At 49.8% G+C, this 133,403-nt stretch overlaps 4 protein-coding genes across 11 annotated transcripts; 3 read left to right on the top strand and 1 right to left on the bottom strand.

Moving 5' to 3' along the window:
- The first annotated feature begins 16,507 nt into the window (after positions 1 to 16,507).
- On the top strand, positions 16,508 to 30,971 carry LOC144496737 (serine protease FAM111A-like). 3 transcript variants are annotated; one of them, XM_078217245.1, is made up of 5 exons: positions 16,508 to 16,645; positions 17,837 to 17,897; positions 20,515 to 20,575; positions 23,267 to 23,328; positions 25,911 to 30,971. In XM_078217245.1, exons 2-5 carry the CDS (start codon positions 17,859 to 17,861, stop codon positions 27,744 to 27,746), a joined length of 1,998 nt encoding a protein of 665 aa, XP_078073371.1. In that variant the 5' UTR covers positions 16,508 to 16,645; positions 17,837 to 17,858; the 3' UTR covers positions 27,747 to 30,971. The 3 variants fall into 3 exon arrangements, with proteins under 3 accessions (XP_078073371.1, XP_078073372.1, XP_078073373.1); XM_078217246.1 differs by having other exon boundaries at positions 16,508 to 16,722; XM_078217247.1 differs by lacking the exons at positions 16,508 to 16,645; positions 17,837 to 17,897; positions 20,515 to 20,575 and having other exon boundaries at positions 23,290 to 23,416.
- Positions 30,972 to 34,081: 3,110 nt separating this feature from the next.
- mdc1 (mediator of DNA damage checkpoint 1) lies at positions 34,082 to 76,013 on the top strand. 6 transcript variants are annotated; one of them, XR_013498419.1, is made up of 14 exons: positions 34,082 to 34,378; positions 35,536 to 36,066; positions 40,179 to 40,257; positions 42,029 to 42,660; positions 45,560 to 45,649; positions 54,223 to 54,312; positions 55,779 to 55,868; positions 59,003 to 59,092; positions 62,001 to 63,808; positions 66,560 to 66,721; positions 67,943 to 68,125; positions 71,144 to 71,226; positions 73,140 to 73,250; positions 75,678 to 75,981. XR_013498419.1 is itself a non-coding variant. In XM_078217243.1 (14 exons), the coding sequence occupies exons 1-14, from the start codon at positions 34,267 to 34,269 to the stop codon at positions 75,915 to 75,917; spliced, it is 4,344 nt and encodes a 1,447-aa protein (XP_078073369.1). In that variant the 5' UTR covers positions 34,082 to 34,266; the 3' UTR covers positions 75,918 to 76,013. The 6 variants fall into 6 exon arrangements, 3 of the variants coding, with proteins under 3 accessions (XP_078073369.1, XP_078073367.1, XP_078073370.1); XR_013498418.1 differs by having other exon boundaries at positions 45,521 to 45,649; XM_078217243.1 differs by having other exon boundaries at positions 71,101 to 71,226; positions 75,678 to 76,013.
- Positions 76,014 to 77,658: 1,645 nt separating this feature from the next.
- cchcr1 (coiled-coil alpha-helical rod protein 1) lies at positions 77,659 to 114,332 on the bottom strand. Its single transcript, XM_078219051.1, has 17 exons — positions 113,972 to 114,332; positions 111,227 to 111,446; positions 109,103 to 109,613; positions 105,873 to 106,048; positions 103,959 to 104,094; positions 102,990 to 103,100; positions 100,641 to 100,784; positions 99,974 to 100,084; positions 97,042 to 97,148; positions 95,838 to 95,950; positions 92,690 to 92,768; positions 92,376 to 92,500; positions 89,488 to 89,676; positions 87,591 to 87,692; positions 83,526 to 83,677; positions 81,606 to 81,759; positions 77,659 to 79,059 (listed from the first exon to the last, which is right to left on the bottom strand). Exons 1-17 carry the CDS (start codon positions 114,330 to 114,332, stop codon positions 78,959 to 78,961), a joined length of 2,892 nt encoding a protein of 963 aa, XP_078075177.1. The 3' UTR covers positions 77,659 to 78,958.
- A 2,861-nt stretch (positions 114,333 to 117,193) lies between these two features.
- Positions 117,194 to 131,650, top strand: tcf19l (transcription factor 19 (SC1), like). Its single transcript, XM_078217240.1, has 3 exons — positions 117,194 to 117,717; positions 126,399 to 127,179; positions 131,200 to 131,650. The coding sequence occupies exons 1-3, from the start codon at positions 117,429 to 117,431 to the stop codon at positions 131,453 to 131,455; spliced, it is 1,326 nt and encodes a 441-aa protein (XP_078073366.1). The 5' UTR covers positions 117,194 to 117,428; the 3' UTR covers positions 131,456 to 131,650.
- Positions 131,651 to 133,403: the final 1,753 nt, after the last annotated feature.

Below are 133,403 nucleotides of genomic sequence, written 5' to 3'. Positions count from 1 at the left end.
CGCATAATGAACTGCATTTTACACATCTGAATGATTACCTGCCCCACCCATACGCAAACAGACATAACATCCTGACAGGTTTATAATGCCACCTTTCATTTGGAATATGCCTACTATGTTTGTACCTATTTGGAGTAACAATGTGGGACTGCGCTCACCTGAGCTGCGCAATTTAAATAAAAGTATTCGATCAAGGACCTGAAAATGACGTGGGGCTGGATTTTATGGTCCCAGCCTCTGTCAGAGCTTTACACTGATGGGATTCTCCATTCCCGCTGAGGCCAATGGAGTTTTGAATGGGTCACTGCAATTTACAACCCCACCCCCACTGTAACAAAGTTAGTGATTACTCTGCATCTGTTTTCACTCAGGAAGATGCAGAAAATCTCCCAGGTATAGGGATCCAAGGGACCATCTTCCAAAATTCCATAGACTCTGGAATGGTTCCTGAAGATTGGAAGGTAGTAAATGTTCCCCTGCTATTTAGGGAGAGAGGATACAGTGACCTACAGTTTAGGTCAGAGTTGAGGAGGAACTTCTTCTCTCAGAGGGTAGTGAATCTCTGGAATTCTCTGCCCATTGAAGCAGTGGAGGCTACCTCGTTAAATATGTTTAAGTCGCAGGTAGATAGATTTCTGATCAATAAGGGAATTAAGGGTTATGGGGAGCGGGCGGGTAAGTGGAACTAAACCACTATCAGATCAGCCATGATCTTATTGAATGGCGGGGCAGGCTCGAGGGGCTAGATGGCCTACTCCTGCTCCTATTTCTTATGTTCTTACAGACCTGTTAGCCTTACATCGGTGATAGGGAAAATGCTAGATTCTATTCTAAAGGCTGTGATAAATGGACACTTCGACAACCTGATCTGATTGGGTAGTCAGCATGGAGTCACGAATAGGAAATATTTGGCAATCTCTTTGGAGATTTTGAGGACGTTACTAACAAAACTGATAAAGGAGAGTCACTGGACATGATATATTTGGACTTTCAGAATAATTTTGATCAAGTCTCCCACAGCAAGTTAATTAGCAAAATAAAAGCACATGGAATAGGAGGCATTATACTGCCAGGGATTGAGGATTGGCTAACAGGCAGAAAACAGGGAATAGGAATAGAAAGGTCATTCCCACATTGGCAGGCTGTGGCTAGTGGGGTACAGCAAAGATCGGTACACAGGCCCCATTGTTCACAATATATATCAGTGATTGGATGTGGGGAGCAAATGTAATATTTCCAAGTTTGTGGATGATACAAAGCTAGACAGGAATGTGCGTTGTGAGGAAGATGTAAAGTGGCTACAGGAGGATTTGGACAGACTCAGTGAGTGGGCAAGAACATGGCAGATGGAATATAATGTGTAATAGTTATTTGAGGAGGTAACAAGGAAGTTAGATAAAGGAGAACCAGTGGACGTGATTTCTTTAGATTTCCAGAAGGCCTTTGACAAGCTGCCACATAGGAGACTGTTAAATAAGTTAAGAGCCCATAGTGTTAAGGGTAAGATCCTGGCATGGATAGAGGACTGGCAGAAGGCAGAGAGTGGGGATAAAGGGGTCTTTTTCAGGATGGCAGCCAGTGACTAGTGGTGTGCCTCAGAGATCGGTGCTGGGACCACAACTTTTCACAATATACATTAACGATTTGGAGGAAGGAACTGAAGGCACTGTTGCTAAGTTTGCAGAATGATACAAAGATATGTAGAGGGACAGGTAGTATTGAGGAAGCAGGGGGTCTGCAGAAGGACTTGGACAGGTTAGGAGAGTGGGCAAAGAAGTGGCAGATGGAATACAATGTGGAAAAGTGTGAGGTTATGCATTTTGGAAGGAGGAATGGAGGCATGGACTATTTTCTAAATGGGAAAATGCTTAGGAAATCAGAAACACAAAGGGACTTGGGAGTCCTTGTTCATGATTCTCTTAAGGTTAATGAAGAAGGGAAAGGGTTAATGTTTTTTGTACTCAATGTATTTTGTGCCTAAAAGGTTGAACTTTGTACCTGGAATGTATCACAAACATAACTCTTGCTTATGGCTAGCCTCCTTTTTGTTTAGATTGCTCCTGGTAGTAATACAAGCCATTTGTTCATGGTTCCCTCGCTTGTTTGTATCATTCTGATAAAACAGACAGTTGAATATAGATGTTAGTCTTTCTTTCCCGTGGGCTTGTGTATGATTTAAACAAAGGAAGCAAATGGTAGAGTGCGAGAATGGCCGTTTGAAGGACTCCCCCCACTGGGACAGTTGCACTCAGTCACTCAGTCACTTCAAAGGAAACGCTGTGGGAAGAGCAAGGGACCAGAGGTGACACCTTGACTGCAACGACCAGAAGAATTGTGCTTTATGACCCAAGGATACCAGATGGTCTCTAACCATGATCCAGAGACTATCAGAAGCTGTTAAAGGAACTATAATTTATGATCAAGGACTGTTAACTGGACTTTGCTTTATGGCTTGTATTGGGAACCCTGATGTATAAATATCCACGCTTCTTGTGTTCAGAGAGAACTTTGGCTTCCGCTTTCAAGGGGTCAGGTTCTCCCATAAGCTTATGAGAATAAAACATGACTGTATTTTGACTCATACCAGCCTATAGAGGTATATTTTCCGACTTCAGTTAATGTGCAGGTTCAGTCGGCAGTTAGGAAGGCAAATGCAATGTTAGCATTCATGTCGAGAGGGCTAGAATACAAGAGCAGGGATGTACTTCTGATGCTATATAAGGCTCTGGTCAGACCCCATTTGGAGTATTGTGAGCAGTTTTGGGCCCCGTATCTAAGGAATAATGTACTGGCCTTGGAAAGGGTCCAGAGGAGGTTTACGCGAATGATCTATGGAATGAAGAGCTTGTCGTATGAGGAACGGTTGAGGACTCTTGGTCTGTACTCATTGGAGTTTAGAAGGATGAAGGGGGATCTTATTGAAGCTTACAGGATACTGCGAGGCCTGGATAGAGTAGACGTGGGGAGAATGTTTCCACTAGTAGGAAAAACTAGAACCAGAGGGCACAACCTCAGGCTAAAGGAATGATCGTTTAGAACAGAGATGAGGAGGAATTTCTTCAGCCAGAGAGTGGTGAAACTGTGGCACTCATTACCGCAGAAGGCTGTGGAGGCCAGGTCATTGGGTGTCTTTAAGACAGAGATAGAAAAGTTCTTGATTAATAAGGAGATCAGGGGTTATGGGGAAAAGGCTGGAGAATGGGGATGAGAAAAATATCAGCAGTGATTGAATGGCAGAGTAGACTCGATGGGCCGAGTGGCCTAATTCTGCTCCGATGTGTTATGGTCTTATGATCTTATGGAAAAAATGAGAGGTTACCCATTTTTGGGAGAAGGAACAAATGTGCAGAATATTTCCTAAATGGTAAGAAATTAGAAAGTGTAGATGTAGAGGTCCCTGTCCATTAGTTACTGAAGGCTAGCACACAGGTATAGCAAGTTAATAGGGAAGCTAATGGAATGTTAGCCTTTATCGCAAGAGGATTTGAGTACAGGAATAGCAAAGTCTTGCTTCAATTGTATAGGAGCTTGGTTAGACTGCACCTGTAGTGCTGAGTGCAGTTTTGGTCACCTTACCTCAGAAGGCGTGTTATTGCCACAGAGGGAGTTCAATGAAGGTTCACCAGGTTTGTTCTGGGGATGGTGGGACTGTCTTATGAAGAGAGATTGGGCAAACTGAACCTGTATTCTCCAGAGTTTCGAAGAACAAAAGGTGAACTCATTAAAACCTGCTAAATACTCAAAGGAATAGATAAGGTAGGAGCAGGTAAGTGCCGGAATTCTACCGTCCCGCCTGCCATGGAATTGGAGCGGGCGAGGGGCGGACAATGGAAATGTCCATTGACCTTGTGCGGGATTTTCCGGTCTCGGATTGAGTGAGGCGGTAAATCTCACCCAAGATGTTTCCCTTGGTTGGGGAGTCCCAGGGGGACAATTTTAAAATAAGGGGGATGTCATTTAGGACAGAGATGGGGAGAAATTTCTTTACACTGAGGGTTGTGAATCTTTGGAATTCTCTACCCCAGAGGGCTATGGAGGTTCAGTCACTGAGTGCGCTTAAAGCAGAGATTGATAGATTTTCTGATCAACAATAACGGAAAGGGTTATGTGGCTAGTGTGGGATAGAAGGCATTGAAATGTTTGATTAGGTATGATTGTATTGAATGCTGGAGTAGGCTTGATGGGCTGAATGGCCGACTACTGTCCCTAATAGAGCCATAAAATTCCATCTTGTGATAGACCTTCGTATTGTCACTGTTTAAAATTCGTCAGAGGTTGCCCAGACTGTCTTTAAGACAGAGATGAAGAAAGTAAGTTTCTCTGGGCTGGGATCAGACAGACCGACAGCTGTCTCAGGCAGAACCTCCTCCACAGAATGAGGGGGTGGGGCGGGGGGGGAGGAGTTTTGACCGTAGTTTTGATCTTAAGACAATTTGAACCTAGAACAGTGCAGCACAGGAACAGACCCTTCGGCCCACGATGTTGTGCCAAACATGACACCAAATTAAACTACTCCCTCTGCCTGCTCTTGGTCCATATCCATCTATTCCTTACATGTTCATGTGCTTATCTAAAAGCCCCTTAACCGCCCCTATCATATCTGCCTCCATCACTACCCCTGGCAGCGCGTTCCAGACTCCCACCACTCTCTGTGTCAAAAACTTGCCTCTCACATCTCCTTTGAACTCTCACCTTAAGTGCGTGCCCCCTAGTATTAGACTCTGGGAAAAATATTCTGGCTGTCAATCCTATCTATGCCTCTCATATAGACTTCTATCAGGTCTCCCTTCAGCCTCTGCTGTTCCAGAGAAAACAACCCTAGTTTGTCCAGCCTCTCCTTATAGCTCATTCCCTCTAATCCAGGCAGCATCCTGGTGAACCTCTTCTGCACCCTCTCCTGTAATGTGGCGACCAGAATTGAACGTAATACTCTCGGTGCAGCCTAACCAAAGTTTTATAAAGCTGCAACAAGACCTCCTGAGTCTTGTGCTCAATGCCCCGACCAATAAAGACAAGCATGCCGCTTCTGGTTTAAGATGGTGATCACTCAACCGCACTGCTCCATCCCAATGGTGCGAGGCTGTGTTTGTGCTCCACACAAACCGCCTCCCAATAATTACTCGCTTCTATCTTTTCCTCGATTCCCTCCACCATCCAGCCTCCACATCAATGCTCACTTCTTCAACTACCCCCACGTGCCTGTGAGCTCCACTGATTCACCACTCTCTGGACCACTCAGATCTGGGCTGACGCTCCCCAGCGCTGTATCGAGGGAGTGCCGCACTGTCGCAGGCGCAGTCTTTCAGATGGGACGTCAGATCGTGAGTAAGAGTTCCCCCGGTCACTATGTTGAGACCGATGGGAATACGTGGGGAGGAAGTCGGTCCCAGTGTCCTAGCCAGCGCTACCTGCTCCCAGTGAAAGTATTGCAATGATAGGATAGTGACGTTACACCAGGACAATTTTGTAAAGCCAGTTTCCACTGGGAACATAAAAATAAGGACAGAATGCAAAAGTTTAAAATGGGGACTGAGTTACATCAGCACGTCCGGTGATCCAAATCGTTATAAGTTCCATTCCAGTTTTAGAGTTAAAATGGTAATTAGAAAACCTTTTAGAACTGAGGTGAGGAGAAATTTCTTCACTCAGAGGGTGGTGAATGTGTGGAATTCACTATCACAGAATGTAGCTGAGGCCAAAACATTGTCTGATTTCAAGAATTAGATATAGCTCTTGGGGCTAAAGGGATCGAGGGATATGGGGGGGGAAGGGGGGGGATCAGGAGATTGAATTTGATGATCAGCCATGATCGTGATGGATGGTGGAGCAGGCTCAAAGGGCCGAATGGCCTCCTCCTGCTTCTGGTTTCTATGTTTCTTTGACACAAAATGCCCGAAACAACATGAATCTATAAGAAAGCAGTAGTAGCTTCAGCCAGGAATGCAGATCGGCAGTTCAATGCAGACAGGTTGCTATAGCAACTCTGGTGAGGCCTACTTAGCAGCCAGTCCGATGGAACAGAATGAGATAACGGCAGGAGACCCACTCTCTCTCCCTATCATCAACCGTAATTCAAAATTCAGCGAGAGTAACGGAATAGATGGCGTTACAACGTGGGAGGCTTATGCCCACGACAATGACAAGAAACAACACCTTTAGCAGCTGCCTGGGAATCATGGGAAAAGCATTGCGAGAAAAGCGAGTCAACGCTACCCGGCCCCGAGGGATGTGACAGAGGAGAAAGATCCCAGCCCTCTCCTGCTAGCTTCCCGTCACAACCCAGGCAGGAAGACAAAGGCGGCTCCACTGACAGGGATGGCTCACAGCAGGGTATTGACAGGGATGGCTCACAGCAGGGTATTAGAGTCAGAGCATCGTGGAGAAGGGTGGGCGACTAGGATCGGGGATTCCAGAGATAAACCTCAGGCAAATCAGAGTTCCAATATAACCAGCCGATCGGTTTAGCGACAGTGTTTGCAAGGTGCTTGCACAATTACCGTGTTTTCTTAATATACATAGATTTGCACAACCAATGAGGCCATTCAGCCCACATGTATACTCCATACTGGCCTCCGCCCAACCCTCCACATCTCCCCAACCAAACCATTCCTTTCTTACTCAGGTTTTTAACTAATATTGCCTTTGACGCAGCCAAGAGTCCTTTGGGCACAGAAGGAGGCCATTTGGTCCATCGAGCCTATGCTGGCTCACTATAGGACAATCGAGCAGCTCGCACGATATTACTTATCCGCGCCTTGTGGTGGCAAGTCCCAGGTTCTGACCGTTCTCTGGGTTACAAAAAATAGATTTGTAAAGACCAGCCTTTTGGGGGGAGGAGGGGGGCGGGGGGGGGGGGGGTTTACATCCCCACGAAACCTCACAAACAACAAATTTGTAAAGGATGAGCATGTTTTTCAGTGGGAGACAATTAGATCGGTTGCAGCATTGGTCTGTGCAGTTACTGTACAGCGAATTGTGGTCCCTGTGTGCAACAGACTCCAAGTGACATGTATTTTAAATAAGAGACAGTCCCCATCACCTCAAAAGTGGCAGATAAAAATTGGGGAACATTTCAGAACTGAACAGCTGAGCCGAGAGATTCAGACGTTTCCAGGTTAATCTCTCTGTTGAGACCATAAGATGTAGGAGTAGAGGTAGGCCATTCGTCCCATCGAGTCTGCTCTGCTATTCACTGAGATTGTGACTGATCTCATGTGATAATCTTCAACTCCACTTTCCCACCTTATTCCCATAACCCTCGATTCCCTTACTGATTAAAAACCTGTCTATCTCAGCCTTGAACATACTCAGGCCTCTACAGCCCTCTGTGGGAAAGAATTCCACAGAACCACTCCCCTCTCAGAGAAGAAATTCCTCCTCATCTCTGTCTTCAATGGGTGACCCCCTCACTCTGAGATGATGCCCTCTGGTCCCAGACTCTCCCACAAGGGGAAACAACCTCTCAGCATCGACCCTGTCAAACCCCCTGAGAATCCGATATGTCTCAATAAGTTCACCTCTCATTCTTCTAAGAAAATAAGAAAATCCCTCCCTACCCAGGATCAACCTAGTGAACCTTCTTTAGACTGCGTGCAATGCCAGTATATCTTTCCCTAGGTAAGGGGATGAAAACTGTTCACATTATTCCAGGTGTGGTGTAATTAGTGCCTTGTACTCCGTTCCCTTTGTAATAAAGGCCAACGTATCATTTGCCTTCCCTATTATCTGCTGAACTTGCATGCTAGCCTTTTGTGATTTATGCATGAGGACCCCCAAATCCCTCTGTGCTGCAGCTTTCTGCAGCCTTTCCCCATTTAAATAATATTCAGCTCCTTTATTCTTCCTGCCAAAGTGCTGAACTTCACATTTTCCTAGATTATATTTCATCTGCCAACTCACTTAACCTGTCTATATCCCTCTGTAGACTGGAGATTGAGCAACTGTGAATATAGGTGGGTCGGAGCTTACTTGGGGAGAGGGCTGGCCCTTGAGAGCGCCAAACCTTCTCTGTGGACTCTTTGTGTCATCCTGACCACTTGCCTTTCCACCTATCTTTGTGTCATCTGCAAACTTGGTAAATGGTACATTCACTTCCCTCGTCCAAGTCACGGCCTGCACTTCAGCTGTGACGATTTTGGAAAGGTGCTCAAAGAAAGAATCTGATGTCCATGGCCACACTAACGTAAGGAACCCATGTCCAGAGATTCAACACCATCTCTCTGTCACAACAGTTAGGGATGATGTGGAGATGATGGCGTTGGACTGGGGTAAGCACAGTAAGAAGTCTCACAGCACCAGGTTAAAGCCCAACAGGTTTATTTGGCAGTACAAGCTTTCGGAGCACTGTCCCTTCATCACGTGAGGACCTTCATCAGTTAGGGACCAGATCAGAAACAAACTTTATTTAAGAACACAGTTAGAATATAACAAAAATAATTAATATAACTTTTACCAATTAAAATACTTAAACAGGACTAACAATTTTTATTAGCTATCCATCTCTATAATTCCAATTTAAGCAATATCTCCATAAACCAACAACCTTCTTCAGAACCAATTAGCACCAAAAGCAGATATGCCCACGTGGATGCTAGGTTTCCAGCCTTCTAACTCTCTGGACAGACACAGAAAGTCACCTGCCTTCTGACTCCCATACAGCAGCTTCCAGAGAAAGATCTACTTCCAAGCAGCAGAACTTGAGAGAAAGAGACCTTGTTTCTGGCAAATCCCAATCTCCAGATCCAGAAATAGAAAGAGATAGACAGAGAGCTACCTTTTCTCTCTACAGATCCCAAACACCAACTGAGCTGATTTTCTCTCTGTGAGCCTAGCCCCACCCAGTCACATGACCTTACTTGTCAATCAGCTTAATCAAGCCCCGCTCTGAAAAACCTTCAGGGGAAAACACTAAAATAACACGTCTGCATTAGTCCAGATTAAAACAAACATTTCAGCAATTAAGGTCAATTATGCTGCTGCAGTAACAACATGGGCTGCAGGGTACAGATAAAACAGCACCGATAAAAGGACTGACTGCTAAAATCCTGCACAAGAAACATGACACAAATACATTTCTTAAAGGCACAGTATCGTCACGCAACGTGTCAAGGCCCCGGCCCTGTCATGGCTGCTGCCTTCTCAGGAAAAGGGGGCGGCATGGTGGCACAATGGTTAGCACTGCTGCCTTACAGCGCCAGGGACCCGGGTTCTCCCAGCTTGGGTCACTGTCTGAGCGGAGTCTGCCCGTTCTCCTCGTGTCTGCGTGGGTTTCCTCTGGTCGCTCCAGTTTCCTCCCACAGTCCGAAAGATGTGCTGGATAGGTGCATTGGCCATGCTAAATGTAAGCCCACTTGTGACACTGATAAATAAACTTTAAACTTAAAGGTGGGTAAGTGCAATGGGTGATCCTGTTTGTAATAGCTTTAGTGAGGGTAAACAAATAGGTAAACATGGATGTCGGGAATTTTACTGCACTGCTTTTTGGCCCATCATACGTGGGCTATCTCATGGAAAGGGCTAACTACCCTCTGAATACCATCCCAGAGGTTCAGGAAACCAACCAGCCATCGGTTTCTCAAGATGAACTTAGTGTTGCAAACATCCAGGGAACAACTTTCTTTTTTAAAGAATAAATTTGAATCTTTTCTGATTACATTCATTTAGGATCTTTACGAGTGCTCTGGCATCACAATCCCCAATTTAGCATACTTTGCCAAGAAAATTTAAACTCAGTGACATGTGAAAATAATTAGTTAAAATGGGAGTGCGGTGGGAGATAAAATTGTCACCCTGTAAGCTTCAGTTACACTCAACATCTAATTGGTTGTGTTACATGGATGATGTGAATCTTAAAATATGCAGAATTGGGATTTTTGACATATTTTTGAAGGTCATTGCAAAACATATTGAGAAGAATACACCTCCCATCCCCAAGGACATTTTAAAAAAATCATATTTCACTGGTATATTTCCAGAATTGAATTCTGCTGCAATTATTCTGCCCATATATTTATCAGCTTTGGCAGTGGTAAACTGCAAACTGCAAATGTAACTTAAGAAAAAGACTGTGCTGTTAAAATGCAAGCCACAATCAGAGCAGCAATGTCATTTGGGGCAGGTTTGGGGTGCCATGGTGGCACAGTGGTTAGCACTGCTGCCTCACAGCGCCAGGGATCTGGCTTCAATTCCTGGCTTGGGTCACTGTCTGTGCAGAGTCTGCATGTTCTCCCTGTGCGTGGGTTTCTTCCGGGTGCTCCGGTTTCCTCCCCCAGTCCGAAAGATGTGCTGTTAGGTGCATTGGCCGTGCTAAATTCTCCCTCAGTGTTCCTGAACAGGCATCAGAGTGTGGCGACTCGGGGATTTTCACAGTAACTTCATTGCAGTGTTAATGTGAGCCTACTTGTGACACTAATAAATAAACTTTAAAACTTAAAGATTTCACCTGCCGTGGTGGGATTTGAACCCAGGTCCTCAGATCTTGTCGTGGGTCTCTGGGTCACTAGTCCAGTAACAATTCAACTACACCACTGCCTCCCAAGATAATGCACAGATGTCAAACCAAGTGGTGTTGGGGATGGTGTAAATATGTAACTGAACGCTCATCTCAAGGTCAAATTTGATATTGTCCTGATCCTTGCTGATAATACTGGACAAGTCAGATTCCAGACTGAAACCTGACTACTTGGATCCTAACATTTATTGTTTTTGAAACTATGGAGGAAAGTTACTGAACAAATTCACAGGAGTCTATTGATGAACTTTTAAAACAAAGAAAAAAACATTTATTAATCAAGAAAAATGAACTTTATTACACCAGACAAAAAGATTAGAAAGATCTCAACACAAACACAAGAAAATGATTCAATCCCGATTCCTTGACCCCAGCTATATCTTTCCCTATCATACTCTAATATTCAGGTACATGTAAACCAACTGGTGAACTAGGCTCAGACACTGCACATGCCAAAGTAAATGACAGATGTGACCAAAGCAGGTTCCATGGGTTTCTCAACGATTCATCCAAACCTTTGCCACACCATGAGCCGTGTGGTTTCACTGAAAAGTCTATCTTTCTCATGAGGGTTTCCGATTTCTACATTAAAAAAAAATCTTGAAAATCTCTCCAAATGTCACTGCTCCTCGGTTGGCTTCAACAATGATCCACCTCCAGGGTTTCAAACTTGCCTTTCATGTTTCTTTTCCGCACATTTTGAGCACACTTTCAGATCTTCGGCTGTGCCAAGCAGAACACCACTGCTTCAGAATGGTACCTTTATCCATACGACCCGCAGCATGAAATCATCGATCTTGGAATGCTCTCTCAGATCATCAGGGCTTCATCGAGCCCACTTACATCTGCTCCCTGCAGCTCTCTCTCATTGCTTCAGAGCCTATTGCTCTGCTCCTTTCAAATTGATTTAACAGGATGTTTCTGATCTCTGTCCTTAACTGGGAGGGACTGTCTTCTGGGACCTCTTTCTGTCCCATTTCCTTCTTTGGGACTTCTTCTTGGCTTGGGACATTCTCCCTGTTGCCCCTCCTTGCACCCTTCTCCCTGGGACACTTTTTCTGCAAAGGTGCCACTCTGCAGCTCACCTGACTTGCAGTTTCACTCTGTTTCACTTTCCTTCTTCCTTTCCTTTGGCGCACATACACAGGGCTGATTCCTGGCCTGAAGATGTAAAGGTGAATGAATGTGCCACTCCAAAGATGTGCGGGATGGGCTGATTGGCCGTGCTAAATTGATCCTAGTGTCAGGGGATTAACAGAGTGAATATGTGAGGTTACGGGGATAGGGTCTAGGTGGGATTGTGGTCAGTGCAGGCTCGATGGGCTGAATGGCCTCCTTCTACACGGTAAGGATTCTATGATTTCCCAGCCAGCGCACATGTGAAATCAATGAATGTTAAAAGGTTTGAACCATATGTGCTGGGCCAGCTGAGAGCTGGTGTTCCTGAACATGGACCCTGATTTAAACTCATGGTAGGTTTTCTTATGGGTGGAGAGATTAGGATCCATAGAATCACAGACTCCTACAGTGCAGAGGGAGGCCATTTAGCCCATTGAATCTGCACCAACTCCTCGACAAAGCATCTTACCCAGGCCATATCCCTATCTCCATAACCCCACATATTTATCCTGTGAATTACTTAATCCACACATCTTGGGACGCTAAGGTGCAATTTAGCATGGCCAAGCCACCTAACCTGTACATCTTTGGACACTAAGAGACAATTTAGCATGACCAGTCCACCTGAACTACACATTTTTGGACACTAAGGGGCAATTTAACATGGCTAATCCACCTAACCTGCACATCTTTGGACATTAAGAGACAAGTTAGCATGATCAATCCATCTAAACTACACATCTTTGGACACTAAGGCACAATTTAGCATGGCCAACCCACCTAACCTACACATATCTGTAGTGTGGGAGGAAACCGGAGCACCTGGAGGAAACCCACGTAGACACGGGGAGAACATGCAAACTTCACACAGACAGAAGCGAACCTGGGTCCCTGGCGCTGTGAGGCAGCAGTGCTAACCACTGTGCCACCCTTGGGTTGCCAACTGCGATTAATTGTATTTTCAAAGGCTTCACCTCATGACTTGGCTCCCACTCTCCAACCATTCATCGGCCAACACATCCATCCTTGTGACGTACGGCCTTCCTGTGCCAATTGGATAGCAGAAAGGTTCATCACCCCAACTGGCTGATGCTCGACTGTTTGCCAAATGGCCTTTTATCGTGAACATCTGGTAAAGAGAAATGATCAAAGAAAGTGATGAAAAATAGAAGCATTTTTGTTTATAGTCCCTATGATTATTTACCAGGGGTTGAGTGGAGCCGAGACCTAGAGATTGATCAAGGGTTTTCATTATGTTTGGGCAGTGATTTCAATGCTATTTATTTTTTAGGAGTTATTTAAATGCTGTTTATTTTGAGAGGTGATTAAAATGTTGGGTTTTTTTAGGAGTGATTTAAATGCTGTTCTTTTTGAGTGTGGTATAAGTGTCAGTGGGGGAGCATTTCGGTGATAGTGATCATAACCTGGTAAGATTTACGGTGCTTATGGTAAAGGACAAAGATAGACTAGAAATAAAGGTTCTGAATTGAAGGACAATTTTAATTTGACAAGACAGGATCCGGCCAAGGCGGACCGGGAGCAGCTACTTGTCAGAAAATCCACATTAGAAAGCAGTCGGAATCATTCAAAAAGGAACTGTAGAGAGTGAAGAGCCAACTTCTAAACGTAATGGGTGGGACCAAAAAGTCCAGAGAAGCTTGGATGTTAAGAGATATACATTTGATTTGAGTTATTATTGTCACATGGATTGGGATACAGTGAAAAGTATTGTTTCTTGTGCGCTATACAGACAAATCATACCGTTCATAGATAAGGAAAGGTGAGAGTGCAGAATGTCGTGATACAGTCATAGCTTGGGTGTAGAGAAAGATCAACTTAATACAAGGTTAGGACCGTACAAAAGTCTGATGGCATCAAGGAAGAAGCTGTTCTTGAGTCGATTGGTACGTGACCTCAGACTTTTGTATCTTTTTCCCGATGGAAGAAGGTGGAAGAGAGAATGTCCGGGGTGCGTGGGGTCCTTCATTATGCTGGCTGCTTTGCCAAGGCAGTGGGAATTTAGACGTTGTCAATGGATGGGAGGCTAGTTTGCGTGATGGATTGGGCTACATTCACGACCGTTTGTAATTTCTTGCGGTCTTGGACAGAGCAGGAACCATACCAAGCTGTGATACAACTAGAAAGAATGCTTTCTAAAAGTTGATGAGAGTTATAGCGGACATGCTAAATTTCCTTAGTCTCCTGAGAAAGTAGAGGCGCTGGTGGGCTTTCTTAACTATAGCGTCCGCGTGGGTGGACCATGACAGGTTGTTGGTGATCTGGACATCTAAAAACTTGAAACTGTCAACCATTTCTACTTTGTCCCCATTGATGTAGACAGGGGCATGTTCCCCTTTACGCTTCCTGAAGTCGAGGACAATCTCCTTCATTTTGTTGACATTGAGGGAGAGATTATTGTTGCTGCACCAGTTCACCAGATTCTCTAGATACAGGGGGCTCAAAACAATGGATGTTCTAGAGGAGTATAGAAAGTGCAGGAAGTACTTAAAAAAGAAATAAGAGTGCGAAGAGGGAGCATGAAAAAACACAGGCGGGCAAAGTAAGGGAAAATCCCAATGTGTTTTGTAAGTATATAAAGGGCAAGAGGGTGACCAGGGAAAGAGTAGGGTCCATTCGGGTCCAAAGTGGCAACCTGTGTGTGGAGTCGGAAGGCGTAGCTGAGGCGTTCAATGAGTATTTTGCATCTGTTGTTCACTCTGGAGAGGGATAATGGGCTAAATGGCCTAATTCTGCTCCTATATCTTATGGTATCGAAAGCAGGGAGGGGTACTCTGATACAGTTGAACAGATTAGCATTGAGAAGGAGGTGGTGAGAACAGTGTTAGTTGGCTTAAAAGTGGATAAATCCCCAGGTCCAGACAAGATGTATCCTCAGCTGCTGTGGGAGGCAAGTGACGAGGTTGCAGAGGCTTTAATGTGAAGTTTCAAATCCTCTCTGGCCACAGGAGAGGTCAGTAAGAAGTTTCACAACACCAGGTTAAAGTCCAACAGGTTTATTCGGTAGCAAATACCATAAGCTTTCGGAGCACTGCTCCTTCGTCAGATGGAGTGGAAATGTGCTCTCAAATAGGGCATAGACACAAAATCAAGCTGCAGAATACTGATTAGAATGCAAATCCCTAAAACCAGCCAGGTCTTAAAGGTACAGACAATGTGGGTGGAGGGAACATTAAACACAGGTTAAAGAGATGTGTATTGTCTCCAGACAGAACAGCTAGTGAGATTCTGCAAGCCCAGCAGGCAAGCTGTGGTTTGTAAGCCATCCGCAAACTCACAGGAGAGGTGTCAGAGAACTGGAGGACAGTTCATGTGGTATACCATTATTCAAGGGAAGTAGGGAGTAACCAGATGATTACAACCAATAAGTCTAAATTGAGCAGTAGGGAAATTATTGGAAAAAATTCTGAGGGGCAGAATTAATCCTCACTTGGAGAGGCAAGGATTGATCAGGGATAATCAGCATGGCTTTGTCAGGGGGAGATCATGGCCAGAATTCTCTGGCCGTTCATGTCCCACCACAACTGCCAGCGAGGATGGAGAATTTGGCGCTCAGCCAAAATTCCGTTCACTGCAGTGCGACGGGAGAATCCTGGCTGCGAGCGAGGTTGGAGAATCCAGCCTTAAGTCTAACAAATTTGATTGAATTCTTTGAGGAGGTGACTAGGTGTGTAGATGAGGGCTGTGCAGTTAATGTAGTCTGCATGGACTTCAGTGAGGCTTTTGACAAGGTCCAGCATGGGAGACTGGGTAAGAGCACATGGGATACAGGGCAATTTGGCAGGAGACAGAAGGTGATGAATGGTTGAAGATTATTTTTGTGACTGGATGCCTGTGTGCAGTGGTGTACAGCATGGGTTCCTTCCTGTTTGTAGTGTATATTAATGATCACAATTTGTATATTGGAGGTAAGATCAGCAAGTTCGCAATGACACGAAAACTAGTGGTGTGGTAAATGGTGAGGAAGAAATCCTTAGATTACAGGATGACATAGACGGGCTGGTCAAATGGGCAGAATAGTGGCAAATTGAATTTAACTCAACAAGGCAATGAAATACACAATGAACGGTAAGATGCTAGGAAGTACAGTGGAACAGAGGGACCTTGGGGAGCATGCCCAAAGATCCCTGAAGGCAGCAGTACAGATGGTTAAGAAGGATATGGCCTTAATTAGCCAAGGTGTAGAACCTAAGAGCAGGGAGGTTATAATGGAGCTGTACAAAACACTTATTAGGCCACAGCTAGAATGCTGTGTGCAGTTCTGATCACCTCACTATGGAAATCATAGAATCCCTACAACGCAGGAGACCATTCTGCCTATCGAGTCTGCACTGACAACAATCCCAAACAGGCCCTATACCCGTAGCCCCATGTATTTACCCTGATAATTACCCTTTCACTAAGGGGCAATTTAGCAGCACACCTTTGGACTGTGGAAGGAAACCGGAGCACCCGCAGGAAACCCACACAGACACAAGAAAAATGTGCAAACTCCACACAGACAGTGACTCGAGGCCGGAATCGAACCCGGTTCTTGGCACTGTGAGGCAGCAGGATGTGATTGCACCGGAAAGTACACATTTAATAACCCTCACAACATTTAAGAAGCATTTAGATGAGCACTGGAAACGCTGCAGAATACAAGGCTACGGGCTAAGTGCTGTGAAATGGGTTGAGGTTAGTTGGGTGTGAGAGGGCTAGCACAGACACAATGGGCTGCAGGGCCTCTCTGTATTGCTGGGTGCACCGGGTTCATTGAGTCCACTTAGACTCTAACCTTTCACCCTGGCTCCATTGTGACGTTATGATGGGAGCAGGCCCCGCCCACAAACACGTGTTGGAGCCAGTGGCCATTCAGGAGCGGAGGCGGCAGCGCTGACGTCACTGGGTCAGGGCCTGCAGATTCAGGCTTCAGCGCCAGAGACAGAGAGCGGGAGGCCCGGCCTCATACACTGACCGGTGAGACGGGAAGCCAGGCCCGGCTCCCGAGACAGCCCGGTGAGAGAGGCAGGCAGGGACAGGGAGCCGCTGCAGAGACTCCCCACGGGGCGCAGCTCAGCACCGCCTCAATCCCGGTACTGGGAGACCACCTCATCTTCCACCCCCCGCTCTCCCCTCCCCCCTCCCCCCCCCCCGAATCACCACCCCCCCCCGAATCACCACCCTCCCCCCATCACACCCCCCCCCCCCCCGCCAATCACCACCCCCCTGGCACCACACCCCCCGGCCAGCCCCCCCGCCCCCTCCGGCGCCACTCCCTCCCCTCCCTGGTACCCCCCCTGGTGCCATCCCCTGGTGCCATCACCCCCCCTGGTGCCATCCCCCCTGGCGCCACCCATCACCACCACCAACCCCCCCCCTCCCCCCGCTCTCCCCTCCCCCCCCATCACCCCCACCATCATTCCCCCCCCCCCCCGAATCATCACCATCCCCCCCCCCCCCCCCACCCCGCCAATCACCACCCCCCCCCCCGGCAAACCACCCCCCCCCCCCCCCCTCCGGCGCCAGCCCCTCCCCGGTGCCATCCCCCCTGGCGCCACACCCCCACCCCCCAATCACCACCACCAACCCCTCCCCCACCACCACCACCCCCCTGCCCCCATCACCACCACCACCCCCCTGCCCCCATCACCACCACCACCGCCCTGCCCCCATCACCACCACCACCCCCCTGCCCCCATCACCACCGCCCTGCCCCCATCACCACCGCCCTGCCCCCATCACCACCACCACCGCCCTGCCCCCATCACCACCACCACCGCCCTGCCCCCATCACCACCACCACCCCCCTGCCCCCATCACCACCACCACCCCCCTGCCCCCATCACCACCACCTGCCCCCATCACCACCACCGCCCCCCCCACCCCCTGCCCCCATCACCACCACCTGCCCCCATCACCACCACCGCCCCCCCCACCCCCCCATCCCGCCCCCATCACCACCACCGCCCCCCCACCCCCCCATCCCGCCCCCCCACCCCCCCATCCCGCCCCCCCACCCCGCCCCCCCACCCCCCCACCCCCCCATCACCACCACCACCCCCCCTCCTCCCCCATCCACCAATTCCCATTTGGTATTGGAGGAAGTATTCCATTATCCTGTGGGAAGGATGGGACGTGATGGTGCTCCAATCTCCTTTTCCCAATTGTTTGATGTGTCCTCTCACACCGTTTTCATTTTTCTTTCAGTGCTGCCAGACCAAACCACACGATGAGTTCCTCGAGTGACGAAGGCAGCCGAACACCTACGGTACTTCCCTCATTCTCATGATCACGATGTTGTGCTGAACATGACGCCCAATTCAATTAACCCCATCTGCCTGCCCTTGGTCCATATCCCTCTATCCTTGCATATTCATGTGCTTAACTAAAAGTCCCTAAATGCCCCTATTCTATCTGTCTGCACCAGCCTTGGCAGCACGTTCCAGAGACCTACCACTCTCTGTAAAAATCTTGCCCCTCATATCTCCTTTGAACTGTTCTCCTCACCTTAAGTGCGTGCCCCCTAGTATTAGACATTTGAACTCTGGGAAAAAGATTCTGACTGTTAACCCTATCACATAATTTTATAGATTTCTATCAAGTCTCCCCTCAGCCTCCAACACTCCAGAGAAAACAATCCTAGTTTGTCCAGCCTCTCCTTATAGCTCATACCCTCTAACCCAGGCAGCATCCTGGTGAACCTCTTCTGCACCCTCTCCGAGAGCCTCCACATCCTTCCTTCAATGTGGTGACCAGAATTGAAATGTAGATCAGCCACGGGTTTAATTGGAGCTTCAGGGGCTGAATAACCTCCCCTTGTTCCTGTTAAGATAGAGCTGCGGAGGTCAGGAGCATTGATGTGCTCCTGGGATTAGCCCAACAGAGCGTTTGATTGGAAGTTGCAGGCACGCTGCAGGAACAGGGAAAGGCTGGGATTAGGATTGGTCTCAAAGTCTTGGTGGAGATGTTGGACCAAATGGTTCCCTTTTGCCCTGTGGTATAACTGTTTCATATTTTTAGTGTGTACCTCCCTGAGGTCACACTGAAAGCTAGTCTGTCGTGGGCTTCCTAATTTATTCCAGGTAGCTCTTTGCCTCATTGCAAAGGGCACATGTCTACGAAGGGTTAACGGTATTTGGAGCTCCACAAACATCACTCACTCCTGATGAGGGGATGATTTGTCACTGTGTCTGATTTAATTTGTTAATACCAGCACCGTGGCTTATTCTTTTAAAACCTTCGAGTAACAAAGCAGCTTTCTTTTTTAAAAAAATCACTGACTGTATCGTCCTCCTCCAGTCACACAGTCATTTACTGCACAGAAGGCAGCCATTCGGCCCATTGGGTCCATGCCAGTACCCTGCGGAGTGATGCAATCCTAGTGGTAGTAATATCACTGCATTGCCTCGATCAAAGCAAAGCTCAAGAAAGGGTTCTTCTCTGGAGGCGAGGGTATGTTTTCCACCTCTGTCTCAGTGGAAATTCTGATCTGCCAGTGTCAGCTGATGGAAGCACAGGCCAGTGATGGGCTGAATGGCCTAATTCTGTTCCTATATCTAATGAACTTATGATAACGTCCATAGCAGCTTAGCACCAACTTGTCCGCCAGTTGACTGAGGTGTTCCGAGGAAATATTCTGTGATCCCGCAGTCCCGTGCTTATTGCCCAGGTCCCACAGGAATTGCCAATTAAATGTCTGAAGAGCAATCTGCTGCCATAGCCCTCGCTCATTCCCTTCTGCTCTGCATTCAGGTCCAGTGTGAGGCATACCTACTGGGAATTGACAACCAAACCCTGCCATTGTATGGGGTGGTCCCTAGCTTCTTAATGCATGTGTGTGTTTTTAAAATAAATGTAGCATTGGAAAAACTGGAATCGCGCCATGCAAAACCACCCCAGAAAGCAGCCTGACTTTCAGCTAAAGTTAATTATTTCCAGTAATTTTGGCAACTGGGGCCATTTTAAAATTTCTTAGGGTTGAGTTAAATTGGGCTGTTTTAATTGGTGTGCTGTCTGCATTTGTATTGTAAATTATGTTAGTAGGGCAGCACAGTGGTTAGCACTGCTGCCTCATGGTGCCAGGGACCCGGGTTTGATTCTGGCCTCGGGTCATTGTCTGTGTGGAGTTTGCATGTTCTCCCCGTGTCTGCGTGGGTTTTCCTCCGGGTGCTCCGGTTTCCCCTCACAGTCCACAGATGTGCGGGTTTTGCTAAATTGACCCTAGTGTCAGGGGGATTAGTAGAGTAAGTATGTGGGGTTACGAGAATAGGGCCTGGGTGGGATTGTGGTCGGTGCAGGCCCGATGGGCCAAATGGCCTCCTTCTGCACTGCAGGGATTCCTTGAAACTTATTTCCGAGTGCAGTGCACCATTGGCAGTGGTTACGTCTGAAGTGGGCTGCTAGTACTCGCTCTTGAGACCTTGTTGAATTGCTCCTTGGGGGAGTTATTGAGGGGCTGCTGGCTTGAAGAGCCACGCTCCTCCGAGGGTCAGGACTTGGCTGAAGAAATAAAATCAGAAAATGGTGGGAAAACGCAGCATCTGTGGAGGGAGAAACCGAGTTAATGCTTTGAGTCTGCAGAACTCTTCGGGAGAAAGTTTGGATGCTGGGGAGGATCCCTGGTAACAGGGATAATAAAGGTGCAACCCTAACTCGACGCTTACTGGTTTAATCTGATGTCATCTGCAAACCCTCTTTGTGAATTTTACTTCACATTCCTGGCCAATTCTTTAGTCTTTGCAAACATGATTTATATTTCCTTGGAAGGATCTCACAGACTGACACAGTTTAATGGCCCGAGATCTGTAATGTTGCAGTGAAATCTGTAAGCTGGGCGTTTGGGACCAGATCCCTGCTGAGTAACAAGTAATCCTTGTCTTCTGCAGCCCCAAGACGCGAGTGGCCCCAGAAAGGATGGGAACCCTCTACAAAGGAATGTAAAGCAAGGTATGAGATGATCCTTGGTGGTGGGAAATCTGCGAGTGACCAGCTTGGCGGGGAAAGGGGGCAGGGGGGGTAAGCTGAACTGAGCTACAAGGGTGAATTAAACAATGGCTGACAGCTGGCTCTGACAGTCGTTAGTATCACCATTGGTGCATGGAGAGAGGTGAAATTTCCGTGCTAAGGGAGGTGTTTGGTAAAACTCATCTTCTGCGCTTGCTGTTATTAGCCCTCATTTGAAAGCACAATTTATCAATTGAAATACATTCCCTTTTAAAATTCCTTAGTTTATATTGTTTTAACAGCTAAGTTCTTCCCACAGTAAATATAAATGTTGCCACAGCCCCAGAAGACCATAGAGGTCCCCTTTGAGAGAGAGCTGACTGCTGATTTAACCTGAAGTCACCACACCTCAGGCGAGGGACAAGCTTGCGAGGGGGGGGGGCTTCTGAATATCCGCTGCTACGGGAATTGAACCCGCGCTGTTGATGCCGCTCCGCATCGCGAACCAGCCAACTGAGCGAACTGACCCTGAGGGCATCAATATAGTGATGTATCGTTTCCATCTTTGGAAAGAAGATTTGTTTTTGCTGTTTCATTTCTTTTTGATTTTTGCTGATCCCACGTTCTCCGAGATGGCTCCTCCAGCCAGGTGCAGGAACTTGGCAGGACAGGTTGTACATCTTTGGCTCACCTAATACCCTCCAAACCAGGCAACATCCTGGTAAATCTTTTCTGTAACCTCTCCAAAGCCTCCACATCCTTCTGATAATGTGGCGATCAGAATTGAACACTATATTCCAAGCTTAATAATTCTGCAAAATAGGGGAGGGTGGGGGGAGTTGTACCCAAGCGCCTGTTATAATTCATATACAGCCTGGTGTGGTATTATTAAGTCATGTAAGCAATGGGAAGGTTCTAAAGTTGATTGCTGGGTTTGTACTAAGTTTGATTCTCAGACAGTTAAGACTAGCTAAATCCTATAATTGGCATCAACATCCTCGGGTTAGTGAAGGGTGTTGGGGGGGGGGGGGGGGGGCGGAGAATCACCTTCTCCTGCCATTCACTGCCTTGCGTATTAGGCAAGGGCAAGGTTTCGAATAGCAATGCTTTCTCTATTGTCGAATCACTTGCACAGAGTTGACCGGACTTGTGCATCCAGACCAGGGCTTGGGTGGGGTGTGGATCGGTCAGCTATCTCCGAGTGAGTTAGCTTCCAGGTGAGGGGCTATGAAAATTAAATCATTGTGGAGCCCCATGTGGCTCATGGGGCGACCCGGTGGCACAGTGGTTACCACTGCTGCCTCAGCACCAGGTTCAATTCCGGCCTCGGGTCACTGTCTGTGTGGAGTTTGCACGCTCTCCCCATGTATGTGTGGGTTTCCTCCAGGTGCTCCGGTTTTCTCCCATAGTCCAGAGATGTGCGGGTTAGGTTGCTTGGCCATGCTAAATTGACCCTTAGTGTTGGGGATTAATGGGGTCAGTGTGTGGGGTTACAGAAATAGGGCCTGGGTGGGATGTGGTCAGTACAGACTCGATGGGCCGAATGGCCACCTCCTGTACTGTAGGGATTCTATGACATCCTTGACTGTACAGCACCCCTCGTATCAGGAAGACATTCCGAAAGCACTCAACAGCCCGTGATTCATTTGTCTGCAAAGTGGCACCTTTATCCGTGCAGTACCCCTGCAGCATTGTATTGGAGTACCAGCCTTGGCTTTACACCCCCAGCTCCCAGAGTGGAAAGGGAACCCACAACTGTTGACTCGGGAGCTTTCTACCAGTTAAGATGTGGCCCCTACAGAATCCCTACAGCGCAGAAGGAGACCATTCGGCCCATCGAGTCTGCACCGACCACAATCCCACCCAGGCCCTTTTCCTGTTACCCCACACATTTACCCTGCTAATCCCCCTGACACATGGGTCAATTTAGTATGGCCAATCCATGGTGTCACTGGCTTGGCCAGCATTCCTAATGACCTTGAACTGGGTGCCCAAGCACTGAAGTCACAAGTGGGGCCAGACCAGTAAAGATGGCAGATTTCCTTCCCTAAAGGGGCAGTAGTGAACCTGGTGGGTTTTTCTGACAATCAATGGTAATTTCATGGTCGTTACTGAGACGAGTTTTATATTCCAGCTTTTATTAATTGAACTTCAATTTCAACAGACCCTGATGGTAGGCACTGGATCAGTGCTCCCCAAAGACCTGGGTCGCTGCATTATTAGCTCAGTGACATTCCCACAGGGTTACCATGGGGAGGGGGGAAACTGTTCAGGACTGCCACCCTTGAGCAATACCCTGCAGGAAGTGGGTGTAGAATCGGAGGCAGGTTAGTCTGGGTGGTTGTTCAGTGCTCACTTTGCGATACTCTGGGGTACAATGGCCATTTTATTTCAGAGGGCAGTGAGCTTGTGGTAATTGAATGCTAATTTTTGCTAAGGTTTTGGAGGGTCAGTGTCTTGGGGAACCGGGGAAATGTTGGAATTCAGGAGCCAGCTGCTTTTTGCAGTGAGAAATGTCAGGTAGATGTTTTAGCATGGACCGTTGTAAACTGATAAACTGCAATATTAACCTATTCCCCCACAAGCCAGCTGTGTATTTCCAGTCTTTTCCATCCGCCTGTGATTTCCAGCATATACAACTTTTCAACACTTTATATAAAATAATTCACGTTTCTTTCTGCTTCTTTCTTTCAGAATCGGATTGCCTGGTTCGATTTGCCTTGTCTGGGGCTGAGAATCATTATCCGACCTGTCAGGTAGAAAGTTATAAATCCTGCGTCGCGACACTAGCTCAGCTTCTGCTCCAAACTGTCCTGGGCTGCCTGTGCTGAATATGATTAAATTGTGAGTGTGAATGAACCAGCGGAGCACAGGGCTGGAATGCTGCTGCTGCGGAAGGTTCAGGGCACAGGGAGAGGCCACTCGGCCTGTTGTGTCTGTGCCATCCAGGAATCGAGCCACTCAGCCAAATCCTCTCCAGTGTTTGTTCCCTCGGCCTGCTGCGGGGTACACCACCTGAGGTGCATTTCCAGCCACTTTTGAAATGAGTTGCGTGTGAGCAGGAGTAGGCCATTCGGCCCCTCGAGCCTGCTCTGTCATTTAATAAGATCCCGGCTGATGTGATTGCAACCTCAAATCTCACATCCTGCCTGCCCCGTAACTATCTCATTTCACTCGTGCTCCCCCACCAAGAATCTATCCACCTCTGTCTTAAAAATATTCAAAGACTTTGCTTCCAACCCTTTTTCAGGAAGAGATTTCATCGAATCATGGGATCCCTACAGTGCAGAAGGAGGCCATTCGGCCCACCCAGCCTGCACCGATGACAATTCCACCCAAGTCCTATCTCCGTAACTCCATCTTCCCTGCTAATCCCCCTGACACTAAGAGGCAATTTATCATGGCCGATCAACCTAACCCACGCATCTTTGGACTGTGGGAGGAAACCCACGCAGACATGGGGAGAACGTGTAGACTCCACACACTGACCCAAGCTGGGAATTGAAGCTGGGTCGCTGGCGCTGTGAGGCAGCAGAGCTTACCACTGTGCCACCGTGCTGCCAAAGATTCCCAACCATCTGAGTGGAAAAAAATTCTCCTCATCTGTTTTACATTGGTGACCCTTTATTTTTAAAGTGATTTCTCCCCACAAGAGGAAATATTCTCTCCACATCCACCGCCTGAGGGTGGGGTTTCTGCCCTGTGCAGTTGATGTTCTGAAGATCTCTTGCTCTTTGCTGCTTCGACTAAAGCTGAAATTAGGGCACTTTGGCCAGAGGGTTTTGGGGAGAAATTGGGCAGGGAAAGTCACGGCAGGCTGTCTGGCTAGAGCTTTCATCATCTGTGTCTGTGGCTTGCAGACAGCCAGTCATTGCTGTCAGTTGTGGTAGATCAGCAACCGGTGAAGGGAGAGTGTTGGAATGGCAGGATCCTCCGCAATGGTGGTTAGTCAGTGTGCAGTCTCCAGGACAGAGGAGTCTGCTCATTGCTCTGTGACCAGGCTAGTGAGCTACAGATATACTGACTGGTCTCTGACACTGGACAAGAGGGTCTTGATGCTGGTTATCATCAAAAGGAAAGCAAGTGTGCACTGGGTGAACAGAATAGTGGTGGGTTGTGAATTTATTCTTTCACGGATGTGGCCAGCACTGGCCAGGCCAGTATCTTCCCATCCAAGTCACTCATCATCCCGACTGGGAAATGTAATGCCATTCCTTCACTGTTGCTGGGTCAAAATCCTGGAGCTCCCTCCCGAACAGCATTGTGGCTGTACCTACGGCAGTTCAAGGAGGCAGCTCGCCACCACCTTCTCCAGGGGCAATTAAGGATGGGCAATAAATACTGGTCTAGCCAGCAACACCTCATCCTCCTGAAATAATTTAAACTCATTCTACCACCATCACTGAACCCCCTTCTTTCCAACTATGGCTAACATCCAGTGTATCTTTGCACAGTGGTTAGCGCTGCTGCCGCACAGTGGTTAGCGTTGCTGCCTCACAGTGCCAGGGACCCGGGTTCGATTCACGGCTTGGGTCACTGTCTGTCCGGAGTTTGCACGTTCTCCCTCTGTCTGAGTGGGTTTCCTCTGGGTACTCCGGTTCCCTCCCACAGTCCGAAAGACACACTGGTTAGGGTGCATTGGCCGTGCTAAATTCTTTCTCAGTGTACCCGAACAGGTGCCGGAGTGTGGCGACCAGGGGATTTTCACAGTAACTTCATTGCAGTGTTAATGGGAACCTACTTGTGACACTAATAAATAAACTAAAACTGCTGGTCTTGCCAGCGATGGCCATGTCAGAAAAAATATCATCTTAAACATGACAACCTGACACTGCCTCACACTTAGGCCTGTGATGGGTCACCACCTCTGCACACTAAGGCCTGTAACGACTCACCGCCCCTGGAAAATTAAAGGTTACTTGGATACTAAATCATAGAATCCCTACAGTGCAGAAAGAAGCCATACGGCCCATCGAGCCTACACCAACAACAATCCCACCCCAGTCCTATCTCCATAACCCATCACATATTTACCCTGCTACTCCCCTGACACTAAGGGACAATTTAGCATGGCCAGTCCACCTAACCTGCACATCTTTGCACTGTGGGAGGAAACCGGAGCACCCGGAGGAAACCCACGCAGACACGGGGAGAACGTGCAGACTCCACACAGACAGTGACCCAAGCCGGGAATTGAACCCGGGTCCCTGGAGCTGAGGCAGCAGTGCTAACCACTGTGCTACCGTGCCAAGTAATTGCTTAAGGAATCGTAGCCTTGCGCATTGGTGAAAGGAAAGATGGTGTCAAATGCGTGAAATATAAATTTCTGTCCCCACAGATGAAAAATGCCAGGGGCAAGAAGATAACTGAGTGTAACCCATGGGGAGAAAACAAACTCCAGCTGGGCAGCTATACGGACGAGTACAGCCCAAAGAATGGGAAAATTCTCAGGAATAAATACAGCAACAAGAAGTGTGGAGTGCAGAGCTTCCAGAGAAGAGAGTTCACTTTCAGTGTGTGCGGGGACCCGGATAATATACAGTACGTGTTCACTGCGGATCCGAGTGACACCTTGCTGCTGGCCCTCAGTACGTCCTGCGACTTTGAGGAGAAGGTGAAGAGTGACAACACCATCCTTGCCTACGGCGAGGGCCCGCTGAAGGGTTTGGTGAACCTGGATATCCTCTGCTGCTACCTACCCCAGCACTCCCACTTCCGGCTGCTGTTCCTGCGCAGCCAGACCCGTGGCGAAGGGGGGGGTGGCGAGCGACTGCTCCCTCCCGAGTACCCGCGCAACAAGAGCCACGTTCTCTTTTACGTGGAGCCCAGTGGCCGGCTGGCAGGCAATGCGGCCCAGCGCATCGTACTCGCTGACCGGATAGCCCAGGGGCAGACCAAGCTCTGCGTCCTGGGCTTCGAGGGCGAGACCATTCGCGCGGCGCTGGCCAATGACGGGCGCTTCGATGCCAAGATCGAGGATGACACCCACAAGTTGCTGGAGAAAGTGGACCCGCCCAGGAAGATCCAGTTCAACAATGGGGTGGACGGGCTGCACGGCCGCAGCTTCCAGATCGAGATGAGCGGTCCCAGGAAGAAGGCATGCGAAGACGGCAGGAGCCCCAAGCCGCGAGCCAGTAAATCCGCAGAGTCGGCCGCGCCCATGTCCAGGAAGGACCCGGACGGGAAGGTGTACGAGGCTGGCCGCAACCTGCTGCCCAAGTGGCACCAGGAGGGCCGCCGGGCCTCCCTGTCTAAATTCAAGCAGTCGGTTTCCCGGAACGCAGAGCTGGCCAAAGTGTCGGAGAGGCAGTACCTGAACCGGCTCCACCAGGAGGCCCTGTCGTCTGTGCCAGCCAGGGCTTTCCGCTGCATCTCTGACCGCCTGTCCAGTGTGGGCTGCATCACCTGGAAGTCTTTGAGCGGCCAAGGCAGCGGCACCTGCTTTGTGCTGCGGGACCGCTACGTGCTCACCTGCTACCATGTGGTGGAGATGATCGCCGAGAGCGTAGCTGCGTTCAGCAGCTGGCCCGCCCTCATCCGCGACAGCGCCGAGGTCTTCTTTGACTTCGAGGAGGAGGGCCAGAGGGGTCAGCCGCTGAGGCTGACGGCCTGGCTGGAGATTTACGACCAGGCACTCGACTACGCCGTCCTGGAGCTGGAGAGCTCGCCCGGAGCGCTGGGGCTGATGGAGTGCTGTGCCAACCCGCAGAGAACAGGAAGCCTGTACATCGTCGGACACCCCGAAGCAGACAAGAAGAAAATCTGCCCTTGCTCGGTCGTGACTGGTGACGAGAATGCAACTGGCAACGCCGCGCAACTTCTGGAAGGCTTAAGATCCACAATCGCCACGGAAGACACCGAGGATTATACACATGATACGGTCTTGATCGCGAGTCAAGCTTTCAATAGACTGAAACATTCCAATGCAATCACGTACAAAACAGAATTCTACTACGGTGCGGCGGGGTCGCCCATATTTGACTCTGAGGGGTCCCTGGTTGCGTTGCACTGTGGCGGTGAGACCTACAAGAAAAATAAAGACCCGGAGAAGTTCTACATCGAACTGGGAAGACCCATCACGCTTATCGTCCACGATATCATTAGCAAGAGCGACAGTGCCACAACGGAAAAGACAAAACAAATAATCATCGCGCTGCAAAACACTCTGAAGTGAGATGCACCCGGCCAGAGGACAGGATCGAAGAGATGACACTGTGAAGATGATAAAGAAAGGAAGTGGGAAGGGGCTGCATACTGGCCAGGAAAGTTACACCAGCCGAATGGAAAAGGTACAGATGAATCTTTTTTGTTTTTGAAAGGGGCCCGGCTGAAGAACTAACCCATTGATCCCGTAGTTTGCTCGGAATGCAGAGATGTGGCCAGCGGCCATGAGCTTGCATATATTTTCTGGGGGTGCTGTTTGGGTCATAAATATGCAGCAACTTCAGTGAGATCAAACTGGACACCTACCCAAGGCTCAAGACTGGAAATGTTTCAGGGGTCTGTTTGTGGGGGGAGTGCGGGGTGGAATGTATAATGGGTGACTTTTTTTTAAAAAATTATTATTTACAAGGCTTTGCACGAACTGTGGGAGCCTCGCTATTCGAAGTATTAGGCTGGAGTTAGGGAAAGGCTGATAGAAGAGGACATCTTTGACTTAGCTCAACAGCGTCTTATTTAGCCAAAATCAGTGCAGAGCAGCCTCTGCATGTCTGTAATCCTCGTTTCTGTAACAACATCCCCCCACCGCTCCCATCCTCAGCCAAGCAGCCGACCGTTTGAAAGCCCGGGTGGATGAGTGTGTTTGTGGGGACCAGTGATCGCAGCCAAGGCCCCCTTCCTTTCCTTACTGGTTTTCCGACATTGGCAATTGGGAACGAGGGTCCTGGTTTCACTTACTTCCTCCCCAGCTTGGGTGCTCTGGCTGGCTTTAGCCCGATGTTCCTACTCGGCTCACAGACTCCGGGTCCCAGCTGCAGCCTTTGACCCATGTGACACGCTGAGCTGTCAACTGGAGAGCTCGGATTTTTTTTGCGCACCAATAAACAAAGATTTAAATTTAAATAGCATTTGGCAGATTCTGGACTAAATGTGAGATTGTGTTGATAAGCGATGGCTGTATTTCCAGATTTCTGAGTCAGATTGCTCAGTACATGCCATCACGGCCAATTTCGAAAGCCCAAGCTTAACCAGTTTGCGCTGTCCTTTCAAATGCCTTCTCGCTGATTGTCGAGATTTAAACCGGCGGTGCCCTTTCTAAAAGTTTTTTTTTGGTGCATTGGAGGGGCGATCGAACCAGATCAGACGATTCGAATGCTATAGTTGTTGGGCTTTCAGTTTCGGCAGCTGGTTGGAAACATTGGCTTTCTTATTCGGGGTTCCCCTACCCTAACCTCCAAAAGGACTAGTGTTTTCACTGTGCCAGGGAAGATTAGCACTGCTGGGGCAGACTGGCATTTCCAGAAGCAACTTGGCCAGTGACTGAGCAAAATACAGAAGACAAATGGATGGATTTGCTTGTGCGTCTGCTGAGGTCCCTTTACAGGATCTTTTGAAAGAAGAAATGGCAGGTTGCAAAGCTGAGTTCTGACACAGCTCTGAAAATGGTCAGAGGGCCTTGCCCCCCCCCCCCCCCCCACCTCCCTCTCCCTTTTGCAAGCCGTCCCCATTTTGATAGTCTTATTTGTGCTGTATCTGCTGCAGTGAAACATTTCCAGCTGGGTTTGTGCAGAACAAGAAAGATTTAAAGACAAAATGGTGCCACACTTCAATATTGAGATGCGAGCGTTGGACTGGGGTGAACACAGTAAGAAGTTTAACAACACCAGGTTAAAGTCCAACAGATTTATTTGGTAGCAAATGCCACTAGCTTTTGGAACAGGCTGTCCCTTCGTCAGATGGAGTGGAGAAATGCAGCATTGCACCTGACGAAGGGACAGCCTGTTCCGAAAGCTAGTGGCATTTGCTACCAAATAAACCTGTTGGACTTTAACCTGGTGTTGTTAAACTTCTTAACCACATTTCAATGCCATTGTATCTCAGTATTTTTCTCTCCTGTGCATTTTCTCCATGTCTTGCTAAACTCTCTAAACGGGACCGCTGTCCCGCTTCTCACTATAATTTACTCTTAGATGTGCAAGGAAGATTTTCCATTGACGTGTGGAAGTGTAAACATTTATTCTACGATTTATTAACAGGTTATGGAAGAAACAACCTGCACCATTTTTGTTTGTTTGTTCGAACTCTGTATTGCTGCTCTTTCACTGCCTGCTTGCGCTCCACGATTTTATCAAACCCGGTTTAAAACTATTCCGACTGAAGCGACTGACATGGTTTTGTTTCGATTAAAAGGATCCTGCTAGTTCTCGGCTTGCTCCTTGCTTGTGCGGCAGCCAGAGATTGGGAGCTCGGTGAGCTGTGTGACCAGTATTCTCCAACACCCACATGTATGGACCTGTTAACCGCAATCAATGGAACACAATTAAGAGTGGGGAGACTACTCGCCCTTTCTCTATCTCTCTCCCCCTCACCCCAAACCATCACCATCAACTATAGGCGATGTAGTAACTCCACTACAGGTCTTTACTTGAATCAACCAAGTAAGCATGTATAAAGAGGTCAAATTCTTAGCCTCCTCTGACCTGTGCCACATTGTTTGGTATGTTTATCAAGAACCCATTGATTTTATTTCTTTGTATTTCTGGAGTGCTCCAGTATCTAACCAGCAAGATCACAAAAAAATGTAGCTTCTTCCCGCAAATCAGAACATATAGAATTAGTGCACATTGACACAATATTAATGCGGGGGTTGGAATATTTCCTCAAACAGTAAATAGAATATTCACTAAAGCCCTTGGCCAACTTTCCCGAGTGGATGTTATTCCTGTGTTCTTTTATGACGGCAGACAGACGAGCTGTGTGTGCACATCCTGTCCCCTCGCGTGGCTTTGACACAAGTATGTTTCAGTATGGGAGGGATGGGGGCAGTTGTCTAGTGGCCACTGCATGAAAATTTGGTTAGTTTCAAATTAATTTTCCTCCTCCTATCCTAGGGACCCATTGCAGCACTGCTCCCGTTGCTGTGGTAACTCTGCGGCTGGTGGAACCTAGTCTCAGGTTCAGAAAATGAAGTCTTTTTATTTCTGGACCAGGTGGCTGACATGGGGAGAGACAAATATTGAAGAATATATGAAATAGCTAAAGTTCCATATTTTCTTTATGTAAAAGGAATGGAATAAACCCCCCCCCCACACTTTATAAACATTATAGCTCAAATGGTGCTTGCTGAGATTTCTTTAGTGCTAGTATTTCGATTTGTTACAAGTATTCATGGATATTCCATAATTCTGCTCCTAAAGTATACACATGTTGGTCACAATAAAAATATTTCCTGGTTAAACTTACTCTTGTCTTTTTTTCTTGAAAAGCAACTAGTCAAATGGGGGTTATGTGGTGTGGTAGAGGAACTTGAGCATTGGTTTGGTCATGAACTTCAAACACTGCTGTAATACAGGGAGAAGCAGTAGCTCATTTTTTATTCATTTGTGGGACATGGGTGTCATAGAGGTTTACAGCATGGAAACAGGCCCTTCTGCCCAACTTGTCCATGCCGCCCTTTTTAAACCCCAAAGCTAATCCAAATTGCCTGCATTTGGCCCATATCCCTCTATACCCATCTTATCCATGTAACTATCTAAATGCTTTTTAAAAGACAAAATTGTACCCGCCTCTACTACTACCTCTGGCAGCTTGTTCCAGACACTCAGCACCCTCTGTAAAAAAATTGTCCCTTTGGACACTTTTGTATGTCTCCCCTCTCACCTTAAACCTATGCCCTCTAGTTTTAGACTCCCCTACCTTTGGGAAAAGATATTGACTATCTAGCTGATCTGTGCCCCTCTATTTTATAGACCTCTATAAGATCACCCCTCAGCCTTCTACGCTCCAGAGAAAAAAGTCCCAGTCTATCCAGTCTCTCATAACTCAAGTCCCAGTGGCAACCTAGCAAATTTCTTCTGTACTCGTTCTAGTTTAATAATATCCTTTCTATAATAGGGTGACCAGAACTGTACACAGTATTCCAAATGTGGCCTTACCAATGTCTTGTACAACTTCAACAAGACATTCCAACTCCTGTATTCAATGTTCTGACCAATGAAATCAAGCATGCTGAATGCTGCCTTCACCTGTGACTCCAGTTTCAAGGAGCGATGAACATGTACCCCTAGATCTCTTTGTTCTATAACTCTCCCCAGTGCCCTACCGTTAACTGAGTAAGTCCTGCCCTGGTTCAATCTACCAAAATGCATCACCTCGCATATTTCTAAATTAAACTCCATCTGCCATTCACCAGCCCACTGGCCCAATTGATCAAGATCCCGTTGCAATCGAAGATAACTTTCTTCACTGTCCACTATGCCACCAATCTTGGTGTCATCTGCTAACTTACTAATCATGCCTCCTATATTCTCATCCAAATCATTAATATAAATGACAAATAACAGTGGACACAGCACTGATCCCTGAGGCACAACCCTCTACAACTTTCGCTGGCTGGCCAGCATTTATTGCCCATCCCTAGTTGCTCTTGTTCAGAGGGCAATTGAGAGTCAACCACATTGCTGTGGCCCTGGAGTCACGTAGGTCAGACCAGACAAGGACGGTAGATTTCCATCCCTAAAGGACATTTGTGAACCAGATGGGTTTTTCCGCCAATTGACTGACTATAGGTTCATGGTCATCAGACCAGATATTTTTATTGAATTCAATTTCCGTCATCTACTGTGGTGGGATTCAAACCTGGGTGCCCTGAACCACAGCGATGACCATGGGCATAGGAAATAGGAGTGGATTTAGGCCATTCAGCCCCTCCAGCCTGCTCTGCCCCTTCAGTAAGATCATGGCTGATTATTTCAGTGCTATTTTCCCACACCATCCCCTTGGAAATATATTGAATTTTTGTCTCAAATGTGCTTGTTTAATGAGTCTCTGCAGCCCTCTGGTGGAGTGAATTCCAAAGATTTGCTTGCCACCTTAAGTGAAGAAATTCCTCACCTCAGTCCTAAATTGCCTATCTTCCTGATTCTCGACCCCCTGCAGCCAGGGGAACTACCCTTTCTGTCAAAAAGATTGGGGAACTATCCTTTCTGCAACTACCCTTTCTAAACTCTAAAGAGTACAGACTCAATTTTCCCAATCTATCCACAGGACAATCTTGCCATCCCAGGCATTAGTCTGGTCAACCTTGGTTGCACTAACTCAATGGCAAGCATATCCTTCCTTAGTTAAGATACAGCAATTAAATATATATATTTCAAGGGTAGCTATTGACGAGGATGCTGGGAGAACTTCACTGCTTTTGGGTTTGGAAGGTGCTGCCAAAGGCGTCTTGGTGAGTTCCTGTACTGCATATTGCTGATGATACACACGGCTGTCACTGTGTCAGTGTTGGAAGGAGTTAATGTTTGTGGATGTGGTGCCAATCAAGCGGGGCTGCTTTGTCCTGGATGGTATCAAGCTTCTCCAGTGTTGTTGGAGCTGCACCCGTCCAGGCAAGTGGAGAGCATTCCATCTCACTCCTGACTTGTGCCTTGCAGATGGTGGAGTCAGGAAATGAGTTACTCGCCACAGGATTTCTAGTCTTCGACCAGCCTGTGCAGTCACAGTATTAAGATGGCTGGTCCGGTTCAGTTTCTGGTCAGTATATTTGTGCCTCAAGACACATGCTTGATGCAAAAAATGTCCACCTTGTAGAAAAACAATGGAGATTGCAGCAAATGCACCAATTGCTGAGGTGTCTATTGTGGGGCAGGTGTTTGCTGGGCTGGCATTGGGAAAGCTGCCTTGCAGAGTCCAGGGTAACATTACCACGTGATGGGGCTGCCCCTCTCCCCACCCCCAGGCTGGGGCCCCGCGCATGCGGGGACGGCAGGACTGTGACAGTTGGGAGCCGCGGGAAAGAATGTGAGGGAAAGGATACGGTGAAATAAATAAATAAGCACTGACCTCCGTTATAAAGAGTACCAAGGGGCAGGGAAGCAAAATATAAAAATTATAAAGCCGTCTGGCCGGTTTGGCGGGAGAGGATCAAACAGCTGCGCCGTTTCGAATGGACCAATGCGGAGAGGCGGTCTCCTGAACTCGGCTGTCGCCCCGCCCTTCCCCGGCTGCGATTGGTCATTCGCTTTGACAGATGGGGCTTTCTACCAATCGCGCTCTGCTCTGGGGGCGGGGATGATTGATGCGTTCGGGGAATGGGCGGAGCTAAGGAATATTAGCGCATGCGGCTAAGGGGAACAGGCCTGGACATTAGCGCATGCGCGTAAATTAACGGCAAGGAATCGGGAACATCGGCGCAAGCGCATAACGGGGAATGGGCCAGGACATCCGCGCATGCGTATGACGGGGAACTGGCAGGGATGGTGTCATCGGCGCATGCGCAGAGGGCAAAGGCAGGCGAACGATGACGTCAACGCATGCGTAGAAAGGAAACAAATGGGAGTCTTGACCGCGCATGTGCATGGGGAGGGGGGAACAGCAAAATGAGGGGGAGGGGCAGAAAAAAAGAAGTGGTGAAGTTTGGAAGAAGTGTCCGGCCTGGGGTGACAGAGAGTGGGCAGCAGCGAGTTCCTCATGGAGATCTGTCCTTCTGAGCTGGGGGCAGCGTGTGTGAATGTCTGAGCTGCAGAGAGGCCATGGACCAGACGCAGCTGCTGAGCTGGGAGGCTGAGGAAGAGCTGAGAGACTCTGATCGCCAGGCCAGGGGCCGCCTCAGGGTGTTTGCAGGCAACCAGGGAGCTGAGACTGGTGAGGGAGACAAGCCAGCCATTCACCCACTGGGCAGTGCATTGGGCTGGCCAGGGGCTGCACTCAGGACACCCCCTCACCCCCCAATACAACAACAACAGTGTGGACACTGGAAATCCACAATCATAGCTGGAAAACTGTCCCTAACTGTTTGAAATGCTGTTTATATTGTCCTATGTTGGATGTTTTTCAGTGTATCTTCACACCCACAGTTTTTTAATTTTTGGCGGTACGATGGTTAACACTGCTGCCTCACAGCGCCAGGGACCTGATTTAGATTCCGGCCTCAGGTGACTGTGTGTGGAGTCTGCACGTTCTCCCCGTGTCTGCGTGGGTTTCCTCCGTGTGCCCCGGTTTCCTCCCACAGTCCGAAGATGTGCAGGTTTGGCGGATTGGCCACACTAAATTGCCCTTTAGTGTCAGGGGAATTAGGTTAAATATGTGGGGTTACAGGGATAGGGCCTGGATGGGATTGTTATTGGTCTATACTTGAGCTCAATGGCCTCCTTCTGCACTGTAGGGATTGTATGATTCTATAAATATTGTGGTGGAAGGATTCCCAAGCTGATTATCAGCCCATTTGAAAAGCTTACAAAAGAAGTACTTTTGAGGTGTTGTCGCTGCTGTCCTGTAGGAAGCACGGCAATCAGTTTGTGCACAGCAAGCTCCCACAAGCAGCACTATGGTAATGACCAGATAATCTGTTTCTGTGATTTGAATTGAGGGAATAATATTGTGAAGAACACTGGGGTGAACAGCCCTGCTCTTCAGAATAGCAGCATGGGATCTTTTCTATCTCATGGAGGAAAGAGATGGGGCCTTGGCTCATTGTCTCATCTGGGATTTGGCACCTTGGGCAGTGCAGCCTTTGTGTATTGGGACCGTTTGTTATAATTTTTGTGCTCAAGTCTCTGATGCTGGACTTGGAAATCCTGATCTTCAGTCCCAAGAGGCAAGAGGATACCCACTGAACCATAGTCAGTGCGCGGATTGACTGGGTGGGTATTTAGCTGGAGGGATGCTGTGACTTGTGGACCCTTAACCTAGTATGTTTAGGATAGCAATAGTAGCCCATTCGGTTGGATGCTTGTGCGTGTAAATGGATCCCCCGTTTTAAAAATAATTCACCGAGTCATTTATTTCCTTCGCCGTTGCAGGTTTTTTGGTGTACGCGGGTGAAAATGTCATTGGCAGACATGAGAGTTGCCACATCCGCATTCCGGCGCAGTCTGTGTCCAAGAAGCACGCGGTGATTGAAATCGATGGGGACGTCCACCTGATCCACGACTGCAACAGCCTCAACAAGACGCGGCGGAGGAACGCCGTCCTCAAACCCCAAGTCCGCTACGCCATCAATGACGGCGACCTCTTTCTTTTCGCTGACGTGGCCTGCCAGTATGTGCTGCTGCCACCGGTGCCGGCCGAAGATGGCGACTCCGGTTCGGATACCGGCTCGGAGTCCATGTTTCCCCAGTCGAGGCTGGGCATTGGCGCCGTGCGGCCAGACAGCACCGGGGGCGCTGGCGATGACCTGGACTCGAAGGCAACCGGCAGCGGATTGGAATCGCCAGAGGATTCGCTGGTGCTGTCGCCCACCCAGCCGTACCAAACCAAATCAGTGATGTCCTTTCAGTCTGACACCTACGTGAAGGAGTCTGAGGATGACGACACACCGTGGAGGGGCACCGGTAAGCAGGCATTCTCTTTCCTTTATGCTTTTCCTTTAGGTGGCAAGGTGGTTAGCACTACTGCCTCACGGGGCCAGGGACCTAGGTTCAATTCCGGCCTTGGATGACTGTCTGTGGAGTTTGCACGTTCTCCCCGTGTCTGCGTGGGTTTCCTCTGGATTGTGGTCAGTGCAGATCCGATGGGCCGAATGACCCAACTTGTGCACTGTAGGGATTCTATGATTATTTAATTGGGTGTGGGAATTGCTGGCCAAGCCCACATTTGTAGCTCATCCTTAATTCCCTCTGAGCTGAATGTTTCAGTCGATCACATTGCTGTGGCTCTGGAGTCACGTGTAGGCCAGACCGGGTAAGGACAGCAGATTTCCTTCCCTAAAGGACATTAGTGAACCAGATGAGTTTTTACAACAATGGCCATCACTGAAAATAATTTTCAATTCTATATTTATTAATTGAATATAAATTTCGCTGGCAGTGGGATTCGAACCCGGGCCTCTGAATTATTAGTTTCAGTGACAATGCCACCCTGCCAAGCGGGACCTCCCAGCACTGAACTGTCAGCAGAGGGCTCTTTGACATGTAGTCGCCGCTGTGACATAGGAAAGGCGATGTTTAGTTTGGTCAGTGGCAGCTGAGATATGAGTGAGTAAAATATATATTTTTTGAGTGATGTTTGTTGAGGATAACTCAACAAGGACTAGGGCACCAGGAAGAACGCCCCGCTCCTTCTTTGTATTTCTTTAATGGAATGTGGGCGTCACTAGCAAAGGCAGTGGAATCATGGAATCCTGCAGTGCAGAAGGAGTAAGAAGTTTAACAACACCAGGTTAAAGTCCAACAGGTTTATTTGGTAGCAAAAGCCACACAAGCTTTCGAGGCTCTGAGCCCCTTCTTCAGGTGAGTGGGAATTCTGTTCACAAACAGAACTTATAAGACACAGACTCAATTTACATGAATAATGGTTGGAATGCGAATACTTACAACTAATCCAGTCTTTAAGAAACAAAACAATGGGAGTGGGGAGAGCATCAAGACAGGCTAAAAAGATGTGTATTGTCTCCAGACAGAAGGAGGCCATTTGGCCCATCGAGTTTGCACCAACAACAATCCCATCCAGGCCCTATCCCCATAACCCTGTGCATTTACCCTAGCTAGTCTCCCTGACGCTAAAGGTGCAATTTAGCCTGGCCAATCAACCTAACCCGCACATCATTGGACTGTGGGAGGAAACCGGAGCACCTGGAGGAAACCCACGCAGACACGGGGAGAAAGTGCAAACTCCACACTAGACAGTGACCCAAACTGGAAATCGAACCCGAGTCCCTGGCGCTGTGAGGCAGCAGTGCTAACCACTGTGCTGCCAGTGTTTGTTGTGTTAATTGCCCCTTGAACTGGGTGGCTCACTTGTCCATTTCAGAGGCCATTAGGAGTCCACAGTGTTGAAATAGGAATCTATGAAACAGGCGAGGGGGCCAACCATATGGCCTGCTGAGTCTGCTCTGCCATTCGGTGTGAGCATGGCTGATCTTTTGCCTTCCTGCCCTTTCCTGACACCCTGGAAGCCCAAAAGCCTGCCTAGCCCAGCCTCGGATATACACAATGATGAGTGAGACAGAATTCTGATTGACTGATAAGCCACCAAGTTTTCAGAGAATCCCTACAGAGCATGAGGGAAGTCATTTGGCCCATCGATTCTGCACCGACCACAATCCCACCCACATCCTGTTGCTGTAACCTGTAACCCCACATATCGACCCTGCTAGTCTGCCTGACACTAAGGGAGAATTTAGCCTAGCCAATCAACCTAACCCGCACATCTTTGGAGTGTGGAAGGAAACAGGAGCAGCCGGAGGGAACCCACGCAGACACGGGGCGAATGTGTGCGTGAAGTCTGCACAGTGATCAAAGGCCAGAACTGAACCCACGTCCCTGGCACTGTGAGGCAGCTGTGCTAACCACTCTGCCGCCCCTGTTCATCCTCCAATTATGGAGGATAGGATCCGCCATGCTCTTATTGAATGACAGAGCAGGCCCGATGGGCTGAATGGCCTCCTTCTCTTGTTTTGATTTACTGATCTCACCCCCTCTGGATTAGAGAGTTGCAAAGATTCACAACCCTCTGAGGAGAGAAGATTCTCCTCATTTCAGTTCTAATTGACCGACCTTTCCTTGATGTGGAGTTGTCGGCGTTGGACTGGGGTGGGCACAGTAAGAAGTCTCACAAAACCAGGTTAAAGTGCAACAGGTTTATTTGGTAGCACGAGCTTTCGGAGCGCTGCCCCTTCATCAGGTGAGTGCCGGATTTGGTTAACAAACATGTCAGATATAGACACAAACTTTAATTACAAAATAATGGTTGGAAAGCGAGTCTTAACAGGTAATCAAGTCTTAAAGGTACAGACAATGTGAGTGGAGAGAGGGTTAAGCACAGGTTAAAGAGATGTGAGTTGTCTCCAGCCAGGACAGTTAGTGAGATTTTTTCCCCCTCCTTTTTGGGGAGCTGCCCCTTTTACTTTGTCCTGACTTAATCTGAGTTTGTTTATTTGGTTTGACCTAAAAAGGGGGCAAGTCATGGGGGTTACAGATAGTGTGACATGAACCCAAGAACCCGGTTGAGGCCGTCCTCATGTTTGCGGAACTTGGCTATCAGTCTCTGCTCAGCAATTCTGCGTTGTCGTGAAGGCTGCCTTGGAGAACGCTTACCTGAAGATCAGAGATTGAATGCCCTTGACTGTTGAAGTTTTCCCCGACAGGAAGGGAACACTCCTGCCTGGTGATTGTCGAGCGGTGTTCATTTATCCGTTGTCGTAGCGTCTGCATGGCTTCCCCAATGTACTATGCCTCGGGATATCCTTTCCCGCAGCGTATCAGGTAGACAACGTTGGCCGAGTTGCAAGAGTATGTACCGTGTACCTGTAGATGGTGTTCTCACGTGAGATGATGGCATCCGTGTTGATGATCCGGCACGTCTTGCAGAGGTTGCTGTGGCAGGGTTGTGTGGTGCCGTAGTCACTGTTCTCCTGAAGGCTGGGTAGTTTGCTGCGGACAATGGTCTGAGGTTGCACGGTTGTTTGAAGGCAAGTAGTGGGGGTATGGGGATGGCCTTGGCGAGATGTTAGTCTTCATCAGTGACATGTTGAGACTCTCATTCCAACCATTATCTTATAATTGAGTTTGTGTCTATACACGCCCTGTTTGTGAACCAAATCCTGCACTCACCTGATGAAGGACCTTTACTTGGAGACAGTGAGCCTCCAAGTCTGGTGTCTCCAGCCAGTGGAAACAGCTTCTCCATATTGCCCCTGTCAAATCTCTTCAGAATCCTGAGGTCACCTCTTATTCTTCTAAACTCCCGAGAGTGTAAGCCTGATTTACGCAGCCTCTCAGCACTTGCTGCCTGTTGGCAGGTTTACAGATGACACACGCACTGTCAGAGCTGCCGTCTATCGGATCCTAAACAGACGGGTGGACGTGAAAGATCTCACAGCCACTACTTTTTTTCCATGATGAGTGCGGCACGGTGGCACAGTGGTTAGCACTACTGCCTCACGGCGTCAGGGACCCGAGTTCAGTCCCAGCCTTGGGTGACTGTCTGTGTGGAGTTTGCATGTTCTCCTTTGTCTGCGTAGATTTCCTCCCACAGTCCAAAGATGCGTAGGTTAGGTGGATTGGCCGTGCTAAATTGTCCCTTGGTGTCCAAAGATGTGCAGGTCAGATGGATTTGCGATGGGAAATGTGTGGGGTGGAGGGGCGCTAGGCCTGGGTAAGATACTGTGTCAGAGAGTTGGTGCAGACTTGATGGGCTGAATGGCCTGTTCTGCTCTGTAGGGATTCAGTTAGCAGGCGACTTCTCCCCTCTGCCCTGGCCAATGTTTCTCCCCCGTTCAACATGACTTCAAAGTGAGATTATCCAATCATTCGCCTCACTGTGAGTGACCCTCGCTTTTCTGAGCAGGCTGAGTGAGGAAACTTTGCCTGGTTTCCTATCTCTTGGACATGGCCATAAGAAAACGTTCAAAGTCTCCCGCCTGGTAAATCCCCATCACTCGGTGTTCAGCATGAGGAGACTGAAACGTGTTGATGAGCAATTGCTTCCATTTTGTATTTTTCAGGATCTTTTGCTTCCCGTGATGGCTGCCAGCAGACCGCTTCAGTGCACCAAACTCCCTCAGCCCATGTAGTGCCCGAAAGGTACGATTCCCAAATTCTGTACAGATATGTGGTTGTTTTGTGTGGGAACGGTAGTGAGGAGGGGAGGAGAGGTTGTGGAGTTGAGTGTGGTATTGGGGATTGGAATGAGGAGTCGTAGGGGTATTTAACCGGAAGCTTTGGAAGTATCGAGAAGAGAAACTGCATTTACATAGCACCTTTTGGCAGTGCCAAGATGTCCCGGAGTGATTTACAGCCAATTAGGTACCCTTTGGAGTGTTGTCCCTTTTGTAGTGTCGGAAACTCAGCCACCAACCTACGCACAGCTACCTCCCACAGACATAGGGACAAGAGTTAGGAGTAGGCCATTCAGCCCCTCGAGCCTGCTCCGCCATTTTATAATGTTATAAGGTGGAGGTTGAAATCCCCCCCTACTCTGAGAACCGACACACCCAAAGAGGAGTACCTCGCCTTCTAATCTGTAAAAGGTGTGTGAGACGTGGTGTGACCTGCTCTTCAGCAACTCCTAATGGTTAAATACAAAGAGAGATGAGAGCTGTCAGCTCTGGCAGGTGGCAGTTCCTCTCCCTTCTTTTATACCTGTGATGACATATCAATATTTCCCACAATAGGATTGGTCCTAGTTTGTCAAAACCATCAGATTTAAATTTAATAGGTTCTTGGTATCTAAGTGCCTGATTCAAATTGGTTGGCTAAATTCAAAAGCCTCTTGTCTTGTTAAAAACTGCTGCTTGGCCTTTCGATAAAAATGTTTGGGGCTGACTAGTTACTTGCATTTTAAACCTCGAAGCACTGAAAAAGCACCAACTTTTAACGGGACCAAGCAATGTTTTCCCCCCGAGCAGTTTACAAACACCAACTTCTAACTTCCTACCTCCCCAATCTACAATTACTCTACCCAACTTCACAACAATAAGATCATGACTGATCTGTTATCACCACCACCCCCTGCTCCGTGCTTACCAAGAATCTATCCACCCTGCCCTAAAAAATATTTAACCTCTGCTTCTATTGCCTTGTCAGGAAGAGAGTTCCAAAGACTCACGACCCTCAGAGAAAGTTTTGCCTCATTTCCATTTTAAATTGTTGACCCCTCATAAAACAGTAATGGGATGAGTGACCAGAGATTTGTTTTAGAGGCATACCGCATTGGTTAAGGGATAAATGTTGGCCAGGCCACTTGGAGATCTCCCCTGTCCTTCAAATCGTGCTGTGGATTGATTTATGAGGAAAGGTTGGACAGACCAGGCTTGTATCCGCTGGAGTTTAGGAAAGTAAAGGACAACTTGATTAGAAGAATATCCTGAGGGGTCGTTGACAGGGTGAATGTGGGGAGGACATTTCATCTTGTCAGAAAATCTAAAATTAGGTGTCACTGTTTAAAACTAAGGGATAATACAGAGATGAGGAGAAATTCTTTCTCTCAGAGGGTGGTGAATGTCTGGAACACTCTTCCTCAAAAGGCAGTGGGAGCTTAATGGGGGTCGGCAGGAATGTCTTAATGCTTAAAGTTTATTTATTAGTGTCACAAGTTGGCTTGCGTTAACACTGCAATGAAGTTACTGTGAAAATCCCCTAATCGCCACACTCCAGCGACTGTTCTTTCCTAGGTGTTAACTTGATGGTGAAAAAAGGTGGTTGGATATGGGGAAAGGTGAGGGGGAGTGTAGAATTCATTAATGCCCTTCCAAAGAGCTAGCATGGGCAAGATGGGCTGAATGGCATTCAGTGCTGTGCAGAGTCCACAATCCAGGGAAGTTGGACATGTTTTCTAATGACTTCCTTCTTCCAGTGATGATGAAGAGGCTGAATCATCGCGTCCCGATGCCCGCTCGATGCAGCTACATTATGACAGTGACACTGACTTGGAAGATAATCCGCAGCCGTGTGAGAAATGGGCAGAGCCCAGGTCCGAGCACCCAGCCAATGGCAACTGTGCCACTTCCGAAACGGGGCCTACCGAGGAGCAGCACGGTGATAACACCGGCGATGCCAACACAAACCATTCGAAAGCCGCCCAGGGAACGGTCAGTCCAGGGTCCAGTGACACAGGAAGGGCCCCCTCCCGGGTGTCTGGTGATTCGCCGCCAGCTGTTGCTGCTGCTGCCGACCACCTGCCTCATTTCAGTTGGGACAGCGATAGCGAGGTGGGGCCGGAGGAGCAGGAGCCGGGCATAAAGAGCAGCGGCCCCGCGGCCCCCGCCAAAATGGATCCCAGTCTCGCCCAAGGCGCTGACACCCGAGGCACGGACGTCGTGTCTCCAACTCGAAGCTTGATCCACCCAGAGGAGCAGGATAAAAGCAGTAAGGCTGATGACTGTGCAGACAGCCATGCAGCCTCAGAAAGGGAAGCTAAGGAGATGGAAGACAGCGTCAATGAGAGAGAGCTTCAGGAGGGGAACAGTGACACAGATATTGATGATGGTGAGTGTATGAAGGGTTCCGCCGTGGGTTTTAGAAACACTTACCCAGTGAATCATAGAATCCCTACAGTGCAGAAGGAGGCCATTCAGCCCATCGAGTCTGCACCGACAACAATCCCATCCAGCCCCTATTCCTGTAACCCCACGTATTTACCCTGCTAGTCCCTCTGACACTGACACTAAGGGGCAAATTTAACATGGCCAATTCACCTAGCCTCCTCATCTTTGGACTGAGGGAGAAAACCGGGGCACCCAGAGGAGACATGTGGAGAGCATGCTAACTCCATACAGTCAGTGACCCAAGGCCAGGAATTGAACCTAACACTGTGAGGCAGCAGTGCTAACCACTGTGCCACCACACTACCCTTTGTTGAATAAACATTCTGTTGAATGAGTTACAGAGGTCCCTGGTTTTTTTTTGGGATGTGGCTGTCACTGACTGGGCCAGCATTTATTGCCATTTCCTAATTGCCCTTGAACTGAGTGTCTTGCGAGACCATTTCAGAGGAATTTGCTATCAATCTGGAGCCAGATCAGTGAGGACGACAGATTTCCTTCCCTAAAGGACATTAGTGAACCAGATGGGTTTTTCCGACAATCGACAATGGTTTCATGGTCATCAATAGACTTTTAATTCCAGTTTTTTATTGAATTCAAATTCCACCATCTGCCATGGTGGGATTTTAACCTGGGTCCCCAGAGGATCACTCTGGGTCTCTGGATTCCTAGCCCAGTGACAGTACCGCAATGCCTCCCCATGGTTATATCTGTTGTGCTGACGATGTTGGTCCACTCTGGATTAGGTTCAGCAAACTTTCTAAATGGGGTCATTTGGTAGACCGGAGCTTGAGTATTGCTGAAAAAGGGCATTTTGTCAAAGCTTTCCACCTTGCACTCATCAGTACGGTTCGTAAGAATACTAATGCACGGGCAAACAATAAATGTCCACTGTCTGAGAATGCATATGGTATCGGCACACTCTTCTCATGCAATGGAAATACGTTGCATCCCTGACATTGGTACCCTTGCACAATGTCCTGATGAGTGCAAGACGGAAAGCTTCGACATAAAGTCTTAGTTCCTGACAATGCTAAACATGCTAAAGTTTGAGAGAGGGCAAGTTGACCAGGATTCCTGATCCCGGTTGTTGTCTGGGAAATTGCTAAATTGAGGGTGAGGAGATCCAGTCGAGAGGAGGGGTGAGGAGCAGAGATTCTAAACACTGTATAGACCATCCTTCCCTCCTCCCACCGCCCCTCATACCGATCAGCGGTAAGTGGCACTCACTAAACTGGTACCAGCTGATGTTTCTCTTTTACTGCTGGGCAGAGAGTTGCACGCGACGTTGAAAACGGGAGCAAGGCAGAAACTAAAATAATCTTAGTGGCTCCCTCTCCCCGCTCCCCTCACACCACCTCAGAGGGAGGGGAGGTTTCTTCGGTAATTTGACTCCTGGTTCATGCCTGCAGCGTGGGTAAATAATCTGCTTTCACAACTGGAACACGGAAACTTCCCCATTTACCTCCATCCCGACGTTCAGAATGAGCTCTGCGGGCAACGGCTCAGTCGTGGGCCAACGTCTTGCCACTCCGCCAAAGCATGCCAGCATATTGGTGAATGATGTCTTAATTGCCACGGAATGGGCAGCAGCGTGGTTAGCACTGCTGCCTCACAGCACCTGGGACCCGGGTCCAATTCCGGTTTCGGGTGACTGTCCATGTGGTGTCTGCACATTCTCACCGTGTCTGCGTGGGTTTCCTCCGGGTGCTCCGGTTTCCCTTCACAGTCCAAAGATGTGCAGGTTAGGTGGACTGGCCAGGCTAAATTGTCCCTTAGTGTCCAAAGATGAGCAGGTTAGGTGGACTGGCCATGCTAAATTGTCCCTTAGTGTCCCAAGATGTGTAGGTTAGATGGATTAGCCATGGTACATGTGCAGGGAGAGGTCAGGGGGAGAGGGCCTGAGTAAGACACTCTATCAGAGAGAGTTGGTGCCGGCTCGATGGGCTGAATGGCCTCCTGCACTGTAGGGATTCTATGAAACGTTCAGTTTGAATTTTTTTTTGCACACGTCAAACTGCCAAGTATTTTTGTAAACTATGTGTTGGTAAACTCAGAGAAAGGAAAGAATAGGAAACAGGGTGTTCTTTGCAATTGATAGAATTGATAGTCAGTGATGACTATGGTGGAATTTGAATTCAATAAAAAATATCTGGAATTAAGAATCTACTGATGGCCATGAAACCATTGTGGATTGTCAGAAAAAACCATCTGGTTCACTAGAAATCATAGAAATCATAGAAACCCTACAGTGCAGAAGGAGGCAATTCGGCCCATCGAGTCTGCACCGACCACAATCCCACCCAGGCCATATCCCTACATATTTTACCCACTAACCCCTCTAACCTACGCATCTCAGGACACTAAGGGGCAATTTTAGCATGGCCAATCAACCTAACCCGCACATCTTTGGACTAATGTCCTTTAGGGAAGGAAATCTGCTATCCTTAGCTGGTCTGGCCTACATGTGACTCCAGAGCCACGGCAATGTGGCTGACTCTCAACTGCCCTCTGAACAAGTGCAACTAGGGATGGGCAATAAATACTGGCCAGCCAGCGACACCCATGTCCCATGAATGAATTTAAAAAAATTAGGGAGGTGGAGGTGACATTGAGGGCCATCGAAAATAAATAGTGCAGATGTATTTAAGGGGAAGCTGCACTCTCGCACATGGCGGAGAAAACCCTGGAGAATGTGCTGACGGGGTGAGATTGGGAGGGGGCGAGTGTGGGGTGTGAACCGATGGGCTGAATGGTCTGGTGAACTAGATGCAAATTGTTTATCTGTCGACATTGGATTTCAGTGATTGACTCCGACAGGAGTGCTTTATATCTGAATACAGGTAATGAATCGTACGCTCTGCAGCCAACTCAGTGCTTCGTTTCTGACAGCCAGGATGAGAGAGCGGCGGAAGCTGATTACATCCCAGACGGTCAGTGCTTTCCTGGATTTTCCTTTTCCGATTGTTGTGTTCTGTCTGATTCCTGGAGCTGAGATTCCAGTACCGTGCAGAGGGAGCAGGACTGAGCAAGTGCTGCACTGTTGGAAGTGCCTCCTTCTGGATGAGGTATTAAGCCTCTGCCGCCTTGGGTGGAGGGAAAGGATTCCATGGGGAAGATCTTCCTGGTGTGTTGCCTAATACTTATCCCTCAAATCAGTGCAGATTTGATGGGCCGACTGGCCTTCTGTACTGTAGGGATTTTGTGAAAAGTGAATCAGATGGGTTTTTGCTTCAATTATCGTGACAACGATTAGTTTTCAATTCCCGATTTTTATTAATTGATTTAAAATTCTGCCGGTTGCCATGGTGGGATTTGAACCCGCGTCCCCCTTTGTGCCTCTAGATTAGTGATATTACCACGACACCACCATCCATCTTGTCCCCCAAGATCAACTTAACGCAAGGTAGGTCCATTGAGAACAGCAGGGAAGAAGCTGTTCTTGAGTCGGTTGGTACGTGATCTCACACTTTTGTATATTTTTCCCGACAGAAGAAGGTGGAAGAGAGAATGTCCGGGGTGCGTGGGATCCTTGATTATGCTGGCTGCTTTGCCGAGGCAGCGGGAAATGTAGACAGAGTCAATGGATGGGAGGCTGGTTTGCATGATGGATTGGGCTACATTCACGACCTTTTGTAGTTCCTTGCAGTCTTGGGCAGAGCAGGAGCCATACCAAGTTGTGATACAACCAGAAAGAATGTTTTGTATGATGCATCTGTAAAAGTGGGTGAGGGTCGTAGCTGACATGCCAAATTTCCTTAGTCTTCTGAGAAAGTAGAGGCATTGGTGGGCTTTCTTAACTATAGTGTCGGCATGGGGGGACCAGGACAGGTTGTTGGTGATCTGGACAGCTAAACACTTTCTACTTCGTCCCTGTTGATGTAGACAGGGGCATGTTCTCCCCTACACTTCCTGAAGTCAGTGACAATCTCCTTCATTTTGTTGACATTGAGGGAGAGATTATTGTTGCCGCACCAGTTCACCAGATTCTCTATCTCATTCCTGTACTCTGTCTCGTCATTGTTTGAGATCCGACCCACTACGGTGGTGTCGTCAGCAAACTAGAAAATCAAATTGGAGGGGACATGTTAACTGCTTGGAGGGGACATGTGACATGTTATCTGCTTGGAGGGGACATGTGACATGTTATCTGCTTGGAGGGGACATGTGACATGTTAACTGCTTGGAGGGGACATGTGACATGTTAACTGCTTGGAGGGGACATGTGACATGTTATCTGCTTGGAGGGGACATGTGACATGTTAACTGCTCTCAGTTGGGTAGTGATGGGAGCTGCCAGAGTGGCCCTCAGGGGAGGCCTGGTGGAGAATCATCAGCAAGGTCGCTGCAGCTGATTTGCTCCCTTGATTGCTATGCACCCGGTGGCCGAATACCCTATTTGTTATTCCCCATCTGGGCTCAATGGGAGTGAAATGTGAAGGATGCCAAAGTAGGTGGACCCTCAACCGGGGCCGAGTCAGCAACTTCAGAGGGAGGAGGTAATATTGGGAACTAAAGGACAAAATTTCCCAATTGGAATCCTGGCCAGTTTCTTGGAAATCAATAATCAGAATTTCCTCTCCGATTCCTGACCGTGTGATGCTTTACTGGAATGTGAGAGTGGATTAATGTTGAGTGTGCACAGCAGAGATGCCTTAACTGGCCGGCCAGCTTCCACTGTTTCACTGTTACAGCTGATGCAAGAAGCATCAGTTACTTGATACCTTCTGTCTCTCTATCTCGTCCCTCTATCTCGTCCCTCTATCTCGCTGTTTCTTTCATTCCAAAGATGTGTGGGTTAGGTTTATTGGCCATGCTAAATTGCCCCTTAATGTCAGGGGGATTAGTTAGGGTAAATACATGGGGTTACAGGGATAGGGCCTGGATGGGATTATTGTTGGTGTGGGCTCGATGGGCCGAACGGGCTCCCTCTGCACTATAGGGATTCTATGATTCTCCCTCTCTCTCTCCCCACTACTCTCTACTTTCACTACTCTCTACTTTCTCAGGAGGCTAAGGAAATTCAGCATGTCCACTTCAACTCTCACCAGCTTTTACAGATGCAGCATAGAAAGCATTCTTTCTGGTTGTATCACAGCTTGGTATGGCTCCTGCTCTGTCCAAGACCACAAGAAACTACAAAGGGTTGTGAATGCAGCCCAATCCATCACGCAAACCAGCCTCCCATCCATTGACTCTGTCTGCACTTCCCGCTGCCTTGGAAAAGTAGCCAGCATAATTAAGGACCCCACGCAACCCGGACATTCTCTCTTCCACCTTCTTCCTTTGGGAAAAAGATACAAAAGTCTGAGGACATGTAGCAACCGACTCAAGAACAGCTTCTTCCCTGCTGCTGTCAGACTTTCGAATGGACCTACCTTGCATTAAGTTGATCTTTCTCTACACCCTAGCTATGACTGTAACACTACATTCTGCACCCTCTCCTTTCCTTCTCCCCATGTACTCGATGTACGGTACTTTTCACTGTACACCAATGCACGTGACAAATCAAATTCAAAAAAGTCTCTCTCTCTTTCTGTCCGTCTCACTTTCTCTTTCTGTCCGTCTCTCTCTCTCTCCCTCTCTCTTGCTTTCTGTCCGTCTCTCTCTCTTTCTCTCTCGCTTTCTTTCCGTCTGTCTCTCTCTCGCTTTCTTTTCGTCCGTCTCTCTCTCTCTCGCTTTCTTTCCGTACGTCTCTCTCTCTCTCTTTCTTTCTGTCCGTCTCTCTCGCTTTCTTTCCGTCCGTCTCGCTCTCTCTCTCTCTTTCTGTCCGTCTCTCTCTTTCTCTCTCTCTCGCTTTCCGTCCGTCTCTCTCTCTCTCTCTCTCGCTTTCTTTCCGTCCGTCTCTCTCTCTCTCTCTCGCTTTCTTTCCGTCCGTCTCTCTCTCGCTTTCTTTCCGTCCGTCTCTCTCTCTCTCGCTTTCTTTCCATCCGTCTCTCTCTCTCTCTCGCTTTCTTTCCGTCCGTCTCTCTCTCTCTCGCTTTCTTTCCGTCCACCTCTCTCTCTCTCTCTCTCGCTTTCTTTCTGTCCGTCTCTCTCTCTCTCGCTTTCTTTCCGTCCGTCTCTCTCTCTCTCGCTTTCTTTCCGTCCGTCTCTCTCTCTCGCTTTCTTTCCATCCGTCTCTCTCTCTCTCTCTCGCTTTCTGTCTGTGTCTGTCTCTCTCTCCCTTTCTGCCCGTCTCTCTCTCTCTCACTTTCTGTCCGTGTCTGTCTCTCTCTCTCTCGCTTTCTGCCCGTCTCTCTCTCTCTCTCTCTCTCTCTCGCTTTCTGTCTGTGTCTCTCTCCCACATCTGACATTGCAGCAGGTGCTAACTCTGTGGAGAAGGCCATGCAGCTGTTCCCATGTCAGCCTCCCAGCTTCCACACACAGCCTTTTTGTGGGTAAAGGAGACAGTTTCACTGTTCGCTTACTTTCAGTAACACACGTCAGCGAAAATATATCTCAGCTGCATTCGTTTGGTCACTGAAGATAATAGATTCAGAAAGAAATACCAAGAGAGGAGGGGCTCAGTTCAAAGTCTTCTGCTGATCAAATCAAGGACCCGAATTTATATAGCATCTGTCATAACCTCCAAACGTCCTGTAGTGTTTTGCTGCACTCCTTGCAGTGTCTGCTCCCATTGTCTGGAGTGGGCCTTGAGGCATAATTGTTTGTTGCAGCGGAGAGTGCTAGCAAGCGTCCAGTTTGTACAGAATCACATCCCCTCTCCCCATCACCCTGTTAGGCTCAGTAACAGCCGCTGCATCACGTATACCGAGTTTCCTCCTCTGCCCACACATCAGCAGAAACAACAAGTAAAGACAGTTCAACTGAGAACCACCCAGACCAGTGATTGGAAGAAGTGGAAAACTGAGAATGGAAAGGAGGACAGTGGTTCAGCGAGTTCTCGGGTTCAGTCATTTCCCTGGCTCTGTGTGTGTGTGTGTGTGGTGTCTCCATCAAGTCTTAGCATCTTTCACCGACACTGCCTCAGATCTGAGGGTCAGTAACACCAACATACCCGGGTTGATGGACAGTCACCAGATCCAGCTTGTCCTATTTGTCTTTCTCTGCCAGGCCAACTCCTCTTACTCTCCAGCCTCTCCCTGGATAATCCCAAATTCCTCAATGACCAATAGGCTGGCCCACATACTACCCTTTACCTGACATTTCCCTGCCCTGTGAAAGGAGATTATTCAATTTGATTTATTATTGTCACATGTATTGGTATACAATGAAAAGTATTGTTTCTTCCGCGCTATACAGACAAAGCATACCATTCATAGAGTACATAGGGGAGAAGGAAAGGATTGATCTTTTAACGTCGCGATTGTTGCCTCCTCTCCAGCCACCTCCGGCTCCTTGTCCTTCTCCCAGTCACTTGCTCATTCTTGACCTGGTCCCTTATCATTAGATAAGTTCTTGCCCTGGCTCTCGTTGTCTCCAGTGGATTCCGCCTCTCCATCTACAGCCCCTCCATCCATGCCCTGATCGCTCCATTTCATTCCCCCACTGCTGATTGATATTCCTTTGTATCAACTCTGCACTCTCCTCCAAAACCCTGAGTCCTCTCCAACCGTTCTCTTAGCTTCTTTCCTCACCAGTGGCACAGTGGCTGGCACTGCTGCCTCACGGTGCCAGAGATGCGGGTTCAATCCCGGCCTCGGGTGACTGTCTGTGTGGAGGCCGCTTAGGAACTAGAAGCAGGAGGAGGCCATTCGGCCCTTCGAACCTGCTGTGCCATTCATTTTGATCATGGTTGATCATCAAATTCAATGTCTTGATTTACCCTCCTTCTCCCCCATATCCCTTCTCCCCCATATCCCTTCTCCCCCATATCCCTTCTCCCCCATATCCCTTCTCCCCCATATCCCTTCTCCCCCATATCCCTTCTCCCCCATATCCCTTCTCCCCCATATCCCTTCTCCCCCATATCCCTTCTCCCCCATATCCCTTCTCCCCCATATCCCTTCTCCCCCATATCCCTTCTCCCCCATATCCCTTCTCCCCCATATCCCTTCTCCCCCATATCCCTTCTCCCCCATATCCCTTCTCCCCCATATCCCTTCTCCCCCATATCCCTTCTCCCCCATATCCCTTCTCCCCCATATCCCTTCTCCCCCATATCCCTTCTCCCCCATATCCCTTCTCCCCCATATCCCTTCTCCCCCATATCCCTTCTCCCCCATATCCCTTCTCCCCCATATCCCTTCTCCCCCATATCCCTTCTCCCCCATATCCCTTCTCCCCCATATCCCTTCTCCCCCATATCCCTTCTCCCCCATATCCCTTCTCCCCCATATCCCTTCTCCCCCATATCCCTTCTCCCCCATATCCCTTCTCCCCCATATCCCTTCTCCCCCATATCCCTTCTCCCCCATATCCCTTCTCCCCCATATCCCTTCTCCCCCATATCCCTTCTCCCCCATATCCCTTCTCCCCCATATCCCTTCTCCCCCATATCCCTTCTCCCCCATATCCCTTCTCCCCCATATCCCTTCTCCCCCATATCCCTTCTCCCCCATATCCCTTCTCCCCCATATCCCTTCTCCCCCATATCCCTTCTCCCCCATATCCCTTCTCCCCCATATCCCTTCTCCCCCATATCCCTTCTCCCCCATATCCCTTCTCCCCCATATCCCTTCTCCCCCATATCCCTTCTCCCCCATATCCCTTCTCCCCCATATCCCTTCTCCCCCATATCCCTTCTCCCCCATATCCCTTCTCCCCCATATCCCTTCTCCCCCATATCCCTTCTCCCCCATATCCCTTCTCCCCCATATCCCTTCTCCCCCATATCCCTTCTCCCCCATATCCCTTCTCCCCCATATCCCTTCTCCCCCATATCCCTTCTCCCCCATATCCCTTCTCCCCCATATCCCTTCTCCCCCATATCCCTTCTCCCCCATATCCCTTCTCCCCCATATCCCTTCTCCCCCATATCCCTTCTCCCCCATATCCCTTCTCCCCCATATCCCTTCTCCCCCATATCCCTTCTCCCCCATATCCCTTCTCCTCTTTACCCCCAAGATCTATATCTAATTTCTTCTTGAAATCACACAATGTTTTGGCCTCAATTACTTTGTGTTAGTGAATTCCACACATTCACCACTCTCTGGGTGAAGAAATTTCTCCTCACCTCAGTCCTAAAAGGTTTACCCCTTATCCTCAAACTATGACCCCTAGTTCTGGACTCCCCCCACCACTGGGAACATTCTGTCTGAATCTACCCTGTCTAACCCTGTTAGAATTTTATGAGATCACCTCTCACTGTAGGCAATGGGAGAGGAACCTCCAGCACGGACAAATCAAAAGCAGACAAGTGCTCTGCCTGGTGTCGAGGGGGTTTCACCAGCCAGACGTGAAACAGCAGACTGAGGATTTCCCAGTTCCCAAAGGCTGAGAGATTTTCAAATGGCTACTGGAGTCAGATGGTATTGAAGGCCGACAAATCCCCAGGGCCTGACAATCCACATTCCAGAGCACCCGAGCAAATGGCCCAAGAAACAGTGGATGCATCATTCCCCAAGACTGCACAGACTCTGGAATAGCTCTCACAGACCTGAGTGTCTAAGGATGAGTAGGTTAGGTGGATTGGCCGTGCTAAATTGCCCCTTAGTGACAGGAGGGTAAATATGTGGGACTAGGAGGTTCGGGCATGGATTGTTGCCAGGGCATGTTTGATGGGTCGAATGGCCTCCATCTATACTGTAGGATTCTATTTGATTTGATCCTATTCTGTGAGTACTTTAAACGTTCAGTCACTAACCAGTTCCAATCTCTGAAGTCTGGATTCCCCCCTCCCCACAACACTGACACCACCCTGGTCATGGTCACCAGCGATAACCTTTGGATTTGTGACCTTGGCGCTTTATCCCTCATTTTGTGGCGATTTGATAAAATGAGCGCCTCTTCCTCCTGTCTGTTGGTAACACCCCACCCCCCCCCGGGCATTGTTCCACTCCTCACTGTCCAGCTGGTGCGCGTGTACAAGAGTCACCTCTCCTCCTGACCGAAGGTGTTGTCTTTTGATCTCCTTTTACGCCCTGTTTTACACGTTCCCCTGCACCATTGTTATCCACAATTGTTTAGTCTCCTTCCCTCTGCGTCCTGCTGATATCCAACTCTTTATTGCTGCCAATTTCAAGTCACGGCTGAGCTACAGCTTCCTCCAGTCAGACTTTGGGAAGAGGGGCTATCTGACAAGTTGATCACCAGGTCAATTGTAGTCTTTGATTCATCAAATGTTTCTTTCTCTATTCCTTCTTGGGATGCGGGTGTCGCAGACAAGGCCCGTATTTGTTGCCCATCCTTAATTGCCCCTTGAACCGAGTGTCTCCCTCGGCCAGTTCAGAGGGGCAGTCGAGAGTCAACCACATTGCTGGAGTCACATGTCAGCCAGACCGGGTAAGGACGGCAGATTTCCTTCCCTAAAGGACATTAGTGAACCAGATGGGTTTTTGGAACAGCGGGAGGAGGGGGTGGGGGGGGAGGGACAATAACATTCTATTAGCTTTCCTAATTACTTGCTGTACCTGTATAACGGCCTTTTGTGATTCATGCACTAGGACTCCCAGATCCCTCTGCATCTCAGAGCTCTGCAATCTCTCACCATTTAGATAATGTGCTTCTTTTCACCTGGTAGAATTTAAATCCAATTAATAAAATCCAAAATTGAAAGCTTGTCTCAGTAACGATGACCATGAAACTATCATCGATTGTCATAAAAGCCCATCTGGTTCACTAATGTCCTTTAGGGAAGGAAATCTTACCCACTATGGCCTACATGTGACTCCAGACCCACAACAATGTGGTTGGCTCTCAACTGCTCTCTAACATGGCCGAATGAGACACTCCATTCAAAGTCAATTAAAGAATTTTATCTTTGTGCACATTATATACTCCATTTACCGGATTTTTGCCCACTCACTTAACCCACCCATGTCCTTTTGTAGCCTCCTTATGTCCTCTTCACTGACCTGGGGTGTTAGCTGTGATTGCGTCTGACCTGAACCCACAGCTTTCTGGTTCAGCAGTAAGCCTGATATTCACTGGTCCACAGCTGATACCTCCTGAACTTGTAGAGAAAGTTTACGGTGGGCAATGGAATCGCTAACCTCCACTGTACTGGAAGAGTTTCACTCGTGTGGTTCATAACCGAGGTGACTTGGCCCGTGGACCAAATCTGATCACACCTAAGGGTAGCATGGTGGCACAGTGGTTAGCACTGCTGCCTTACAGCGCCAGGGACCCGGGTTCAATTCCCGGCTTGGGTCACTGTTTGTGTGGAGTCTGCACCTTCTCCCCGTGTCTGCATGGGTTTCCTCCAGGTGCTCCGATTTCCTCCCACAGCCCAAAAGACGTGCTGGTTAGGTGCACTGGCCATGCTAAATTCTCCCTCAGTGTACCCGAACAGGCGTCGGAGTGTGGCTCGGGGATTTTCACAGTAACTTCATTGCAGTGTTAATGTAAGCCTACTTGTGACACTAATAAATAAACTTTAAACCTCTGCTCTGTTCTCCTGTAGGTAAGAGTGCGGCAGCGGGCAACACAGAGGAGGAGGCCACACAGCTCTTCATCGTTCAGTCTCCAACATTTGACAAGGACACTTGTAAAAGTAAGATTCGGTCAAATGGACCCATAGTGAAGCTTATGACTTGGAGCTGGAGGATGCTATCGGTGGGCAGGAATGTGTGGGTTTGAGGTCACAACCAGATCAGCCTTTTAAAAATTCTTTTGTTGGACATGGGCGTCGCTGGTTGGCCAGCATTTATTGCCCATCCCTAGTTGCTGGAGGGCAGTTGAGAGTCAGCCACATTGCTGTGGCTCTGGAGTCACATGTAGGCCAGACCGGGTAAGGACGGCAGATTTCCTTCCCTAAAGGACATTAGTGAACCAGATGGGTTTTTCCGACAATCGACCAATGGCTTCACAGTCATCGGTAGACTAGATTAATTCCTGATTTTTATTGAATTCAAATTCCACTATCTGCCGTGGCGGGATTCGAACCCGGGTCCCCAGAACATTAGCTGAGTTTCTGGATGAATGGCCTTTATACCATTAGGCCATCGCCTCCTTCCCGTGTTCTTTATTGAACGGTGGAGCAGGCTTGAGGGGCTGAATGGCCAACTCCATGTTCATATGTTTGGAGTGTCAGAACTGGGCGCCGATGCAGATATCTCAGATTGTTCACGGGGGGTTTGTGTAGGATCCCAGACACGCAGGAATGCAATGAAATGATGGGACAAAATCTAGTTTCCTTCAGGGTATAAATGTTTAATTCAGCATCAGATTGGAGACTTAGGAACTTAATAGACAAGTGTAACGTAAATGGAAACATCCCTGCAGTAGTACACACTATTTACAGCATAGTAACACGTTTTACATTGAGTACTGTTCAAATCTGGCACCCTCCCTGTTACCCCAGTGCCTTACCCCTCTCTATCTGGGAGACGGTGGCACAGCGGTATTCCAACTCGGCATTAATCCAGAGGCCCAGGCTGATGGGGACACAGGGTTCAGATCCCACCACGGCAGCTGGTGGAATTTCAATTTGATGAATAAAATCTGGAATTGAAAACTAGCCTCCATAACGGTGACTGTGAAATTGCCATTTAAAAACCCATCTTGTTCACTAATGTCCCCTTTAGGGAGGGAAATCTGCCATCCTCACCCGGTCTGGCCTACATGTGTGACTACAGAGCCACAGCAATGTGGTTGACTCTTAACTGCCCTCTGAAATGGCAGAGAGACACTCAGTCCAAGGGGCAATTCGAGAATGGGCAACAAATTCTGGCCCAGCCAGTGAGAATCTCATCTCATGAAATGATAATTTAAAGTAGTATTTTCCAACTCTGTTGTCACATCGCGGAAGGAAATATAGCTTCCTATTTCTACAGCAGAGTACTTTAACCCTCAGTGAGGTACTTTTGAAACGTAGTTACATTTGTGATGTAGGAACTGTTGTACAATAGGTATGCAGCAAGGTCCCCCAATGAGATAAAGACCAGTTAATCTGATTTGAGTGATGTTGCTTGAGGGTTAATTTTGGAAGAATCACGCGCCTATTCTGTTTTCCCACAGCTAACGCCACGGTCGCGAGCAACACGGAGGAAGAGGCCACACAACTCTTCACCTTCCAGTCTCCAACGTTCGGCAAGGACCCTTCCATAAGTAAGATTCAGACAGGTGTGCCCCTGAGCTGCGAGACGGTCCCCTGTCGGGACATGTCTTGTCTATTGCTCAGGGAGAGTCGTTTGGGTGTGTTTGCAGTGAGGGTTCTGCCACACACAGGAGTGGGATGAACTGATTGAAGTGCACAATCCACTTTCTCTCTGGGTGTAGCCTTCAGAGTGTGGGTTCTGTAATTCACACCAAACCAGTGGTTTGAGACGAGTGTCCTGAAGATCGATGCCCATACTCCTCCTGCTCTTCATCTCACCTTGTCAAAATGTCCCTCTATCCTTTCGCCCTTGAATACGTACCAAGCAGGGGTCAAAATATTTTTTTTACCCGAAGGTTGCATTATGATTTACGTGGCCCTGTCTCACTCTCTTGTCGCACACCCCCCACCCCCCCCTCCTGCCTTCCTGGCCAGATCTGAGCTTCACCTCATGCTGATCCCTGTGCTAAGTGTCGCTCGTAAATCATCACTGTCCTTTCTGAGCTCCACTATGCATTTAAGTTAAAATCTAGTTCTCCTTTAGAACCCCCCACCCCCAGGGATGCTCCCTGCCCTGCTTTTGTGCATCTTCCCTAGCCCGCGCTATCTGGCTGTCTACATCTGGCTATTTGTGCGTTACCTCCCCTGTGTCTTTGCAGTTGGCCGTCAGTGGCAGAGCTCTCTGTCTATCTAAATTTCTTTGGAACCCCCTGCCTGAACCCTCTGCAATCTTTCTGCCTCTCGAACTCTCCTCAAGGCTTGCCATTTCTCTCCACGCCCTCAGTGTGTTCTACATTATCACAGTGACGACTCTTCAAAAGTAGCCATGAAGCCCTTTGGGAACGTCGTGAGGGTGTGCTATATGCCGATCTAGATAAGTGTGTGCCGTGTGCCATGTGCCGTGTGCTGTGTGGCTATCTAGATAAGTGTGTGCCATGTGCCGTGTGCCGTGTGGCTATCTAGATAAGTGTGTGCCGTGTGCCATGTGCTGTGTGCCGTGTGGCTATCTAGATAAGTGTGTGCCGTGTGCCATGTGCCGTGTGCCGTGTGGCTATCTAGATAAGTGTGTGCCGTGTGCCATGTGCTGTGTGGCTATCTCGATAAGTGTGTGCCATGTGCTGTGTGGCTATCTAGATAAGTGTGTGCCGTGTGCCATGTGCTGTGTGGCTATCTAGATAAGTGTGTGCCGTGTGCCATGTGCTGTGTGGCTATCTAGATAAGTGTGTGCCATGTGCTGTGTGGCTATCTCGATAAGTGTGTGCCATGTGCTGTGTGGCTATCTAGATAAGTGTGTGCTGTGTGCGTGTAGATTCTTTCTGTTTCTCCATGGTGAGGTGTCTCTGACCAGTCCTTGTGTTAAAAAGGTCAAAGAGTCATAGAGGCTTACATCATGGAAACAGGCCCTTCGGCCCAACTTGTCCATGCCGCCCTTTTTTTTAAAAAACCCCTAAGCTAATCCCAATTGCCCGCATTTGGCCCATATCCCTCTATACCCATCGTACCCATGTAACTATCTAAATGCTTTTTAAAAGACAAAATTGTACCCCGCCTCTACTACTACCTCTGGCAGCTTGTTCCAGACACTCGCCACCCTCTGTGTGAAATAATTGCCCCTCTGGACACTTTTGTATCTCTCCCCTCTCACCTTAGACCTTTGCCCTCTAGTTTTAGACTCCCCTACCTTTGGGAAAAGATATTGACTAGCTACCTTGTCTATGCCCCTCATTATTTTATAGACCTCTATAAGATCACCCCTCAGCCTCCTACGCTCCAGAGAAAAAAGTCCCAGTCTATTCAGCCTCTCCTTATAACTCAATCCATCAAGTCCCAGTAGCATCCTAGTAAATCTTTTCTGCACTCTTTCTAGTTTAATAATATCCTTTCTATAATAAGGTGACCAGAATTGCACAAGGGGCAAGGTTCAATACAGATATGCGGGGGACGTTTTTTACACAGAAGGTGGTGGAGGCCTGGAATGCACTACCAAGCAAGTTGGTTGAGGCAGACACGCTAGGATCATTTAAGACTTATCTAGATAGCCACATGAACAGACTGGGAACAGAGGGATACAAACGGATGGTCTAGTTAGGAACACATGATCAGTGCAGGCTTGGAGGGCCGAAGGGCCTGTTCCTGTGCTGTTTTGTTCTTTGTTCACAGTATTCCAAGTGTGGCCTTACCAATGTCTTGTACAACTTCAACAAGACATTCCAACTCCTGTATTCAATGTTCTGACCGATGAAGCCAAGCATGCTGAATGCTGCCTTCACCACTCTGTCCACCTGTGACTCCACTTTCAAGGAGCTATGAACCTGTACCCCTAGATCTCTTTGTTCTGTAACTCTCCCTAACGCCCTACCATTAACTGAGTAAGTCCTGCCCTGGTTCAATCTACCAAAATGCATCACCTCGCATTTATCTAAATTAAACTCCATCTGCCATTCGTCAGCCCACTGGCCCAATTGATCAAGATCCCGTTGCAATCGGAGATAACCTTCTTCACTGTCCACCATGCCACCAATCTTAGTGTCATCTGCAAACTTACTAACCATGCCTCCTATATTCTCATCCAAATCATTAATATAAATGACAAATAACAGTGGACCCTGCACCGATCCCTGAGGCGTAATAAGGTGCCATAATTTTTTTTAAATTCATTCGTGGGACATGGGTGTCGCTGGCTGGCCAGCATTTATTGTCCATCCCGAGTTGCCCGAGGGCAGTTGAGAGTCAACCACATTGCTGTGGCTCTGGAGTCACATGTAGGTCAGTCGGGTAAGGACAGCAGATTTTCTTCCCAAAAGGACATTAGTGAACCAGATGGGTTTTTTCGACAATGGTTTCATGGTCATCAGTAGATTCTTAATTCCTAATTTTTAAAAAAAATTGAATTCACATTTCACCTTCTGCCGGGGTGGGATTCGAACCCAGGTCCCCAGAACATGAGCTGAGTTTCTAGATTAATAGTTTAGTGATAAAACCATTAGGCCATCACCTCCCCATAGCACATTTTTGAACAGCTGAGCTCCCAAGTTTAGCACTGAGCTATGGAGGCAGTTTGAAAAGCAAATGTGCGTTTTAGCAGGAAATGATTTGACCCCAAGACCGAGTCTGACACCACACTCCCGTTCTGTTCTTCCGTCAGGTCAAGGTGCGGCCGTGAGCAACACCGAGGAAGAGGCCACACAACCAATCACCTTGCAGTCTCCAACATTCGGCAGAGAAACGTTCAAAAGTAAGGTTTTGATGGATCTGTACTGGTGGCGGAGTTTGTGACTTCGAGCTGAGGGATGCTTTTCCGTACCTGTGCCCAGATACAAGTCTCGTATTACTCAGATGTCTGCGGGTTTCTGTGAGATAGGAATGATTATGGGTCAAAATCCTCCTTTCCCGCTAGGCGCAGATTCTGTAATTCTCTGTCTTTGTGACACGATAGATGAACGTAGCGTAACTGGAAATAATCTTGCGGATCCTTAGGCGTTTAGGGTTTATTAGCTCCTGTTGGGTATTTGTGTTGTATCTGCAGAATATCCAACACACTCTCCATGAACCGTGTCGCAGTTCTGTGTCTGGTTCAATCTGAAATCGCAGTCCACAAGAGCATGAGCAATAGGAACGGCAGTAAACCATTCGGCCCCTCGAGCCTCCTCCGCCATTTCGATACATCATGGCTGATCTGCCGATCAAGCATCTGTCTGACTCAGCCCGATTATATTCACTGACCCACAGCCTCCACTGCTCTCTGGGGAAGGGAATTCCACAGACAGCCAGCTCCCTGTGAGAAGAAATTCCTCCTCGTGGGGTGGCATAGTGGTTAGCATTGCTGCCTCACAGCGTTAAGGACCCGGGTTCGATTCCTGGTTTGGGTCACTGTGTGGAGTTTGCACATTCTCCCCGTGTCTGCATGGGTTTCTTCCGGGAACTCCAGTTTCCTCCCACAAGTCTGAAAGACCTGCTGGTTAGGTGCATTGGCCATGCTAAATTCTCCCTCAGTGTACCCGAACAGGCGCTGGAGTGTGGTGACTCGGGGATTTTCACAGTAACTTCTTCACAGTGTTAATGTAAGCCTACTTGTGACACAAATAAATAAACTTTATCTCCGTCTTAAATGGGAGACGCATAATTTTTCAGCGGGGGTCCCACAGTCTGAGACTCCGCACCCCTTCCACCTCCATGTTGGTGTCCGCTTCGGTCGTATAAATTCACATCATTCAACTCTAAATTGGCAGATACTGCTTGGGCACGGTACTGCTGTGGTTTGGCATTGCCTTCTCATAGTCTCATAAGAGTTTTACAGCACACACAGAGGCCATTCGGCCTATTGTATCTGTGCTGGCCATCAAGAGTCTATGTATTCCAATCCCATTTTCCAGCACTTAGTCGGTAGCCGTGTATGCTACGTCATTCCCATACTTCTGAATGTTGTGAGGATTCCCACCTCTCCCACCCTTTCAGGCGGGGACAAAGCATGTAGGGTGGCCCCTTAAAGAGGGGGAACCGCCCAAAACAAGAACACAGCATAAATGAAATTTCGAACATCAAACCGAAAGGTGATTAAAGGGGTCAGTAATGCACTCCAGTCCCTGTGGAACCCAACAGGCACGGGAGGCCTCTATGGTGCTGGTGGAGACCGCATGCTCCCTCTCCAGAGAGTCCTGGCCATGAATGTTGCAACGGTAGAAGGGCAGACAGGTCGGGTGACCCCCTTGGTGGCAACTTTGGCCAGGACCTGGAGCATTTGTTGCCCATTCCTAATGGAACTGAGTGTCTTGCTCGGCCATTTCTGAGGGCAGTAAGGGTGGACCACATTGCTGTGGCTCTGCAGTCACATGTAGGCCAGACAGGGTAAGGACTGCAGATTTCCTTCCCTAAAGGATATTAGTGAACCAGATGGGTTTTTACAACAATTAAAACAGTGCAGAAGGAGGCCATTTGGCCCATCGAGTCTGCACTGACCACAATCCCACTCGGGCCCTATTCCCGTAACCCCCCATGTTTACCCAGCTAATCCCCCTGACACTAAGGGTCAATTTTAGCATGGCCTAACCCGCACATCTTTGGACTGTGGGAGGAAGCCGGAGCACCCGGAGGAAACCCGCGCAGACACGGGGAGAACGTGCAAACTCCACACAGACAGTCACCCGAGGCCGGAATTGAATCCGGGCCCCTGGCGCTGTGAGGCAGCAGTGCTAACCACTGTGCCGCCCACAGTTCTGGCTGCTCTGTCGCTGTTGGAAGATCCGTACTGCTCTCCTCTCTGTGACGGTTGTCTGGCAGACTCCTGCTGGCCTTTGGCGGGCTGGCCTTGCAATGTTGGCACCAAGTGATCGGCAGTGGGTGAGGTGGGTGCAGTAGTTTCACAGTCACCATTGCTGAGATCAGCTTTTCCAAATTTAATCAACTGAATTTAAGTTTCCCCTCAGCTGCCGTGGTGAATCCATGTTCCCCTGAGCATTAGCCTGGGCCTCTGGGGGATGGGTCCAGTTACTTTTGTGTTACTATTCATTCATTGGATGTAAGTGTCACTGGCAAGGCCAACATTTGATGCCCATCCCTAATTATAGAATCCCCACAACGCAGCAAAAGCTATTCGGCCCATCGAGTCTGCCCTGACTCTGACAGAGTATGTTGCCCAAGCCCTCTCCCCTGTCCTATCCCTGTAACTCCAAACATTTCACCCTGCTAATCCCCCTAACCCGCCCATCTTTAGAGTGTGGGAGGAAACCAGATCACCTGGAGGAAACCCACGCAGACACGAGGAGAACGTACAAACTCCACACACAATCATCTGGGAATTGAAGCCGGGTCACTGGCGCTGTGAGGCAGCAGTGCTGACCTGTGCCACCAGGGAAGGAAATTGGCTGCCCTTTACCTGGTCTGGCCAATGTGTGGCCTCCAGACCCACAGCAGTGTGGTTGACTCTTAACTGCCCTTTAAAATGGCCCAGCCAGCCAGCTTTGGACACCTAAGGGGCAATTTAGCATGGCCAATCCACCAAACCTTGACCTTGCCAACCATACCCACATCCTCTGAGTTTGTAAAAATATTGGTTCAGAATCTATGGAGTAGGAGCCCTAGTGATTGGTCTGTGAGAGAAGCACCCATTTTCAAAGGGATGACACAGTTACTCTGTTCCTCTGCAGGTAACGGCGCGGCAGCGAGTGAGATGTACACGGCCAGAGCCTCCACCCCGAGACCCGTGCCTCAGCAACAGGATTGCTCGGAGCCCGGCGAGGATCAGCCTTCGGAGGCGAATCAGGAAGAGCAGTGGACGGACCAGGAAACCCAGCCCTTCTGCCTCGGGAGCTGGGCCGATGAGCCGGAGTGCGTTGGGGAATCGGGAGCTGAAGATACTGCAGTCATCTCACCCGCTGCTGATCGTCCGGTGCCCACATCGCAAGACCAGCCTCACAGCCCGCCAAAGGCCAGCAGGAGTCTGCCAGGCAACCTTCCCAAAGGGGAGAGTGGCATGGATTCTCCGGCAGTGACAGAGCAGCCGGAGACTCCGCAGATTGGAGACGGAGGCTGCAGCTGGCAAGTGCGTGAGGGAATCAACCCCTCGGATGCATCTGAACAGCAGACAGCGGAGGACAGTGAGGAGGAGGTGAACGGAGAGACTTCTGGAGGCACTGTGGGGTCACAAGAGACTAGAGATTCAGCGTCTGTGGGTGTAGGGGATGTGTCCGGTCCCAAAACAGAGGAACGCAGCCAGGGTGTAGGGGGCACAGCTAGTCCCCCCGATACAGAGGAACCCAACCAGGATGTAGGGGGCACAGCTAGTCCCCCCGATACAAAGGAACCGAACCAGTATGTAGGGGGCACAGCTAGTCCAGACACACAGGAACGCAGCCAGGGCGTAGGGGGCACAGCTAGTCCCGATACAAAGGTCCTTGATCCAGCTCCGGCTCTGATGAGCGACAGGAGACCCAGCGTCACGGAGACGGAGGATGCAGCTGTCCCCAGAGACAAAAGCCAGCCGCGGAAGGCGAGATCTGTGGGAGCCGGCGGCGCACGAGGGCGTCAGCACCGGAAAGCCCCGGAGCCGAGCGCCGAGGTCACACACGCGTCAGCAGCCAATCCTCGGAGAGGCCGGGGGAGGCCAAAATCCATCTCTGTGTCCACCACGGACGAGGAGCCAGGCCGGGGGGAAGAGGAGAGGGAAAGCCCCCCAGCTCTCCGAATTGGAGGCCGCAGAGCCAAACAGAGATCCATGGCTGCCCCCAAAGGTCAGGCTGAGAGTGCAGAGGATACTTCCATAACCAATGGTTCATCAGAGCAGCAGCCAGCGGGCAGAGGTCGGGGCAGGAGGAGATCTGTGGCTGCCCCAGCAGGACAGACTGAGAGTGCAGAGGATCTTTCCAAAACGGGTGGTTCGTCAGAGCGGCACCCAGTGGGCAGGGGCAGAGGCAGAGGTCGGGGCAGGAGGAGATCTGTGGCTGCCCCAGCAGGACAGACTGAGAGTGCAGAGGATCTTTCCAAAACGGGTGGTTCGTCAGAGCAGCACCCAGTGGGCAGGGGCAGAGGTCAGGGCAGGAGGAGATCTGTGGCTGCCCCAGCAGGACAGACTGAGAGTGCGGGTGCAGCTCCTGAAATCGATGGTCCATCAGAGCAGCGTCCTGTGGGCAGAGGTCGGGGCAGGAGGAGGACAGTAGCTGCCCCAGCAGAACAGACTGAGAGTGCGGGCAAGGTGCCCCAAACTGATGGTTCGTCACCCCAATGTCCAGCGGGCAGAGGCAGAGGTCGGGGCAGGAGGAAGTCAGTGGCTGCCCCAGCAAGGCAGGACGAGAGTGTGGAAGAGGCCCATAGCGATGGTGCATCATCCCAACGCCCAGCCGGCAGAGGCAGGAGGAGGTTAGTGGCTGCCCCAGCAGGGCAGGATGGGAGTGTGGAAGAGGTCCATAGCGATACTGCATCATCCCAACGCCCAGCCGGCAGAGGCAGGAGGAAGCAGGTCAGTGAATGTTTGCAGCACACACAAGGCCGGTTGGTGATGCTCAAATATTTATGAGGGGGCTGGGCAGAGTAGACGGGGAGAAACTGTTCCTGCTCGTAAAAGGATCGAGAACAAGAGGGACACAGATAGAAACATAGAAAAATTACAGCACAATACAGATCGAAAGTGATTTGCAAAAGAAGCAAATGTGATGTGAGAAAAACCTATTTCACGCAGCGAGTGGTTGGGGTCTGGAATGTACTGTCTGAGAGTGTGGTGGAGACAGATTCACACAGCGAGTGGTTAGGATCTGGAATGCACTGTCTGAGAGTGTGGTGGAGACAGATTCACACAGCGAGTGGTTGGGGTCTGGAATGTACTGTCTGAGAGTGTGGTGGAGACAGATTCACACAGCGAGTGGTTGGGGTCTGGAATGTACTGTCTGAGAGTGTGGTGGAGACAGATTCACACAGCGAGTGGTTGGGGTCTGGAATGTACTGTCTGAGAGTGTGGTGGAGACAGATTCACACAGCGAGTGGTTAGGATCTGGAATGCACTGTCTGAGAGTGTGGTGGAGACAGATTCACACAGCGAGTGGTTGGGGTCTGGAATGTACTGTCTGAGAGTGTGGTGGAGACAGATTCACACAGCGAGTGGTTGGGGTCTGGAATGTACTGTCTGAGAGTGTGGTGGAGACAGATTCACACAGCGAGTGGTTAGGATCTGGAATGTACTGTCTGAGAGTGTGGAGGAGACAGATTCACACAGCGAGTGGTTAGGATCTGGAATGTACTGTCTGAGAGTGTGGTGGAGACAGATTCACACAGCGAGTGGTTGGGGTCTGGAATGTACTGTCTGAGAGTGTGGTGGAGACAGATTCAATTGAGGCTTTGAGGAGGGCATTAGATGATTATTTGAATAGAAATAGTGTGCAGGTGTATGGAGGGAGGGAAAAGGTAGGGGAATGGCACTAAATCATGATGCTCATTTGGAGAGCTGGTGCAGACATAGAAACATAAAAGACAGGAGCAGGAGGAGGCCATTTGGCCCTTCGATCCTGCTCCACCATTCTTTAAGATCATGGCTGATCATCCAACTCAATAGCCTAATCCTGCTTTTTCCCCATAACCTTTTGATCCCATTCACCCCAAGTTTTATATCCAGCTGCCTCTTGAATACATTCAATGTTTTGGCCTCAACTACTTCCTGTAGTAATGAATTCCACAGGCTCACCACTCTCTGGTGAAGAAATGTCTCCTCACCTCCGTTCTAAATGGTCTACCCCGAATCCTCTGACTGTGACCCCTGGTTCTGGACTCCCCCCACCATCGGGAACATCCTTCCTGCATCTACCCTGTCTAATCCTGTTAGAATTTTATAATTCTCTGAGATCCCCCCTCATTCGTTTGAACTCCAGCGAAAACAATCCTAACCTCGTCAATCTCTCCTCATACATCAGTCCCGCCATCCCCAGAATCAGCCTGGTAAACCTTCGCTGCACTCGCTCAAGAACATCCTTCCTCAGAAAAGGAGACCAAAACTGCACACGATACTCTGCTCTAGGTATGACCTCACCAAGTTCCTGTATAATTGCAACAACACATCCCTGCTCCTGTACTCAAAACCTCTCGCAATGTAGGCCAACATACCATTTGCCTTCTTTACCACCTGCTGCACCTGCATGCCTACCTTCAGCGACTGGTGCACAAGGACACCCAGGTCCCGCTGCACACTCCCCTCTCTCAATTTACAGCCACTCAGGTTTCTTGTTTTTGCTTCCAAAGTGAATAACCTCACATTTATCCAAATTATACTGCATCTGCCATTGATTTGCCCATAATGGCCGCCTCCTGCCCCGTAACAATTCTGTGGTCCAACAATGTTCCTGCTCCACTTGACAGCCCAGCGCTCCCTCCACCCTACTTGATCTAACCCTACCCGTATCTCCTATTCTTTCCCCCTTGAATACATCCAAGCTTCTCGTCTCAACCATTCCTTGTTGGAGCAAGATCTACATTCTTACCACTGTCTGCCTATAGAAGTCTTTGTTGTATTTCTTATTTGATTTATTAGTGACTGTCTTACCTTTATTTATAGCTACTCATCTTCATTTAAACCACAATGGAAACATCTCCTTTATATCTACCCTATCCAAGATTTCCTAGTGAACCAGATGGGTTTTTCTGACAATCGAACAATCTTTGTCCACTCACTACCCTACGTCCCTCTGCTGACTCCTGCCTCTTGACAAGGCACACTCCTACCCAGCTCCCATGATTCCAGTCCTTTCATCTAAGTCATTGCTGTGGATCGTAAAGAGTTGAAGCCCCAGCACTGATCCCTCGGCACTCCGTGAGTTCCAGCCTGCCGACCCACAAATGATCCATTTGTCCCTCATCACTGCTTCCTGTTAAGTTGCCTCAAGTTCTTTCCTTCAACCTCTTGACCTCACTTTCTTCCCCTTAAGGTATTCCTGTGAAGTTCTCTCCTTCTGGTCACTGTTTCTCAGTGTTTGCTCATTTCTTGCCTGAAGCTCCTAGAATCATAGAGTCATAGAGTGCGGAGAAGGCCCTTCGTCCCATCAAGCCCGCACCGACAATATCTACCACGTAGTTAATTGGTCTGCCCCTTCTGGGTGATGCCATCTCACTGTGGAAAAGCACGAGAAGGGCAGAGAAAACCGTGATGACAATCTGACATCTTTACCTTTCAGAATAAACTCGCTAACACGCTCGCTTCCCTCCCTCTCCCTGCTTCTTCTCTTCTTAGGAACGTTCACAGGAGACAGGGTTGGCACCCGGACGTAAGCGACGCGTTCGAGTAGCGAGCCTGTCAGAGAGTGAGAAGGAAAGCAGCTCACCGCCTCCGGTGAAAACCCGTCGCACAGCCTGCCGGCTGTCCATGCGCTCTCCCCCTGGATCTCCACCCAAGGTGAGCTATGGATCTCTGATTGTGTTCGCCAGGGTGTTCCTGCCAAGTGGATATCTGCCAGCGGGAAAGCCTCCTGCTTCTTCACGTCAGATACTGCCAGCAGATCTCACCAGGATTCTGCTCGTATTGGTGTTGAGGCGATCTCTCAAACACCTTGCCACAGAGAGCCAGTGTTGTGCCACGTCTTACGGAGGGGAGTATAAAGCCCTGTCACAGGGAATGAACATCAGAGAGTGAGCATTGCTCCATGAGGCAGCAAGCACCACATTACTGCTACCTACCATTACATGGAGGAGTTTTAATGTGTTAGTGATAGGGCAGAGCCTGGGAGATTGCAGGCTGGCCTGTTAATGTACAATCTGATTTGATCTGATTTATTATTGTCACATGTATTAATATACAGTGAAAAGTATTGTTTCTTGTGCACCATACAGACAAAACATACCGTTCATAGAGAAGGAGAGGGTGCAGAATGTAGTGTCACAGTCACAGCTAGGGTGTAGAGAAAGATCAACTTAGTGCGAGGTCGGTCCATTCAGAAGTCTGACAGCAGCGGGAAGAAGCCGTTCTTGAGTCACTTGGTACGTGACTTTGTACCTCTTTCCCGACGGAAGAAGGTGGAAGAGAGAATGTCTGGGGCCCATGGGGTCCTTGATTAAGTTGGTTGCTTTTCCAAGGCAGCGGGAAGAGAGGCTGGTTTGAGTGATGGACTGGGCTTCGTTCACGACCCCTTGTAGTTCCTTGCGGCCTTGGGCAGAGCAGGAGCCCATACCAAGCTGTGATACAACCAGAAAGAATGTTTTCTATGGTGCATCTGTAAAAGTTGGTGAGAGTCGTAGCTGACATGCCAAATTTGCTTAGTCTTCTGAGAAAGTTGGTGGGGCTTTCTTAACTATAGTGTCGGCATGGGGGGACCAGGGCAGGTTGTTGGTGATCTGGACACCTGAAAACTTGAAGCTCTTGACCCTTTCTACTTCATCCCCGTTGATGCAGACAATCGTGCACTATTTAATGTATTACTGAGGGAGTGTAGCCTGGGAGGTATTTGAACGCCCTTACTGCCCTGAACGATAGCATCTAACCCCCTCTTCTCTCCCTCTCTCTCCCCACCTCTCTTTCCATCACTCCGCCTGCCCTCTGTCAACCTCCCTGCTCTCTCTCTCTCTCCCCGCCCCCCCGCCTGCCTCTCTCCTCCTCCCTCTCGCTGTCTCGTTCTCTCAGATTATGTTCACTGGTCTGGTCGATGAGAACGGGATGAAGGTGATTGAACAGCTCGGTGGGGAGGTGGTGGAGTCTGTACACGACAGTACGCACTTGGTCACTGACCGGATTCGCCGTACCGTGAAGTTCCTGTGTGCCGTTGCCAGAGGGATTCCTGTGGTCACCCCGGAGTGGCTGAAGAAGGTGAGTCGGTGTTTCATTTTGATCCTTGTGTCGGTGATGGTGAGTCAGGTGCTGTCCGACCTGAAATCAAACAGCCAGTGCCCATCAGCACGGACTGGCAAATGGAGGTCGCTCCCTCCTTCCCTTCCTTCAGCGCCAACTCGTTCGTTCCCAGGAGATCCTGTGGGTCAGTTGGTATCACTGCAAGAAAAGCTGCTGGGATCCCCGAGGCTGGAGAACACAATCTAAGCAGACACTGCTGTGCAGTACTGAGGGAGTGCCGCACTGTCCGAGGCTCGGTGCTGAGGGAGTGCCGCACTATCCGAGGCTCGATGCGGAGGGAGTGCCGCACTGTCCGAGGCTCGATGCGGAGGGAGTGCCGCACTGTCCGAGGCTCGGTGCGGAGGGAGTGCCGCACTGTCCGAGGCTCGGTGCGGAGGGAGTGCCGCACTGTCCGAGGCTCGGTGCTGAGGGAGTGGCGCACTGTCCGAGGCTCGGTGCGGAGGGAGTGCCGCACTGTCCGAGGCTCGGTGCGGAGGGAGCGCCGCGCTGTCCGAGGCTCGGTGCGGAGGGAGCGCCGCGCTGTCCGAGGCTCGGTGCGGAGGGAGCGCCGCACTGTCCGAGGCTCAGTGCTGAGGGAGCGCCGCACTGTCCGAGGCTCGGTGCGGAGGGAGTGCCGCGCTGTCCGAGGGTCGGTGCTGAGGGAGTGCCGCGCTGTCCGAGGGTCGGTGCTGAGGGAGTGCCGCACTGTCCGAGGCTCGGTGCGGAGGGAGTGCCGCGCTGTCAGAGGGTCAGTGCTGAGGGAGTGCCGCACTGTCCGAGGCTCGGTGCGGAGGGAGTGCCGCACTGTCAGAGGCTCGGTGCGGAGGGAGTGCCGCACTGACCGAGGCTCGGTGCGGAGGGAGCGCCGCACTGTCAGAGGCTCGGTGCTGAGGGAGTGCCGCACTGTCAGAGGCTCGGTGCGGAGGGAGTGCCGCACTGACCGAGGCTCGGTGCGGAGGGAGTGCCGCACTGACCGAGGCTCGGTGCGGAGGGAGCGCCGCACTCTCCGAGGCTCGGTGCGGAGGGAGCGCCGCACTCTCCGAGGCTCGGTGCTGAGGGAGTGCCGCACTGTCAGAGGCTCGGTGCGGAGGGAGTGCCGCACTGACCGAGGCTCGGTGCGGAGGGAGCGCCGCACTCTCCGAGGCTCGGTGCGGAGGGAGTGCCGCACTGACCGAGGCTCGGTGCGGAGGGAGCGCCGCACTCTCCGAGGCTCGGTGCGGAGGGAGTGCCGCACTGTCCGAGGCTCGGTGCGGAGGGAGTGCCGGGCTGTCCGAGGCTCGGTGCTGAGGGAGTGCCGCACTGTCCGAGGCTCGGTGCTGAGGGAGTGCCGCACTGTCCGAGGCTCGGTGCGGAGGGAGCGCCGCACTGTCCGAGGGTCGGTGTTGAGGGAGTGCCGCGCTGTCCGAGGGTCAGTGCTGAGGGAGTGCCGCACTGTCCGAGGCTCGGTGCGGAGGGAGCGCCGCACTGTCCGAGGCTCGGTGCGGAGGGAGTGCCGCGCTGTCCGAGGGTCGGTGCTGAGGGAGTGCCGCGCTGTCCGAGGGTCAGTGCTGAGGGAGTGGCGCGCTGTCCGAGGGTCAGTGCTGAGGGAGTGCCGCACTGTCAGAGGGTCAGTACTGAGGGAGTGCCGCACTGTCCGAGGGTCAGTGCTGAGGGAGTGCCGCACTGTCCGAGGCTCGGTGCGGAGGGAGTGCCGCGCTGTCCGAGGGTCGGTGCGGAGGGAGTGCCGCACTGTCCGAGGGTCAGTGCTGAGGGAGTGGCGCACTGTCAGAGGGTCAGTACTGAGGGAGTGCCGCACTGTCAGAGGGTCAGTACTGAGGGAGTGCCGCACTGTCAGAGGGTCAGTACTGAGGGAGTGCCGCGCTGTCCGAGGGTCGGTGCGGAGGGAGTGCCGTGCTGTCCGAGGGTCGGTGCTGAGGGAGTGCCGCGCTGTCCGAGGGTCAGTGCTGAGGGAGTGGCGCACTGTCAGAGGGTCAGTACTGAGGGAGTGCCGCACTGTCCGAGGGTCAGTGCTGAGGGAGTGCCGCACTGTCCGAGGCTCGGTGCGGAGGGAGTGCCGCACTGTCAGAGGGTCAGTGCTGAGGGAGTGCCGTGCTGTCCGAGGGTCGGTGCTGAGGGAGTGCCGCGCTGTCCGAGGGTCAGTGCTGAGGGAGTGCCGCGCTATCCGAGGCTTGGTGCTGAGGGAGTGCCGCGCTGTCCGAGGCTCGGTGCGGAGGGAGTGCCGCACTGTCCGAGGCTCGGTGCGGAGGGAGTGCCGCACTGTCCGAGGCTCGGTGCGGAGGGAGTGCCGCACTGTCCGAGGCTCGGTGCGGAGGGAGTGCCGCGCTGTCCGAGGCTCGGTGCGGAGGGAGTGCCGCGCTGTCCGAGGCTCGGTGCGGAGGGAGTGCCGCGCTGTCCGAGGCTCGGTGCGGAGGGAGTGCGGCACTGTCCGAGGGTCAGTGCTGAGGGAGTGCTGCACTGTCCGAGAGTCAGTGCTGAGGGAGTGCCGCACTGTCCGAGGGTCAGTGCTGAGGGAGCGCCGCACTGTCCGAGGCTCGGTGCTGAGGGAGCGCCGCACTATCCGAGGCTCGGTGCGGAGGGAGCGCCCTACTGTCCGTCTCTAGAGCATGACTAAGAATATAAGAAACGGTGCAGGTGAAAACCATATGGTCTGTCCTACCTCCTCCACTATTCAATATGATCATGGCCGCTCGATGGCTACTTTCCTTCCCATCCCAGGTGACTGGATGCCTTGAAGCCAAGATCTCCTCTCTCCAAGGTGAGAGAGATTATGAGTGAACCTTGAACATGAAGCAATCACTGCTTTAATTGTGCGCATAATCTTACTGTCTCTGCATTGCCTGTGGTATTTAGATCTTTCCTCATGCCTTTATTTCTCATTTGTTGGCTCTCTGCTCTCCCATTCTCTCTCTCTGTCTCTCTCTCATTCCTTCTCTCTCCTCCCTACCCCGGACAAGTGTGGGAAGAGCTCCTGTTTTCTATCCACCGGTGGATTTTTAGTTGATGACAGCGACCAGGAACAGAAATTCAACTTCAAGCTGGCCGAGTCTCTGCGAAAAGCCAAGGAGCAGCCTCTGCTGCAGGTAAGTAGCTGAACGGTCTGCTATCCTCCCCCCTTTCCCCAGAGAGGATAACTGTAATCGACGCGGGGAGAGAGAGAGAAGCGAAGGATAGGCTGACAGGGAGAGAGGAGGTAAAGTGGAAGGAGGCTGGCGTGGAGTGTGTGGACAAAATGGCCTGTTTCTGTCTGTAAATTCTACCTAACTATAGTTTCCCAGGTAAATATACTGGCTGACGCATTTTTGGTAGATCCAATTCAGGTGGGAGCTACAAAATAAATGGCAGAACCATCAGGAGCATTGACACCGAGAGATCTGGGAGTGCAGGTCCACAGATCCTTCAAAGTGGCAGCACAGGTGGAAAAGGTGGTGAAGAAATCAGATGGCACGCTCGCCTTCATCAGGTGGGGCATCGAGTATAGGAGTTGGCAAATTATATTACAGTTATATAAAATGTTGTTTAGGCCACATTTGGAATACTGCGTCCAATTCTGGTCACCACACTACCAGGATGTGGAGGCTTTGGAGAGAGTGCTGAAAAGGTTTACCAGGATGTTGCCTGGTATGGAGGGTATTAGCCATGAGGAGAGATTGAATAAACTGGGATTGTTCTCCCTGGAAAGACGGAGGCTGAGGGACGGCCTGATAGAAGTTTATAAAATTATGAGGGGCATAGATAAGGTGAACAATCGGAAGCTTTTTCCCAGGGCACAAATGACAATTACAAAGGGGCACCAAGATCAAGGTAAGGGGGGAAAGGTTCAGTGGAGAAGTGCGGGGGAAGTTTTTTACACAGAGGGTGGTAGGGGCCTGGAATGCACTCCCAAGTGAGGTGAGTGAGGCAGACACGTTAGCGACATTTAAGACTTATCTGGATAGATACATGAACAGAGAGGGAATAGAGAGATACAAGCGGTTGGTCTAGATAGGACGTGATCGGTGCAGGCTTGGTGGGCCGAAGGGCCTGTTCCTGTGCTGTACTGTTCTTTGTTCCCTTTGACTGCTCTGTAAAGATGTCCAGAAGGGAGCACAGTGCGCCAACTGTGGCCTGAACTATTTGTTAAACTGGGTTGAGACGGGGAGGTTGTGATCCCAATGAGTCAAAGTCGACCAAGTCAGATTTGTCTCACCTGTTGGAAAGGGCTGGGAGGGTGAGAGAAGGGGGAAAGTGTAGTTTACCATCATCCCGTAGGGGAGATAGTGGTAATATCACTGGACTGGTGATCCAGGGCTAATGTTCTGGGGAACACGGATTCAAATCCCACCACGGCAGCTGGTGGAATTTAAATTGTTCATAAAATCTGGAATTGAAAGCTAGTCTCGCCAACGGGGACCATGAAACCATTGTCGATTGTCGAAAAAATCCTTCTGGTTCACTATTGTCCTTTAGGGAAGGAAATCTCCCGTCCTTACCCGGTCTGGGCTACATGTTTAAAGTTTATTTATTAGTGTCACAAGTAGGTTGACATTAACACTGCAATGAAGTTACTGTGAAAATCCCCCAGTCGCCACACTCCGGCACCTGTTCGGGTACACTGAGGGAGAGTTTAGCACGGCCGATGCACCCTAACCAGCACGTCTTTCGGATTGTGGGGGGAAACCGGAGCACCCGGAGGAAACCCACACAGACACGGGGAGAATGGGCAGACTCCACACAGACAGTGACCCGAGCCGGGAATCGAACCTGGGTCCCTGGTGCTGTGAGGCAGCAGTGCTAACCACTGTGTCACCGTGTCTCAGTTGACTCTTATCTGCTCCTCTGAAATGGCCGAGTGAGACACTCAGTTCAAGGGGTGGGCAACAGTATCACCTCATTGTATTGAAGAATAATTTTTAAACATTAAAACGTTGTTGCAGCTTGAATATCTAATAAAAGCTGGGAAGTGTTGTGCGGTTCAAACTGTAACTGGTTTGTTTGTTTTTCTGTATGCCCTCAGGGTTTCCAGGTCCACGTGACATCGGGGGTGCTGCCTGAACCCAGCCAGATGGAGAGCATCATTCAGTGCAGTGGGGCAAACATATTGCCCAAGATGCCGAGGGTGTACAAGGTGAGAGTCTCCATACTGTCTTTAATGGGGCTTACTGTCAGTGACAACTGGAACTGGACGGCACGGTAGCACAGTGGTTAGCACTGCTGCCTCACAGCGCCAGGGACCCGGGTTCACTGCTGCTTCACAGTTCCAGGGACCCGGGTTCACTGCTGCCTCACAGCGCTAGGGACCCGGGTTCACTGCTGCCTCACCGCCAGGGACCCGGGTTCACTGCTGCTTCACAGCGCCAGGGACCCGGGTTCACTGCTGCCTCACAGCGCCAGGGACCCGGGTTCATTGCTGCCTCACAGCGCCAGGGACCCGGGTTCACTGCTGCCTCACAGCACCAGGGACCCGGGTTCACTGCTGCCTCACAGCGCCAGGGACCGGGTTTACTGCTGCCTCACAGCGCCAGGGACCCGGGTTCACTTCTGCCTCACAGTGCCAGGGACCCGGGTTCACTGCTGCCTCACAGTGCCAGGGACCCGGGTTCGATTCCCAGTGACACAGTGATTAGCACTGCTACCTCACAGCGCCAGGGACCCGGGTTCAATTCTGCCTCACAGTGCCAGGGACCCGGGTTCACTGCTGCCTCACAGCGCCAGGGACCCGGGTTCAATTCCGGCCTCGGGTGACTTTCTGTCTGTGTGGAGTTTGCACGTTCTCCCGTGTCTGCGCTGGTTTCCTCCGGGTGCTCCGGTTTCCTCCCACAGTAGGTTAGGTGGATTGGCCGTGCTAAATTGACCCTTCGTGTCCAAAGATGTGCAGGTTAGATGGATTAGCCACGGGAGAAGGGTGAAGTTACAGGAATTGGACAGGGGATAGGGCTTGGATAAGATACTCCGTCAGAGAGTCAGTGCAGGCTCGATGGGCTGAATGTCCTCTTACGCACTGTAGAGATTCTGTGTTGTGCTGGAAAGTGCCATACCTATGCTGAGGAGTGGACCAGCCTGTGCTGTAATGGCTTCCCCTGATGTGTTGGGTCTTGGGGTTACAAATCAGTACGATCGCAAATTTTAAAAAAATTATTCATGGGACATGGGTGTCGCTGGCTGGCCAGCATTTATTGCCCATCCCTAGTTGCCCTTGTTCAGAGGACAGTTGAGAGTCAACCACATTGCTGTGGCTCTGGAGTCACATGTAGGCCAGACCGGGTAAGGACGTCAGATTTCCTTCCCTAAAGGGACATTAGTGAACCAGATGGGTTTTTCTGACAATCGACAACAGTCATCAGCCGATTCTTAATTCCAGGTATTTTTTATTGAATTCAATTCCACCATCGGCCGTGGTGGGATTCGAACCCGGGTCCCCAGAACATTAGCTGAATTTCTAGATTAATAGTCTAGTGATAATACCACTAGGCCATCTCCGATGAAGAGCATGCATCTGCACGAGGGGATGTCAGCAATACATCTCAATGAGACTCATCACCTTCAAGGGAGGAGAGGGGGATAAATGTCCAGTAAGTGAATTCCAAGCTCATTGCGACAGGAATTGCCAGCTGTGGCTTAGCTGTCAGGGCTATCGCCTCGGACTCAGAGTGTTGTGGGTTCGAGTCCCAACATGCTCTGATGGGACTGCTGCACTGTCAGAGAGGTCTTCCTTTGTGTTACTGAACTGAGCCACCCCCAACCCGTCTGATTTTTAAAGAAAAGATACCATGGAATTATTCTGCCAAAGTGATACTCCTGGTTTCTGGTCAAAATCCATTCTTCCCATTTATTCCCAGTCACAGGAGGTGATGGATGACCTTTTATCTCCTGGGTGTTTTTTTTTTGGAAAAGGATTATAGTTTATAACAGAATGCAAAGTAAAACCACTCCCGTGGTGCGCACACACTTGTCCCTGCCAATCTTTTTGGCAAATTAAATAAACTTAAATCAAGCTGAGGGACAAAGTAAAAGGTGGTGGGGGACTGCCAAAACATAAAACAAAGTGTGAAGGAAACTTAAAACATCAAACTAAATAAAATGTGATTAAAGGGATCAATAATGCACTCTAGCCCCTGCGGGACCTAATGAACACAAAAGGCCTCAATGATGCCTGTGGACTCCGCAAGCTCCTTCTCCAGGGACACCCGACCACAAATGTAGCTGCGGTAGAGGGGCAGACATCGGGTTGGACGACCGTCTCGGTCACCTGATGCCTGGGATCTGTTAATGGCAAGTTTGGCCAGGCTCAGGATGGGTGTTTGTGGTTTGATCAGTCACTGCTCATAAGTAATTGGCTGCAAAGTGCTGTGGGACTGCCTGAGATTGTTCGAGGTGTCATATAAATGCAAATCCTCTCTTACCTTTTTAATTCTGGTGGCGTTCTGCACTGGCCCATCTCCTGTGGTAATGGCAGGAGGCCGGGGGTGGGGGGGGGGGGGGTTAAATCTCCCGACCGATACGAGATTCCGATCCCCCTTCTCTTTTGTTTTTGCTCTGGATTTGGACCTGACAGGAGAAGACCCTGGTGATTTCGTGTCTGGACGACCTCCCCAAGTGCAAAGCTGCCCGGGATGCTGGAATCCCCATTGTCAACGCCGAATTCCTCCTGACCGGCATTCTCCAGCAGACGGTGGACTTGGTGAGTTACCGGCTAGACGGGGTGACGGACGGCAAGCCGGAGGGGAAAGGCAAAAAGCGGAGTTCCACCACAGCAGCGGCACAGCCAGCCACTGGCAGGAAGAAGAAACGTTAACTGTTTTTAAAAAAAAATACCTGGGGTAGGAATTTTATCAAACTTGTAAATCCGTAATGTAATTAAAAAAAAAAGAAAATTAATGCATCCTTTTCATTCCCTGTGGCCGGGTGTAGAGTTCAAAAGGATTAGCAAAATATATTGCAAATGATGGACACCTTACACTGAGTTTGCAGTAAAAGTTCACCAGACTGATTGGTGGGATTGTTATGTGAGGAGAGATTGGGTCGACAGGGCCTGTATTCACTGGAATTTAGGAGAATGAAAGGGGATCGCATGGAGACATACGGGATTCTTACTGGGTCAACGGGGTACATACGAATTAGGAGCAGGAGTAGGCCATTCGGCCCCTCGAGCCTGCTCTGCCATTCAATAAGATCATGGCTGATCTGACTGCGTTGCAGATTCCACATTCCCATGATGGGCTGAAGGGCCTTCACTACGCTGTATGACTCTATCTACCCCCGGTAACCTATGATTAACAAGAATCTATCTGCACGCCCCCCCCACACCTTAAAAATATCCTGAGACAGTGTTCCAAAGTTGCACAACTCCCAGAGAAAACGCCTACGTCCTTAAAAGAAAAGGTGACCCTTGATTCGTGAGCAGTGCCCTAGAGTTCTGGACTTGTCCACAAGAGGGAGCATGTGCTCCACATTCATCTTTTGTCAAGATCATTGTGCCCGGAGAACAAGGGGTCATAGTCTCAGAATAAGGGACAGGATTAGGGTTAGGACAGGGGTGACACAGTGGTTAGCACTGCTGCCTCACAGCACCAGAGATCCGGGTTCGACTCCTGGCTTGGGTCACTCTCTCTGTGGAGTTTCCACATTCTCCCCGTGTCTGCGTGGGTTTCCTCCCACATTCTGAAAGACACGCTGGTTAGTTAGGTGCATTGGCCCAAACAGGCGCCGGAGTGTGGTGTCTGGGGGAATTTCACAGTAACTTCATTGCAATGTTAATGTAATCCTTCCTTGTGACTAATAAATTAAAAAATGAGAAATTTCTTCATTGAGGGTAGTGACTCTTTAGAATTCTCTGTCCCACAGAACTGTAAGGGCTTGTGTTTTAGATATTAAAGGCATCAAGGGAAACGGGGATAGCACGGGAAAAATGGCTTCAAGGTAGATCAGCCATTGAATTACAGAGCAGTCTCGAGGGGCTGAATGGCCTACTCCTATTTCCTACATTAGGGATTGGCTTCAGCTGTGGCTATGGCAGTGTATGTCCTGATTTTGAGCGACGCTTGTATGTACTGGCAGCACAGTGGTTAGCACTGCTGCCTCTCAGTGCCAGAGACCCGGGTTCGAATCCCGGCCTCGGGTCACTGTCTGTGTGGAGTTTGCACGATCTCCATGTTTGCGTGGGTTTCCTCCGGGTGCTCCGGTTTCCTCCGAGTATAAAGATGTGCAGGTTAGGTGGATTGGCCGTGCTAAATTACCCCTTAGTGTCCAAGGATGTGTAGGTTAGATGGATTAGCCATGGGAAATGTGTGGGGTTACGGGGATAGAGCCTGGGTAAGATACTCTGTCAGAGTATCGGTGCAGACCTGATGGGCCAAATGGTCTCCTGCACTGTAGGGATTCTATGAAACATTCAGTTTGATTTCTGCCACATTCTCCTTGTGTTCGGTATCTGGGTTTGTGTGTGTGCTGCTCTTGCCTATAAGTTTATCAGAAACAGTAAACTCATTTAGCTTAAAGCTGTACCCTGTCCGATAGGTGAAAGAGCATTTAAAAATAAGTTGTTTATCCTTTTATTAATACAAAACATTTATTTTGGCTGAATAATAAATATAAACTCTGTAAAGTTTACAAAAATTCAAAAAGGTACAGTGGAATAATTTGACAATTTCTGCCGGAGGCACTGTTGAAGACCAGTTATTATCAAACAGTTCAGTTAAACCACACTGCAGGAAGATTAGAACACATTTTGGTAATAAATGTTGGAATTTGTTCCCTGATCTTTTTTGTACTTCCTAAAACAGAAGGCCTCGGGTGAATGATGGAGTTTACAGTTCTCCCCGTGTCTGCATGGGTTTCCTCTGGGTGCTCTGGTTCCTCCCACAGTCCAAAGATGTGAGGTTTAGGTGGACTAAATTGCCCCTTAGTGTCGAGAGATGTGCAGGTTAGGTGTATTATTAGATAAATGCGCAAGGTTACAGGATAGAGGGGAGGGCCGGGCCGGGCCTGGGTGGGATACTTTTTTGGAGAGTTGGGTGCAGACTCAATGGGCCAAATGGCCTCTTTCTGCACTGTAGGGATTCTTTGGAATATGTTAGTACTGCAGTTTGCTGGCAGTTCTGGCCATTGTTATGCAGGTGAGGTGGCAGGAAACCTGAAGGGGTAAAGTGATTTCAATTCGAGGTTTTTCCAGTATTGCTAACGCAGAGAGAGACACAGAGAGAGAGAGAGAGCGAGAGAGAGACAGACACACAGATATCGCAGGTTAGAGCTTTGCTTCCCGGTTTCCCGTTTGATCGTTGGCCTGTTCTTGAAGGGCATCCTCCAGTGGCCTCAGTGCCCTTTGTCCTATTGAGGGGAGGGATATCGGCTGCTCATCCGGGGATTCTGCAAGGAAGCAGCTTCACGCATCACGGTGCAGGCAGCTGCTCCTGTGCTGCACCTCACAGTCGAATAGCCTGCTGCAATCCGCCGGCTGGACTCGCCTACAAAGGACGGTCACTTGAGAGGAACCGTGGAACTGTGGTGAGGAGTTGGTAGCTTCAGGAGATGAGGTAAGATGTGAAAGAGAGGAATAACTGCAGTGAATAATTGCGATGCTGGGTGACTGTAAAATAGCTCTTGTTCCCTCGGCGACAGACTGCAGCCTGCAGGAGTATCTGGGGACAAGATCTACACAATGGTGCAGATTTGGGAGGGTAATGCGACAGAGAGGAACAATGTCTCCGTGAGTCATTGTTGACTCTTATCCTTCATCTGTTGAAAGACTGAAGCATCGGACTATCTTGGGAGCCTTTGTTCCTGGCACCTGAAGACAGCAGTGAGGGTGTAGACTGATCCATGCTGTCATTTCCCTCTTCATTCGCTCTCCTCTCCCCCATTTGTGTCTCCTTCCTCCTGGTCCCCAATCACAGCTGCACTCAGGACCTGCAGCTCATCCAGAACCTCGGCCAGGGAGCCTGCAAGAGAAAGAAGAACTTTGCATTTATGTAGCCTCCTGTTACAAGCTCAGGATGACCTACAGCACGTTGCAGCCACTGCAGTGCTTCCTTGGTTGGGCACTTGTTTCTACATCGCAATCACTTGTTGCTATGTAGAAACCAGTGCACGCGGCAAACAGCAATCTGATAACGATTAGACACTGAGGGAGAAATATTGTCCAGGACATCAGGGAGAACTCCCCTGTTGTTCTTCAAAATGGGACTTTTCAAGACAACCTTTTTTTTATTCATTCGTGGGACATGGGCGTCGCTGGCTGGTCAGCATTTGTTGCCCCTTGAGAAGGTGGTGGTGAGCCGCCGCCTTGAATCGCTGCAGTCCACGTGCTGTGGGTTGACCCACAATGCCGTTAGGGAGGAAATTACAGGATTTTGACTGCGAAGGAATGGCGATGTGTTTCCAAGTCAGGATGGTGAGTGGCTTGGATGGGAACTTGCAGGTGGTGGTGTTCGCAAGTATCTGCTGCCCTTGTCCTTCCAGATGGAAGTGGTCATGGGTTTGGAAGGTGCTGCCTAAGGCACCTTGGTGAGTTGCTGCAGTGCATCTTGTAGATGGTTCACACAGCTGTCACTGTGCGTCGGTGGTGGAGGGAGTGAATGTCTGTGGGCTAGGTTGATTGGCCATTCTAAATTGCCCCTTAGTCCTGGGATGCATGGGTTAGTGGGTAAATATGCAGGGATATGTGGATAGGGCCTGGGTGAGATTGTGGTCGGTGCAGACTCGATGGGCTGAATGGTCTCTTTCTGCACTGTAGGATTCTATGATCTAGGTGCCAATCAAGCGGGGCTGTTTTTTCCTGGATGGTGTCGAGCTTCTTGAGTGTTGTTGGAGCTGCACCATCCAGGTAAGTGGGGAGAATTCCATCACACTCCTGACTTATGCCTTATAGATGGTGGACAGGCTTTGGGGAGTCAGGAGATGAGTTACTTGCCGCAGTATTCCTAACCTCTGATCTGAGATCTTGTTCTTGTGGGGAAAGGTGGGTGACGGGGAAAGGTGGGTGACGGGGGAAAGGTGGGTGACGGGGGAAAGGTGGGTGACGGGGGAAAGGTGGGTGACGGGGGAAAGGTGGGTGACGGGGGAAAGGTGGGTGACGGGGGAAAGGTGGGTGACGGGGGAAAGGTGGGTGACGGGGGAAAGGTGGGTGACGGGGGAAAGGTGGGTGACGGGGGAAAGGTGGGTGACGGGGGAAAGGTGGGTGACGGGGGAAAGGTGGGTGACGGGGGAAAGGTGGGTGACGGGGGAAAGGTGGGTGACGGGTAAAACACCAACTCTATTTGTTCTTGGGATGTGGGGGGTCGCTGGGCTGGGCTGGGCCAGCATTTGTTGCCCATCCCTAACTGCCCTTTCAACAGAGTGTCTCGCTCAGCCAATTTAGAGGGACAGATAGAGTCACCTACATTGCTGTGGCTCTGGAGTCACATGTAGGCCAGACCAGGTAAGGATGGCAGATTTCCTCCCCTAAAGGTGAACCAGATGGGTTTTTGTGACAATCGATGATAGTTGTCACACTGTCACTGAGACCAGCGTTATATTCCAGATTTAATTAATCGAATTTAAATAACTCCAGCAGCCGTGGTGGGATTTGAACTCGTGGCCCAGAGTGTAACCTGGGTCTCTGAGCCAGCGACGATATTACCACATCAGCATCTCTGCAGAATTGCCAAAGGCGTTTTCACATGTTAGTTGAAGAGTAGCTGGCTGGGAGGAGAGGGGGGGGGGTCACCATTCTTTACCGGATGGATGAGGGTCCTCAGTTCACCTGCAGCCTGCCCGTCCTTTACAGGTGTGAAGCAAGAACTGTTCACTCAGATGTAAGTCTTGAGCAGCAGGGACCCTCGGGTTTGAAACTCGCAAGGGACGGGCTTTGAGAGAACCAACCAACAAACAGAACAACCGTGTATCTCTGCAGTTCCTTTCTATGGAGAACTCTCAATCCATCACCTCCAATTAATTACCTTTGCAGCACCGTGACATTTTTTCAATTCGTTCGTGGGACATGGGCGTCGCTGGCTGGCCAGCATTTATTGCCCATCCCCAATTGCCCTTCGAGGACAGTTGAGAGTCAGCCACATTGCTGTGGCTCTGGAGTCACATGTAGGCCAGACCAGGTAAGGACGGCAGATTTCCTTCCCTAAAGGACATCAGTGAACCAGATGGGTTTTTCCGACAATCGACAATGGTTTCATGGTCATCAGGAGATTCTTAATTCCAGATATTTTTTTATTGAATTCAAATTCCATTCTGCTGTGGCAGGTTTCGAACCCGGGTCCCCAGATCATTAGCTGAGTTTCTGGATTAATAGTCTAGTGATAAAACCATTAGGCCATCACCTCCCCTGTAGGGAAGCAGGACAGCAAGAACCCACGGACAGCAATAAGACCAGTTAGTAACCTATTTCAGTGTTACTGGCAATGGGATAACTGATCCATTGTGTGTTTACAATGTATTATTTCTCCCTTTTTAAAAACTTTTTATTTCAGTAAATGTCCGCCCGGGCAGTTACCTTTAGTGTAGGCCGGGCCTGCAGCCTGTGAAGCCTGGGTGTGGTGTAAGGGCCGGGCCAGCTCCTCTTCCTCACGCAGGGCGGCTGTGGAGCGGATTGCCAGAGCTCGGCTTTTCTTGTACTGGCTGAGCAGCCCTTCCTGTCTTAGTGTGCTCTGCCAAGGGAAAAACAAGCACAATCCTCACTGGGCACCTGTCCACCGTGCAACGGTCAGGTTTCTGAGATCAGATTACTAAAGCAAGGAGTGAGACGCACTGCCGAGGGCTTGCAATCCATGTCGCTTCTTGGGAAGTGCCAACAACGACACCATCTGGCCATTGAGTTCACAGCACAGAAAGAGGCCCTTTGGCCCATCATGTCTACTAGCATCAAGCCCCCCTCTATTCTAATCCCATTTTCCAGCACTCGCTCCATAGCCATGTACGCTATGGCATTTCCAGTGCTCATCTAAACGCTTCTTAAATGTTGTGAGGGTGCCCGCCTCGACCACCCTTTCAGGCAGCAAGTTCCAGATTCCCACCATCCTCTGGGTGAAAAAGTTTTCCCTCAAATCCTCTCTAAACCTCTTGCCCCTTACTTAAATCTGTGCCCGCTGGTTATTGACCCCTCTGCTAAGGGGAAAAGTTTTTCCCTATCTACATCCCTCATAATTGTGTACACCTCAATCAGGTTTCCCCTCAGCCTTCTCTGCTCCAAGGAAAACAACCCCAGTCTAACCAGCCTCTCTTCACAGTTCAAACACTCCAGCTCAGGCAGCATCCTGGTGAATCTCCTCTGTATCCTTTCTAATGCAATCACATCCTTCCTATTGTGTGGAGACCAGAATTGCACACAGTACTCTAGCTGTGGCCTAACCAGCGTTTTAGACAGCTCCATCGTAACCTCCCTGCTCTTGTATTCGATGCCTCGGCTAATAACAGCAAATATCTCATACCTTCTTAACCACCTTATCTACCTGTTCTGCTTCCTTCAGGGACCCAAGGTCCCCCTGGTTCTCTATACTTCCTAGTGCCCCACCGTTCCATTTCTGATGGTTTAGATGCTAAAATAGCAATAACAGAAAAACAACTACTGGGCTGTCGTGCTAGTCCTGTTTCCAAAACCAAGTGATTAGGACGGCAAATGTCAACATTGGCCTTCATCGCAAGGGAATTTGAGTAGAGGAGTAAGGATGTCTTGCTGCAGTTGGATAGAGCCTTGGTGAGACTGCAACTGAAGCATTGTGTAGAGTTTAGATCACTTTATAATTCTCCTGGAATGTGAGTGGCCTCCACCGCTCCCGGCAGTAGGTGAGTGGCCTCCACCGCTCCCGGCAGTAGGTGAGTGGCCTCCACCGCTCCCGGCAGTAGCTGAGTGGCCTCCACCGCTCCCGGCAGTAGGTGAGTGGCCTCCACCGCTCCCGGCAGTAGGTGAGTGGCCTCCACCGCTCCCGGCAGTAGGTGAGTGGCCTCCACCGCTCCCGGCAGTAGGTGAGTGGCCTCCACCGCTCCCGGCAGTAGCTGAGTGGCCTCCACCGCTCCCGGCAGTAGGTGAGTGGCCTCCACCGCTCCCGGCAGTAGGTGAGTGGCCTCCACCGCTCCCGGCAGTAGGTGAGTGGCCTCCACCGCTCCCGGCAGTAGGTGAGTGGCCTCCACCGCTCCCGGCAGTAGGTGAGTGGCCTCCACCGCTCCCGGCAGTAGCTGAGTGGCCTCCACCGCTCCCGGCAGTAGCTGAGTGGCCTCCACCGCTCCCGGCAGTAGGTGAGTGGCCTCCACCGCTCCCGGCAGTAGCTGAGTGGCCTCCACCGCTCCCGGCAGTAGGTGAGTTCCACATTCTCACTACTCACTGGACAATGATATTGCCCTCGATCTGTCCGATTGCGAGGGCCTGGTTTTCCGCGAGCTGTGATCCTCGCTGGTTCAAATGACAGATGCCACTCACCACGAGAAGATTCTTGTCCCGCTCCAGTTCCCGCAGCTTGTTACTGAGTCGTTGGATCTCCCTCTGATGCTGTTCCTCCTGTAACTTCCCACAGGCTTGCGTTCGCTCCTTGTCACGTGCTGCCTGTCGGTCCGTCTGACGGAGAGCGACAACTGCATAAAAACCAAGACAACATAAACACAGCGGCACTGGCAGCAGTGGGTGAATTAGGCAGATTCTAATCAGGCAGTTTGACGAACCGGTCTCCCTCAGCTTTGCTTTCGTACCCACGTGGGCTCATCTGCCAACCCTGCCAAGCAGCTGCATGGTCCACAAGGGCGGCACTGAGGTTTAGTTAGCGAGGAGGCTCAGGAGGTTAAAGGGTGCAGAGGTTGGCAGACGGGAATCAAAGGGAAATGGAGGACAGCACCCAAGGACAGGAGGGAAGGCGATGCCACGAGGGTAAAAGAGAAGCTGGAGGGCAGAGAGTGCCACGCGATTGGAGGAAAGTTCAGGAGGTGGTGGGTACAGGATGCCGCAGGAGAGCAGAAGTTATTATACGTAATCTATGTGATCTAAATAACAGAAAATGCTGGATAAACTCAAATCTGTGGAGAGAGAAACTTCTGTAGAAGGATCATTTAGACCTGAAATGTTAACTCTGTTTTTCTCCACAGATGTTGCCAGACCTGCTGAGTTTATCCAACATTTTCTGCTTTTATTTGCGAGGTTGTTATATACCAAGTTAAGTGGAATTGAATTGATTATCATACAGTGAAAAGTATTGTTTCTTGCGCGCTATACAGACAAAGCATACCGTTCATAGAGAAGGAAATGAGAGGGTGCAGAATGTAGTGTTACAGTCATAGCTAGGATGTAGAGAAAGATCAACTTAATGCGAGGTAAGTCCACTGGACTTGATTTGATTTGATTTATTGTCACATGTATTAACATAACAGTGAAAAGTATTGTTTCTTGCGTGCTATACAGACAAAGCATACCATTGGGACATAGATAAGCTGCAGAGCTGGGCTGAGAGGTGGCAAATGGAGTTTAATGCGGAAAAGTGTGAGGTGATTCACTTTGGAAGGAGTAACAGGAATACAGAGTGCTGGGCTAATGGTAAGATACCTGGTAGTGTGGATGAACAGAGGGATCTGGGTGTCCATGTGCATAGATCCCTGAAAGTTGGCACCCAGGTTGATAGGGTTGTTAAGAAGGCGTACGGTGTGTTAGCTTTTATTGGTAGAGGGATTGAATTTCGGAGCCATGAGGTCATGCTGCAACTGTACAAAACTCTGGTGCGTCCGCACTTGGAGTATTGCGTACAGTTCTGGTCGCCGCATTATAGGAAAGATGTGGAAGTGTTGGAAAGGGTGCAGAGGAGATTTACCAGGATGTTGCCTGGTATGGTGGGAAAATCGTATGAGGAAAGGCTGAGGGACTTGAGGTTGTTTTCGTTAGAGAGAAGGTTAAGAGGTGACTTAATAGAGGCATACAAGATGATCAGAGGATTAGATAGGGTGGATAGTGAGAGCCTTTTTCCTCGGATGGTGATGGCTAGCACGAGGGGACATAGCATTAAATTGAGGGGTGAGAGATATAGGACAGATGTTAGAGGTAGGTTCTTTACTCAGAGAGTAGTAAGGGCGTGGAATGCCCTGCCTGCAGCAGTAGTGGACTCGTCAACATTAAGAGCACTCAAATGGTTATTGGATAAACATATGGATGATATTGGAATAGTGTAGATTAGAGGGGCTTTAGATTGGTTTCACTGGTCGGCGCAACATCGAGGGCCGAAGGGCCTGTACTGTGCTGTAATGTTCTATGTTCATAGAGAAGGAAAGGAGAGAGTGCAGAATGTAGTGTTACAGTCATAGCTAGGGTGTAAAGAAAGATCAACTTAATGCGAGGTAGGTCCATTCAAAAGTCTGACAGCAGCAGGGAAGAAGCTGTTTTTGAGTTGGTTGGTACGTGACCTCCGACTTTTGTAACTTTTTCCCAGTGGAAGAGAGAATGTCTGGGGTCCTTAATTATGTTGGCTGCTTTGCCGAGGCAGTGGGAAGTGTAGACAGAGTCAATGGACGGAAGGCTGGTTTGCGTGATGGATTGGGCTCCATTCACGATCTTTTGTAGTTCCTTGTGGTCTTGGGCAGAGCAGGAGCCATACCAAGCTGTGATATAACCAGAAAGAATGCTTTCTATGGTGCATCGGTAAAAATTGGTGAGAGTGGTAGAGGACATACCGAATTTCCTTAGTCTTCTGAGAAAGTAGCGGTGTTATAAGTGTGCCCCCAACCCAAGTTAAGCTTGTTAGATTTGCAGACGTTGGCTATTGGGAAACTATGGTTTTAAAAAAGAAAACTGCCAAATTTGATGATTACCACCGAGGGCTCCAGCAGCCTATTAGCTCAGAGTATACGCATCTGATTCAACATCAAACCTGTTTGTTTTATTTGTCTGTGGGATGTGGGTGTCACTGGCTGGGCCAGCATTTATTACTCATCCCCCAAGGGCATTTAATAGTCAATATTAAAGCACAATGTGGGTTTTTATGACAATGGTTTCATGGTCATCATTAGACTTTTCATTTCAGATTTTTATTGAATTCAAATTTCACCATCTGCCGTGGTGGGATTCGAACCCGGGTCCCCAGAACATCACCCTAAATCTCTGGATTACTAGTCCAGTGACAATACCACTACACTTCTGCCCAGGCAACAATAATTTACCATTAATAACTTTCACCTTCAGTGTTTTTAACATGGAAAAACATTCCAGGGAGATTTATCAGACAAAACATTGCCATCAAGTCACAGGAGGAGGAGGAATGAGCAGGAATTTCTTCAGCCAGAGGATGGTGAATCTAAGGAGGCCAGGTCATGGAGTGTCTTTAAGACAGAGATAGATAGGTTCTTGATCAATGAGGGGAGCAGGCAAGAGAATGGGGATAAGAAAAATATCAGCCATGATTAAATGGCGGAGCAGACTCGATGGGCCAAATGGCCTAATTCTGCTCCTATATCTTATGGTCTTATTGTGGCAGATGAACATATTTGTATTTATTCTCTCACGGGATATCGGTGTTGCTGGCTAGGTTAGCATTTGTTGTTGTATTTTAGCCTGGACTGCTTCAGTGTCTGAGGAGTCACAAATGGTGCTGAACATTGTGCAGTCATCAGCAAACATCCCTTCTCTGAGCTTATGATAGAAGGAAGGTGATTGATGAAGCAGCTGAAGATGGTTGGGCCTCGGACACCACCACAGGAGTCCCTCAGGGTTATGTCCTGGAGCTGAGATTATTGACCTCCAACCACCACAACCATCTTCCTTTGTGCCGGGTAAGACTCCAACCAGTGCAGGTTTCCCCAATTCCCATTGACTCCAGTTTTGCCAGGCCTCCTTGAAGCCACACTCACTACCTTGATGTTGAGGGCAACTAAAGCTTGATCAATGGGGTAGGTTTTAAGGAGAATCTTAAAGGAAGAGCGACGGAGAGGTGTTGGGAGGGAATCCAGAACTTAGGGCCCAGGCAGCTGAAGGCCGATGGTGAGGGGAGAAAACTGGGGATTACTGAGCAGCCAGAATTAGAGGGTTGTAGAAGAAATTACAGAGAGAGTGAAGGACGAGGCTACAGAGGGATTTGACGAGGATGAGAATGGGTGGCACAGTGGTTAGCACTGCTGCCTCACAGCGCCAGGAATCCGGGTTCAATTCCGGCCTCAGGGCACTGTCTGTGTGGAGTTTGCACTTTCTCCCCGTGTCTGCATGGGTTTCCTCCCACAGTCCAAAGATGTGCGGGTTAGGTTGATTGGCCATGCTAAATTGACCCTAATGTCAGGGGGATTAGCAGGGTAAATGAGGGTTATGGGAATAGGGTCTGGGTGGGATTGTGGTCAGTACAGACTCAATGGGCCAAATGGCCTCCTTTTGTGCTGTCGGGATTCTATATACTGCTGGACTGGGAGTCGATGCCGGTCAATGGGGCCAGGGTTAGAAAAGTGGCCAGAGAGCAGGGCTGTCTGACTCTGCCTGGGCGAGGTCTCACTCCCCTCTTCACCCACAGCCCACCCTGCCCCCACTCACCGGCCTTGGTGTGCTCCCTCCTGGCCTCGTTCAGCCGTTTCTCCATTTCAGCCAGTTGCTCTGCCATTCGTTTCTCTGCCTCAGCCATCTTCTCACCGAGAGCTGCAACAAGAGGCACGGACCGTGTGATGAAGGAAGCTCTGAACATGCGAGCCACAGGCAGCAACAATCCACAACAAATTAATCCCTTAGGATTGGGAGGAGGTGGTGGAGGGAGTTACCCTTACAGGGACTGGAGTGGCTGAGTCTAGGAAGTGGTGTGTGTCGATGTGGGTTTTTTAAGCAGCATACTGTCATAATAGGCGGCACAGTGATTACCACGGCTGCCTCTCAGCTCAGGGACCCGGGTTCAATTCCCGGCTTGGGTCACTGTCTGTGTGGAGTTTGCATCTTCTCCCCATGTCTGCGTGGGTTTCCTCCAGGTGCTCCGGTTTCCTCTCTCAGCCCAAAGATGTGTAGGTTAGGTTGATAAGTATTTATTAGTTTCACAAGTAGGCTTACATTAATACTGCAATGAAGTTACTGTGAAGATCCCTGGTGCCTGTTCGGGTACACTGAGGGAGAATTTGGCACGGCCAATGCACGTCTTTCGGACTGTGGGAGGAAACCAGAGCACTCGGAGGAAACCCACGCAGAGACGGGGAGCACGTGCAGACTCTACACAGCCAGTGACCCAAGCCGGGAATCGAACCCGGGTTCCTGGTGCTGTGAGGCAGAGTGCTCACCACTGCCGTCCCTTTTTGGCCACACTAAATTGCCCCCTAGTGTCAGGGGAATTAGCAGGGTAAATATGCGGGGCTACGGGGTAGGACCTGGAGGAATTGTTGTCGGTGCAGGCTGAATGGCCTCCATCTGCACTGTAGGATTCGATAACAAAATCACCTGCCCTGCATCACGCCCGCGACACCATCCATTGATTTACTCTCGGCATTCAGAATAATACCGAAATGCTCTTTGCATGGAACATTAAACTGACGTCCTGTCTCTGTGGTGGTCACACAAGACCCTGTAGCAATATTTGAAGAGGAGCTCTGCCTGGTGTGCAGGCCAATGGGATGTCAGCGTCGCTGCATTTTTTGTGAAATGGCCGAGAGAGACACTCAGTTGAAGAGGCCATTGAGAGTCACCCACATTGCTGTGGCTCTGGAGTCACGTGTAGGCCAGACAGGGTAAGGGCGGCAGATTTCCTTCCCGAAAGGACCAGGTGGGTTTTCATGTCAATAGTTTTGCAGTCACCATTACTGAGAACTTTATATTCCCAATTTTTTTAACTGAATTTAATCACAGCAGCTGATTTATGCCTGAGCCACATATAAAGAGATTAAAAATTTTCTCACAAGAGACAATCTAACCATCGCTCCTTGACATTCAATGGTATCACCATCACTGAATCCCCCCACTATCAACATCCTGGGGGTTATCATTGACCAGAAACTGAACTGGAACCCAGCCATATAAATACTATGGCTACAGAGCAGGTCAGAGGCTGGGAATCCTGTGGTGAGTAACTCACCTCCTGACTCCCCAAAGCCTGTCCACCATCTACAAGGACACAAGTCAGGAGTGTGATGGAATACTCTCCACTTACGACTCCAACAAGAAGCTTGACACCATCCAGGACAAAGCAACCCACTTGATTGCTACCCCATCCACAAACATTCACTCCCTCCACCACCGACGCACAGTGACAGCCGTGTGTACCATCTACAAGATGCACTGCAGCAACTCACCAAGGCTCCTTAGGCAGCACCTTCCAAACCCGCAACTGCTACCATCTGGACATGGGCAGCAGCTGAGTTTGACCCAGTGCTGGGGGAAATGGGAGCTCTATAGTGGAGCTGTGCCGTTGCCAGCGCGACATTGCTCCTGACACTACACTGGCCGAAGGGAAACTCGCCTTGTTCATATTTCTCCTGCTGCCGACAGAGTTCGAGCCTCAGGCTCTCTGCAGCCTCCTGACTGTCCGTCAGCTGTTTCTGGGTCTCTGCCAGTTCCTCAGCCAGTCTCCGCTGACCCTGGGACTTCGCCTCCAAGGCTTCCTCCAACTGACCCATCACCACCAGCCGATCCTTCAAATCAGTGTCAACTGAAAGAGAAACAATGAAAGCAAATTCTCCCAAAGAACATCTGGATTTGCAAGATCAGGAACTTGCATTTATGTAGCACCTTTAGTTTATTTATTAGTGTCACAAGTAGGCTTACATTAACACTGCAATGAAGTTACTGTGAAAATCCTCTAGTCACCACTCTGACTCCCGTTCGGTTACACTGAGGGAGAATTTAGCACGGCCAATGCATCTAACCAGCACGTCTTTCAGACTGGACGGAAACCAGAGCACCCGGAGTAAACCCACGCAGACACGGAGAGAACGTGCAAACTCCACACAGACAGTGACCCAAGCCGGGAACAGAACCCGGGTCCCTGGCGCTGTGAGGCAGCAGTGCTAACCACTGTGCCACCATGCCGCCTAGTGTAGGAAAATGTCGCACAGGGGTTCATGGGGGCGAGGCGTCAAAGAATACACTAGGACAGGCAACCACCAAAGAAGATTTTAAGAAGCATCTTTAAGGGGAGAGGCATCTTTAGGGGCAATTTAGCATAGCTAATCCACCTAATCTGCACATCATAGATCATAGAAGCCCTACAGTACAGAAAGAGGCCTTCGGCCCATCAAGTCTGCACCGACCACAATCCCACCCAGGCCCTATCCCCATATCCCCACATATTTTACCCACTAATCCCTCTAACCTACGCATCTCAGGACACTAAGGGGCAATTTTAGCATGGCCAATCAACCTAACCCGCACATCTTTGGACTGTGGGAGGAAACTGGAACACCCGGAGGAAACCCACGCAGACACAAGGAGAATGTGCAAACTCCACACAGACAGTGACCCAAGCCGGGAATCGAACCCAGGTCCCTGGAGCTGTGAAGCAGCAGTGCTAACCACTGTGCTACCGTGCCGCCCGTCTTTGGACACTAAAGGGCAATTTAGCATGGACAATCCATCTAACCTGCACATCTCTGGAGTGTGGGAGGGATTACAACAGCAAACGGTACAACAGCAATTAAAATTGGGGAATGTGCCAGAGGCAGGAATTGAACGGGCGCAGACAGCTCGGGGAGGGCGGGGGTGCTTTTTAGGACTGGAAGTCTCCATCATCTCCCCTTCCCTCCTATAGAAAGTATATGGGCACCACTCCTCAACCTGCCCCCAGTATACCAACTCTTCACGTCTGAGTCCAGACAAGATCAGAAGATATAGGAGCAGAATTAGGCCAGTTAGCAAAGCTCAATGGTGAGAGGCAGGATCGAGCTGGGTTCACAGCCTGGGGACAGACAAGGGCAAGGAAACCTGATCTTGCAATTTTCTCCAGTACAGGATCGGAGAGAGATCGGGTGACGGCCTCGTAACCACGTGGCAGTCACTGGTCCTCGAGGACTTGTCAAGATGTCAATGAGTGCCGAGGTATATCCGTTCGACCCTCCTCTGTGAAACTCGATCCCTCTTTTGTCTGCTTCCCTTTCAGCCCATCTGTCTGTTTCCAGCTTCCTCCCTTTTTATGTGTAACCAACCACAGGGCCCTATGAAAGGTTTGCGTGATCACGAACCCCTCCATTAATCACACACACGTTTGCCATGTCTAGTTGAGAAGTTGGTTTAGGACGGCAGATTTCTTTCCCTAAAGGACATCAGTGAACCAGGTGGGTTTTTCCGACAATCGACAATGGTTTCATGGTCATCAGTAGATTCTTAATTTCAGATATTTTTTTTAATTGAATTTAAATTCCACCATCTGCCGTGACGGGATTCGAACCCGGGTCCCCAGAACATTCGCTGAGTTTCTGGATTAATAGTCTGGCAATGATCCCACTAGGCCATTGTCTCGCCACAGCTAGAGCACTGTGTGCAGTTCTGGTCAGCACATTATAGGAAGGATATGATAGCACTGGAGAGGGTGCAGAGGAGATTCACCAGGATGTTGCCTGGGCTGGAGCATTTCAGCTATGAAGAGAGATTGGATAGACTGGAGCAGAGGAGGTTTGAATGGGGACATGATTGAGATGTATAAGATTATGAGGGACATAGATAGACAGGAAGAAATGTTTCCCCTTAGTGGAGGCATCAATGACCAAGGGACATAGATTTAAGATAAGGGGTAGGAGGGGATGTGAGGAAAAGCTTTTTCACCCAGAGGGTGGTGGGAGTCTGAAACTCACTGCCTGAGAAGCTGATAGAGGCAGAGACCCTCGTAACATTGAATATTTAGATGGACACTTGCAATGCTAAAGCACACCAGGCTATGGGTTAACTGCTGGGAAATGGGATTAGAATAATTAGGTGGTTGTTTTTGACTAGCGCAGACATGATGGGCCAAAGGGCCTTTTCAGTGCTGTAGACCTCTGTCTCTAAGGCCATTTGGCCCATCGTGTCTGTGCTGGCTCTACGAAGGAACAACGTGCCCCACTTTCTTCTCATAACCCTGCATATTCTTCCTTTTCAGATAGTGATCCAATTCCCTCCAGTGAACCCGTCTGCACCACACTCTCAGGCAAAGACACAAAAGATCAGTGGATTTCATAACAGTTTAGATCACCTCCTTAATCTTCAATACTTGGGAGGATAGAAGCAACAACTTAATGTTGTTTAATTGGTGTCTTTGTAATCGATGCCCGTGATAATGGCAAACGTTCACAATGTGACCAGAATTTCTGGTTGTCTGACTCGGGGTGGGGGGGGTTATCGTGTGGGTCTCCCTCAGGAGGATGGCAATGTACTTACATTTCAGCCTGGCCTCAGCAACTTTCTTCTCGATTAGCTGCGAGTTTCGCTTCAACTCCGCAGCCAGCTGGTCCCGTTCTCCATTCAGTAGTTCGAGTTCCTTCTCCAGATCCTCATAGGAGCGTCTGTGGGAGCAGAGTGCGAGAGCCAATGAGGGCGGCTGGCTTGCGGCTGCGGGATTCAACCCCACCCTCCGCGGTACGCGCGACCCCAGCCAGCAAGGGAGAAAAAGGCTACGGAAAAGGTCGCGTCTTGGGGGGGGGGGGGGAGCGGAGGGCAGCCTAAAGGGAGCGCAGCGCTGGCACAGTACTGACCTGCCGATATCAGACACTGCCGCTCCACTCTCCTCCTGCAATTTCAGCTTTACCAGTGCGTCCTTCCGAGCGACTAGCCCTGCACAAAGCAAGACACAAACCGTCACAGACTGTCTCCGCACGCAGTTGTAGCTTCCCCTTATTGCAGGCGTTCCACCTCCCCCGCATGGTCCCGTTCACCCAAACGTTCTGTTTTTGGCACAGATACCAACCTGTGCTGCTCTGAAAGTCTGGACAGAGGGTCTCGGTGTCTTTCAGTAACAAGAGCACGAGGTCGTGGCTCTGTGGGTCTAACTAGTGAGCATAATGTGGAGTTGCCGGCATTGGACTGGGGTAAGCACAGTCTGAAGTCTCACAACATTAGGTTAAAGTCCAACAGCTTTCAGAGCGCTGCTCCTTCATCAGGGGAGTGGAGGATTGGGTTCACAAACAGGGTATATAAAGACACAAACTCAATTACAAGATAATGGTTGGAATGCGAGTCTTAACAGGTAATCTAGTCTTTACAGGTACAGACAATGCAAGAGAGAGTTAAGCACAGGTTAAAGACGTGAGAATTGTCTGAAGTCATGTTCGCAGCAAACTACCTACCCTTCAGAACAGTGACCACACAACCCTGCCACAGCAACCTCTACAAGGTGTGCCGGATCATCGACATGGATGCCATCATCCACTGGTACACGGTACATACTCTTGCTTCTCGGCCAACGTTGTCTACCTGATACGCTGCAGGAAAGGATGTCCCGAGGCATGGTACATTGGGGAGACCATGCAGACGCTACGACAACGGATGAATGGACACCGCTCGACAATCACCAGGCAGGAGTGTTCCCTTCCAGTCGGGGAACACTTCAGCAGTCATGGGCATTCAGCCTCTGATCTTCGGGTAAGCGTTCTCCAAGGCGGCCTTCACGTCACACGACAACGCAGAGTTGCTGAGCAGAAGCTGATAGCCAAGTTCCGCACACATGAGGACGGCCTCAACCGGGATCTTGGGTTCAGGTCACACTACCTGTAACCCCCACGACTTGCCTGGACTTGGAAAATCTCACTAACTGTCCTGGCTTGAGACAATACACATCTCTTTAACCTGTGCTTAACCCTCTCTCCACTTGCATTATCTGCATCTGTAAAGACTTGATTACCTGTTAAAACTCGCATTCCAACCATTATCTTGTAATTGAGTTTGTGTCTATATCTGCCCTGTTTGTGAACCCAACTCTCCACTCCCCTGATGAAGGGGCAACGCTCCGAAAGCTCATGCTACCAAATAAACCTGTTGGACTTTAACCTGGTGTTGTGACACTTCTTACTGAATAACACAGGCAAGAAAGTCCCAGGCTTTGATTCCAGATGGAAGTACTGGCAGCAAAGGCTCTACGGTCAAAGAACGGTACAGCACAGGAACAGATCCTTCGGCCCATCAAGCCTGCGCCGACACATGATGCCTTTCTAAACTAAATACCTTTTGCCTCTACACAGTCCGTATCCCTCTAAGAACAAAGAAAATTACAGCACAGGAACAGGCCCTTTGGCCCTCAAGCCTGCACCGACCATGCTGCCCGAGTGAACTAAAACTCCCTACCCTTTCGGGGACCGTATCCCTCTATTCCCATCCTATTTATGTATTTGTCAAGATACCCCTTAAAACTCACTATCGTTTCTGCTTCCACTACCTCCCCCGGCAGCGAGTTTCAGGCACCCACCACCCTCTGTGTAAAAAAACTTGCCTCGTACATCTCCTTTAAACCTTGCCCCACACATCTTAAACCTGTGCCCCCTAGTAATTGACTCTTCCACCCTGGGAAAAAGCTTCTGACAATCCACTCTGTCCATGCCCTCATAATCTTGTAGACTTCTATCAGGTAGCCTCCCCAACCTCCAGCATTCCAGTGAGAACAAACCAAGTTTCCACATAGCTAATACCCTCCATGCCAGGCAACATCCTGGTAAATCTTTTCTGTATTCTCTCCAAAGCCTCCACATCCTTCTGGTATTGTGGCAACCAGAATTGAACACTATATTCCAAGTACAGCCTAACTAAGGTTCTATAAAGCTACAACATGACTTGCCATTTTTTAAACTCAATGCCCCAGCCAATGAAGGCAAGCATGCCGTATGCCTTCTTGACTACCTTCTCCACCTGCATTGCCACCTGTGTACCTGTACACCCAAATCCCTCTGCCTATCAATACTCTTAAGGGTTCTGCCATTTACTGTATATTTCTCATCTGTGTTAGACCTTGCAAAATCCATTACCTCACATTTGTCCGGATTAAAATCCATCTGCCATCTCTCTGCCCAAGTCTCCAACCGATCTATATCCTGCTGTATCCTCTGATGGTCCTCGTCGCTATCCGCAATTCCACCAACCTTTGTGTCGTCCGCAAACTTACTAATCAAACCAGTTACATTTTCCTCCAAATCATTTATATATATTACAAACAGCAAAGGTCCCAGCACTGATCCCTGAGGAACGCCACTTGTCACAGCCCTCCATTCAGAAACGCACCCTTCCACAGCTACCCTCTGTCTTTGACCGATCCAGTTTTGTATCCAATTCTCTGCCTATTCCCGTATCTGTTATGATGCCTCTTAAACGTTGCTATTGTATCTGCTTCTACCACACTCTCTGGCAGTGCATTCCAGGCAGTTACCACCCTCTGTTTAAAAAATTTGCTTCTCACATCTCCTTTAAACTTTCCCCCTTTTCCCTTAAACCTCTGTCCCCTAGTAATTTGACATTTCGACCCTGGGAAAAAGACTCCGACTCTCCATTCTATCCGTGCCTCTCATCATTTTGTAAACTTCTATCAGGTCGCCTCTCAGCATCCGACGTTCAAGTGAAAACAAACCAACTTTGTCCAATCTCTCCTCGTAGCTAATATCCTCTAAACCAGGCAACATCCTGGTAAGCCGTTTCTGTACCCTCTCCAAATCCTCAGGGACAGCCACCCCATTGGCCCCCCGACCCTGCTCATCACTGCTGCCCAACGATCCATAATGGAAAGTGCCGGGGGATAATTATCAAAGGAGGATAAGGTTACACTCAATAAAAAAGCCTCCCGACACACTACATGTTCACGGAGCCCGAGTGATGGGAAGTTCAGGCGACTGGGATCTAACTTGACTGATAAAGGTCGCTCACCGTGAATAGTATCGATCCGCTTGTTGGCAAAGCTCACCCTCTGTGCCAGGCTCACCAGACGGCACAAGGCCTTCCTCAGTTCTGCCTCCTGGTCCAAGAATCTCTGGTAGAAGCTAAGGAAGGGAATGAGAGGAAGTGCGTTTGAATCGACTGATGGTACAAGTGGACCCAGTGAGCCATCCACACTTGACAATCCCAGATTCCGACGATACTGGTCTTTTATCGACCCTTCCACCTGGGGAAAAAGCCTCTGACTATCCACCCTGTCTATGCCTCTCATCATTTTGTAGACTTTTATCAGGTCTCCCCTCAGCCTTCATCTTTCCAGCAAAAATAATCCGAGTTTATCCACCCTCTCCCCATACCTAAAACCCTCCAGACCAGGTATTATCCTGGTGAACCTTCTTTGCACTCTCTCCAAAGCATCCACGTCCTTCTGGTAGTGTGGCAACCAGAACGGCACAAAATACTCCAAAAGGAGCCTAACTAAGGTTTTATACAGCTGCAACGTAAGCTCTGGACAGTCTCAGGTTTCCGGAGGGTTGAATGTAGGTGGCTAGCCAGGAGAGGATTGAGATAGGCAAATCTCGGGGCAACAAAGGCATAGCTGGGGGTTTTAGCTAATGGAAAAACTTAGACATGAGTGAAATCTGGTGATATTGTAGAGAGAGGATATAAACATCCAAAGATGTGCAGGTTAGGGGGATTGGCCGTGCTAAATTGCCTCTTAGTGTCCAAAGATGTGCAGGTTAGGGTGGATTGGCCGTGCTAAATTGCCCCTTAGCGTCCAAAGATATGCAGGTTAGGGGGATTGGCCGTGCTAAATTGCCTCTTAGTGTCCAAAGATGTGCAGGTTAGGGTGGATTGGCCGTGCTAAATTGCCCCTTAGTGTCAGGGGATTAGAAAGGTAAATACGTGGGGTTGTGGAGATAGGGCCTGGGTGGGATTGTGGGCAGTGCAGACCCGCTGGGCCAAATGGCCTCCTTCTGCACTGTAGGGTTTCTATGATTCTATGAGGTGGAATGAGGCAGGAGTATGTGGTGAGGAGTTCATCCCAATCAAAGCTCTAACCTTTCCACTGAGGTATGGTGTTGGCCAGGGGAGGGGGTGAGTGAGATACAATATTCTGTATCAGAGTAATGGCTTGTGGGTCAGCAAATCAATCTTTCACTGAAATATTTAGCACCAACGGCCCTCCTTGTACCTGCTGACCACCTCCTTGAGGCTGTGCAGAGTATTCTCAGCTTGGTCAGCCTTCCCCCGAATCCTCACTGCGTCGTTCTGAGCGCCAGCCAAATCCTCCCGGAGAGTCTGAAAGGGGGAATAGAATAAAGAGAGGTGAGAGAGAGCGAGACAGAGAGAGAGAAGGACTGAGGACAAAGTAATAATTGTGTGCCCCGCTCGCACTTGTGACAGTACTGGCTTTAGGAAATGCATTTCAATCACGTTTCTCTGCAGGATGTTTTGTCGGTGCCGTGTTGTCTGCAGCCAGTGCCAGTTATTGTTACTGAAGCAGTATAATTAACATCATGTTGATTTGAATCTGAACTAATGCAGTGTTCAGTGGTTTTAATGTTCCCCTGGGATTGCTGAGTGGAGCTTGATTCAGGTGATATGACTCAGGGCAGCTATTTTTCACAAAGCATTCCAGTTTTTTTAAGTTTCGTTTTTCAGAAGGAGCTTGGAAGCTGAGAGGAACAGCAGTGTTTCTTTCCTTCTCTGGAGGTTTTGCTGTTTAAGTGGGAAGTTCCAAAGAACAAAGGGACCTTGGTGTGTTTGTCTATAGATCTCTGAAGGCGGAAAGGCAGGTTAATAGGGTGGTGAAAAAAGCATATGGCACACTCGCCTTTACCAATCGGGATATAGATTACAAAAGCAGGGAGGTCATGGTGGAGTTGTATAAAACTTTGGTGAGGCCACAGCTGGAGTACTGTGCGCAGTTCTGGTCGCCACATTATAGGAAGGATGTGATTGCACTGGAGGGGATCCAGAGGAGATTCACCAGGATGCTGCCTGGGATGGAACATTTAAGTTATAAAGAGAGGTTGGATAGGCTTGGGTTATTTTCGTTGGAGCAGAGAAGTTTGAGGGGCGACCTGATTGAGGTGTACAAGATTATGAAGGGCATGGACAGGGTGGATAGGGAGCAGCTGTTCCCCTTAGCTGAACGGTTAGTTACGAGAGGACACGAGTTAAAAATGAAGGGTGAGGTTTAGGGGGATTTGAGGAAAAACCTTTTTACTCAGAGGGTGGTGAGGGTCTGGAATGCGCTGCCTGGGAGGGTGGTGGAGGCGAGTTGCCTCACACCCTTTAAAAAGTACCTGGATGAGTACTTGGCACGTCATAACATTCAAGGCTATGGGCCAAGTGCTGGCAAACAGGATTAGGTGGGCAGGTCAGGGCTTTTCATGTGTCGGTGCAATGGGCTGGAAGGCTTCTTCTGCACTGTAGTATTCTGTGATTCTGTGAAGTGTTGCTGTGTTGGAAGCTGCCAGACACTGGGTTTGCCTATCTGAGGTTTTGCTGTTTGGAGGTTATATCCTTCTAGAAAACTGCTGGCTTGGATTCTGTCCAGAAGAGTTGCAAAGCTGAAAATCCAGCATCACATGAGCATACGTGCTTTTGTGCTAATTCTGAAGAAGGGTGTATGTCTGTGGGATATTGCTTTATATTGGAACACAGTAAGAAGTTTAACAACACCAGGTTAAAGTCCAACAGGTTTATTTGGTAGCAAAAGCCACACAAGCTTTCGGAGCTCTAAGCCCCTTCTTCAGGTGAGTGGGAATTCTGTTCACAAACAGAGCTTATAAAGACACAGACTCAATTTACATGAATAATGGTTGGAATGCGAATACTTACAACTAATCAAGTCTTTAAGAAACAAAACAATGTGAGTGGAGAGAGCATCAAGACAGGCTAAAAAGATGTGTATTGTCTCCAGACAAGACAGCCAGTGAAACTCTGCAGGTCCATATTATATTGGAACAACCAGAGGTAGCTAGCTGTTAGGAGTTATACTATGTCATGTTTAAGTCTTCTACTAGGTAAAAAGTTATGCTAATTTTTTTTGTTATATTCTAACTGTGTTCTTAAATAAATATTGTTCGATAAAGTCTTCCCAGTGAGTCACTTGAATCATACCTGGAGTAAAACACCTTATGCTCACCCTAATGCCAAAAATCAAATGTAAAACTTAAGAGTCCAGGCTAATTTCACAGAACATCTTGGAATTTCTGGTCTGAGTCTTAATCACTGGGAACTAAATAAGGGAGCCATGTTGAGAAAGAACATTTTTCCATTATGGTAAAGAAAGGAGTGCAACTAATACAGCGATCACCTCCAGACACCCCAAAATGCGATAAAATCAATTAATTAACAGTGGAAGTGCCGTCACTGCTATAAAGCAAGAACCGCACAGGTCAATCTACACAAAGCAGGCACTCGCAAACAGAAATCCAGCAACACAGGAATCAGGAGCCCCTTGAGCCTGCTCCACCATTCACTACGATCATGGCTGATTTTGGGTTTCAACTCCACTTTCCTGCCTGCTTCCCATATCCCTTAATTTCCTCAGAAACCCAAAATCTGTCTATCACAGCCTTAAATTCATTCAACGATGGAGAATCCACAGCCCTCTGGGGTAGAGAATTCCAAAGATTCACAACCCCTGTGAGTGAAGAAATTTCTCCCCATGTGAGAGTGTGTTTTCAGTGAGGGACAGATACTTAGTGGGACACGAGAACTTCTCTGTTCCTAAATATTGGCATCAGATCTTTGGTGTCACCCTGGAGGGCAAATGGGGCCTGGATTTGATGTCTCGCTTGAAATACAGCGACAGTGCAACACCAGGAGGGCCAGACCAGAATTTGATAGATGAAAGAAAACTCTAATGCACCACTTAAATGCTCGCTCACAGACACACTCATGCACACTCACAGGGGCACATGCACACATGGACACACGCAGACACACACACGCAGTCACACACACGAAGGCACGCACGAGCATGCAGACACGCAGATGCACGCATGCAGGCTCACACGCATTCATGCAGATGCACGAACGCACACACTCAGACATGCACGCAGCCGCACACACGGATACACAAAGAGGTGGATTCTCAGTTGATTCCTCACCCGATTTTGAACCCGCTCCATGTTCATCTCTGCAGTTCTGTCTTCTAAGCCGTGTAGCAGCACCGCATGCTCCTGACCTTTCACCCTGAGCTCCTCCTCCAGCTCTGCAATCTGTACCAGCACAACAAGATTGAGACTTTGTGAAGGTCTCACAGTAAAAATACATCTCCTGTGAAGATAACACCACAGTAAGAAGTCTCACAACACCAGGTTAAAGTCCAACAGGTTTATTTGGTAGCAAATACCATAAGCTTTCGGAGCACTGCTCCTTCGTCAGATGGAGTGGAAATTGATTATGCGGCTGCTTTTCCGAGGCAGTGGGAAATGTAGACAGAGTTAATGGATGGGAGGCTGGTTAGCGTGATGGATTGGGCTACATTCACGACCTTTTGTAGTTCCTTGCGGTCTTGGGCAGAGCAGGAGCCCAGACCAAGCTGTGATACAACAGAAAGAATGCTTTCTATGGTGCATCTGTAAAGGTTGGTGAGAGTCGTAGCGGACATACCAAATTTCTTTGGTTTCCTGAGGAGGAGGAGAGCGGCTGGCATTTCTGGTACTTCCGACAGTGAAGTGGGGCTCTGGGAATGTTGTTTTTTCGTTTAAATATAAATACAAAACACTAGGATATCTGAGGAAGGCCACGGGAACCAGCCAGTCCACCACGTACCTTGACCTGGAGCCGGTTGATATTATTGGTGTGACTGATTTCCTGCGACTTCAGCTGTACCATCAGGGCAAACACCTTCTCTCGCCAGCGGGTCACCAGCGGTGGCCTCTTCCCACTGTCCCCGTCCTGGGCATCCGGCTTAGGCTGGCAACACAAGATGGGAAGAAATTCCAACATTTACGCGTGCTGCACACACAGAGGGATAGGATTCCTGACTCTCTCGCCCCACTGCCAATGCATAACCAGCTGTAGCTCCGTGGTTAACACGTTGGCCTCGGAGTCAGAATGCCGTGGGCTTACTGCTCCCCACCCCCCCCCCACCACCCATCCCAGAACTGGCCCCCCCCCCCACCCCGCAACAATCACCCCCACCCACCTTCACTGATTCAGGAATCTCCAGAGAAAAGGGAATTAGTTTCTCCCTCTCTGCTCCGTCATAATCATCATAAAACAATTCACTTCCAATATACCCTTCCTCTTCTACGTTCAAGGAATTCACAACTCGTTGATGCTGCCCATCCAGGCAGAGGGAGAGTTCCGTACGTTAACTCGGCAGGAAGAATACAAAAGCAATATGTTATTTGAAATGGAGAGAGATTGCAGAACTCTTATAGCAAAGAGAGATCTTGGGAGAGATCTTCGGATCCGAGGGCACAGCCTCAAAGTAAAGAACTGAGATAAGGAGGAATTTCTTCAGTCGGAGGGTGGTGAATCTGCGGAACTCTTTGCCACAAAGGAGGGCAGGTCACTGAGTGTCTTTAAGGCAGAGATAGATATGTTCTCGATTGGTAAGGGGATCAAAGGCTATGGGGAGAAGGCAGGAGAATGGGGATGAGAAACTTATCAGTCCTGATCGAATGGCGAAGCAGACTCAATGGGCCGAATGGTCTTATTCTGCTCCTATACCTTATGGTACATGAATCAGATGAAGTCGGTGATTGGGAAGGTAAAGGGACGTTGTCGTTTATTGCGAGAGCAATGGAGTATAAAAGTTGGGATGTTTTGCTGCAGTTGTAAGTTTTAAGTTTATTTATTAGTGTCACAAGTAGGCTTACATGAACACTGCAATGAAGTTACTATGAAAATTTCCCTAGTCTCCACACTCCGGCACCTGTTCGGGTACACTGAGGGAGAATTTAGCATGGCCAATGCACCCTAACCAACATGTCTTTTGTACACGGCCTTGGTGAGACCGTATCTGCAGTATTGTGTACAGTTCTGGTCTCTCTATTTAAAAATAGATATAAATTAGAAGCAATTCAGAGAGAATTCACTCGAGTGATTCCTGGGATGGGGGATTATTTTACGAGGAAAGGGTTGGGCAGACTGGGCTTGTATCCATTGCTGTTTAGGAGATTGAGAGGAGATCTTATTGAAACATACAAGATCCCGAGGGGGACTTGACAGGGTAGGTGCTGAGAGGATGATTTCCCACCCGTGGGAGAGAATAGAAGGAGGGGACAGACAGTTTAAAATCAGGGCTGGAATTTTCCAGCCATTCCCGCCACAGAGGGAGTGTGGAAAATCCCGTCTGACGGTCCCGCTATGTTAGATGGAGCTGGGGATTATTTTCGCTTCTCTCAGAGCTTCAGGACCTCCTTTCTCCAGAGAGCAGTGGGGGCAGGGTCAGTCAGTATTTTTAACGCAGAGCTAGATAGATTCCAGATTAACCAGGTGGGTGGAAGGTGTTTGGGGTAGGCGGGAATGTGGGGTTGAGGTTACAGTCAGATCAGCCATGATCCTATTAAATCATAAAATACCTACAGTGCAGAAGGAGACCATTCAGCCTGCACCAACACCAATCCCACCCAGGTCCTATCCCCATAACCCCACGTATTTACCTTGCTAATCCCCCTGACACTAAGGGGCAATTTAGCATGGCCAATCCCCCTAACCTGCATATCTTTGGACACTAAGGGGCAATTTAGCATGGCCAATCCACCTAACCTGCATGTCTTTGGATTGTGGGAGGAAACTGCAGCACCCGGAGGAAACCTACGCAGACATGGGGAGAAAGTGCAGACTTTGCACAGTGACCTGAGGCCGGAATCGAACCCGGGTCCTGGCACTGTGAGGCAGCAGTGCTAACCACTGTGCCACCTTGCCCATGCGGAGCAGGCTCAAGGGGCTGAGTGGCCATTTCTATACTTGCATGATCCTCAAAATTTAACCCTTTTCGCCCTGGTTCCGTTTTGGTGAACACATATACAGTCACATGAACTTGGGAGAGCGAGGGGTGAATGTTCTCGTCACTGTCCTCAGTTCAGTGCTGTCAATTGTTTTCCAATCTGAATCCCCACGGTGAATAAAAATGAATTGTATGCGGGAGCCCGCTCTGTTGCTGGGTACCTTCCTGCTCTGGGCGCTCTCCTGGATGGTGAGGATGTCAGTCAGTGATCTCAGACGTACGTTCAGGAGTTCCGTTGTGGCTCTCAGTGTCTCCCGTTCCTTCTCCAGATGCTGTTGAATCAAAGGGGGTACAACAGTAACTGGTCAGTCCAATAGCCATAATTGCTCAGGCCTAACTGCTCAGGTCTTGTCCATTTGACCACACCATAAGGAGGGTTTTAGTTGACTGAAACAAGTAGGAAGATTACTGGCGTAGAGATTCATCTCAGACAGTCGTGCACGATTGGCCAATCATTGCACAGAGCAACATTTAATCCCATTGGAGCCAAATAATGAGCAAGTTCAATTCTGGTGAATCGATTCTGCTTTGTCGAATAACCCAGGAAGTTATTTTAGTCTGTGGGATTCTCACCACAGATAGCAAGCCGAAATATTATATCTTTTCAAGAAAGGGTTAGATAGAGCTCTTGGGGCAAAAGGGATCAAAGGATATGGCGGGGTGGGGGGCGGTGGGGACAGCGGGAAAAGATTACTGAATTGGATGATCAGCCATGATCATGAGTGGTGGAGTAGGCTTGATGGGCCGAATGGCCTTCTCCTATTTTCTATGTATTGATCAGTGGGATGGAGGCATCGCTGGCCAGACCCAGCGTTTAATGGCCATCCCTCATTTCCCTTCGTGCTAAGAAGACCCCGAGTTCATCTGTCGCCGTGAGCTCAGTGAATTGAATCCAACAGCCCAATCGATTCCACCAGACCAGGAAATAGCTATTCCTCAGGCGATTAGCCTAATTTGGGAAAAGTTAACAATCTATTGTTAAGAACTGTCTCTTTAACCTGTGAAGCTAAGTTTGAAGAAAAGTCCTTTGTCTGTCTCATAAAATGAGGGCTCTCGAGTGAGTGTAATAAGCTGGCGGAAGTGGCTGTACAGAATATCCCACAGACAATAACCACACCAGCCAGACTAACCTGCACCTTGTTACTCAGCTCCTCCTTCTCCTGCCGGGATTCCTCCAGCTGTTTCTCATCCGGCACCAGCTGTCCGATGTAGGTGCGGAGTTGATGGATCAGGGAATTCTGCGATTCCAACTGGTGCTTTGTTTTACTGAAACGGGGAAAGAAAGGAAGAGGTGGCTACTTAACGGGCACTTCTCACACAGCCTGGACAAGCCCCGAAAGTGTCTCGCCACCGACCGATTACTCCCGAGTTACAGCGCGAACGAGCACGGGTGCGAATCCAACACAGCAAGGTCCCAAAAACAACGACGAGAGAAATGCAAAGTTAACCCATTTCGGTGGTGGGTGAGGGAGGAGTGTTGGCCAGCACGTGAGAAGTCGGAGCAGGACTGGGCCATTCCAGCTATGATGCCATTCGTTGAGATCATGGCTGATTTTCTGCCTCAATTACGGTATTTCCTGATATCTAAAAATGTAACCACCTCTGCCTTGACTGTCTGGCGTGATTCAGCATCCACAACTCGCTGAGAATTTCAAAGATTCAAAAATTTCTAGAGAAGATGTTTCTCCTTGTTTCCATTCTAAATGGATGATAGGGAGGCAGTGACAGCGTGGTATTTGTTTGTGGGATATGTGCGTCATTGGCTAGGCCAGCATTTATTTTCCTAATTACCCCTTGAGAAGGTGGTGATGTGCCTCTGCCTTCTTGCACTGCTCCTGCCCGTGTGTTGTAATTACCTGACGGTGCTGTTAGGGTTACATTTGCTCCCTCTCAATCTCGATCCTTCAGTCGAGAGGGACTGTTTATGTCCACTCTGTCCACACCCCTCTTCTTTTTTTTAACATCTCTATCAAATCTCCTTCTCGGAGGAGAACAGCCCCAAGCTTTTCCCCAATCCATCCACATTATTGAAGTTCCTTATCCTTGGAACCATTATAGAATCCCTACAGTGCAGGAGGCCATTTGGCCCATCGAGCCTGCACTGACAGCAAACTCACCCAGGCCCTATCCCCATAAACCCACATATTTAACCTGCTAATTCCCCTGACACTAAGGGGCAATTTAGCATAGCCAATCCACCTAAGCTGCACATCTTTGGACACTAAGGAGCAACTTAGCATGGACAATCCACCTAACCTGCACATCTTTGGAGTGTGGGAGGAAACTGGAGCACCCGGAGGAAACCCATGCAGACACAAGGAGAATGTGCAAAGTCCACACAGACAGTGACCCGAGGCCAGAATTGAACCCAGATCCCTGACACTGTGAGGCAGCAGTGCTAACCATTGTGCCACCGTGCCACCCTATTCCTGAAGGGTCGTGCCCAATAGAGGCCAAAGGTAATTTTCCTGCATTGATGTCGTGTGAAGACCACCAGGCTGTGAAGTCAAGTTTCTGAAGATTGTTGAGATTTACAAATTGTAGGGGCTCTGGCGCAGTGGTGAGCTCACTGGACTAGCAATCCAGAGACCCAGAGTAATGCTCTGGGGACCCGGGTTTGAATCCCACCACGGCAGATAGTGGAATTTGAATTCAATAAAAATCAGGAATTAATCTAATCTACTGATGACCATGAAACCATTGTCAATTGTCGGAAAAACCCATCTGGTTCACCAATGTCCTTTAGGGAAGGAAATCTGCCATCCTCACCCGGTCTGGCCTACTCCAGAGCCACAGCAATGTAGTTGACTCTCAACTGCCCTCCAAAGGCAATTAGGGATGGGCAATAAATGCTAATCTTGTTCAGTGACATCCACATCCCATGAAAGAATAAAGAAGTGATCTTATTGAATGGCGGAGAGAGGTTTGATGGGCCGAGTGGCCTACCCCTGGCCTGTATGAAATTAAAGCCATGGCCTCCAGAGCCCCAAGGAGAGAACACAGCGAACACAGCTGAACCGGCACAAATAAGCGGACTCGCTTACCTCAGATCCTCCTGCAAGGTGTCCCGCCCCTGACTCACTACCTCGAGCTTCTCTCTGAAGTGCGCCGCGTCCCGCTGCCCCTTCTCTCGGCTCAGCCTCAGCTCTTCCTCCAGTTCAGTCACCGTTTCCCGTAAGGCCGTGCAATCTTTGCCATGACAGTCTGCAGGGTGCGAGAGCTGCTGGGACGAGACATGGCAGATTAGAAAGACAGTAGGGCCCATACTAACCTCATCCATCCATAAAGCTAACCCCCACCACGCTGCAGCTTCGAGAGGGCTCTCAAACAAGGTCTGTGTTTTCAACCTCTTCACTCAACCCAAGAATCCATTTCATGTTGTCGGGAAATTGAGTGTCAGAGAAGTTTACAGAATGGAAACAGGCCCTTCGGCCCAACTTGTCCATGCCGTCCTTTTTTTTTAAACCACTAAGCTAATCCCAATTGCCCGCGTTTGGCCCATATCCCTCTATACCCATCTTACCCATGTAACTGTCTAAATGCTTTTTAAAAGACAAAATTGTACCCACCTCTACTACTACCTCTGGCAGCTTGTTCCAGACACTCACCACCCTCTGTGTGAACAAGTTGCCCCTCTGGACACTTTGTATCTCTCCCCTCTCATCTTAAACCTATGCCCTCTAATTTTAGACTCCCCTACCTTTGGGAAAAGATGTTGATTATCTAGCTGATCTATGCCTCACATTATTTTCTATGATTTCTATGATTTCTATAGACCTCAATAAGATCATCCCTAAGTCTCCCAGTCTATCCAGCCTCTCCTTATATCTCAAACCATCAAGTCCCGGTAGCCTCCGAGTAAATCTTTTCTGCACTCTTTCTTGTTTAATAATATCCTTTCTATAATAGGGTGACAGAACTGTACACAGTCCTTAATACTTTTTTGCAATGTCCACCATCTACAAGGCACAAGTCAGGAGAGTGTTCCATCACACTCTCCACTCTGTTATTGAGCAGTGTCATCTTGTAATCCTGTCTGCCTCCTCTACTGGATGTTAAAGATTATGGAATCCCTCCAGTGCAGAAGAGGCCATTCGGCCCACCGAGTCTGCACTGACTCTCCGACAGAACGTCTTATCCAGGCCCATCCCCGATCCCCATAGCCCCACGCATTTACCCCGCTCCTACCCCTAAACTAGAAATCATTGGACTTGAAGGGGCAATTTAGCATGGCCTAACCTACACATCTTTGAATTGTGGGAGGAAACCAAAGCACCCGGAGGAATCCCATGCAGACATAGTTGTAGAAAGTTGTTTTTCAAACTGGAGGCCTGTGACCAGCGGTGTGCCTCAGGGATCGGTGCTGGGCCCACTGTTATTTGTCATTTATATTAATGATTTGGATGAGAATATAGGGGGCATGGTTAGTAAGTTTGCAGATGACACCAAGATTGGTGGCATGGTGGACAGTGAGGAAGGTTATCTCCAATTGCAGCGGGATCTTGATCAATTGGGCCAGTGGGCTGACGAATGGCAGATGGAGTTTAATTTAGACAAATGCGAGGTGATGCATTTTGGTAGATTGAACCAGGGCAGGACTTACTCAGTTAATGATAGGGCGTTGGGGAGAGTTACAAAACAAAGAGATCTGGGGGTACATGTTCATAGCTCCTTGAAAGTGGAGTCACAGGTGGACAGAGTGGTAAAGAAGGCATTCGGCATGCTTGGTTTCATCGGTCAGAACATTGAATACATGAGTTGGGACGCCTTGTTGAAGTTGTAAAAGACATTGGTAAGGCCACACTTAGAATACTGTGTACAGTTCTAGTCACCTATTATCGAAAGGATATTATTAAACTAGAAAGAGTGCAGAAAAGATTTACTAGGATGCTACCGGGACTTAATGGTTTGAGTTATAAGGAGAGGCTGGATAGACTGGGACTTTTTTCTCTGGAGTGTAGAAGGCTGAGGGGTGATCTTATAGAGGTCTATAAAATAATGAGGGGCACAGATCAGCTAGATAGTCAATATCTTTTCCCAAAGGTAGGGGAGTCTAAAACCAGAGGGCATAGGTTTAAGGTGAGAGGGGAGAGATACAAAAGTGTTCAGAAGGGCAATTTTTTCACACACAGGATGGTGAGTGTCTGGAACAAGCTGCCAGAGGTAGTAGTAGAGGTGGGTACAATTTTGTCTTTTAAAAAGCATTTAGACAGTTACATGGGTAAGGTGGGTATAGAGGGATATGGGCCAAATGCGGGCAATTAGAATTAGCTTCGGGGTTTAATAAAAAAAAGGGTGGCATGGACAAGTTGGGCCGAAGGGCCTGTTTCCATGCTGTAAACCTCTATGACTTGCAAACCAACTCCTTGTGATTCTTGCACAAGGATACCCAGGTCCCTCTGCACAGCAGCATGCTGCAATTTTTTACCATTTAAATAATAGTCCATTTTGCTGTTATTCCTACCAAAATGGATGACCTCACATTTACCAACATTGTACTCCATCTGCCAGACCCTCGCCCACTCACTTGGACTATCTATATCCCTTTGCAGACTTTCAGCATCCTCTGCACACTTTGCTCTGCCACTCATCATAGTGTCATCTGCAAATTTTAACACACTACACTTGGTCCCCAACTCCAAATCATCTATGTAAATTGTAAACAATTGCGGTCCCAACACTGATCCCTGAGGCACACCACTAGTCACTGATCGCCAACCAGAAAAACACCCATTTGCCCCCACTCTTTGCTTTCTGTTAGTTAGGAACAGATTCTGTAGGGACAGATTCGCAAGTACTTTTAAGTGTGTAAGGGTGTTCTTGTGTATGTAAATGTTATTTTATTTATTATTTAATAAATATTTAAATGGAATATTTAAAATCATCAGAAATGGTCTGGGATTTACTTATCCTGACTACAGGTCACTCCTCATGATAAACAAATTACAAATGGTTTGGCAGCTTGTTCCAAGTTTCCCTCTGGGATTCGGGCAGCCTGGCACTTACCATCTGATGTGCCGTAACAATGAGAAACAGGAGCAGGAGTAGACTATTCAGCTTGTCGGGCCTGACCCACCCTTTCATACAACCATGGCTAATCTTGGGCTTCAACTCCACATTCCTGACTGCACATGTCGCCAAGGGTTATGGAGATAAGGCAGAAAGTGGAGTTGAGGATTACCGTAATCAGTCATGATCTCATTGAATTGCAGAGCAGACTTGATGGGCTGAATGGCCTACTTCTGCTCCTACATTTGATCTAATAGTTGAATACCTTTGCTGTGCATTGATACTGAGCGTCCTGTAGCCTGGTGATCTGTAACTGGCTGTCTTTGCTCTTTGCTGCAGCTTGCTTGGCCAACTCCCCCTGCAGAGCCGACAGCTCCTGCCGGTAGCGCTCCCTCAGCTCTTCCAGCTCGCCCCTCAGCTGCTCGGCCTCCTCGGCCCAGCGGGCCCGCTCCAACGCCAGCTGCCTCTTCAGGTGCTGGGTTTCAGCCCGGTGTTGACTCTCTGTCTGATCCGCCTCGGCCTGGCACTGCAGCTGCAGCTGAGCGGCCTCCAGCCTCTGCTCCCGCATCTCGGCCCTCAGCTCCCCCAGCTGCTCGCCCAGCCGCGCCACCAGGCTGTCCTTCTGTCCGATCGCAGCTGCCTGCCCCTCCATCGTGCCCCTCAGCAGCCTCGCCTCCGCCGTCAGGCGATGGATTTCCCGGGTCTGCACAGCGACAATCTCCGTCTGATTGGCCAGCTCCCCGGAACGCTCGGGGTCCGTCTCCTGGTCCACGGACCTGCACGGATCAGGAACAAGAAAACACGCAATCATACAAACACTACGGAGGCTGAGAATCTGAAATAAAGACAGAAAATGCTGGGAATACTCAACAGGACAGGCAGCGTCTGTGGAAGGTGTTAATGTTCAATGAACCATCTCTGCTTCTCTTTCTCTCCACAGATGCTGCCTGTCCTGCATTTTTCATTTTCACAAGAAATGAAACAGATATTCTGGATTTCAGCTGCTCATTATTAGAATCATAGAATCCCTACAGTGCAGAAGAGGCCATTCAGCCCATTCAGTCTGCACTGACCCTCGGAAGAGCACCCTACCTAGGTCCAATCACCCACCCTAACCCCGTAACCTTGCACTAAGCCACCTAACCTCCACATCTTTGGACACCAAGGGGCAATTTAGCATGGCCAATCTACTTAACCTACACATCTTGGAACACTAAACGGCCAATTTAGCATGGCCAAACCATCTAACCTTCAGAGTGTGGGAGGAAACCAGAGCAACTGGAGGAAACGCATACAGAACACGGGGAGAATGTGCAGACTCCACACAGACAGTGACCCAAGCCGGGAATTGAACCTGGGTCCCTGGCACTGTGAGGCAGCAGAGCTAACCACTGTGCCACCGCGCCAGCCCAGGAGAACTTCCCTGGAATGATTGTGCCCAGGATTTCAGCGCTGTCCAATTGCAATGCGAGCAACAGCAACATTTCCTTGACACTGCAGAGGAGACAAACGGCTGTGCACAAGACATGCATATCTGCATGGCAATCTTAAAGGGGCTGCACGGTGCTACAAACACACAGTGAAAGGGAACTTGTCCAGCAACACATGGCATCTGCAGCACAGAAACAGGTCATTCGGCCCAACTGCTCTCTGCTTGTGCTAATGCTCCACATGAGGCAGCGCGGTTAGCACTGCTGCCTCACAGCGCCAGGGACCCAGGTTCGATTCCCAGCTTGGGTCAGTGTGTGGAGTTTGCACTTTCTCCCCAAGACTGTGGGTTTCCTCCGGGTGCTCCGGTTTCCTCCACACTCCAAAGACGTGTTGGTTCGGTAGATTGGCCATGCTAAATTACCCTAATGTTGCAAGGTTGGGGGATTAGCGGGGTAAATACATGGGGTTATGTGGGGTTGGGCCTGGGTGGGTTGCTCTGTTGGAGAGTCAGTGCAGACTTGATGGACTCCTTCTGCACTGGAGGGATTCTAAGAGCTGCCTCCCACTGTACTTCAACTCACTCCATCAGCCTAACACTCCACTCCCACCTCCCCCATCTGTTTATCTAACTTTCCCTTTCTATGCATCTCTGGCGGTTGCTTCCCCCTGGAGGTGAGTTCGCCGTCTGCATGGCAAGCTTCCCTCTCGTGAGACAATGCTTCATGCCGTGCTGGTTAACTCTGTGTTAAATAGCGTCTGATGTGCCTCAGGAACCTCACTCTGACATGGTGCAGTGTCTGCTGCATTTCTTCGCTTTTATTGCTGGAATATTGTCAGGGCCCATAGCCTTGGCCATATCCAGTGCCTTCAGCCATTTTGTGATACGGGGACCTGGGGAAGACCGACAGACCTGGTTAAAAAAGGCTACGCACCCCCATTCCCTGGATACGCACTGTACCTGGCTCTGCCGGGAAGCTTTTCTGGTTCCTTCGCTGTGAGCTCTCTGTAGTCATCCCTGTTTGACGCCCTGTGCATCTCCCTCAGGCGGCTGTTTTCTTGCTGCAGTTCCAGGATCTCCTTGGTAGCCTTGGCTAGAGCAGCCCAGGGCTCCGGGTCCATAGATGGTGGGGTGGGGCGACGACCCTCAAAGTGCGACGGAGGAATCAGGCCCTCTGCTCCTGGCGATAGAAGAGGTCCCGTTAATAAAAACCCCAGTAACAGGTCTCTGGGAGAGCAAAATCCCTGAATCCTGCACTCAGCTCTGGCTCAAATCATCCTCCTAAAACATAATTTATTGGCTGGAGTCTACAAATAATAAGATGTCATTATACCTCCTTCCTTCCGATCCGGAGACCCTGTTGTGAAGGTTTTTTTTCCAAAGTCTGATGTTGATTAACATCTCAGCTGGGCCATCCCATAATCTTTGATATGTTTTTTTTATTTGATTTATTGTCACATGTATTAGTATGCAGTGAAAAGTATTGTTTCTTTCAGCCTATTCAGACAAAGCATACCATTCTCAGAGAAGGAAAGGAGAAGGTGCAGAATGTAGTGTTACAGTCATAGCTAGGGTGTAGAGAAAGATCAACTTAATGCGAGGTAGGTCCATTCAAAAGTCTAATGGCAGCAGGGAAGAAGCTGTTCTTGATTTGGTTGGTACGCGACCTCAGACTTTTGTCTCTTTTTCCCGATGGAAGAAGGTAGAAGAGAGAATGTCCGGGGTGCGTGGGGTCCTTATTTATGCTGGCTGCTTTGCCGAGGCAGCAGCAAGTGTAGACGGAGTCAATGAATGGGAGGCTGGTTTACGTGATGGATTGGGCTACATTCACGACCTTTTGTAGTTTCTTCTGGTCTTGGGCAGAGCAGGAGCCCATACCAAGCTGTGATACAAGCAGAAAGAATGCTTTCTATGGCGCATCCGTAAAACCTGGTGAGAGTCGTAGCGGACATCCCAAATTTCCATAGCCTCCTGAGAAAGTGAGCTAACAAAAACTGCCCCATTTTGTAAGCCTCACTTCATGCCTGTCTGTGCTCTTTCATATCAGACACGCCCTGGTCAATCTCGGCTGCTCTCTGTCAAGCTCTAGCCTCAATATCTATCCTAAAGTCTGGAGCCCGAGCTGTTCACAGTGCAACAACTCAGGTTTTGCTAAAACATTTTCACAATTATTCAACTGGCTATATTCAAATTCTGGGTCTAATTTCTAAAACGATTCCCTCCATCTCATTTCTAGGTACAACAAATTTGTAGATCCACTACGAATACCCTGGATGTATCCATAACCCGGACATTTCTCAGGCAGACAGCTGTCACATATGTCCCTATCTCAGGGATCTGCATACATCTATACCTCAGATAGTTATAGAACTACAGCATATATCTGTATCTCAGGAATCTATATATCCACCCCCACTAAATCTATACCTCAGGGGTCCCATCTCACTTTGCCTCAGGTATCTATCTATACATCTGCCAATATATCCATAACATAGATAAGCAAATGCACACTCAATATGTGTAGATTTAAACCCCCTACATCGAGGGCAACATCTACCTTATATTGTGGACCTACCTTATATTAAGTTGATCTTTCTCTGCACCCTAGCTATGATGTACCACTACATTCTGCACCCTCTCCTTTCTTTCTCTATGTATAGTATGCTTTATCTGGGATATATATACATCAGGGATTTATAGGGGTTTATATATACATATACATATCAATCAGGGATCTATAGAGGTTTATTTATATATATATCAGTGATCTATAGGGGTTTATATATATATCAGTGATCTATAGGGGTTTATATATATATCCGTGATCTATAGGAGTTTATATATATCAGGGATCTATATGGATTTATATATACACCATGGATCATTAGGGATGTGTATATATGTGTGTGTGTATTTATGTATATATATATATATCAGGGATCTATAGGGGTTTACATACATCAGGAATTTATAGGGGTTATATATATGGAATCTATAGGGGTTCATATATGTGTGTGTGTGTGATCTATAGGGTTTATATATATATCAGGGATCTATAGGGGTTTATATCAGGGATCTACAGGGGTTATATATATAAGTGATCTATAGGGTTTATATATATATCAGGGATCTATCGTGGTTATAATCAGGGATCTATATGGGGTTTATATATAATCAGGGATCTATAGGGGTTATATATAATCAGGGATCTACGGGGGTTTATATATAATCAGGGATCTATAGGGGTTATATATAATCAGGGATCTATGGGGGTTTATATTATAATCAGGGATCTATAGGGTTTATACATAATCAGGGATCTATAGGGTTTATACATAATCAGGGATCTATAGGGGTTTATATATAATCAGGGATCTGTAGGGGTTTATATTATAATCAGGGATCTATAGGGTTTATACATAATCAGGGATCTATAGGGGTTTATATATAATCAGGGATCTGTAGGGATTTATATATAATCAGGGATCTATAGGGGTTTATGTATAATCAGGGATCTATAGGGGTTTATGTATAATCAGGGATCTATAGGGGTTTATGTATAATCAGGGATCTATAGGGGTTTATGTATAATCAGGGATCTATAGGGGTTTATGTATAATCAGGGATCTATAGGGGTTTATGTATAATCAGGGTCTTTCCTCTATCCCAATCCCAGATTTGATTTTTATTGATAATTATATTTACCGCTCTGTCTGCTGCAAAAGGCTGCCGGTGGATGCAGTCCCCTCCCCGGGACCGGCTGCAGTCCCCTCCCCGGGACCGGCTGCAGTCCCCTCCCCGGGACCGGCTGCTGTCCCCTCCCCGGGACCGGCTGCTGTCCCCTCCCCGGGACAGGCTGCAGTCCTCTCCCCGAGGCCGGCTGCAGTCCCCTCCCCGAGGCCGGCTGCTCTCTCCCCGGGACAGGCTGCAGTCCCCTCCCCGAGGCCGGCTGCAGTCCTCTCCCCGGGACCGGCTGCAGTCCCCTCCCGGAGGCCGGCTGCTCTCTCCCCGGGACAGGCTGCAGTCCCCTCCCCGAGGCCGGCTGCTCTCTCCCCGGCTCCGCCATCCCTGTCCTCCCGCCGCTGCTGAGCGCCAAGCCGGAGTGTCCCAGTATCAACAATCCGGGCAGCCAGCTCTGCACTGGGTGTCACACCCTCTCCCTTCCGGCCAGAATGAGCAGCCAACACACTGATTGGGTTAGGTGGTAATGAAAGCAATGGGCTGCTAAATACCTCTAGCAGACCCCTCAAAGGACTTTACAGCCCATCCTATACACTTTTAATTCTGAATTGAATCAAAGGGAATCATAGAATCCCTACAGTACAGAAGGAGGCCATTCGATCCATCAACAACAATCCCACCCAGGTCCTATCCACGTAACCCTACCTATTCACCCTGCTAATCCCCCTGACGCTAAGGGGTAATTTAGCATGGCCAATCCACCTCACCCACACATCTTTGGGCTGCGGGTGGAAACCGGAGCACTCGGAGGAAACACATGCAGACTCGGGGAAAATGTGCAAACTCCACACAGACAGTGACCCGAGGCCGGAATTGAACCCAGGTCCCTGGCGTTGTGAGGCAACAGTGATAACCACTGTTCCAGTGTGCCGCCAGGTTGTGATGTGAGAAACATGGTGGTTATTTAAAAGTGAGATGGAGCTGAAATAATTTTTTAAATTCAGTTTATGGATGTGGGCGTCACTGGCTGGGCCCAGCATTTATTGCCCATCCCTAACTATCTTTCATTTCAGAGGGCATTTGAGAGTCAATACATTGCTGTGGGTCTGGAGTCACATATAGGCCAGACCAGGTAAGGATGGCATGTTTCCTTCCCTAAAGGACATTAGTGAACCAGACAGGTTTTTACAACAGTCGATACATGGTCATCATTAGATTTTATTCCAGATGTTTATGAATTCAAATTTCAGTATCTGCCATGATAGGATGTGAACCCAGGTTCCCAAAGCATTACCCTGGGTCTCTGGATTCTAGTCTATTGGTGATACTACTGCCACCACCTCCCCAAATGCAGGATGTGCCAGAAACAATATGCAGGGGTACGGGGGAAAAGGCAGGTGAATAGCACTAAGTCATGATGCTCACCTGGAGAGCCGGTACAGACGCAATGCACCACAACAATTGTGCCATCATGAGTGCAAATTGGCTTTCGCACTTCCTGCATTTCAACAGTATCTACATTTTGAAAGCACCTTGATACTTCCTGTTTGACTTTGGAACTCTTGGCCCCTGAATATCTTCAAGGCGGAGGTAGGTGGATCCTTGTTAGGTGAAGGGATCTATGGTTATCATAGAATCTACTTCAGATGGCAGAGTATTATTCAAATAGTGATAGACTGGGAAATGTTGATGTACAAAGGGACCTGTGTCCTTGTACACCAGTCCCTGAAAACAAGCTTGCAGGTACCACAAGCAATTCGGAAGGCTAAAGGCATGTTGACCTTAATTACAAGAAGACTGAGTACAGGAGCAAGGATGTCTTACTCTAGCTGAGGTGAGCCCTGGTGAGACCACACTTGGAATATTGCGTGCAGTTTTGGTCTCCTTATCTGAGGAAGGATATGCTTATCATAGAGGGAGTGCCATCAACATTCACCAGACTGATTCCTGGGATGGCAGGATTGACATATGAGGAAAGGTTATATTGACTGGGCCTGTATTCACTGGAATTTAGAAGCTTAAAAGGGGATCTCATTGAAACATTTAGAAAATTATGACAGGGCTGGACAGACTGGGTACAGAGATGTTGCTTCCTCTGTGAACAAGGGCTCATAGTCTCAGGATATGGGGAAGACCATCTAGAACTGAGGTGAGGAGAAATGTCTTCAGTCAGAGGATGGTGAACCTGTGGAACTTTCTACCACAGAAAGCTGTGGAGGCCAAGTCACTGAATGCATTTAAGGAACTCGATAGATTTCTAGACTCAGTCAAGAGATAGAGGGAGAACATAGGAGTATGAAATTGAGATGGAGGATCAGCCATGATCATGTAGTATGATGGCTTAAAGGGCTGAATGGCCTACTCCTGCTCCCAATTTTCTAGGTTTCTGATAGTGAGACTAGGTTTATATTCCAGATATTTATTGAAATTCCTGGTGGGATTTGAACCTGTGAACCAGGAGCATTAGACTCGGCCTCTGGATTGCTAGTCCAGTGACATTACAGTCATTTGGAGAGCTGGTGCAACCATGATGGGCTGAATGGCCTTCTGTGCTGTAACAACTTGATGACTAGACTCAAAACATTCGCACTGTTTCCCTCTCCAGATCTGCAGAGACTTTTCAGCACTTTCTGTTTCCATTGCCTCCTTGATAGAGATCAGCTTATTCAGCAGAAATGATTGGACCTTTGGACTCTGTCGACTAATTGTTACCTCTACTTCCACAGTCTCATCAAGTGATGGCTGGAAATATCAAATAAAAACAGAGAATGCTGGAAATACTGGAGAAAGAAAAAAACAAATAGTGAAGGTTTCAGCTTGCTGAACTTTGGTCAGAGCCTGACATCTTTGTGTGAGCTGCTCTGACAGCTGTGCCTGGCATATATGTCCCTCCTCCCAGGAAGGCGGGTGCCTGTATCAAAGATGGCCGCACACACTGGCCTAGAAAGCGGCTTCACTGCGCAGTACGCAGGCCCCGGAGGGCTGGGGGCGCACGCGCGCAGTGGTCGGACGCCAGCCGGAAATCTCGCGAGCTCAGAAAGACGCCGCTCCAGCGCGCGCCAATTTTCAAAGGCGCTTCCTGTAAACAAGGGCAGAGGAAGTGGGGCTCGCCTCGCGCAGTCAGCTGTTGCTCTGGTGGCTCGAGAGGCGCGAGTTGCCGGAGCACCGCAACGGCCGGAGCTCGAGACAAAACAGCCGGACCCTTCCTCACGGCAGGAGCTCGGGTTTTGATGACGTTACAATCGGACCCTTGCCCATGGCAGGAGCTCGAGTTTTGATGACGTAACGGCCGGACCCTTCCCCACGGCAGGAGCTCGGGTTTTGATGACGTTTCAATCGGACCCTTGCCCATGGCAGGAGCTCGAGTTTTGATGACGTAACAATCGGACCCTTCCTCACAGGAGCGCAGTTTTTGATGACGCAACAATCGGACCCTTCCCCACAGGAACGCAGTTTTTGATGACGGAAGCTGGCGGGGACGATGCTGTCGGAGGTGCAGCCCTGCCTGCAGCTGCTCCGCATCGGCCCCGGACCCAACCCCAACCCTAACCCCGGGAGCGGGCAGCCCCCCGCCCGCGACCTCTACACCTTCCTGCCCACCGGCCAGCGCTGCACCTTCCGCCTGGGCCGCCGGCCCGACCTGACCGACCTGTGCCTGAGCTCGGGCGACCGGGCCGAGGAGCTCATCTCCCGGGTGCACGCCGAGCTGCAGGCCGAGCGGGGGCCGGCCGGGGAGTGGAGGGTGCACATCGTGGACAGGAGCACCAACGGTGAGGGTCTTTGGGGGGGGGTTTACTGGGGAATTGGGGGGTGGGGGGGTTACTGGGAATTGGGGGGTGTTTACCGGGGAATTGGGGGGTGTTTATCGGGGAGTGGGGGGGGGTTTACCGGGGGATGGGGGGTTGGGGGGGTTTGCTGGGGGATGAGGGGCTTACTGTGGAATTGGGGGGGTTACTGTGGAATTGGGGGTTTACTGGGGGGTGTGGGGGGGGGGAGTTTACTGGGGGGTGTGGGGGGGGAGTTTACTGGGGGGTGTGGGGGGGAGTTTACTGGGGGTGTGTGGGGGGAGTTTACTGGGGGTGTGTGGGGGGAGTTTACTGGGGGTGTGTGGGGGGAGTTTACTGGGGGTGTGTGGGGGGAGTTTACTGGGGGTGTGTGGGGGGAGTTTACTGGGGGGGTGTGGGGGGAGTTTACTGGGGGGGTGTGGGGGGAGTTTACTGGGGGGGTGTGGGGGGAGTTTACTGGGGGGGTGTGGGGGGAGTTTACTGGGGGGGTGTGGGGGGAGTTTACTGGGGGGGTGTGGGGGGAGTTTACTGGGGGGGTGTGGGGGGAGTTTACTGGGGGGGTGTGGGGGGGGTTTACTGGGGAATTGGGGGGGTTTCTGGGGAATTGGCGGGGTGGGGGGGTTACTGTGGAATTGGGGGTGTGGGAGGGTTTAGTTGGGGGTGTTTACTGTGGAATTGGGGGGTTACTGGGGAATTGGGGGGGGTTGGGGTTTATTGGGGGCTGGGGGGGTTTACTGGTGGGTTGGGGGGGGTTTTACTGGGGGGTCAGGCAGGTTATACTGGGGGGTGGGACGGGGGGTTTACTGGGGGGTGGGTCGGGGAGTTTACTGGGGGGGTGGGACGAGGGGTTTTACTGGGGGGGGTGGGACGGGGGGTTTTACTGGGGGGGGGGTGGGACGGGGGGTTTTACTGGGGGGGGGTGGGACGGGGGGTTTTACTGGGGGGGGGTGGGACGGGGGGTTTTACTGGGGGGGGGTGGGACGGGGGGTTTTACTGGGGGGGGTGGGACGGGGGGTTTTACTGGGGGGGGTGGGACGGGGGGTTTTACTGGGGGGGATGGGACGGGGGGTTTTACTGGGGGGGGTGGGGGGGGGTTTACTGGGGGTTGTGAGGGGGGTGTTTACTGGGGATTGTGGGGGGGGGGTTACTGTGGAATTGGATGTGTGGGAGGGTTTAGTTGGGGGTGTTTACTGGGGAATTGGCGGGGTGGGGGGGTTACTGGGGCATTGGGTGTTGGGGGGCTAGTGGGGAATTGGGTGTTGGGGGGTTATTGGGGAATTGGTGGGGTTTGGGTTTTATTGGGGCCTGGGATGGTTTGCTGGGGGCTGGGGGGGGTTTACTGGTGGGTTGGGGTGGGTTATACTGGGGGGTGGGACGGGTTTACTGGGGTGTGGGGGGGGGGTTTACTGGGGTGTGGGGGGGGGGGTTTACTGGGGTGTGGGGGGGGGGTTTACTGGGAGGGGTGGGGGGTTGGTTTACTGGGGGGTGTGGGGTTGGTTTACTGGGGGGTGTGGGGTTGGTTTACTGGGGGGTGTGGGGTTGGTTTACTGGGGGGTGTGGGGTTGGTTTACTGGGGGGTGTGGGGTTGGTTTACTGGGGGGTGTGGGGTTGGTTTACTGGGGGGTGTGGGGTTGGTTTACTGGGGGGTGTGGGGTTGGTTTACTGGGGGGTGTGGGGTTGGTTTACTGGGGGGTGTGGGGTTGGTTTACTGGGGGGTGTGGGGTTGGTTTACTGGGGGGTGTGGGGTTGGTTTACTGGGGGGTGTGGGGTTGGTTTACTGGGGGGTGTGGGGTTGGTTTACTGGGGGGTGTGGGGTTGGTTTACTGGGGGGTGTGGGGTTGGTTTACTGGGGGGTGTGGGGTTGGTTTACTGGGGGGTGTGGGGTTGGTTTACTGGGGGGTGTGGGGTTGGTTTACTGGGGGGTGTGGGGTTGGTTTACTGGGGGGTGTGGGGTTGGTTTACTGGGGGGTGTGGGGTTGGTTTAATGGGGGGTGTGGGGGCGTGAGTTTACTGGGGGTTGTGGGCGTGGGTTTACTGGGGGTTGTGGGGGGGTGTTTACTGGGGGGTGTGGGCGGGGGTTTACTGGGGGTTGTGTGGGGGGGTTTACTGGGGGGAGTGGGGGGGGTTTACTGGGGGGAGTGGGGGGGATTTACTGGGGGGTGTGGGGGGGGCTTTACTGGGGGGTGTGGGGGGGCTTTCACTGGGGGGGGTTTACTAGGGTGTGAGGGGGTATAACTGGGGGGGTGTGTCAGGGGGGGCTTTACTGGAGGATGTGGGGGCGGGGGTTTACTGGGGGATGGGGGCGGGGGTTGTGGGCGGGGGTTTACTGGGGGTTGTGGGGGGGGTTTACTGGGGGTTGTGGGCGAGGGTTTACTGGGGGTTGTGGGCGGGGGTTTACTGGGGGTTGTGGGCGGGGGTTTGCTGGGGGTTGTGGGCGGGGGTTTGCTGGGGGTTGTGGGCGGGGGTTTGCTGGGGGTTGTGGGCGGGGGTTTGCTGGGGGTTGTGGGGGGGGTTTGCTGGGGGTTGTGGGGGGGGTTTGCTGGTGGGTGTGGGGGTTTTACTGGGGGTTGTGGGGGGGATTTACTGGTGGGTGTGGGGGGTGTTTACTGGTGGGTGTGTGGGGGGGGATTTACTGGTGGGTGTGTGGGGGGGGTTTACTGGTGGGTGTGTGGGGGGGGGGGTGGGGGGGGTTTACTGGGGGGTGTGTGGGGCGGGGTTTACAGGGGGGGTCTGGGGTGGGAGTTTACTGGGGGGTGTGGGTGGGAGTTTACTGGGGGGTGTGGGTGGGATTTACTGGGGGGTGTGGGGGGGTTACTGGGGGGTGTGGGGGGGCGTTTACTGGGAGGTGTGGGGGGGGTTTACTGGGGAATTGGGGGTGGGGGTTTACTGTGGAATTGGGGGTGTGGGAGGGTTTAGTTGGGGGTGTTTACTGTGGTGGTGGGGGGTTACTGGGGAATTGGGGAGGTGAGGGGGTTACTGGGGAATTGGGGGGTGGGGTGGAGGTGTTACTGGGGTTTGGGGGTTTGACTGGGGAATTGGGGCGGTGGGGGAGTTACTGGGGAATTAGGGGTTGGGGGGGTCACTGGGGAATTGGGGAGGTGGGACGGGGTTACCGGGGAATTGGGGGGTTTTACTGGGGGGTGGGATGGGGTTACCGGGGAATTGGCGGGTAGGGGGTTTTACTGGCGGGTGGGAGGTTTACTGAGGGGGTGGGGGTGTTACTGGGGGGTGGGGGGGGTTTACTTGGGGGTTGGGGGGGTTTACTGGGGGATGAGGGGCTTACTGTGGAATTGGGGGGGTGGGCGGGTTACTGGGGAATTGGGGGGTGGGGGGGGGTTACTGGGGAGTTGGGGTTACTGGGGAGTTGGGACGGTGGTGGGGAGGGTTTACTGGGGGTTTGGGGGGGTTTACTGGAATTGGGGGGGTGGGGGAGTTGGGTGGTGGGGGTTTACTGGGGATTTGGATAGGGGGGTTACTGGGGATTTGGGTGGTGGGGGGGTTTACTGGGGAATTGGGTGGCGGGGGGGTTACTGGGGAGTTGGGTGGTGGGGGTTTACTGGGGAGTTGGGTGGTGGGGGTTTACTGGGGAATTGGGTGGCGGGGGGTGGTTACTGGTGAATTGGGTGGCGGGGGGGTGTTACTGGGAAAATGTGGGGTTGGGGGGGGAGATGGAGGGGAATTCCTGGGGAATTGGGAGGGGGAATGAGAAGGGTCGGGGGTTTATTGCCAAGTGGATTGGGGGGTGATTGGTTGGATTGTTGAAGTGGAAACTTTCCTGCTTCTTGACTGTGATAGAAAAACCTCAACAAAGTTCGTTCCAACAAAACAACTAGTATTTATTTATGAAAGACTGCATGCAGCTTTGGCTGAAAACTTGAATTCAGAGAGCAGTTGGTACAACTTGCTAATTCCTCTTCAAGTCCGCAATTACACAAAGAATGAGTTCAGTATTTATACATAATCATTATCAGTTTGTGTGACCAGAGCGTATTCAGGAATTTGATCAGTAATAGAATCATAAGCAATGTCATTAATCATGGCACAACTTGCTCACCTCCTAGAACTCTTTGTCTCAACATTCATACCCTTATCTTGTCCTTTGATGTAACAGAAGATGGTCTGTGACTCCTTCATCTCTGACCTTATCTTGTCTTATTCATACAGCCCTAGGTTTATGAGGAGTCAATCTTATCAGGCCTTCCCGAGGTCGGGCATAGCTTGACCTTCTCTGTTCTTATTCATGTCTTAAGTTATGCGGAGTCAGCCTTATTAAGTCTTACAGGGGTCTGGCATTTTGAAATGGCTTTGGTCAGCCGTTTTTGTATTGTACCAAATAGTTGACCAATTTTCCCATCATGCTATTCCTTAGTTCGTACAACTTCACAGGATGTATTGGGCTGGGTTATGATTTTGATTTATTATTGTCACGTATTAGTATACAATAAAAAGTATTGTTTCTTGCACGCTGTACAGACAAAACATACTGGTCATAAAGAAGGAAAGGAGCGGTCACGTTGTTAGGAGTTTACTATAGGCCCCCAAATAGTAATAGAGATGTGGAGGAAGAAATTGCTAAGCAGATTATGGATAGGTGTGGGGGTCACAGGGTAGTTGTCATGGGTGACTTTAACTTTCCAAATATTGATTGGAACCTTTATAGGTCGAATAGTTCGGATGGGGCAGTTTTTGTGCAGTGTGTGCAGGAGGGTTTCCTGACACAATATGTGGATAGGCCGACAAGAGGTGGGGCCACATTGGACTTGGTAGTGGGAAATGAACCGGGCCAAGTGTTAGATTTGGTTGTGGGAGAGCACTTTGGAGATAGTGACCACAATTCGGTGTCTTTTGTTATTGCAATGGAGAGGGATAGGGCCGTACGGCAGGGCAAGGTTTATAATTGGGGGAGAGGTAATTATGATGTGATTAGGCAAGAATTAGGGGGCATAAGATGGGAACAGAAACTGTCAGGGAAAGGCACTAATGAAAAGTGGAACTTTTTCAAGGAACAAATGCTGTGTGTCCTTGATAGGTATGCCCCTGTCAGGCAGGAAGGAAATGGCCGAGTGAGGGAACCATGGTTCACGAAAGAGGTGGAATGTCTTGCAAAAAGGAAGAGGGAAGCTTATGTAGGGATGAGGAAACAAGGTTCAGATGGCTTGATTGAGGGTTACAAGTTAGCAAGGAATGAGCTGAGGAAGGGGCATGAGAAGTCCTCGGTGGGTCGGATCAAGGAAAACCCCAAGGCTTTTTACTCTTATGTGAGGAATAAAAGAATGACCAGGGTGAGGTTAGGGCCGGCCAAGGACAGTAGTGGGAACTTGTGTATGGAGTCAGAAGAGATAGGAGAGGTGATGAATGAATACTTTTCTTCAGTGTTCACCAAGCAGAGGGGCCATGTTTTTGAGGAAGAGAAGGTTTCACAGGCTAATAGGCTGGAGGAAGTAGATGTTCGGAGGGAGGATGCACTAGCAGTTTTGAATAAACTGAAGGTCGATAAGTCCCCTGGGCCTGATGAAATATATCCTAGGATTCTTTGGGAGGCAAGAGATGAGATTGCAGAGCCTTTGGCTTTGATCTTTGGGTCCTCACTGTCCACGGGGATGGTGCCAGAGGACTGGAGAGTGGCAAATGTTGTTCCTCTGTTTAAGAAAGGGAATAGAAATGACCCTGGTAATTATAGACTGGTTAGTCTTACTTTGGTGGTTGGTAAATTGATGGAAAAGGTCCTTAGGGATGGGATTTACGACCATTTAGAAAGATGCGGATTAATTCGGTATAGTCAGCACGGATTCGTGAAGGGCAAGTCATGCCTCACAAATTTGATTGAATTTTTTGAGGAGGTAACTAAGTGTGTTGATGAAGGTAGGGCAGTTGATGTCATATACATGGATTTTAGTAGGCGTTTGATAAGGTCCCCCATGGTCGGCTTATGATGAAAGTAAGGAGGTGTGGGATAGAGGGAAAGTTGGCCGATTGGATAGGTAACTGGCTATCTGATCGAAGACAGAGGGTGGTGGTGGATGGAAAATTTTCAGACTGGAGGCAGGTTGCTAGCGGAGTGCCACAGGGATCAGTGCTTGGTCCTCTGCTCTGTGATTTTTATTAATGACTTAGAGGAGGGGGCTGAAGGGTGGATCAGTAAATTTGCTGATGACACCAAGATTGGTGGAGTAGTGGATGAGGTGGAGGGCTGTTGTAGACTACAGAGACATAGGATGCAAAGCTGGGCTGAAAAATGGCAGATGGAGTTTAACCCTGATAAATGTGAGGTGATTCATTTTGGTAGGACTAATTTAAATGTGGATTCCAGGGTCAAAGGTAGGGTTCTGAAGACTGGAGGAACACAGAGATCTTGGGGTCCATATCCACAGATCTCTGAAGGGTGCCACTCAAGTGGATAGAGCTGTGAAGAAGGCCTATAGTGTGTTAGCTTTTATTAACGGGGGGGTTGGAGTTTAAGAGCCGTGGGGTTATGCTGCAACTGTACAGGACCTTGGTGAGACCACATTTGGAATATTGTGTGCAGTTCTGGTCACCTCACTATAAGAAGGATGTGGAAGCGCTGGAAAGAGTGCAAAGGAGATTTACCAGGATGCTGCCTGGTTTGGAGGGTAGGTCTTATGAGGAGAGGTTGAGGGAGCTAGGGCTGTTCTCTCTGGAGTGGAGGAGGTTGAGGGGAGACTTAATAGGGGTTTATAAAATGATGAAGGGGATAGATAGGGTGAATGTTCAAAGCCTATTTCCTCGGGTGGATGGAGCTATTACAAGGGGGCATAACTATAGGGTTCATGGTGGGAGATATAGGAAGGATATCAGAGGTAGGTTCTTTACGCAGAGAGTGGTTGGGGTGTGGAATGGACTGCCTGCAGTGATAGTGGAGTCAGACACTTTCAGAACATTTAAGCGGTTATTGGATAGGCACATGGAGCACACCAGGATGATAGGGAGTGGGATAGCTTGATCTTGGTTTCCGATAAAGCTCGGCACAACATTGTGGGCTGAAGGGCCTGTTCTGTGCTGTACTGTTCTATGTTCTAAGGAACGAGAGTGCAGAATGTAGTGTTATAGTCACAGCCAGGGTGTAGAGAATGGTCAACTTAATGCAAGGTAAGTTCATTCAAAAGTCTGATGGCAGCAGGGAAGAAGCTGGTCTTGAGTCAGCTGTCAGACCTGCTGAATCTTGTTTCCCACCGTTTTCCGTTCTAAATTTCAAATCTGAAGCATTTTATCCTTCTCCTGTTTGATGAGGTTGAAGGATGGTTTAAACGAGAGAAGGAAGGGGGTTGTAAGAAATCCGATAGATCGGGTAGTTTTAATGTAGGGCGTGGTAGAGTGGGAACAGGATTAAAGGTGTAAAGGTCGTCAGATGCCAATTGCACTCTGTTCCCTGATATAGCTGACACTTGAGGGAGAGAAATATGAGTGCTTTCTCTGCGATCAGAATATAAAACTGAGCGTTCTGTCAGTGCTTGTGACAGATGGTTCATTAGAATTTGAATATGAATTTGGGCTCCTGGTCCTCACTATACTGTACTTATTAAAAAGGATGTTTGTAACCTCAGAGTAATGAACAAAGATGTGAGCTTCCTTGCTGTGAGGCATAGGACAGGCACCTGAGATTATTCTTGTGTTCTTTCTGGGTTGTGTTGCTGGCAACCAGTGCTTAGCACTGCTGTCTCACAGCTCCAGGGAGCAGGGTTCAATTCCAGTTTAGGTGACTGTGCAAACTCCACACAGACATTCTCCCTGTGTCTGTGTGGGTTTCCTCCGGGTGCCCCGGTTACCTCCCACAGTCCAAAGGTGTGCAGGTTAGGTTGATTGGCCATGCTAAATTGCCCCTTAGTGTCAGAGGGATTAGCAGGATAAATACGTGCAGTTATGGGGTAGAGCCTGGGTGAGATTGTGGTCGGTGCAGGCTCGATGGGCCGAATGACCACCTTTGTGTACTGTAGAGATCCTAAAATCTGTAGTGCGTGTCCAAAGATCCTTGAAGGCAGCAGGATAGGTAGATAAGGTGGTTAAGAAGGTATGTGGGATAATTGCCTTTATTAACTGAGGTATAGAATATAAGAGCTTGGAGGTTATGATGGCGCTGTATAAAATGCTGGTTAGGCCACAGCTAGAGTACTGTGTGGAACTCTGGTCACCTCCATAGGAAGGATGTGATTGCACTGGAGAGGGTGCAGAGGAGATTCACCAGAACGTTGCCTGGGCTGGGGAGTTTCAGCTATGACGAGGCTGGTTAGGCTGGGGTTGATTTTCTTGGAGCAGAGAAGACCAAGAGGGGACCTGATTGGAGTGTGGATAGGGTGGACAGGGAGAAGCCTTTCCCCTTAGAGAGCTGAATAACCAGGGGGCACCAGATTTAAGGTAAGGGGCAGGAGATTTGGAGGATCTTGAGAAAAAAAACATTTTCACCCAGAGGGTGATGGAAATCTGGAACTTGCTGCCTGAAAGGGTGGTAGAGGTGGGAACCCTCACAACATTTAAGAAGCATTTAGATAAGCACTGGGAACACCACAGCGATACACAGCTACGGAGTGAGTGCTGGATAATGGGATTAGAATAGATGGGGGCTTAATGGCCAGCACAGACGCGATGGGCCGAAGGGACTCTGCTGTAAGACTGTATGACTAAAGCTCACGCTAACGGCTGTGTCGTTGTAGGTACTTTTGTGAATGACGTTCGCATTACCAAAGGCCAAAGGACGGAGCTTGCTGACGGGGATACGGTCACGTTTGGCCACCCTGATGCTGTGAACATCCACGAGGGCTCCTTGGCAAGTCAGCAAGACTCGGAATTCTACTTCCTCTTCCAGAAAGTCAGCGTCCGCCCAGCCGACTTTGACGCCATAACCATTCCCAAGGTCCGGCGGCAGTGCGGGTTCCGGCCAGTCTGCTCGACGGACAAGTGCATGTCTCCCCAGCGGGCACGGATCCGCAGCTTCACCAGGGCACCTGCCGCTTCCCGGGCGACGTTGATCCTGAACTCCATCGGGAGCATCAGCAAGCTGAGGTCGCAGCTTTTTCGACTGCACTCGGAGGGTGAGGAGAGGAGTCAGTGCGGCGATCCCTGCGGGGTGCTGGGGAAGTTCCAGCATTTCTCCCTGGGGGCCCGCCATTGCGGGAACAGCGCCGGTGTCGCCGCTCCAGCCCTGAAGAGGCCTTGCGACCGGCCAGTGACCAAGCACCGGCGGAAGACGGTTCACACTGTCCTCCCTGACCTGGAGCTGGAGGAAGAACTCCAGCGGTTTTCGATGGAGGTGCAGCAAGGCCGGCGGCACTGCAAGTCCGAGTCGGACCTGGATCCGGGTCTGTATCAACATTTGACTTTGGGAGTCCGGGCGCTCTCTCCCGACCAAAAGCCGACTCTCAAGAGGCATAAAGTGGAGCAGGAAGGACAGGTCCTGCCAGACTCGATGGCCAATGCACACATCACACCCACTGGGTGAGTTCCTGGGTCCATTCCCTGTGTTTAAATCGTCGCGGTCTCGCTATGCGTGAAACTAGGCTGTTTACCATCGCTGAGTTCTAGTATCTTGTATTGAAGTGAAACTTCCCTTTACCCAGAGAGTGACGAGAATCTGGAGCATGCTACAGCAGGGAGTGGTGGGAGTGTATGGTGACACAGTGGCTAGCACTGCTGCCTCTCACTGCCAGGGACCCAGGTTCAATTCCAGCCTCTGACTGTGTGGAGTTTGCATGCTCTTCCCGTGTCTGTGTGGGTTTCCTCCGGGTGTTCTGGTTTCCACCCACATTCCAAAGATGTGCAGGTTAGGTGGATTGGCCATGTCAAATTGCCCCTTAATGTCAGGGGGATTAGCAGGGTAAATACGTGAAGTTGCAAGGGTGGGATTGTTGTCAGTGCTGGCTCGATGGGCTGAATGGCCTCCTTCTGCACTTTAGGAATTCTATGAAACTTCAAAGATGCTTTGAGGGGAAAACTAGATGAGGACAAGAAGGCGAAGGGAATGAAGGATTATGGTAAAAGATTTAGATGAGGAAAGATGGGAGAATAAGCAGCAGCTTGAATGGTTTCCTGTGGTGTGTATTTTCTGTGACAGTTTTGGTGCCTTTCATCAAGGTAAATGTTTGTTCTTCATGTACAGCAAAACCTAGTTTTAGACTACCAGACAGCCATCACTGGCATTTGAGTTTTATAAACGGACACAGAATTCAAAACTAAAGTGGTAGCTTTATATTTGCACTGGACAAGGATTGGGCTGTGGATGGAGGATTGTGCAGTTTTGGCTGCCTGTTTACAGAAGGCCTTGTAGCCTTTGTGTGTTGTCGACACTGTCCGGAGAGAGGCCAGAGACGAGGAACGCTGGTTAAGATCGGAGAAGGGAGATGCTGGAACAATTTTCACTGGAGCGAAGAAAGCTGAGCAGCGATTTAATCAAAAGTTTCTTTTTAAGACTTGAGAAGGGTTTGAATTGGGTGGATCAGGGAATACGTTGGTGGTGGTGTAATCACTGAAGGTGTAAATTGACTTGGGGTAGTCAGTAACGGGAGTGGAGAGAAGTACAGAGATGTCTTTATTCACGAGAACAGGGAGCGCGAGACCACAGTGAGTAGTTGAGATAGGCAGTGTTCCTCCTATTTAAAGTGCAAGGAGATAAGCTGCTGAAGCAGTTAAACAGCTCTCTGGGGAAGGAGCGGGACAGTGGGATTAGTTTTGTATTACTCTTAACAAAGAATCACCACAGATGTGAGGGATGAATGGTTGAATGAACAGAACTGCATTAAAATGGAGCGTTCAAAATTGACTTCCAATCATAGAATGGTTATGATTCTATAGAAATAGGCCATTGGGTCCATTGAACCTGTTTCAGTTCCCTGTAAGAGCAATTTAACAAAGCTTTCCCTCTGCTGCTTCCATCATGGTTTTGCTTTCAGGTTTTACACCTCTCCCTTCAGGATTCCTTTGTCTTGACTATTATGCAAACTCTTCACAATTGATTTAACAATCGATTCCCAGACTATATTAAGATGGCACCAAACTTTAGGTTTACCTCTGAAGCCTTGCTTTCCCTCTGTAAATTTGGTTACTGTAGCTGTCTCTTTAACTCAGAACCCTTTTCTACTTTTCCATTGAATTCTCCTATACAGTACAACGTTTTGGTCTCTTTTCCCTTAACTTCAATCCTCCCAAGATATTCTTTTTGTCCCAATTTCCTGGTTGTCTGGACTTTATCTGGTTCTTTAGAAAGTCTGCTTTTTTGTGGCCCTCTTGACCTGTCCAGCCTGTATTCTGGCAAAGCTGAGAGATGTTCACTCCCTGACGTCCTATCTCTGACTGAAATATATACAGTTTAAAAAGTGTGTTTATTAGTCTCCGAAGTAGGCTTACATTCACACTGCAATGAAGTTACTGTGAAAATCCCCTAGTTGCCACACTCCAGCACCTGTTTGGGAGAATTTAGCATGGCTAATGCACCTAAGCAGTTTTTTGGACTATGGGAGGAAACCAGAGCACCTGGAGGAAACCCACGCAGACATGGGGAGAATGTGCAAACTCCACACAGTGACCCAAGCCTGAATTGAACCTGGGTCCCTGGCGCTGTGAGGCGGCAGTGCTAACCACTGTGGCCACTGTGTTGCCCCAACTAATAACTAAACTAATAGCCTTCCTACTCTAAAGGTGCCTCTGGTTGCTAAGGAATAACTTTATGCTTCTGCCAACCCATTTAATCAGGGTGCGAGTTCTCGCCATAAACCAGCTGGTCGCCTCCATGCTGTGGTACCGGCTGGTCCCTTTGACCCCCTCCCCCTGGTTTTGTCGCCAAGATCCAGAGAACCCTCGTGCGGTTCTTTTGGGACAATTGACTGCACTGGGTCCCTGCTGCGGTTCTGCATCTCCCGCTTGGGGAGGGTGGACGAGGTCTGGTGTGCCTTTGCACTCAGATAGCGACCTTCCGCCTCCGGGCCCTGCAGAGGTACCTTTACGTTGAGCCCCCTCCACGATGGTGTGCCATGGCGACGTATTTCTTCCGCCAGTGGCACGGCCTGAATTATGACGTGCAGCTCCTGCATATCGAACTGGGGCGTGCTTCTGCTCCTCCAGCCGTATGACTTCAGGTGGCTGGCGGAGAGGGGGGCTGTGGACGCCGGGGTGACCAGGATCGGGGACGTGCTGGATGGCGGAGGGGCGGGTTGGCTGGATGAGCCCCCGTGTGCTGGCTGAGCGCGCGGGGGTGGCCGTCCGGCGCGCGGCCAAAGCCATCCAAGATCTTAGGACAGCCGTGCTCGGTCCCCAAAAGTGCACACTATCTTGAGGCGGCGCATGCGTGCGGTGGGATCCGAGCGTTCCCCTGCTCGGACAGAATTCCACATTGGCCCAAAGCCTCAACCCCCCTGCTCGGGTGAGGTGCCCCACAGCATGAGCTGCCTCGCGGAAATGTCCTCGGTGCCTTTTTCTACCGCGCGGAGGCGCTTCCTGTGCGGGCTGCTGCTGCACACCTTCCACTACCGCATCCTCGCCTGTCGCCCAGATACACCTTGGCGGGCCTTGTTGCCGTCGGGCTGCGGAGGTCCCCAGCGGAGGTCCCTCTACGGAGGGGTCTCCCCCAATTACATCGGGGACCTGGGGTGGAGGGTGATGCATGCAGCAGTTCCACACAACCGTAGGATTCACTGGTTCACGGGCTCCGAAGTTTGCCCTTTCTGTGGCCTTGTGGAGCCCGTGGACCATGTCTATGTTGTGTGTCTTAGGCTGCACTCCCTTTATGTTTTCCTCAAAAGCCTTTTATTGATGTTCTGTTTGCACTTCAGTCCCACGCTCCTGATCTACGGACACCCGGTGCGGAGAGGGGAGGGTCGGGATGGCGACCTCCTCGTGAACCTGGGCCTGGCGAAACGCGCCATTTACCGGTCCAGGCAGCGGGCGATCGAGGGGGCCGTCCATCCTGACTGTCTGCCCCTCTACCGCGGCTACATTCGCGGCCGGGTGTCCCTGGAGAGGGAGCATGCGGTGTCCACGGGCACGGGTGACGCCTTCCGCGCCCGTTGGGCACCACAGGGGTTGGAGTGCGTTATCGACCCTAATAATCACATTTTAATTTGATGTTTTTAAGTTTCCTTTGTACTTTGATTTTTGTTCGGGCTGTTCCCCCTCCTTTTGGGGAGCTGCCCCTTTTACTTTGTCCTGGTTTAATTTGACTTTGTTTATTTGGTTTGACCTTAAAAGAGGCCAACCCATTTACTTTCCACACTGTAGCCCCCTCTAAACACAATAGAAGCACACTTGGAACTGAGCCAACACCCCAAACGTACAAACACCTTTGTCCAGCATGAATCTAACTATAGGTTTACCCTTCCTTACACACACAGTTTAACTGTACCTCTTTTCTAATATTTCCAAATACAAATGTAAATCCTATAAAACGATGCTGTGAATCACGGTTCTGAAAAGGGGGTAGGAATCACCCCCGCCGCACACCGACTGATTGTTGTGGTTCCCTTTCAGGAAGAAGCGAGGGCGACCCCGGAAACATCCGCTGGGTGCCATCCCGCTGGGGTCGGAGGTCATGTGCAAAGTCTTCACCCACACGCTGTACACGGCGGAGCAGTGTGCCGCTGAGCGGTGCCAGCTCCCCCAGGAGGACACGGTGGAGTGGGTGCAGTGCGATGACTGCGACGCCTGGTACCATGTGGCCTGCGTCGGCTGCAACTACACGGCGATGAAGGAGGCCTCGGCGGAGTTTCACTGTGGCTGCACGTAACAGCAACTCGGTCTTCCCAAGACCTCTGTCTTCCCAATTCTGCTTTTTTATTATTTTCCACAGCTGGGTGAGAGTGTCAGTCATCTCGTTCTGCTCTGCCGACCGGCCTTTTCCTCAATCGTCTTAATGTCTGGGAGTCACGCTGAATCGCCGACTTGCCTTTGAAACGATTCCTGTTTGGTGGAGTATTTTAACTGGCAGCTGAGTGAGCGGCAAGCTCGCGTCACTTGGTGGAGTCTCATGGGAGGATACACTTGACTTCTGTCGCTCGTACAGCTTGGACTTTGCAAAGTGCCTGCGGTTCTGATTGTTTGGGGGGGCGGGTGGGGGAATTGCAGGATCGGAGTACTCTTGTTTGCAATAAGCTACCTTTCACATGCAAACTGCCCCGAGTAGCATTCTCTTTTATAGTGTTCAGCAGGCATACTTCACAGGCAACCCTGCAGCCCACAATGGAGTGGCCAGCTTCTGTTATACCTTCATACGTGGAGGGCCAATTTCCAGCATTCATTGGTGTGGATCTGAACCATCGAGAGTACAGAAGCTCCTCGGAACAATCCGACGTTTGCCGCCCTTAACAACGCAACGTCCCGATATGGTCAAAGTCAGCATTGTTTACCAGGGAGGAGAATTAACCCCAAGCAGGAATCCGGTCCCCTCCCCCACCATCATCCCGTGCCTTAGTGCCGGAAATTGGCTTTGGGGTAAGGCATGGCTGCATGGACGGGTGGAGTATTCCCAATCCAGGAGTGCGGCACTTGGCTGAATCCACGCCCGGTGGTACCTCAACATGACAAGAGGGTATCTCTCGGGAGTGGTTTCTAGCCGGAGGCTTTTGTGGTAAATGTCATTTACCCGAGTTGATGCTCGGGGCTTCCTGGGGTTGGGATGGGAATGTGAGGGAGGAGGGATATTCCCTTCAACCGGGCACCTGAAGGAGTCGGAATAGGAGTGGTTAGGCCCCAGCTCTTTGTGACCAAGCCCAGTGAATTTCATAGACTCAGCTCTCCAACCAGAGCATGGCGGTACACTTGCAGCATCTTCCCATATCCCCCGGGACGTGCTGCCGCAGCCGGCAAAGGACTTTGGAAGGGCAGTCACTCATTTCTAGGCAAACAGTTTGTTTGCGGGTGATTTTACCTGCATTCCTGCTCCTTCCATTGTGCTAATCCCTCTTGGAATGATCTCTGGTGGGTATAGTTACTGACTGCCCTTGGGCTGGGTGATTGGACAGGTCGCGTGTAGCAGACCTTTCATTCTGGCGGGGGGTGGGGGGAGGGAGTCCGAATTGAACACTGGGAAGGAAAATGGGAGCAGAAATGACCAAGTTGTGATCCAGAATTCCAAAGGTGACAATTGCTGGTTGAATGGTGAATCTGCCATTAACACTTTCCTGCCAGAAGCGGAAGTGTTCATTTGAAATGATGCTTTTTCACAAGACTGACGGGAGAGGGTTTTGTATTCCTGGTGTACCACCATTCGCAATAATATCACCACCTTCCACAAGGGGCTTACAACGACATCGAATTCCAGCTTCCGACAGAACACCAATCTCGTCACAGCAATCTGCACCGAGTATCTTACCCAGGCCCCCTCCCCTGCCCTATCCCCGTAACCCACACATTTACCATGGCCAATCCACCTAACCTGCAGGCACAGGGAGAACATGCAAACTCCACACAGAGAGTGACCCAAGGCCGGAATTGAACCTGGGTCCCTGGCGCTGTGAGGCAGCCGAGCTTGCCACTGTGTCAACACTGAGTGAATTTGAACATGTGGTGGATCTGGAATTTAACCGCGTTGGAAATAACAGGTCAGTTTTGCCATAGCCACCAATTGTGTTCCCTAGTTATTGACTCCATCCCTCTCCCTGGTCACTGTCTGCACCAGGCTGTTAGGGTTCTAGAAAATTGAAACCAATACAGAAAACGCTGGAAATACTCGACAG

This window comes from Mustelus asterias, chromosome 8 (genome assembly GCF_964213995.1).
Source record: "Mustelus asterias chromosome 8, sMusAst1.hap1.1, whole genome shotgun sequence".
In the NCBI taxonomy this organism is placed as follows: domain Eukaryota; kingdom Metazoa; phylum Chordata; class Chondrichthyes; order Carcharhiniformes; family Triakidae; genus Mustelus; species Mustelus asterias.
This window is presented reverse-complemented; position numbering and strand designations above follow the sequence as displayed.

Excerpts from the sequence above, each read along its gene's own strand:
- LOC144496737 (XM_078217245.1), top strand. The coding sequence starts at position 17,859 with ATGAGTTCCTCGAGTGACGAAGGCAGCCGAACACCTACG. Across the intron at positions 17,898-20,514 it reads AAGGCAGCCGAACACCTACG|CCCCAAGACGCGAGTGGCCC; the intron begins GTACTTCCCTCA and ends TGTCTTCTGCAG. Across the intron at positions 23,329-25,910 it reads ATCATTATCCGACCTGTCAG|ATGAAAAATGCCAGGGGCAA; the intron begins GTAGAAAGTTAT and ends CTGTCCCCACAG.
- mdc1 (XM_078217241.1), top strand. The coding sequence starts at position 34,267 with ATGGACCAGACGCAGCTGCTGAGCTGGGAGGCTGAGGAAGAGCTGAGA. Across the intron at positions 40,258-42,028 it reads GCCCATGTAGTGCCCGAAAG|TGATGATGAAGAGGCTGAAT; the intron begins GTACGATTCCCA and ends TCCTTCTTCCAG. Across the intron at positions 73,251-75,677 it reads AGATGCCGAGGGTGTACAAG|GAGAAGACCCTGGTGATTTC; the intron begins GTGAGAGTCTCC and ends TGGACCTGACAG.
- cchcr1 (XM_078219051.1), bottom strand. The coding sequence starts at position 114,332 with ATGGCGGAGCCGGGGAGAGAGCAGCCGGCCTCGGGGAGGGGACTGCAG. Across the intron at positions 95,951-97,041 it reads CTCAAGGAGGTGGTCAGCAG|CTTCTACCAGAGATTCTTGG; the intron begins GTACAAGGAGGG and ends TCCCTTCCTTAG. Across the intron at positions 81,760-83,525 it reads GGGACAAGAATCTTCTCGTG|AGCACACTAAGACAGGAAGG; the intron begins GTGAGTGGCATC and ends TTCCCTTGGCAG.
- tcf19l (XM_078217240.1), top strand. The coding sequence starts at position 117,429 with ATGCTGTCGGAGGTGCAGCCCTGCCTGCAGCTGCTCCGCATCGGCCCC. Across the intron at positions 117,718-126,398 it reads CGTGGACAGGAGCACCAACG|GTACTTTTGTGAATGACGTT; the intron begins GTGAGGGTCTTT and ends GTGTCGTTGTAG. Across the intron at positions 127,180-131,199 it reads GCACACATCACACCCACTGG|GAAGAAGCGAGGGCGACCCC; the intron begins GTGAGTTCCTGG and ends GTTCCCTTTCAG.